The 144,179-nt window shown below is 38.8% G+C and overlaps 1 protein-coding gene, 1 non-coding gene and 1 pseudogene across 2 annotated transcripts; 1 reads left to right on the top strand and 2 right to left on the bottom strand.

The window, feature by feature from the left end:
• Nucleotides 1–27,283: 27,283 nt before the first annotated feature.
• On the bottom strand, nt 27,284–27,359 carry Trnaa-agc (transfer RNA alanine (anticodon AGC)). The gene has a single exon. It is a non-coding gene; the product is annotated as a tRNA-Ala (tRNA).
• Nucleotides 27,360–29,419: 2,060 nt separating this feature from the next.
• On the bottom strand, nt 29,420–29,525 carry LOC141414220 (U2 spliceosomal RNA; annotated as a pseudogene).
• Nucleotides 29,526–58,106: 28,581 nt separating this feature from the next.
• Dpt (dermatopontin) lies at nt 58,107–105,020 on the top strand. Its single transcript, XM_020154465.2, has 5 exons — nt 58,107–58,209; nt 68,147–68,638; nt 87,040–87,165; nt 99,736–99,843; nt 103,859–105,020. The coding sequence occupies exons 2-5, from the start codon at nt 68,334–68,336 to the stop codon at nt 103,923–103,925; spliced, it is 606 nt and encodes a 201-aa protein (XP_020010054.1). The 5' UTR covers nt 58,107–58,209; nt 68,147–68,333; the 3' UTR covers nt 103,926–105,020.
• Nucleotides 105,021–144,179: the final 39,159 nt, after the last annotated feature.

Genomic DNA, 144,179 nt, shown 5'->3' on the forward strand with positions numbered 1-144,179 from the left:
GGCATCTGCCGTCTCCTCTTCATGTTACCAGCTCATCCCTCTCTATTAATGATAAAGGTCAAAACTAGGCAAGAAAAAAACCACTTGAGAGAAGCCTTCAATGAGTCTGTTGCAACACCAGAGCACAACATAGAAGAGTATCTCTCAGCTGACTCAAAAAGTGAGCCAAACAGCATTCTTACATAGCTAGAACGGGGGTGCAGCAGTGCGTTTGTCCCAATCATTGCACAGCATACACATTGGTGTGTTTGCACCAATCACAGGCCTCCGGCTGGGTCCCCTCTGGCCTAGGTGAAAATGGCTGTTGACCAAAGTTTGTGATGGCAAAAAAGTCTACCACAATCTGTTTAAAATGGTGCCTTCTGGAGGCAGAGTGGTATTCTGGCAGCAAGCAGTGTGGTTGCACTGCAGTTTTCTCAAGACAGTTGTGAAATATTCAAAGCATCAGGATTGCCATTAAGTCAATGCAGTTAGATGTCAAAAATGGGATGCTTGATTTATAGCCCTCCAGTCAAAGCAGCAGGGCACCAGGGAAGGGTCTAACTGTCAATTAGGGAGTCAAATCTCTCCAGCCTCCAGCATTTTAGCTAATTTAGAGGAAAAATAAATACCCAAAGGGGTGCTTACAATAAAGGCCTATGCTTACCACTAGGTGATTTATACTTAGCCAAATACCCTTAGGGAGAGTTGCGTTACTTTATCTATCTCATCCTAAATCTCTTATCATCAAAATTCACTGCAGTTTTCCATTTGTAAAATTTGAAACCTCTGACTTTCTAAGGATTCTGGCAACCTAATTTTGTTTTTAAAAATTGTGTTTTTATCAGTGTATATTAATTGCACAAAATAATGGGATTCCTTATGACATTTTCATACATGTATGTAATGTACCTTGATCACATTCATCTTCTATTACCCTCTCTTCTCCCACTCCAGCTGGCGCCTTTCCTCTTCACAAATAGTCCCCATTCTACTTTCATATCTTTTTAAAAAAAATCTAGATTCTGCATATGAGATAAAACACATGATATTTATCTTCCTGACTCTGGATTATTTAGCTTAACATGATCTTCAGTTGCATCCATTTTCCTGAAAAAGACTTAATTTTATGTTTCTTTATGACTGAATAATGTCCCATTATGAATATATACCACATTTTCTTTATTCATTCATCCATGAATGGGCATGTAGGCTGATTCCATGACTTAGTTATTGTGAATAGTACCACAATAAGCACAGGTATGCAGGTATTTCTCTTGTATATAGACCGATATTCTTTTGGATATATACTAAGAGTGGTATTGCTGGATCATATGGTAGTTCTAGTCTTACTGTTTTGAGGACCTCCATATTTATTTTCATAGTGGCTGCACTAAATTGCATTCCCACCAACAGTGTAACCTTACCAGCATTCGCTGTTGTTTCCTTTAGGCTAACCATTCTAACTGGGTTGAATGGAATCTCAATGTAGTTTTGATATTCATTTTTCTGATGGATACGGATGTTTTTCATGTATTTCTGGCAATTTGCTCTTCTTTATTTGAAAACTGTCTGTTCAGTTCATTGGCCCATTTATTGATTGGGTCATTTATTCTTTTGGTGTTTAATTTTTTTGAGTTTTTAAAATTTATTCTGTATTTTAATCCCCTGTCAGAGGAAAAACTGGCAAAGATTTCCTCCCATATTGTAGGCTGTCTCTTCTCTATGATAATTGTTTCCCTTGCTGTGTAGAAGCCTTTCAATTTGATGCAGTCCCATTTGTCAATGCTTGCTATTATTTTCTGAGCTATTAGAGTCCTATTCCGAAAATTGTTGCTTATACCTATGTCTTGAAGTGTTTTCCTAGAGCAGTTTCAAAGTTTCAGGAGTTATATTAAAGTCTTTGATTTATTTTTAAGCAATTTTTTTACACAAGGAAAGAGATCTAGTCTCAGTCTTCTACATGTGGATATAAGAAGCATACCCTAATAAAACAAGGGGTTTTATTTTGATAATCACGTGGATATGTGCAGTGTACTTGAACAAGTTCATCCCCTCTTTTACATTCCCTTTGCCCTTTCTTACTTCTACCCTTCTTTTCAAATAGTATTTGGTGGACTTCATTAAGAATCATGATTCTTGATAAAAAGAGACTTATTTCTTTCTCTCTTTTTATTCTTTAAACACACACACACACACACACAAACACACACACACACACCCCAGAGTAGAGAAATCACTATCAACACATGAAAATAAAAAGCTTTAGTAGTTTCAACATTTCAAACAGGTAACAGCCAAGTCTAAAATGGTCTAAATATAAGGAGATATGTTATCTGACTTAAGAAGAAATAGCTAGGACAGTTCTAGATTAGCTAATTCAGCAGCTCAAAAGCATCACACAAAAATAAGCTTCCTTCTACATCTCTATCATGCCTTCCACGGCAGGCTGGCGTGTCCTCTCACGATGACCCTTATCATGATCCCAAGGTGGCTGCTTGCAGCTCTAAGCATTGCATGCTGATGGCAAATTTAAAGAGAGAAAAAAATTAATTTCCCCCCTTCTTCCTTTTTAAAAAAGGAAAATGAACTCTCTCTGAAATAATACCTCCCCCCAATGAATTTCCTCTTAGGTGTCTTTGGCCAGAGTGGTCTCATATACCCATTAATTTAAGACAATTAGTCACTGGTGGGCAAATATGATTGCCGTACATTATATACATGTATTAAAATAGAATAATGAAACCCATGAAGAGTTATAAAAGCAATTTAAGCCCTAGAAAGGTACAGTACCCAGTTGTCTTGTCAATGAGGCTCACCTCCTGGCAGGCAGGGTAGGGGAGGATACTCTGCTTTGAATTACATTAGCCAGATATGTAAAACTAATACAGTCTGCACAAAAGATTTTCAAAACAAAATGCTCTGAACAACAGCATATAGAATGAAAACTTTCTTTTAAATCCCAACCCCACCCAGTAGTAAACTTTCCATCATTTCTAATTGAGCAGAAGGGGATTCAGAACTTGCCTGAAAAACCAGTTTACCACAATACCCCAAACAGCACTGAAGTCATTCCTAGATTAAATTTCCTGTCTTTCTTCTTATCGCTGGTCATGGGCATAGGATATCTGATCATTGCTAAGTCTCAGTTTATCCCTCTGTAAAATGGAATAGCAACACAGTATCTACTTCAACATATGCTTTTGAAAGTAAGTGAAATAAGGTAAAAAGAAAAAGTACAGATAACAGTTCCTTCCTTGCTTGCTTTCCCATTGTCCTTCACTTTTTAGCCTTCAAGAATGGATATAGAAAGAGGAGGATCACACAGAACTAAATACATTAAATTTTCATGTAGCTGAGTTTTAGCATGGTTTTCAATTTTGGGATATACTTATCACATAAAATAAGTGCTAGCATATTCATTTTGTTCTGTAATTAAGTCTTTATAATCCTCATCTGTCTGGATCTAGGGTATCTAGCTCACCTCTGTCTCCTAAGTTATCTCTTACTGGGATTGTAGGAAAGTTGTCTGAATAAATCTTCAGGAGATTTATTCTCCAACAAATAGACAATATAACGTACTCAAAGAATCATGCTAATGGAACTTCCCATTAGCATTTTCATTTTACATGGATAGTGTTCTCCACTCCTATTCAACATAGTACTGGAATTCCTAGCCAGAGCAATTAGGCAAGAAGAAGGAATAAAAGGAATACAAATAAGTAAAGAAACTGTCAAAATATCCCTATTTGCAGATGACATGATCCTATACCTTAAAGACCCAAAAAACTCTACTCAGAAGCTTCTAGACATCATCAATAGCTATAGCAAGGTAGCAGGATATAAAATCAACATAGAAAAATCATTAGCATTTCTATACACTAACAATGAGCAAACTGAAAAAGAATGTATGAAAACAATTCCATTTACAATAGCCTCAAAAAAAATCAAATACCTAGGTGTAAACCTAACAAAAGATGTGAAAGTCCTCTACAGGGAAAACTATACACTTCTGAAGAAAGAGATTGAGGAAGACTATAGAAAGTGGAGAGATCTCCCATGCTCATGGATTGGCAGAATCAACATTGTAAAAATGTCTATACTCCCAAAAGTAATCTACATGTTTAATGCAATTCCCATCAAAATTCCAATGACATTCATTAAAGAGATTGAAAAATCTACTGTGAAATTTATATGGAAACACAAGAGGCCACGAATAGCCAAGGCAATACTCAGTCAAAAGAACAATGCAGGAGGTATCACAATACCTGACTTCAAACTATATTACAAAGCAATAACAATAAAAACAGCATGGTACTGGCACAAAAACAGACATGAAGACCAGTGGAACAGAATAGAGGACCCAGATATGAAGCCACACAACTATAACCAACTTGTCTTTGATAAAGGAGCTAAAAATATACGATGGAGAAATAGCAGCCTCTTCAACAAAAACTGCTGGGAAAACTGGTTAGCAGTCTGCAAAAAACTGAAACTAGATCCATGTATATCACCATATACCAACATTAACTTAAAATGGATCAAGGATCTTAATATCAGACCCCAAACTCTTAAGTTGATACAAGAAAGAGTAGGAAATACTCTGGAGTTAGTAGGTATAGGTAAGAACTTCCTCAATGAAACCCCAGCAGCACAGCAACTAAGAGATAGCATAGATAAATGGGACCTCATAAAACTAAAAAGCTTCTGTTCATCAAAAGAAATGGTCTCTAAACTGAAGAGAACACCCACAGAGTGGGAGAAAATATTTGCCAACTATACATCAGACAAAGGACTGATAACCAGAATATACAGGGAACTTAAAAAACTAAATTCTCCCAAAACTAATGAACCAATAAAGAAATGGGCAAGTGAACTAAACAGAACTTTCTCAAAAGAAGAAATTCAAATGGCCAGAAAACACATGAAAAAATGCTCACCATCTCTAGCAATAAAGGAAATGCAAATTAAAACCACGCTAAGATTCCACCTCACCCCTGTTAGAATAGCCATCATCAGCAACACCACCAACAACAGGTGTTGGCGAGGATGCGGGGAAAAAGGAACCCTCTTACACTGTTGGTGGGAATGTAGACTAGTACAACCACTCTGGAAAAAAATTTGGAGGCTACTTAAAAAGCTGGACATCGATCTACCATTTGATCCAGCAATACCACTCTTGGGGATAATACCCAAAAGACTGTTACTCCAGAGGCACCTGCACATCCATGTTTATTGCGGCACTATTCACAATAGCCAAGTTATGGAAACAGCCAAGATGCCCCAGCACTGACGAATGGATTAAGAAAATGTGGTATCTATACACAATGGAATTTTATGCAGCCATGAAGAAGAACAAAATGTTATCATTCGCTGGTACATGGATGGAATTGGAGAACATCATTCTGAGTGAGGTTAGCCTGGCTCAAAAAACCAAAAATCGTATGTTCTCCCTCATATGCGGACATTAGATCAAGGGCAAACACAACAAGGGGATTGGACTATGAGCACATGATAAAAGCGAGAGCACACAAGGGAGGGGTGAGGATAGGTAAGACACCTAAAAAACTAGCTAGCATTTGTTGCCCTTAACGCAGAGAAACTAAAGCAGATACCTTAAAGCAACTGAGGCCAATAGGAAAAGGGGAACAGGTACTAGAGAAAAGGTTAGATCAAAAAGAATTAACCTAGAAGGTAACACCCATGCACAGGAAATCAATGTGAGTCAATGCCCTGTATAGCTATCCTTATGTCAACCAGCAAAAACCCTTGTTCCTTCCTATTGTTGCTTATACTCTCTCTACAACAAAATTAGAAATAAGGGCAAAATAGTTTCTGCTGGGTATTGAGTGGGGGAGCGGGAGGGGGTGGAGTGGGTGGTAAGGGAGGGGGTGTGGGCAGGGGGGAGAAATGAACCAAGCCTTATATGCACATATGAATAATAAAAGAAAAATGAAAAAAAAAAAGAATCAGACAAAAAATAAATAAATAAATAAATATTTTAACTGTTAAAAAAATAGATGGATAGTGTATATGGTGTTCAGGCCATAATTCTATGTTTTTAGCTAAAAAAGAAGGATTTGCTAAAATGTCAATGAAGCTGATAATAAGGTAGAGAAGGCTTGATATAGAAGCTAATCTACATAAAGATTTCATCTATATCAACGTTGATCTAGATTTTGAAAGATTACTAGAAAGTTGTTAGTAGGAGAAAAGGATGGAGGACATGCTGGACAGAGAAAACCTTATATACCAAACTTTGGAGGAAAACAGTGAAAGTTTACAAAAACCCAACTATTTAAATGGTAGAGAATCCTTGCAGAAATTGTGGCTAGAAAGAGGTCAGATGTTGAAGATTCTTTTATGCCATGCTAAGACAATGACATTTTATTCTGTCTGCTATGTCAGGGAAAAGAAATGATTAAGCTTACTTTTTAATAAAATAATTTTCATGAGGGGATAAAATGAGGATTTATCTTCTATGTTGGTAGATAGGATAGTGATATTAGTTACCAAAATTATTTGGGAAAGAAGACAATAAGCTATCTCAGGGCACTCAGAGTTGTAGCTGTTTTGTAAGATGCAGATGGAGATATTTGATTTCTACTGAGCTCAATAAGAGGAGTACAATCCCAGTATAAGTTTCCACTTTCCCTAAGCTCATCTAATAATATCATTTATTTTATTAAACTAAAACTTAGAACAATCATCATGCTTTTTGTGGAAAGTGTATTTTTGTTTATTTATTTTGGCATTACTGGGATTTGAACTAGGGCTTCATCTGCTAGGTAAATGCTTTTGGTGCTTGAGTCACTCTGCCAACCTGGAAAATTTATTTGTAATATATCCCTCAGCTATCCTTTTTCTGTATTTGAATTTATGATAAAAAAATCCCCGTTGTAAGTAAATTAGCTATTCAATGTTTTCCCCAGCAGAAAATGATCACCTTTCTCTCAGAAGGTTATGCTCATTTGAATATCCAAGATCTTCTTTATTTGTCAAAGATTACATGCTCTTACTCAATATGGAAGTGAAGCAACTCTTCAGTCTCTTGTTGAGAAATGTCCTATAGATGGGAGCTATGTTGACAATCTTTTGCCCTGATGACCATGGTTTAGGATGATTTTTGAAGCATTGGAGAACGGTCATAGTTTTATATCATGGCACCTATGTTTCTTCAAAATTCTTGAGTGAATTCATCTCAAGTTAGGATTTATTTACACAGTTTGATAATTTGATCCAGAAAATCCTATCTACTGCTCAATTCGTTTTCAACTAAAAACCAAATGGTGCATAGATTATCTTTCTTTCCCACTTGGAATTACCACCATTTTATGGATGGAATGTAACAGCTGGGATCCCATTAAGCTGTGTACCATGGAACACAGAAACATGAATATAGTATTTGAACCTTGACTCTGCTGCATAAGTTTCTGGTTTAGCTGCTGGCTGATCCATTGCTCAGAACTGGAGATAATCATCACGTAGACCTCAGATGAGGTGACCAAAATAATCAGACTGGAAAATGGATACCCTATCTTTTTTTGAACATCTAAACAACTAAATTGATGCTCATACTATACTGTCACTTCTCAGTTAAAAGTTTTAAGGAGGCCTGAAATCCACTTACTTTAAAGTATTTTATTTATCATACTTGATGTGTAACTAAGTTAGCGTTAACCTTTAGATTAAGATACACACATATATAAAACCTCATTCATTCTTTTTATTAATTTACTCACAAATTTGATTCTATTTTGTGCCACAAACTGCCCATGTTAATCATGGAGACTATAAAGTCAAACAAATATGACCCCATGTCTTAAGAAACTTATAATTAGTTGAAGGTTATAATATATAGCATGAAGTATGCTAAAGTTGTGAAGATTGAGAATAAATATTGCTAAGAAACAATAGAGAAATAGCATCAAATCATACTGAGGGATTAGAAAGTGTTTCCTGGAGAAATAAAAGCTGTGCTGATTTTAAAGGATGAGTAAGAGCAAGATTCACTGAGAAGGTGGTGGTGTAGGGTGAGAGAGGAAATTATAGCATAGGAAACAGTGTCGACAAAGGCGGGTGAAGTGAATGAGCAGAGAAGCCTGAAGTCTCTGTGAAACTTGAGTGAAGGCAGGTGAGATGGAATGAATCCATGGAAGATAAAGTTACAGAGGGAAATCAGATCAGAATGTGAAGGATTTTCTACTCCAAACTAAAGCATTTGAATTTTATTCAAAAAAATCTTTTCCATTGCTCCTATGATTAGGTCAGGCCTTTGTAAGTACCTATAGTATTTGAACCTATTCTGTAGAACTTCTCACAGATGTTATTTCAGTTTACCCAAGTGATCAACCATTTAATTCATGTTTCTCCTCTTCAGCAAGTCATAGATCCTCTGTGCCTCTGCTTATTTACCTTATATGCCATTGTTTATAATGACTTCTTTATTATAAGCTCTGTGAGGACAGAGACTCTGTCTGTTTAGTTCCACTTTGCATCCCCAGAACATATCATAGTTCCTAGAACATGGCGGATATCCAGTAAGTACTGATGGACTGCCTGGAATGTGTGAATGGAAGTCAGTAATGAGGAGCCATTCAAATTTCTTATGAAGTGAATGGTTTGGGAGGTTACATTTATATTTTAGAAAGATCCCACCAAAGCAATCTTGAGTGAATAATTGGAAGACGGGTGGATCAGAGGTGAGAAGGCCAGATGTTGTGAGGCTATAGGGGTCATACCATTGAGAACAAATGGGAGTCTGAAGTGAAGTAGTATCAGTGGGAGTGCCAGGATAAAACAGATTTAATGAGGAAAAACAGATTTATAGATACCATAAAGTTTAGTGTCTACAGCTTGGTATTTAATTGGATAAAGTGATTGAAAAATTGAGATATCTAGGATGACTATTATAGATTGGGTTTTCCAGGAAAAAACAACTAACACATAAATTAAGGTGCAAGAGGCTTACAAGGGAGCATTCCTGGCACTAATAACTGTAGAAAGGAAGAGAGAGGAAGGGAAGGAAAAAAGAAAAGAAAGGAAAGAAACTAAAGGAAGAGAAAGAAAGAGAGCAAAATTTAGCAGAAACCTGGCTCTGATGCAGTCCCAATGAAGTCTCAGCCAATCCTAGGGTAAGCTCTGAAACTAGGATGGCCCTTCAGGTTAGGATGGAGTTTAGGGAAGAGGATTGAACTTTAAACTTCTGTTTCAATCATTTGTTGAATGAAAGCTACATTGGGAAAGTGGCAAGACCTTTGGCACAGCAATTTCCTTCAACTCAGGAAATTCCAAAGAGACCTGATACCTCAGGGCCACCTGCCAGCAATACATAGCAGTTGGTGACCTACATCTGGGTGGCACATCACAGCAATCACTATAATGCATCTTCATTTTGAGCAGTTAAGCAATCTCTGAGGATAAATGTCAAGGGTAAGGCTATAAATTCAGTTTTTGAGTATGGAATTTAAAGTCAGCTTTTTAGTCTGGTCTCCTGTAAAGAATTGCTTCAAAAGGTCTATGTTAGAGAATATGGAAATGATATATGAGGGGAAAGGAAACAGACAGAAAAGTGGACTAGAGCAAAAGGAAGGGAACAGACAATAAAATGGTATTCTCAGAGGCCAAGGAAAGATAGAATTTCAGCAGGAGGAAGCAAATGACTATGCCTAAAGCAAGCAAAATAAGAACCCCAAATCCTGTGCTGAATTTAGCAGAATGTGCTGACTTCTGTCAAAATACTTCCATGGCCTGGGGAAAGCTTGATTGGACTGTGTTACGGAACTGTATTTGGTGAGGTGTATTCCTGTATGAATACAGGGTAGATTATCATTTCAAGAGTCTTGTCTATAGATGGAAATTTAATCCTAGGGTGCTTTCTACCACTTCTGGTCCTGGGAGAGCAACGAATCAAAAAAAGGATCCACTTGGTGGAAGTGAGAGGGCAGTTCTGCATCAGGAGAAAGTCATATTAACTTTGACTGAACAAGGCTGAAGAAAGACTAGGAAGGATACAGCGAGGATGAACTTCACTTCTAGACATAAGAAATGAGAAAATTTAATCTGGAGAAATATTGGTTACTCAAAAAAAGGCCCAGAAATGATAGAGTTGATGAGATTAGTGAATGAGGATATAGGAACAGCTTTGATGAGTATGTTCCATCTGTTCTGGGATACACAGAGAAAGGTGAGCACAGTGAGGAGATAAATAGACGATATTCTAAAAAGAACCAACTGGAACTTCTAAAGATAAAAAAAATACAATATCCAAAATGAAATTTAACTAAATGGGAGTAACAACGAATTAGGCACTAGGAAAGACTATCACGGATACAAAAGGAAAACTCTTCAAAGTGAGTCACAGGGAGGGAAAACCCATGAAAACAGGTGTGTGTGTGTGGGTGGGGGTGGGGGGGTGGGGGTGGGGGGGTGGGGGTGGGGTGGGGGGGTGGGGAAGGATTCCAGAGGCTCTGAGACAATAGCTGCTGGAAGGCCTTCAGGAACATGAATTCTGAACAGACTTCAACTGGACAGGACAGCAATTAGAGCCCAGAAGACTTGGTCCCTATGGGTTGTGGTGGATTGTGGCTATCCATTTACTTATTTTTAAAATGTTTCTCAGAAAATACTGCTATGTGTTGAGTCTTTCTATGTGCCTTTCTTTGTATTTTCTCCAAGAGGTACAAGGATGTAGAAGACAGAGTTTGTAGTCTATACATTGAAGCAGCCAAGCAAACAGGCAAGTACAGAAAGGATGCAAAGTACCATGGTAGCCATATGGACATTTAAGGAGGTGCCACTTTCAAGGTCATGAAAGTGTAGTCAGCCTGTCCCTGAGAAGGGATTCTCCTTAAATTTTGTGCCCAGGATGCCTCTCATGTTTCACCCCTAGTCTGGACCCTGGGTAGAACAAATGAAAGATGTTAGTTAAAAAGAAGTGCTGGATTTTGGACTAAACTACTCAGGGTTTCTAGTATCACGTGAAAATTATTGCCTGCATCACTGCAAGCAATGTTTGAGGGAAGCCTGGGCCTTTGACTTCTGGGGAAGAATTGCTTATCACTGAAGTCTCACCTCTAAAGACCTTACCTAACCAACACCACCAACCAAAACCCAAAACATTAAGTTTAATTCACAGCTTCCTCCTTCGCATCCTCCTTTACACACTTCCATCTTCCCACAAACAACAGTTTCATACATACATCTGTCTTTCCTACGTGACTTTGGGAACCATTGTCATAAAATATGTTACATAAACTTTCCCATTTTAAAATTTATAACCCAGTGTCAATAATTATATTCACAACAATGTGCCACCATCACCATTATTTTTTTCCAAAGTATCTTACACAATTTTTGCATGCTTATCATGGAGTATGGCCCATGTGATTTTAATTAATGTTGATAGACTGAATGGTTGAACTGATGCATGAATTAATCCAGCAGTCTAGAGATTGGCTGTAAACACACAGCAATTAATTTCCCTTGCTGCCATGCAGAAAATGATAGAGAGTAGAGGCTATGAAATTGAAGCAAGGTATCACTAGCAGGAGTGGCTACATTAAAGGGAAGACCTTTATTTTTGTTAGGATATATTTTTTGCACTGGGGGGATTCATTGTGACAATTCCAAATAGGCTTACATTGTACATTGGTTAGATCGCTCCCACTATCTCTCTCCTTCAATCCCCTCCCCATCCTGCATAAAGCAATTGCAAGAGGTTTCATTGTTCTAGTTCATGTAAGTATATGAAGTCCATCAACCATACTCCCTCACCTTCATCTCCTTCACTCACCCTCCCCTTCCCATAAGTACCCCCCCACACACTGTACCTGTTTTATAGTCCTGTCTTTCATTATTAATTCTTAAGTCACTGTTCAAGGGGTTTCTTGATGTATCCCCACAGTGAGTATATTTTACTTTGGTCAGTTCAACTGCAAAGCGAAGATCTTTAGAAAGATTTGTGCTCATGAAGAATCACGAGGCATGCTTTTGGTGAAAAAGCTACCTGACAGAACTCAATGACTTGCCAACAGGTGATAGTTTCCTTTGTCAATAGACAACATTTTTGTGTGTTTTCTTTTTAAGCAGTGTCCCTGTCACTGTCTTCCTTCTTCAGCCTCCTGAGTGTTGGGATTACGGACATGTACCACCATACCTGGCTACTAACAGACAACTTTCAATGTAGGCAGTCCTGATGATGTTTCACAGGTGGTTTGACTCTTTTTTTTTTCATTTTTCTTTTATTATTCATATGTGCATACAGGGCTTGGTTCATTTCTCCCCCCTGCCCCCACCCCCTTCCTTACCACCCACTCCACCCCCCCACCCCGTGGGTTGACTCTTGAAAGTGTTCAAGAATTACTCAACATGTTTTTGTTATCTAATAAATTTTTCCTCTCTAAGAGAAGGACAGGTTGGTTGGGACTAAAAATAAATTGGCAATATAAAACTGCTCTCTGTTCTTCATTCACATGCAAGCTGCAGAGCACTAGGCATAGAATGAAGGTCACTATTGACTTGGTTTCACAATGATGGGACACTTTTATAGGTTGAAACAGGGAGAGCAGTGCAGAGTAACAATTGGTAATTTTAAGTCATGTGGAAAAATCAGCAAAGGTTTATTTTGTGTGAGTAATCTCTTGCACTCTGATAAGCATGTTGTCCTACCTGGTAACACACCCTTGCCTCTCGCAGCACTATGGGAACTCATTACCTGACTGTGCTGTCAGCCAGGAGTGGGGAGGCGGCTCAGAGGCTGAGGGACAAAACCCTCAAGACTTCAGCACCCAGGGTTTAGTGGAAAAGGTCAGAAGTGCAAATGCAACTTATTTCTCAGTCACCTGAGAACTTATGACTTTTTTTGTGTTTGTTTATTTGCATTCATATGTATTTATGTATTCCTGATAGTAATTATTATGAAGCAAGCTCAATAAATGATTGTCCGACTTTTTCTCCTCCTTGAAATATTTGGTCCGTTGATAATCTAAATAAACAAAGGGCCCAGATGTACAGATTCCATACAGGAAAAAGATTCATGGTTAACTTTAACCCATAGAAAAGCTTTTCTCACTGCTACAAGAGTGGGAAGCACCCAGTGTGCTCTCAATAGCTAGGCTCTTTTCATGTAATTGCAGGGGAGAAAACCCCTGCAATTACAGCAGCTGCTATCAAGAGAATAACGGTAACTTGGAAGAAAGTCTTTACAGAGATTGTCTAGCAGTCTACTGTATTAAGGAGCAGTAAATAATACAAATGATTCCCTCAAACTCTGGTCAGGGGATATTTAGAAAAACTCAGCTAGCCACTAACTGATTTTTCTGTTTGGCTATTTCCTCACTACTTTTCCAAACTAACTTGTATCTTTAAGAGACTCTCGATCAGAGATCCAGACTATATATAAAGTGACTAAAAGAAATATTTAATCTGAATGTTATAAATTTAAAATTCAGTTTCTGTGGACATTTTGCAAAGGTATTCTAAACATGCACAAAGATAATTTATCATTTCTTTAGTAATAAATTATTTTTTTATAAATTTTTTATTAGGATATATTCATTATATGGGGGAGGAGGGATTCATAGTTAAAATTCCTATTAGACTTGTATTGTATAGTAGTTGCATTGCCCCATCATCTCTCCCCCTCAACCCCCTCCCCCCCTCACTTTAAGCAATTGCAAGTGGTTTCTTAGTTCTGTTTCATGTAGGTATACAAAGTCCATCAACCATATACGGTCACCTTAACCTCCTTTCTTCACCCTCCCCTCTCCCACTAGTATCTCCCCCTACTACCTCCCCACACACTGTACATATTTTACATTCATGTTTTTCATTATTAATATTCAAGTTGGTGTTCAAAGGGGTGTCTCAATGTATCCCCACTGTGGGTGTGCTTTACTTTGGTCCATTCAACCCCTTCCATTACTCCCTCTTACCCTTTTACCACCCACCCCCAGTTTTCAACAGCTTTCAATATGTGTCCTTATATCCTCTACCTTCATATATTATGTTATGTGATATTACTGATGCTCTATCATTCTCTTTTCCTTTCCCTCTTTCCCTGAGTTACATACAGTAGTTCACTGTTACAAACATGTTCTACATCTGAGTTTGTATATGATTGTTTTTGTGTATATGTTTATCTCTTGGATCTGTCTTCCATGTATGAGAAAAAACATGTGGCCTTTTTTTCTGAGCCTGGCTTACTTCACTTAACATGATGTCCTCCAATTGCATCCATTTACCTTCAAATCACATGTTATTATTCCTTATGGTTGAGTAATACTCCACTGTGTATATGTGCCACATTTTCTTTATCCATTCATCAGTTGTAGAGAATCTGGGTTGTTTCCAGAGCTTGGCTATTGTGGATAGTGCTGCAATGAACATTGGTGTACAGGTGTCCCTATTGTATCCTGTCTTAAGTTCTTTTGGGTAGATGCCCAGGAGTGGTATCACTGGATCATATGGCAGTTCTATGTCTAGTTTTTTGAGGAATCTCCATGCTGTTTTCCATAGTGGTTGTGCTAATTTGCATTCCCACTAGCAGTGGATAAGGTTTCCTTTTTTGCTTCATCCTCACCAGCATTTGTTCTTGTTATTGCCCTTGACTATGGCCATTCTAACTGGGATGAGATGAAATTGAAGTGTTGTTTTGATCAACATTGTGAAAATGGTCACACTACATGTTCAATGAAATCCCTATCAACATTCCAATGACATTCTCCCCAGAAATAGAAAAAGCATCATGAAATACATATGAAAACACAAAAGACCTTGAGTTGCCAAAGGAATTCTGAGCAAAAAGTCCAATGCTGGAAGCTTCACAATACCTGACTTCCGGTGTCTTCAATGCTCCTAGGTATGAGGAGCATGCTGACAGGTTTATGTGAGTCCAAACGGCTGGAGCAAGACTTGGGTTTCTGCCTTGCCTCCAGCTTCTAGGTGAAGCTCTCCATTGACCACACCTGGAGTAACCAGGGTTCGGCCTTTGGACTCCAGTTGCTGCCAGCCTGCTTAATAAACTTGCTTCCCAAAGGATTCCAAGATGGTGGCTAGAGGGAGGAAGCAGAAAGCATGCCTCCTAAAGTAAAATCTTGGAGAGACGCTGGAAATACACCTTACAGGAAAAACCAACAAGAAGAGGCAAAACTTTGACTCCTCCACACCTCCAGCCTGCTCATAGCATCTCCACTCCACGTTAAATGGAGAAACCAGGAGGGCTCCCGCACTGCTGCCAGACACCAGCATCCAGACGGCTTAGGAAGATGCAGACCACAAGGTGAGCTAAGCGGTACGTGGTACTCCCACAGACAACCCTGGGCCAAATCAGCATAGCCCCCTGGACAGACCGCCCCCCACCCAGGGGAAAAAGAGAAAAAAAACCCTAAATAATAAGCAATAACAACAAAAAAAGACATTTAGCAAAGAGGGCGGGGTGCCCTGAGTGCCAAAGAGGGGAGGAGGGGAAATCCCTCACAAACTGGCTGGAGAAGGCAGGAGCAGTGGCACATGCCCAGCAACCAGGAGTGAGAAAGCTTGTAAAAGTGGTGGTGGGAGGAAAATTCCACAGGAGAGGGGGGAAGACCAAATCCCACATGAGCTGTAAATAAACATGCCGGCCTGACAAAGCGGGTGCAGTGTCACCTCCCCCAGTGTGCTTGGAAAGGGGAAAGCTTGTAGCAGTGGTGGTCACGCCCAGCAGAACTCTAAGTAAACAAAGCCTGAGGGGCCAGGTGAGTGCTAAGCTCACTCCTGAGATCTGCATAAGTAAAGCCTCCAGCAACAGCAGGCTGACAGCAGCAGGCAGGTGAGCCACAGCCAAGATAGCCATTCACAGAACTGTCTCCAGACTCATTTTTTCTCCCTATTTTGATGAGAAAACAACCGAACTACACCTGCATGCTGAAAAACTTACTGAAACTATTGCATTTGAACTTGGGACACTTTGTGGGGTTTGTTTTTGTTTTGTGTTGTTTTGTTTTGTTTTTCTCCCCTTTGATGAGACAATGACAGAGCTACTTCTGAGAAAACATCTCCAGGATTGGAGGCTGAGGGATGAACACCAAAATTATTAAGACTGAAACTTTATTGCTTTTGAACTTGGAGATTTTTATTTTATTGTTACTTTTATTTTTTATTTTATTATTTTAATTTATTTATTTTTTATTTTTATTTATTTATTTTATTTTCAATACTCTCTTTGTCTCTCCAATGCCTGTTCAGCTTATTGTTGATTAGTACACTATCTCTCCCTGTTTATATCTTTGAAACTTTTTTTGGTTGTTTGTTTTGTTTTTTTCTACTTGTTTGTTTATTTGTTTTTCCCTTTTTCTTTAACTTCTTTGCTTTCCATCTCCTCTCACCCTTCCATTCTAAATATCAGCAGTGCTATTATTACAAGCTAGAAAATACTTAATTGCACACAGTACAGGGATAATAACAACACCAAGGGCAATCATGGGAAGACAGGAAAAACAGGGAAGCCAGTTTCCCACAGCAAAATATTAGTACAGGAACCAGAGAGAAATGAAGAAAACAGATACTCAGATCCAGACTCCAACAAAATGAAGATAAACTATGCCAAAAAACCCAATGAAGCCCACAAGAACAATCTAAAAAAAAATACTACAGGTAATCAATGAAAATTTTATAGAGATGATACTGGATAGGGTCAACCAAAATGTACAGGAGCCACTCAAGAAATTCCAAGACAATAAAAATAGAGAATTTGAAAAAGCACAAGAAGAAATAAAAGGAACCAGAGCAGCACTGTATAAACACCAAAGTGAAACAAAGAACATGATTAATAAAGAGATAATTGAAGACATAATAAAACTCAGGACAAAAATAGACAACATTAAAGAGGAAACCACCCAGGATATGGGAAACCTCAGAAAAAAGAATGAAACAGAATTGCAAAAAAAAACCAGAAGACCAATCCAGCAGAATAGAACAAACAGAAGACAGAATCTCAGAACTCGAAGATGAAATGGTAATCAAAGGAAAAACCAAAGAACTATTAGTTAAACAACTCAAGACCTGTGAAAAGAAAATGCAAGAACTCACCAACTCCATCAAAAGACCAAACTTGAGAACCATGGGCATTGAAGAAGGAGAAGAGGTGCAAGCAAAGGAAATGAGTAATATATTTAACAAAATAATAACAGAAAATTTACCAAATCTAGAGAAATCTATTCCCATACAGATGTAAGAGGCCTCCAGAACACCAAACAGACCAGATCAAAATAGAACTACCCCATGACATATCATCATTAAAACAACAAGTTCAGAAACTAGGGAAAGAATATTGAAGGCTGTAAGAGAGAAAAAACAAGTAACATACAAAGGTAAACCCATCAAAATCACAGCAGACTTCTCAACAGAAACATTAAAAGCAAGAAGAGCCTGGGGTGAGATCTTCCGGGCACTGAATGAAAATAACTTCAACCCCAAGATACTCTACCCAGCAAAACTATCATTCAAAATAGATGTAGCAATAAAAGTCTTCCATGATAAGCAGAAATTAAAACAATATGTGACCACAAAGCCACCACTACAAAAGATTCTTCAAGGGATTCTGCACACAGAAAGTGAAATCCAACTTAACCATGAAAAGACAGGCAGCACCAAACCACAGGAAAAGAAAAAGCAAGACAGTAGAGAGTAACCTCAACTTAGGTACACACAACCAAACCTTCAAACAACTAAGACAACTAAATGACAGGAATCACCACATACCTATCAGTACTAACACTTAATGTTTTTTTTTTTTTTCCTTTTATTTTTTTTTTTTTTTCATTTTTCTTTTATTATTCATATGTGCATACAAGGCTTGGTTTATTTCTCCCCCCTGCCCCCACCCCCTCCCTTACCACCCACTCCACCCTCTCCCGCTCCCCCCCTCAATACCCAGCAGAAACTATTTTGCCCTTATCTCTAATTTTGTTGTAGAGAGAGTATAAGCAATAATAGGAAGGAACAAGGGGTTTTGCTGGTTGAGATAAGGATAGCTATACAGGGCATTGACTCACATTGATTTCCTGTGCGTGGGTGTTACTTTCTAGGTTAATTCTTTTTAATCTAACCTTTTCTCTAGTTCCTGGTCCCCTTTTCCTATTGGCCTCAGTTGCTTTAAGGTATCTGCTTTAGTTTCTCTGCATTAAGGGCAACAAATGCTAGCTAGTTTTTTAGGTGTCTTTCCTATCCTCACCCCTTCCTTGTGCTAACACTTAATGTTAATGGACTTAATTCCCCCATCAAAAGGTACCATTTGATGAAATGGATTAAAAAGGAAGATCCAACCAATTTGTTGCTTACAGGAGAACCATCTCACCAACAGTAATAAGCATAGGCTTAGGATGAAAGGCTGGAAGAAGATTTACCAAGCCAATGGCCCCCGAAAACAGGCAGGTGTAGCAATTCTTATCTCTGACAAAGTAGACTTCAAACCTACATTGAACAAATGAGATAAAGGACATTCCATACCAATAAAAGGGGAAATAGACCAAAAGGAAATAATAATTATCAACCTATATGCACCCAATGTCAACACACCCAATTTCATAAAACATACCCTGAAGGACCTAAAACTGTATATTAACTCCAACACAGTGGTCGTGGGAGACTTTAACACCCCATTATCATCAATAAATAGGTCATCCAAACAAAAAACCAATAAAGAAGTCCTAGATCTAAAATGTACCATAGATCAAGTAGACCTACTTGATGTCTATAGAACATTTCATCCAACCTCCACACAATATGCATTCTTTTCAGCAGCCCAAAAAACTTTCTCCAAAATAGATCATATCCTAGGGCACAAAGCAAGCCTCAGCAAATATAAGAAAATAGAAATTATACCATGCATTCTATCTGATCACAATGCAATAAAACTAGAACTCAACAACAAAAGTAAAGACAAAAAACATACAAACAGCTGGAAACTGAATAACTCATTATATAAAGAACAATGGGTCATTGATGAAATAAAAGAGGAAATTAAAAAGTTCCTGGAAGTCAATGAAAATGAAAACACAACCTACCTGAACCTATGGAGCACAGCAAAGGCAGTCCTGAGAGGAAAGTTTATAGCCACAAATGCATATATTAAAAAGACTGAAAGATCCCATATCAATGACCTAATGATACATCTCAAACTCCTAGAAACACAAGAACAAGTATATCCCAAGACAAATAGAAGGAGAGAAATAATAAAAATAAGAGCTGAAATCAATGAAATAGAAACCAAAAAAAAACCATACAAAGAATTAATGAAACAAAAAGTTAGTTCTTTGAAAAAATAAACAAGATTGACAGACCCCTGGAAAACCTGACTAAAATGAGGAGAGGAAAAAAAACCCAAATTAGTAGAATCAGGAATGCAAAAGAGGAGATAACAACAAACACCATGGAAGTCCAGGAAGTCATCAGAGACTACTTTGAGAACCTATATTCAAATAAATTCGAAAATCTTAAAGAAATGGACAGATTTCTACATACATATGATCATCTAAAACTGAACCAAGAGGAAATTAATCACCGGAATAGATCTATAACACAAAATGAAATTGAAGCAGCAATCAAGAATCTCCCCAAAAAGAAAAGACCAGGACCTGATGGATTCTCTGCTGAATTCTATCAGACTTTAAAGAAGAACTGACACCAATTCTCCTTAAATTGTTACACAAAATAGAAAGGGAAGGAAAACTACCTAACACATTTTATGAAGGCAGTATTACAATTATCACAAACCAGGCAAAGACACCTCCAGAAAGGAGAACTATAGGCCAATCTCCTTAATGAACATTGATGCAAAAATCTTCAATAAAATAATGGCAAACTGAATTCAACAACACATTTAAAAGATCATTCACCATGACCAAGTAGGCTTCATCCCAGGAATGCAGGGGTGGTTCAATATACAAAAATCAATAAATGTAATAAACTACATTAACAGAAGCAAAAAACAAAAACCACTTGATCATCTCAATAGATGCAGAAAAAGCCTTTGATAAGATCCAACACCATTTCATGATAAAAGCTCTAAGAAAACTAGGAATAGAAGGAAAGTACCTCAACATTATAAAAGCTATATATGACAAACCTACAGCCAGCATTATACTTAGTGGAGAAAAACTGAAACCATTCCCTCTAAAATCAGGAACCAGACAAAGGATGCCCACTATCTCCACTCCTATTCAACATAGTACTGGAATTCCTAGCTAAAGCAATTAGGCAAGAAGAAGGAATAAAAGGAATACAAATAGGTAAAGAAATAGTCAAAATATCCCTATTTGCAGATGACATGATCCTATACCTTAAAGACCCAAAAAACTCTACTCAAAAGCTCCTAGACACCATCAACAGCTATAGCAAGGTAGCAGGATATAAAATCAACATAAGAAAATCATTAGCATTTCTATACACTAATAATGAACAAACTGAGAAAGAATATATGAAAACAATTCCATTTACAATAGCCTCAAAAAAATCAAATACCTAGGTGTAAACCTAACAAAAGATGTGAATGACTTCTGCAAGGAAAACTATAAACTTCTGAAGAAAGAGATTTAGGAAGACTATAGAAAGTGGAGAGATCTCCCATGCTCATGGATTGGTAGAATCAATAGTAAAAATGTCTATACTCCCCAAAGCAATCTACATGTTTAATGCAATTCCCATCAAAATTCCAATGACATTCATTAAAGAAATTGAAAAATCTACCGTGAAATTTATATGGAAACCCAAAGAGGCCATGAATAGCCAAGGCAATACTCAGTCAAAGAACAACACTGGAGGTATCATGATACCCAACTTCAAACTATATTACAAAGCAATAACAATAAAAACAGCATGGTACTGGCACAAAAGCAGACATGAAGACCAGTGGAACAGAATAGAGGACCCAGATATGAAGCCACACAACTATAACCAACTTGTCTTTGACAAAGTTGCTAAAAATATACGATGGAGAAATAGCAGCCTCTTCAACAAAAACTGCTGGGAAAACTGGTTAGCAGTCTGCAAAAAACTGAATCTAGATCCATGTATATTACCCTATACCAATATTAACTGAAAATGGATCAAGGATCTTAATATCAGACCCCAAACTCTAAAGTTGATACAGGAAAGAGTAGGAAATACTCTGGAATTAGTAGGTATAGGTAAGAACTTTCTCAATGGAACCCCAGCAGCACAGCAACTAAAAAATAGCATAGATAAGTGGGACTTCATGAAACTAAAAAGCTTATGCTCAACAAAAGAAATGGTCTCTAAATTTAAGAGACCACCCACTGCATGGGAGAAAATATTTGCCAGCTACACATCAGACAAAGGACCAATAACCAGAATATACAGAGAATTTAAAAAACTAAATTCTCCCAAAACTAATGAACCAATAAAGAAATGGGCAAGTGAACTAAACAGAACTTTCTCAAAAGAAGAAATTCAAATGGCAAAAAACCCATGAAAAAATGCTCACCGTCTCTAGCAATAAAGGAAATGCAGATTAAAACCGCACTAAGATTCCACCTCACCCCTGTTAGAATAGTCATCATTAGCAATACCACTAACAATAGGTGTTGTCGAGGATGTGGGGAAAAAGGAACCCTCTTACACTGTTGGTGGCAGTGTAAACTAGTATAACCACTCTGAAAAAAAATTTGGAGGCTACTTAAAAAGCTAAACATAGATCAACCATATGATCCAGCAATACCACTCTTGGGGATATGCCCAAAAGTCTGTGACACAGGTTACTCCAGAGGCACCTGCACACCCATGTTTATTGCAGCACTATTCACAATAGCCAAGTTATGGAAACAGCCAAGATGCCCCACTACTGACTAATGGATTGAGAAAATGTGGTATTTATACATAATGGAATTTTATGCAGCCATGAAGAAGAATGAAATGTTATCATTCACTGGTAAATGGATGGAATTAGAGAACATCATTCTGAGTGAGGTTAGTCTGACCCAAAAGGCCAAAAATCATATGTTTTCCCTTTTATGGGACCATTAGATCAAGGGCAAACACAACAAGGGGACTGGACTTTGATCACATGATAAAAGCAAGAGCACACAAGGGAGATATGAGGATAGGTAAGACACCTAAAAAAACTAAATAGCATTTGGTGCCCTCAATGCAGAGAAATGAAAGCAGATACTTTAAAGCAACTGAGGCCAATAGAAGAATGGGACCAGGAACTAGAGAAAAGGTTAGATCAAGAAGAATTAATCTAGAAGGTAACACACATGCACAGGAAATCAATGCGAGTCAACTCCCTGTATAGCTGTCCTTATCTCAACTAGGAAAAACCCTTGGTCCTTCCTATTATTGCTTATACTCTCTCTTCAACAAAATTAGAAATAAGGGCAAAATACTTTCTGCCTGGTATGGAGGGGGTGGGGGGAGAGGGAGGGGGTGAGGGGATAAGGGGTAGTGTGGGGGAAGGGGGGCAGAAATGACCCAAACATTGTATGCACATATGAATAAAAAAGTTAAAAATAAATAAGTTAATTAATTAATTATTTAAAAAATACCTGACTTCCAACTATACTACAGAGCCTTAACAGTAAAAACAGCATGGTATTGGCACAAAAACAGACAGGGAAGACCAATGGACCAGAATAGAAGATCCAGACATAAACCCACACATCTATAGCCAACTGATCTTTGACAAAGGAACCCAAAATACACAATGGAGAAAAGACAGCCTCTTCAACAAATGCTGCTGGGAAAACTGGATATCCACATGTAGAAGACTGAAACTAGATCTCTGTCTTTCACCCTGTGCCAAAATTAACTCAAAGTGTATCAAAGACCTTGATATAAGGCCTGAAACCTTAAAACAACTCCAGGAAGCTATAAGAAATACACTGGAACAGATAGATATAGGGAATGACCTTCCTAAACAGAACTCAAAAGGCTCAGCAACTAAGAGAAACAATGAACAAATGGGACTGCAGCAATTAAAGAGCTTCTTCACAGCAAAAGAAACAGTCACCAGACTCAAGAGATAGCTTACAGAGTAGGAGAAAATCTTTGCCAGCTATTCATCTAATAAGGGACAAATATCCAGAATCTACTGGGAACTTAAAAAACTCAGCCCCCAAAGAATCAACACCCCAATGAAGAAATGGGCACAGGAATTAAACAGGGAATTCTCACAGGAAGATGTACAAATAGCCAGTAAATACAACAAGAAGTGTTCAACTTCCCTGGCTATAAAAGAGATGCAAATCAAAACAAGACTTTAGTAATAAATTATTTTAATCCTTAAAATGACCCTCAATAGGAAGGCAATGGTATACAAATAAGAAAGAATGCTTAGAGCCAGTACTTAGATATGTCTTGGGGTGTAGAGAAGTTAAGGAGATTCCTTTGAAATTCTAGCTTTTCTTTCTTTCCTTTTTTTGGCAGTACTGGAGCTTGAACTTAGGACCTTGTGCTTGCTGAGCAGATGTTCTACCACTTAAGCCACTCCATCAGCCCTTTTTGTGTTGGTTATTTTTAAGATAGTTTCTCACTTTATGACTTTACTGGCCTGGACCACAATTTGTGCTTCCATGTGTCACTGAGATGTTAATTAGGCATGCACCACCATGCTCAGCCATTGCTTAAGATAAGGTCTTATTAACTCCCCTCCGCCCCTTTGAACTGCTTCAAATGGTAAACCTCCCATTTTCTGCTTCCCAAGTAGCTAGGATTACAGTCTTGAGCCACCATGCCCAGCTTCTTTCTTTCCTTTTTGAAGATTATTTTTAATTGACACATATTTGTACATTTTTATGGGGGACAATATAATAACACGATGTATTCAATGTGTAATGACTAGATCAAGATAATTAGTGTTTCTATCTCCTCACTTATTGTTGAGAACCTTTAGACTTTTCTAGTTATTCTGAAATACGTACTTAATTGCTTTAGACTATAGTCACTCTACTTTGCCATTGAACACTGGAAATAATTCTTCCTATCTGTGTTTTGGTACCTGTTATCTAATCTTTCTCTTTCTCCCCTACTTTTCCCAGCCTCTGGCAACCACTGTTAAGTGCTCCTCTTTCATGAGATCAGCTTTTTCAAGTGAGAACATGCAGTCTTTCTGCGTCTGACATATTTCACTTGACATGGCATCCTCCAATCCCACCTACATTGCCACGATGACAGGATTTTACTCTAATTTACAGCTGAATAGTATTCCACTACATATATACCATATTTTTATGTATAAATCTATCAGTGGTCACCTCAATTGAGTCCATATCTTGACTATTATGAGTAGTGGTACAATAAACATGGGAGTGCAGTATGTCTTTGATACACTGATTTCATTTTCACTAGCTAAGTACCCAGTAGTGAAATAGCTGGATCATGAGGTTGTCCTATTTTGGGTTTTTGGAGGAACATTCGTACTGTTTTCCATATTGACTACTAATTTTCTTCACTACCAGCAGTGTTTGAGTTGCCCTTTCTCTGCATCCTTGTCAGCATTTGTTATTTTTGACTGTTTGGTAATAGCCATTCTAAATAGGGTGAGATAATGCTCATTGTGGCTTTGATTTGCATTTTTCTGATAATTACTGATGTTAAACATTTTTTCGTATATTCATAGGCCATTTGTGTGTCTTCTTTTGGGAAGTGCCTATTTCGGTCAATTGCATATCGTTTAATTGGATTTTTCCCTGTTGTTTAAATTCTTTATATATTCTAGATATTAGTCACTCATTAGATGGATAGTTTGCAAATATCTTCTCCTGTTCTGAAGGTTCTCTCTTAACTTTATTGCTTACTTCATTTTAAAATGCAAATTTTATTTGCTAAAGCCAAAGTTTAATTAATGTAGTAAAGATAAAGTAATTTGTTATTAATTATAAAAACCTCAGTACTGATTCTTCTTTCAGAAAAAGAGATAGGCAGAACTAGAGAAAGTCTTGAGACTAGGGAGAGAGAGATGTCATTACAAAGCAGGCATTTCTGAAGACAGAGAATGAGAAAGTTCTGACACAAGTGTGGGCAGGGGAGTGGTAGCAGATGCCATCCTCAGAGCACAGTGGAGCTTAAGAAAGGGGAAGATCCCTGAAATAAACCTCATTGCAGGGTTGGGCTGGGACCAGCTCGTACTCTTCTCACCTTTTCTCCAGCATGCTTTCTTTCTCCAGCATCCTCATCCCAGCTCCCTGTCACTGACTCCTCTTGAGTTTATCTGCTCAGCAATGGATGCTCATGGGGATCACTTTGATCTGGTCTGCAGCAGTTCTCCCAGGCTCTCTTCAGAGAGAAGGTGTGGGCAGAAAAAGTAAAGCAGAGGCCTAATCTCACCTTCAAGTGGTTGAGTTTCCCTGGTTTGCGTTTAGAGTCAGGGAAATGCTTGCATGGGGTGGAGGAAGAAGCTGTGCCTTGCATTGATACAGTCTTCTTTGGGGCTCCTGAATAAGTACTCTGAGCATCTGGGAAAGGTGGGTACTGAAAAGGAGGGGATGAAAGGAAGTTATAGGTATTTGGGCAGTGTGATCTGAAAGAAATTCCTCAGCCCCAGGAGAATTTAGCTGATCTGATTTGGGAATGCATTGAGGAAGAAATTGACAAAGGAGGATGAGAAGTAAAAGACAGAAAAGGTAGAAAGTAATTTCAAAGCAGTCTTCACCCACTTAACGAGATCTCCAGCCTTATCGCCACCCACCCCATGGACATCTCTTTCTTTTGTATTAAATGGCATGATTTCTAGGTTTGTTATCAACTATAGTGTGGTGTGGTATGTGTGTTTAGTAAGTATTTTGTACTATAGTATTCCAGTACAGAGCAAATACATAGTAAGTATGCAAGAGTTCTTTCTTGTTATTAATAGAATTTACCTGTGATCTCTTGGAGGGATAATCAGAGAAAACAAGCTCAGAAAGTATTTTGCACCTCACTCCAGAAGCTACTAAAAACTGCTAATTTTCCTCCAACTATTGAACTGATAAACTTTATTTCTTCCGCAAAAGATAAAAATCCACAGATGTGACCTCAAAACAGAGTGGATTGTTGTTCTAGAAGCAGGCTGACACATTTTCCAAGGCTGTAGAACAAAGGATCAATCAGGCATGAAATTTCTGATTGCCTATTCCAAGGTATAAAATATAAATTCATTGTGGAATAGGCCACTTGCTTACAGAGCCAAGACAGATGATGATCTTTCCAGGAAGAAGGAAGAGGAAGGTGGGGAGGACTTGGAAGACGCAGCAGATGGAACCAAAAGCACGTGAGTTAAGCCTATGAGTTGTGCAGAGGTGTTCAAAGGTCTCTAGAAGTGGAATTTGCACTTCCCATGCTTACTGCTCATTATTTTCCCCCATGGCTCATTCTTGCTCTGCCACTTTCAGGAAATTCATGGATCAAGCTTTTCTTTTTTGATTTGATGTTGCCATAAAAGCACTAGATGCTCCTAGGAAGAGAAAAACAGCTTCCTGCACGATACCTTTGAAATAAGAAAGCCCCTATGGATGCCTTGAAAGACTCAGGTGACTCAGCTGTCATTTAGAATACAGTGGTTCACTTCTGCTCCACATTCAGGTCACATAATTCTGGGGTTCTTACAGATAGATGACTATTTGTCTTAGCTATCAGAGCCTGTGCTCAGAAATCCCTCAAATCCAAAACAAGTGTTTCCCAAACATTCTTGAGTTTTAGTCAATCAGTTGTGCTTACTTTCAGACTTAGATCTAAATAACTGGAAGTTGTTTGGGGTTTTTCCTCCATATTTATTGAAATGGCAAACCCATAAATGAAAATAGATTTTAATTTCTATCTCCTTGAGCAGTTTAGATTAGGACTTAGACTCTTGTATTAGTCCATTTTTTGTTGCTACCACAAAACACCTGAGACTGGGTACTTTATGAAGAAAAGAGATTCATTTGGCTCATAGTTTTGGAGGCTGAAAGTCTAAGATTTGAGTCCCATCTGTATGGTCTGTAGTGAAGGACTGACAACTTGGATCACAACACAGTAGATGGCATTGTGGTGGCAGTGTGTGCAAGGAGAGATCATATGGCCAGTAGGAAGCTAGAGAGCAAGGAGAGGATAGTCATGCTCTTTTACAACAACCTATGCTCACAAGAGCTAACACACCCTCTGCTAGACCAGCATCAATCCCTTCCAAGAGCAGCATCCCCAATTACCTAATTTCCTTGCACCTCTTTTTTTCAGTACTGATGATTGAATTCAGTATATCACACTTGCTAGTCAAGCACTCTTATCACTTGAGCTATGCCCTTAGTCCTTTTAACTTTTTAAACTTTATTTTACTTTTTTTAGGATTTTTTTTTGGTGGTACTGAGATTTGAACTCAGGGCCTTTAGCTTGCTAGGCAAATGCTCTACCACTTGAGCCATGCTCTCACCTATTTTACTTTTTAATTAGTATCCATTGATAGTATGAGGAGGGTTCATTTTGATAACTGCATATGCTTGTACTATGTACTTTGAACATGTTCACTGCCTTCTACATTTTTGTTTTTGAGCTAGGTTCCTGCTCACTTTGCCTGAGCTGGCCTTCAACTTGCAGTCTTCCTGCCTCTGCTTCCTAAGTAGCTGGGATTGCAGTCATGTACTATCATGCCTGGCTGCCTTGTGACTCTTAAATTGTCCACTGCTTCTCAACATCCCACACTAGGGACTAAGTTTCCAGCACATGAACCCTTGGGGACAAACCACATCCAAATCATAGCAGCACTTTTTCTGCAAAAGGCCACATAGCAAATATTTTAGGCTTTTCAGATCAATGGTCTCTGTTGCATGAGCTCAACTTTGCCCTTGTAGCTTATAAGCAGTCATAGACAGTGTGTATCTGTCTTCCAAAAGGCCTTTACTTACAAAAGCAGGGCATAGGCAGGATTTGCCTAACCATGGTTTTCCGAGCTCTTTAATACACCCACTCTCTTTTGTTTTTCTCTGCTACCTGTTATCACTACCTGCAACCTGTGAAAGTTCCTAAATTTTCATAAACTATACATTGGTATAATTTTCTTAAAATCACAACATAAAATGCAGTTCTCCATTTTTATCTTATTGATACAGATTAAAAACACACAAGACATGCTACATTTTAGTTATTTTTCTAAACACATGAACATTCATGTAGTTGTAACTTGTATGATGTATTCCATTTTCCTATTCTGGAATTTATACTCCATACTGTTTAGGTTTTTTGTTATTGTTGGGGTTTTTTGGCAGCATGGGGTTTGAACTCAGGGTCTTACACCTGCTAGGCAGGTGCTCTACCACTTGAGCCATGCTGCCAGCTCCATATTCTTTAGTATAACCATTATTGTACATTGATATATTCTGCTTAGTTATTTTAAAAGATCATGCACTGCTTCATTTTATTTATAAAACTGACTTGCTAAAAATTCTCCTATTGTCAAGTATTTGGATTTTCTCCCATTTTTCCCCATGAGCTAAATGAAGATGCTATAAAAATCTTTGTACAAGTGACCTATAAAAAGGTTAAAACCCAAATATAAAACCTATATCACTTCTGCTAGTTTTACTACTATTATTAATTATTGCTACTTTGAATCATGGGAGCAATATACATTCAAAACCAGAGCAGATAATTATTTGCATAAGTGCAACTAGATTGTAAATTTGTTAGATTGTCTATCACTTTGAATGATCTGTCAGAAGACTATCAGCTCAGCACTACTTTTTTACCAAAGTACATGATTTGGTCTGAACTTTTTTTTATTCTATAGCTCCCTGAAGATCATATATTCCTTTTCAAATTCAATGGCGGGTGTCAATTTTACTCTAAAAATTCAGCTGTGCTGATAACTTAAGTACTTCAAACTAAACTCAGATACTGTGTTTTGGTGTTCTGAATCAGAGCTTTTTTAACATTGCCAGCTCCCTCAGAATTATCCTGCAGTTACTGGCATGCTCAAACTCAACATTTTCTTTTTCCCAATAGGGAAAGTTGAATCTGAAGATTAGTTGTACATTGCTAGAATAAAAGACTCTTTCCCATCTCAAAGCCCAGGCACTGCTTGGTGTTACCAGGGCCAGCAGCAGATCCTTGCCTTTTAGACCAGTGGGACACTGAAGTCTAAAGTAGCTGAGAGGGCTGATGAGGCATTGCCAGGAGTTGTTCTGAGGTGTTCCTTTGGGCTCAGGGCGGTTCTCATCCACTTACAGCATCTCAAAAATACAAATCATCTAATTAAAATAACTGACAAATGGGTATACAGGTTCATAATTTTTGTTCTACACTATTTTCCTCTTCAAGCAATTAAGGCAGAGATATCTTTATAGGAAAGAGACAGATAGTCTAGATCAGTGCTTTTCAAACTATCACTGGTAAAGAACCTAATTATTTATTTTCAAAGTGTCACACTGTAATTTCGTAAAATAATTATTAGAAAAAGAAATAAAAACAGACATAAAAGATATCAGCACTTATAATTAGAGACTATCTTTAATTGTTTTCTTTTGTCTTTGGGTAGAGAAAGTATCAGATATTAAACTGAGAAGAACAGATACTACACTTGAAAAAGCCAAAATGAAATCTATTTTTTATTACTAGAATCAGCATAAATGTATTTATTGTATATTTCTGTTAGATATGCTAAATTAGCATTGAATATGTATAATCAGAATAAACATGGCATAGACAAAATTGTTAAAATGGTCAGATTTTTCATTGAAAGTGTGTGTGTATAAAACAACCTAGGTTCATGTTGAACAGGCCTGAGACACATACCTCGAGTGGTACTAGTAAAGAGGGCTTGGGCTTTACAGTCAGATATACTTGGTTTTGTTTCAGATTCTTACTGTCTGTGTGACTTGATACAGCTTACCTTTTTAGCCACCTTTTTTTTCCATTTGTAAATGATAATACCACAATCCTAGCATGGGATATTTTTAGGATCAAGTAAGAAGTATAAAAAGTACTTAGGGCACAATAAAAGCTAAACCATGAAAGGCAGTATTTCTGTTAAGGGATGCATCAGCACAGGAAATGTTCAAGGAAATTTAGTGATAAAAAATACAAAAAGCAGTATGTACCTGGCTTTAGTGTATTATCTAATAAACAGTCAGATATGCATCAAAACCCCACAAAATAATAGGCTACTAAAAGTACAAAAAAAGTCATCAAAACTTTAGATTTATACTATCAATACTAATAAGAAATGATAATCAAAATGAAATACTATTCATATCACAAAAATCCTCTGAAGTTCTAGGAATAATAAATACACAAAATGTTATGAGTTAATATTAAAAATTGGGTAAAAACACAAAAAAACTTGATAATAAATGGAACCACTTCATATAAATTTGTCAGTTCTCCCCTAAGCTAATCATATATATTTATTGTGTTCTAATAGAAACTCCAGCAGAAATTTTTGAGAAACTTGGCAAACTGGTTTCAAAATGAACATAGAAGAGTTATGATTCACAGAGTTAAGTCAATTATACACAGAGAGACAGAGAGAGAGAATAGAAAGAGAGAGAGAGAGAAGGGTAAACTGTCCCTACCCAACAGAAAATAGTATATCCCAGCACAGTAGCAGAAAAACAAAATATGGAGCAGAATTAAAATGCTAAGAATAGAGTACTCTGTAAGGAAGCTTGATACGGGATAGAAGTGGGAAATAAACACTGTTTAGGTGATTGTTTGGGGACAGGGGCCTTACTATATTGAGAAATAAACATTTAGATTCCTACTTCATGCCATAGAGATGTCAGATGGCTTAAAGACCTAAATGTAAAAGGCAAAACTTTAAAGCTAATAAGGTGAAAAATATGGCCTTAAGGTGGAAAAGATTTTTTTAAATAAGACACTGCAAGAACAAACTATAAAGTAAAAAATTATTGAATCTGTCAATATAAGCAAGAAAGATTTCTACTCAACATGGGCACAGTAGGCAGTGTTAACAGATGTGGCCCATGTTTGAAGAATATACTAGCAACTTTTTAAATCAATGAGATTGATTTAGGATTATAAAAGAAATTCCTAGTAACATTGGGTGAAAAACAGGAAAGTAGGTACAAACAAGAATAGGCAGTGCACAAAAAGAGAAACCTGAATAAAGTCAAAGGGATTCTCAACCTCAACAGTAATAAGAAACATAAAAATTAAAGCAACTGTATCATTCCATTTAATAATTAATTGGAAAAAATTAAAAAGAAGACTCCAAGTTTTCAACAAGTTGAAGGAAGCAGGAACCCACACACCTCGCTGATAGGAATGGTAATTGGCACAGTCTTTCTGAAAAGTGATCTGGAAGTTTTTAGAGATTGTATGTGTGCCCTACAGTATGGCAGACTCTTTCCTGAGAACATGCCTGGGAAATTCTCACACATGCATGTGAGACACCCCTAGAAAACATTAACACAGCATTATTTTTTGTTTGTTTTTTGAAGTTTTTGTTTGTTTTGTTGTCTGGCAGTGCTGAGGACCGAATTTAGGGCCTTGTGCAAGCTAGGCAAGCTCTCTACCTCTGAGCTACATCCTCAGCATCAGCACCATTACTTGTAACAGCAAATGGTGTCCTTCAACAGATGGAATAGTATTCTCAATTGTCAGATGCAATCAGCTAGTGAGTGTACATTAGAACACAGCACTGAGTGTAGGAAAGACATAAGAAATATAATAAGACACTATTATGGAAACTAAAAGCACATACACAAAATACTGATGGACATTTTTCATAGATGCACACATATCAAGAGATGTTAAGGATCTTAGAAGTTCAGTATCTTAGAAGTAATTAAGATATGAGGTATCTTAGAAGGCATGCTTATTAAATAGCAAGGAGTCGTAATGGGAAATTGAAGATGAAGGCAAAAACTAAAATATAAGAAAGGGGCTATATGAGATCAAATATGAGTGTGCCATGAATTGAAATAAGTGTTATTAAAATAAGTGTTATTAAAATAAGTGAGATCAAATATGAGTGTGCCATGAATTGAAATAAGTGTTATTAAAAGTTAAAAAAAATCATACACAACATGGAACAGATCATACCAGGCACATTTGGTCTCTATAGAAGGTTTTACTAAGTGCAGTAGATACAAATTAAGACCCAGTTCTCAAATTCATGAACTGATTCTTTTTAGATTCTTCTCCTTCAATCTCCTGAAGTTCTTTCCAGTTTTGCAATACTGATGATAATTAGCCAGCTGGAGAGGAGAGAGCATGGTTTCTCTTTCCTGTGAAGTGAGTGATGAAGATTCCCTGGTGGAGGTATCCTAGAAACGCTTGCTTGTGTTCTTGCCTGAATGGTATTTTCCATGTTTCCCCTCTACACGCTGGCAGTAGCAAATGTCTTTATCATGGCTGTTGTCCAGAGAACCCAAAGCCAGAGCATTGCTCTGGGCCAGCATCCAGAAGAGTGTTTTGGATTCCACAGTCAAAGAGCCCCAAACTTTAAGGAGGACCAGAAGGCTGTGCTGCCTGCCTATTCAAGTCTCTGCAAGTCAACTAAGGGAGAAAGCTGTAAGTCCTCAGTTCTTCTTAAAGTTGTGTGCTACCCTTACTTTGATGTTTGTTCTTGCTCCAGCATTTCAGATGTTAAGGGAGATTCAAGAGCAAGAGTTCAGGCATCATCCAGGATAGAGGATTTGAGTTAGAGTGGGGAGATTTCCTATTTGCCCCAACTCCAAATTAGGTATGAAGGGAGTTGGGAAGAATTTTCCCCATGAGTACTGTGTTTTTTTTTTTCTTTTATTTATATGTGAATACAATGTTTGGGTCATTTCTTCCCCCTTCCCCCCACCACACCCTTACCCCCTCCCCCCTCCCTCCTCCCCTACCCCCTCGCTAACAAGCAGAAACTATTTTGCCCTTATCTCTAATTTTGTTGAAGAGAGAGTATAAGCAATAATAGGAAAGACCAAGGGTTTTTGGTAGTTGAGATAAGGATAGCTGTACAGGGAGTTGACTTGCATTGCTTTCCTGTGTATGTGTGTTACATTCTAAATTAATTCTTCTTGAACTAACCTTTTCCCTAGTTCCTGGTTCCCTTCTCCTATTGACCTCTGTTGCTTTAAAGTATCTGCATTAGTTTCCCTGCATTGAGGGCAACGAATGCTATCTAGTGTTTTGGATGTCTTACCTATCCTCATACCTCCTTTGTGTGCTCTTGCTTTATCATGTGATCAAAGTCCAGTCCCCTTGTTATATTTGCCCTTGATCTAATGTCCACATATGAGGGAGAACATATGATTCTTTGGTCTTTTGGGCCAGGCTAACTTCACTCAGAATTATGTTCTCCAGTTCCATCCATTTACCTGTGAATGATAACATTTCATTCTTCTTCATGACTGCATAAAATTCCATTGTATATAAATACCACATTTTCTTAATCCATTGGTCAGTGGTGGGGCATCTTGGCTGTTTCCATAACTTGGCTATTGTGAATAGTGCTGCAATAAACATGGGTGTGCAAGTGCCTCTGGACTAACCTGTGTCACAGTCTTTTGGGTATATCCCCAAGAGTGGTATTGCTGGATCAAATGGTAGATCAATGCTTAGCGTTTTAAGTAGCCTCCAAATTTTTTTCCAGAGTGGTTGTACTAGTTTACATTTCCACCAACAGTGTAAGAGGGTTCCTTTTTCCCCCGCATCCTCGACAACACCTGTTGTTGGTGGTGTTGCTAATGATGGCTATTCTAACAGGGGTGAGGTGGAATCTTAGTGTGGTTTTAATTTGCATTTCCTTTATTGCTAGAGATAGTGAGCATTTTTTCATGTGTTTTTTGGCCATTTGAATTTCTTCTTTTGAGAAAGTTCTGTTTAGTTCACTTGCCCATTTTTTTAATTGGTTCATTAGTTTTGGGAGAATTTAGTTTTTTGAGTTCCCTATATATTCTGGTTATCAGTCCTTTGTCTGATGTGTAGCTGGCAAATATTTTCTCCCACTCTGTGGGTGTTCTCTTCAGTTTAGAGACTATTTCTTTTGTTGAGCAGAAGCTTTTTAGTTTCATGAAGTCCCATTTATCCATGCTATCTCTTAGTTGCTGAGCTGCTGGGGTTCCATTGAGAAAGTCTTTGCCTATACCTATTAGTTCCAGAGTATTTCCTACTGTTTCCTGTACCAACTTTAGAGTTTGGGGTCTGATTTTAAGATCCTTGATCCATTTTGAGTTAATATTGGTATAGGGTGATAAACACGAATCTAGTTTCAGTTTTTTGCAGACTGCTAACCAGTTTTCCCAGCAGTTTTTGTTGAAGAGGCTGTCTTTTCTCCATCGTATATTTTTAGTGCCTTTGTCAAAGATAAGTTGGTTATAGTTGTGTGGCTTCATATCTGTGTCCTCTATTCTGTTCCACTGGTCTTCATGTCTGTTTTTTTGCCAGTACCATGCTGTTTTTATTGCTATTGCTTTGTAATATAGTTTGAAGTAGGGTATTGTGATACCTCCAGTGTTGTTCTTTTGACTGAGTATTGCCTTGGCTATTTGTGGCCTCTTGTGTTTCCATATAAATTTAATGGTAGATTTTTCAATCTCTTTAATGAATGTCATTGGAATTTTGATGGGAATTGCATTAAACATGTAGATTACTTTTGGGAGTATCAACATTTTTACTATGTTGATTCTACCAATCCATGAGCATGGGAGATCTCTCCACTTTTCTATAGTCTTCCTTAATCTCTTTCTTCAGAAGTTTATAGTTTTCTTTGTAGAGGTCGTTCACATCCTTTGTTAAGTTTACACCTAGGTATTTGATTTTTTGGGGGGCTATTGTAAATGGAATTGTTTTCATACATTCTTTTTCAGTTTGCTAATTGTTAGTGTATAGAAATGCTAATGATTTTTCTATGTTGATTTTATATCCTGCTACCTTGCTATAGCTGTTGATGGTGTCTAGGAGCTTTTGAGTAGAGTTTTTTGGGTCTTTAAGGTATGGGATCATGTCATCTGCAGATAGGGATATCTTGACAGTTTCTTTACCTATTTGTATTCCTTTTATTCCTTCTTCTTGCCTAATTGCTCTGGCTAGGAATTCCAGTACTATGTTGAATAGGAGTGGAGATAGTGGGCATCCTTGTCTGGTTCCTGATTTTAGAGGGAATGATTTCAGTTTTTCTCCGTTAAGTATAATGCTGGCTGTAGGTTTGTCATCTATAGCTTTTATAATGTTGAGGTACTTTCCTTCTATTCCTAGTTTTCTTAGAGCTTTTATCATGAAATGGTGTTGGATCTTATCAAAGGCTTTTTCTGCATCTATTGAGATGATCAAGTGGTTTTTGTCTTTGGTTCAACATATGAAAATCAATAAATGTAATAAACCACATTAACAGAAGCAAAGAGTACTGTGTTTTTGAAAAGACTTTTCATTGTAGGAAAACACAATGAAAGTAAGACAAGAAGCAGACACCTACAAAAAGTAATAAAACGAATCCTAAAATCCTTCCAGCCTCAAGTCACATGTCTTCCAATAGGCTTAGAGTCCCATTTTCCTTTTAAGTAAAAGAGGAAAATCTACCATTTTAAGTTTCTATAATATCATAAGCTGTTTGTAAGGAAGATCTCATTTCACAATTTTAAAACTGCTAAGTAGCTATTTCTTTTCCATTTTACAAGTAAAGAACAGGGTAAGAGTTCACCTGCCTTTGTCCAGCGTGATGCAGTTGGGACATAACAAAGCCAGGATGCAATCCAGGTCTACAGGGGTCCATGTGTACAACTTCTGCCACTTAGTATTGGTATTAAAAGCTTATGCTAAAATGACAGATCTCATTTATGCAGCAGATTGGAAACTAAGTTATTCCCCAAACCTGAAATTAGGCAGATATGAACTCAAAATCAGGACCTTGGAAGAATGAAGCACAGAGAAATAATAATAAATGCTGCAAGCCTTGGCTCACTACCATTTAAGGAGAGTAAAACACTACCCAGCAAATAGGAAAGGTTCAGCAAGTACAAAACTTCCCTTCCCTCCTTGCCTTGCATGAACGCACATTGGAGTTTTAGGGGAGAAGATTGGGTTACAGATATTCTGGGCTCTGAGGAGTCTAGCTTTTGTTGTTGCTGGTGCTGCTGTTATTACTGTTGTCATCTCTTTTGGAGCAGAATCTTTTCTCAGATATTTTATGTACCACAACATTAAGCACATTTAATAGAAGCAAAATATAGTTTTCAAAAGAATGATTGATTTTTAAAATTCTGTGAGGTAATAGATAGAAAATGCTATTTTTTTTTTTTTTGCAAATTCTAGTAGCCAAATATGATGTCTTGCTATTTTTATTCTTTAGTCAGAGATACCTTATTAGAGCGGGGTGAGTGAGTCTGAATACAAACCAGTTCTTAGTGTTCATCCCAACCATCTCCTCCACTACTAAAGACTGAAGAACGTTTGTTTCCATAACACTTCTTGGTTCCACTGCACATTTGGCTTTTCAGGCTTCCATCAACCCCACCAGATGGTGAGCTCCTTGAGAACTGAGTACATACTTAACAGCTCTATGAGTCTTCAGGAGCTTTAGCACACTGCAGGAGAGGAGGAGGATGGTCACTGAATGTATGCTGCTGACCATAATGGTTCACCCATTCCTTAGCTCAAGGTCCAGGCACAGTCAGCTGCAAAGGCCTTGAATACAGGTGCCATTCTCCTTTCTTCTGTTCTGAACCTTTTAAGAAAAGAAGGGCTTGAGTTTAACATCAATAGAGAGCTAAAACACCCATTGAGGTGCTGTGACTTTCACTACAGGTGCTAACAGCTGACAAATAAAAAGGGAAGTATGTATGGGAATTTAATGTTAAGTTAATTAAATGCACAGCTGGGCACTGCAGCATCACCTCATCAGCTATAATGAAGTTACCATATACCTCTTGTTTGTTAATTCTAATGTCTCATGATACTTAATATTAAGCAAAAATGAAAAGGGATCTATCTGAATTATGATACATCTGGAGATGGATTATCTTACTTTTATGTAGAACTAAAAAAAATGTATATGTATAAATAGCTTTTATTTGCATCATATCATTTGAGTCCCACCACCACTTGTGGAGTGGGTAGGTTTATCCCCATTTTAACAGATAAAGAAACTAGAGTGTAGCAAATTAAATCACTGATTAAGACCATAAAACCAATATATTTGTTATCTTTTGCTGTGTAACAAATTATCCCCAAACTTAATGACCTTAAACAACAAATGGTTGTTATCTCACCATTTCTGTAGGTCAAGAATCAGGGCACTGCTTGGCTGGGTACCTTTGGCTCAAGGTCTGTTGGTCATGAGGTTGCAGTCATGCTGCTACTGAAGGATCAATTAGTTCTTGGAAGCTGTCAGACTAAGGGCCTCAGTTCACCACTAGCTAGGCCTCCCTTAGTTCCTTACTATATGAGGCTTTCCATAGGGCAGCCCACAATGTGGCAATTGGCTTCCCCCAGAGTGACCAAGTGGGAGAGAGAGCCCAACACAGAGCATGATCATGTTACAATCTAGTCTTGAAACTGACAATCCCCATTTCTGTTGTGTTCAGTTCTTTAAAAGTAGGTTGGTAAAACTAGCCACACTTTAAGGGCCATGAATACCAGGAGACAGGGTTATTGGGGGGTCATTTTAGAGGTTTCCTCTCTGGCTGGTCAGTAGGGAAGAAAGGAGTCAAACTCAAGTTAGTGTTCTTTCTGATATATCATACTTGTTTAGTCATCATCCATTAATTCTATCATCCACCTGCATTTATTGCAGGAACTCTCTTGATACAGACATAAAACAAGTGGCCCAAGGACTCTCACAAAAATTAAGTGAAGGATGGATAATTCCTGTGCACTGGGATCAAGGCTACACCAGAAGAGATCAGATGGCACTGTGGGAAACTCAGGGTAAGGCACACTGCTCAGCCCCCAGGAAGCTCCCTGGAGGGAGGAGCTGACATTGGAGAAGTAAGAAAGGCCGTACTGGCACCTATGAAAGGCACAATTTCATCTATGGCCATACTACCCTGAATGTGCCTGATATCATCTGAAAGGCAGAAATTCAAGAGCACATCACCCATTCTACAATTATTTAGTGCAACTTCTGAAGAGTAAGCAGCTAGTGTTGAGGCTGAGTAATTAAGTTGTATGTAGTAGTTTTCCACCCTGATTTTGTTAGAACCACCTGAAGAGCCTTTTATAAATGCCTGTACCTTAAACTAAATTAATGAAGTAAAAAACTTTGGAGCAGGACCTGGATGTTGGTATATTTTAAATGACTCTCAGTAACTCCAAAGAATTGTCAGGGTGAAAACTACTGGGTTTAATCATGAAAAAGCCTTTCAGACTATTCAGTTTTTATTTCCTTCTTGAAAATATCAAGGGCAGTGACTTGATGAGATTTGTATTTTGTAAATATCAGTCTAGAAGAAGAAACACAGGGCAAAAAACCAGAAAGCAAGTGTCAGACAGAGAAGGTACTGTAATAATCTAGATTAGAAATGAAGGTAAGAAATGATGAACCAAAGCAGTAGCAGTGAAGATGGAGGGGACAGAACAGATTTGAGGATATTAAGACAATAAACTGATTGCATGGGAGTTGTAAGAGGAGGGAGGAGCTACGGGTATCTGTGTGTTTCTGGCTTGAAACAATAGGGAGATAAGATGTGATGCCTTCAAAGGAAGGGCAGGAGGAGCAGCAAGAGCAAGCCAGGAAATGTACGAGTATGAACTCAGTTTGAACAAGGCATCTAGGTGGGGACGTCCAATGTGCCTTTGGTATTATGAACTAAAGTTGAAAGAAGATTAAGTTATCTAAGGGTCCACAAAGCCCTTAGAGTAGATGAGATCAACAAGTGAGAAGAAAGTCAAGCGTGGACCACTAAGGGACAATGATGTTTAAGGTACAGGCAGCAAAGGGGAAGCTGTCTTCTAAGACTGAGAAACAGCAACCTGAGACTTGAAAAGAAACCCGGGAGAAGGTAGTGGTGCTTAAATCAAGAGAAGAAACTTTTATTAAGAGGAAGTGATGAAATGCTACGGTAAAGTGAATAATGAAAATCTATAAGTAATGCCTTTTATTCAGTGACATTTATGTATCAGGCCCTTCATAACTCTTTCAATGTGAAATTTTTGGCAATAAATACTAGAACAACCCTAATTTAAATAAGAATGCCTGTTATTTCACCTATCAGGAAGTCTATGGAGAGAAGGCTCCAGAAATAGTACACCAACACTGACTAGAATTTACCACAGAGCTGGCATAGAGTCACTATGCAGAAGGACATCTAGCTACCTAAAACATGTTTAAGTGTTTGTTATCCAGTAGGAGGGAGGAAATGGGAAACTTGATAGGCAACCAGTAGTGTCTGCTACAAATGATTTCTTTCAGCTCTGGTTCACAACAAATGTACAGGTAGAGATTATTATCTTTTTTAAAAAAAAAGATGAGAAAGTCACAGGGGAGATGAGGCAGAGGTGAGGACCAGTCTAAAATAGCAAATCCTGGAATTAGAATACTTGTAATTCAATTCAAGTTTGACTCCCAAGACTAGATAGCACTTTTGTATAGCTCATTATGAAACTGACTTCTAAAGGGGCATAAGACCTTTCTTAATTTATTTTGGAGGAGGGGGCATTCATTTCTCACTTGTGTGTTTGTGAAATTATTCTCTCTAAATAAACTCCTGTGGCCTTACTTGTTTGTAATTTCATCAGTTTATGACTAATTACTTCAACTTGTCAAAATTATTCAAACTCTAATTTTATTCTTCAATATGTTAGTCATTCCTTATAACTCAGGATTAACTAAAGTGAGAACCACACTCTTGGCAAAATCTGTCAAACTATGACAGTGGTTTATTGAGTGACCAGCACTATACTTTGAGCATGATTCATGGTGAATCCACCTCACAGAACAGTGGCCCCTAGAAATTGTGTTTTCCTAGCTTGTTAGCAAGTTTGCTGTGGCCCAGAGTCATATGTTTTATTGATGATAAGATAAGCTATATTTATTACTTATTTTATCTGCAGAGCAGCCCATTAATCTGCCACAGTAGAATATTATATCAGTTCATAAGAAATGGTTTTGAGGCTGGTTTGTTATTATAAACAGCTGTGATCATCTGTGTGTTAGCAAATTCTTCATCTGACTTTCTGTAGGGCATTTTCAGGAAACCAGGTCATTGTGATTGATCAGCTATGTCCATTAAATCTCTCTTTACTTTTCTTTGTTTCCCTTCATCTTCTTTCCTCTGACACTTGTACCTCCTCTTTGAATCATCCCCCTGAATTTCTTTTCTGTAAGAGGCTTAGCTAACAGCCCTAGAGTCATGCTCAGTGATGAAGTGAGCACAGACTTGGAGAATACTGGATTGTTGATGGAGTTCTACTTCTAGTTTTTATAACCATCCATGTACATGTCTATTCCACATTCCAAAGAGGGGAGGGAAAAGCAAGGAAAATGGGTAGGCACCAAATCTAGTTTTAAGTTAGTATCATTTATTTTAGGTTCCTTAAGCCTCTCCCTCACCCCAGTGCTCCTTCTTGTTCAATAACTGTTATTCCTCCGCTCCATGTAGAACAAGTATGAGACACATGCAAACCCAACATCAGCAGGAGGATATCAGGAAAGTTGGTGACAATCACTCAGTATGTGCTGGGCGTTGTGCTTAGCAGTTTTACATACTATAAAGTCATTTTAATCTGCATAATAACGCAGCATAGTAGTGTAGAAATATACTGCCCCACACCTCTGAGGCTTGCAGAGGCTGAGTAACTTGACCAAATTCATGCATTCAGGAAGTGACAACCCAAAGCTCCAATCTAAGATTTTTCTTCTTTCTTTCTTTCTTTCTTTCTTTCTTTCTTTCTTTCTCTCTTCTTTCCTTTCTTTCTTTCTTTCTTTCTTTCTCCCTCCTTCCTTCCTTTTTCTTTCTTTCTTTTCTTTCTTCTTTCTTTTCCTAGTTCCAGAGATAAGAATTCACAGCAATACAGCTATTCTATCTGCCAAATGCTTAAGTAACCAATAGCAATATCCCCTTGATTCATCTGTTTAAACACATTTATCTAAATCTTGCTACTATATATACAGGCTAGAGTTTTAAAAAGAAACAATTAATTTGTATCTGTTCTTTTGGTTGAATTCCTTCTTAAATCTCCCCAAATTTTCTCCATGGAGAAGGAAACTCATCTTGTGTAACAAGAGCAGGAGGTCTAGGGAAGACTCTTGAACTGACCTAAGAGACAGGACATGAGTGTTGAGTCTTGAGTGGCAGAGCACAGAAGGAGGGTGGGGCCAAATAACTTGTGAGGAGGAAGGCAGTTATTTTTTAAAACAAATTTCTAAAGATCAAGTATAGGTAACTATGAAAGATAAAATTCCTGAAAGTCACAGATACAAGAGGAAGTTTCACTCAGAGATTCTTCACTGTGACATGTACTGGATGCTCATGAGAAGGCCTGAAGCAGGGATGGGGACCAGACAGAGCATTCCTTGATGGCACAGGCCAACTGCAGGTAAAGCATGAAACATTATCCAGACCCTCTCCCCTAAGTAACAAAACTCATTCGTGGAAAGGCAAATACTCTATCCCTAAGGGAAGGGGAAGGAAATAGCCTTGAGCCAGATTATTACCTGTATGTCACTGCAGAGCACAGGGCAGGATCAAAAAGAGAAAGGCTCACCCTAACCACAGAACACACAGGGCTTGGCCAGCACCAGGCACGGAGCATAGCAGTTGGACAACTGGGAAAGGCAGGGAGAGAGATCCTCTCAGACATACAAGTGCACAGGGACAGTAAGGGGCATGACTTGAGCAGGCAGTTGGAAGAAGACTTGTAGACAGCCAGCCCCCATTAAAGGCAGCACTAGAGGAATCTGAAGTTGGTGACACACTGAAGGTAACCATAACAACAATAAAAGCTAAACCCTGCCTGGGTGTCATTTGTACTTTGTTGAAACAAAGGGTTCATGTTAATCATCAATGGTGTAGCCTTTTCTCCATTTTCTTTCTGGAACTCTAATTAGATTGAAGCTAGTCATCTAATCCTTATTGTGAATACTTTTAATATTGTCATATTGTCATCGCATTGTTTCTCTATTCTGCATTCTGGCTAGCTTCTTCAATTCAATTTTTCATTTCATATATCCTTTTAGATGGCTCTGATCTGCTGCTTAGCCTACACAGTGAGGTTTTGAGTATTATACTTTCTTTTATAGATGTTCTATTTGATGTTGTTTAATACTGCTTGTCATTTTATAGTCTCCTATTCCTGCTCATACTTTTGGCACCTCTTTTATACCTTTAAACATTAAGTATACTCACTTTGTACACTGTATCTGAGAAACCTAGTATCTGAAGTATCCTATGGGTCTGATTCTATAATCTGTTTCTGCTGACTCTCAATCAGGACACCTTGTTTCTTCCATGCTTTTTCAGGGACATTTTATTTAATTTAACTTTGCCTAGAAATGGCTTCTGCTGAGGGTGCCTTCTTCCATAAAGAATTTGGGAGGTTGTTTAGGAGGGCAGGGTGTGAAAATGGTGGAAATACTATGTACTCATGTGTGTAAATGGAAAAAAGAGACCTGTTGAAACTATTCCAGGAATGGGGAGAGGGAGGATAAAGGAGAATGATGGAGACAGTAAATTTAGCTAAGATATATTGTAAGAACTTTTGTAAATATCACAACGTACCCCCAGTATAACAATAATAGAAATAAATTTTAAAAATTGTGTTTATTTTAGTCAGGTAATGAGGTTACACGTATAATATAATCTAAAAGAAAATCTCAATTTGTAGTCTTGTGAGTAAATAGATAACCTGAATTTAGTATGAAACACCCCCCCAAAGAAGGCCAAATTTCTGTGAAAAATTCTCAGAGAATATTTCTCCGCTTTCCATCTATGGCCGATTCTAAGACAATTCAACTTTAAGACAGGTTTTCTTCTGGACCCTCTTTGTGGAGGTATTTTGTATTTTTTTAATGCAATCTATTCTTTCCTAGAAAATACAGGGTTCTTTAGGATTCTGGCTTTTTTTATCCCCCTAGTTGAGTGGAATCCTACAAATGGGGTGGTCACCAAGTTCACCAGGTATTAATTTCTTTCTCTAGGACAGCTAGTGGTTTAAAAGTACATTCACTATCTGGATTCCTGCTTTTACTTAATTTTTGTCAAGTTGAAATCACTAATAAAAAACAAAGGAGCAGAATGACCTTGTGATGCCTGCTAGTCTATTCCTGGGTTTGAATCTCAGCCCTGCTATCTTAATCATTGTATTACCATGGGCAATTTATTTGCTTTTCTGAATTTTTCTGGTCAGTTGTAAAACATGAATAATAATACTTATCTACACATACGGCTGATAAATATTCAAGATAATGAAGGTAAAATGCCTAGAACAGAAAAGAAATCTTGCCTGGCATTTAACTAAAAGCAACTATTACAAACTTTCTAGTAGACACTCTAGGGATAAATGTCCTGAAATATTACCAACTCCAGACTGGCCACTTTCATGCGGGCCTTCTGCCCACTCAGCCCAGAGTGGTAGTAATAACAAAGATACCTGGTTTGGGGGCCACAGGACTGCTACAGTATAAGGGGAGGTGGTGGTAAAGAGGGTTTCTCTGTTTCTCTATCTTCTGTTGTGGCATTCAGTGTCCTAATCAGAAATGATTTAGTGGCATGCATGGTATATCTCTGATGTACAAATGAAAAGAAAATAATAATAGGATGGGAACAATGCCAACCAAGAGACTAAGTGCTGTTATATAGAATCTTGAAAGAAAATAAGTAGCCTTTGGGCTGATTCTCCATCTGCCAGGTTGATGGTGTTAATGATTAAAGTCATAACATCCAAAGGGTCAATTTAATTCACATGTTCTTGATCTACTTACACTAACATAATTTGAACCTGGCCTGGTAGACGCCTATTAATGTAGAGACCATATTTTCACCTTTTGGTTAATTTGGCCAGATGAAAATTAATGAGCATCTGATGTTTATTTTGCAAATTCTTGGGTCTGCTGGATCTTACACGGGGCAAAGAATCTTTATTTTTTGAAGGTTTTTTAAAGTTTGTTAACTGGTGATTACGTGATTATGGTCACTTTGGAATTTTTACTATATCTGTCTTTCAAAAGAATACTATATTATGACAGCATTATTAGTACAAGGGCCTCCTATATCTTACGGAATTACATGTTTCCTCTCATATGCGGAATATAGACCCAATATAAATACAAGCAGTATTATTAAACATGTCACAATGTATCCCCAGTACGACAACAATATGAGAGTAAAAAGTAAATTTTAAAATGATAAAAAAGGAAACTGTCAAATGGACCCATGGTTCCTATTTTTCCTCATCTCAGGGGGAAACTGAAATTAAACTGAATTGATTTTTCTGGCAACTTTACCCACTTCCAATGTCATACCAGCCTTCCAAAAATATTATTTGAATTCTTCAATGAGTATCTTTGTTTCACTGGGAAACAAGTTAAAATATAGTTGCTTGCAGGTGTAGCTAGAGGTACTGTTGCATACAGAATTTATGAGTGATAGAAGTGGGATGGGCATAAGGGGAAGGTGAACTGTTAGGTGGTTTCAACCAGGGCCTCAGCTAGTCCTTTAGAGAGTTTTGGAGCTGGGGACAGCCCTTCAGAATTGTTCTGAATGGAAGAAAGGTGTTTTGGCCAGTCATTGGGCTGCAACTATAGAAGGAATGAAACTTTGGGCAAGGAACTTTCTCTTACCAAGGACAATTGCTGGAAAGGTACTCAGCTGTGAACCAAAAAGCAATCCACACTCCTAGCAGCTATAGGGAAAGAGTGTCCATCCTGTTTGTGTGGAACTGGACACCTTCCTGCTTGAGGATAGGGTTTAATTAGCTCACTGGTATGTTCCAACTTGTTTGGTTATATCCATGTTATACATGAAGGCAAACTTAGGATTGATCAGGAATGTGCTCTTTCCAACCTCTGCTTTCCTCTAGCATTTTTTTGACTTGTCACTAGACTAATTGCTGTAAAACTATTATGAGCATCAAAACCACTCAGGGTTAATTTTTAATCACAGAGATAACTGAACCAGGTTCTGATTTGGCTGATTTAAGTTGGATCCTGGTGTCTGTAATCACAGAAAGATTTTTGGAAGTCATTCCTTTGCATTTTAGGTTTGAGAAGTGTTGTTTCACTCTTATTTACTTTGTGACTCCTTCCCTCACCCAGATTTACACTTAACCGTAATACATTTCTCCTGTGACCAATCCTGCTTTACTCTAAAGACTAGCCTTAAGTTTCATCCCTGTGTTTAAAAGCAAAGTGTCATCATGTGTGAGTGTGGACTCTGGAAAGCAATGGGATCAAATCTCAGTTTCTTAATTCAATAGCATATGGTGCTGAGTTTTCTTACATGATTTCTCTGAGCTTCAGTATCTTCATCTGTTAAAGAAGGCTAATGTTATCCCATAGGGTTTATGGTGGAAATAAAATGATATCACAGGTAAAGTGTTTAGTACAAACAAGGCACATTCTAGGAATACAAGTGTCACTTTCCCAGGTGGAGGCCACAGACAATGATCACAAGTGTAAGGTCTTTATCCATATAGTGGTCAGGAATGGGACCTTGGACAGTGTGTTTCATTTCTCTAAGCCCCAGTTGGTTTTTCTTATAATAGGAGTCATAGGAATATCCACATGGAAAGGTAATTGTGAGGAACATAAAGGTGTGTTAAGTGCTTTGCACATTCCTAACACTTGCACTCAGGAAACATCTATTATTATTACCGCCAGTCATCCCAATCACGAGGCAAAATTTTCTTTTCTTCTGTTGCATTTTATAAAACTTTGTTTACACCATTTTTAAAGTATACATCATCTAACAATTTCCCCATATTTCTCCAATAGGCCTTGTTGTATCGTGTGTGTGTGTGTGTGTGTGTGTGTGTGTGTAAAGCAACTGCAACCTTATAGGTCTTCAACAGATGTGAATGAATCACTGAATCAATCTCAAATAATTAGGTAAGTTTTTAAAATTAAATCAACAAGAGATTATTCAAATTGTTCCATAAAATAGCCAGAAAACCTAACTTATAGGTTATCTGGCTAGTTTTGGGATAACTACCAATATCCCAAGCTCATACATTAATGAAAAGCAGGAAAGTACATCACCATCTTGGAACAGCTAAATAAAGACTCAGTGTATGATGAATAAACTAATGCTTGCCAAGAACAATAAGTCATGGAGAAAAAATGCAGTATAATAATGCAGTATAACAATGGCTGTGGATGATTGACTGGAGGGCTGGGATCTTCCCCAGGGAACTCTATGTTTTAGAGGAATCAGGTTTCTCTTGTAAGAATTTTGTGAGAATGGATGACCCAGGCAGGAGACTCAGATTATTTCCATTCTATACAGGGGAAACTAAGGCATGGAACAAGCAGAGACTTCCCTAAGCCATACACCTGTGATATTAACCTACTGAGGTTCAGAAGACCTGATTTGCATATAGTCACATAGCCATTAAGTTATAGAGTTCAGGACCAAAGCTCACCCTTCCTACACTACACCATACCCCGGCATTCTGACAGTGGCCTAGAAGATCACAGTGTAGGACAGGGAAACAGCACTGGCTTGTGAATAATTTGTGAGTAATGTTTCAGGATTTCATAAACTAGTACCTAGGACATAGTGTTAGGTGAATTTAACTTCAGTTGAGGGTCACTACACAAAATCACATGTTCTAGTTTACTCAGTGTGATTAAGTTGCAGTGGGAAGTGGGCAAGTGAGAGGGAAGTTTGGGAGCTCTGATCTGGCTCAGTGGAATGTGGTCATCAGCTCTCTAGTGGTCACTGTTGTCTTAGGTTTGAGCATCTGCAGGGAAGAGCACAATATGGTACAGAGGAAGGCATCAACTTCACAGACACACAGACTTGGTTTAAACCTCAGTTTTGGCATTTTCTGAGGGTGCTCCTTGGGTATGTTACTTCACCTAGCTAAGCCACAGCTTCCTGGTTGGGAAATCAGGGATATTCTGATCATCTTCATAGCAATGTAATGATACCCAAATGAGAATGTATGTTTCAAATGTCCAAGCAGAGCTGGCACTGGGTAACCACTAGTACCTCTTCTATCTCTTAACAATCTCTTGGCTCCTACTTTTGGCTTTGTCCCTCTGGAGAGTTTGGAGCACAGAAAGTATTTAGAAATCTAAGCTGTCCTGGGAGATGTGGTGTCACCCAGGGCAGCCCTGGCTGGTTTGGTGTTACTAGCACAAGCCAGATCTTGCCTTTATAGTTCTACAGAAAGGAACTGGGGCATGGTTCTGGTTGGCTGGCTGGTGAAAAGCAGTTTCCACCAGGCTAGCTGAGGCAGTGAGTACAGGAACTGCTGGAGACAAGATCTCCTCCCCAGGGAATGGCACTGAGGAGCCCCACACTGTGTCCAGAGAGCAGTAACAAGCAGGTTGGATTTTTAGAGACCCAGAGATACTGGGGGAGGGGTGGGAGAGAAGTAACATACTTCCCAAGGTCACTTGTAGGCCTCAGGTTTGCCTTATGTCACCCCCACCTTTGCCAGAGCATGAGGCACACTACTTTCTACCAGATCACCTAGTGTTTTGCCTGGTGAGCAGCAGCAATCTTGAACACAGCTTTACGAGAGTGGGAGCTTCATAATTCCAGACCAAATGGAGCCGACATGGCACCAGAGCGTCTGTGTTTATTATTCCTCAGGAGCCTTTAATTTGCAATTAATATGGTGAACTTTTTCTCACTTGCCAGCAACCTGGACTGAGTGCTCTCTTACTGCAAAACCCAAGTTGCATTGCACAGGACTCAAGGGCCCTGACTTGGTACCACGTAAGAAGGTTTATAAACCTTACTAACTGAACAACCTTGAACTCTCAAGACTTCAATCTGTAGAATGAAAATATTGTTAATATACACCTGATGCAAATGTGTGAATGTAATGCCTGACACTCATTAGATGTTCCATAAAGGTCATAATATATCTAATAGTAGTAATAGGTATATTATCAACATAGCACCAATGAAAAAAGCAAAGAGAATGAAATACAATGATGCATGACTAGAAGGAAATATGGTATGGAGAATGCCCTTCAAGGCATTTATTCCAGACAGATGGCCATACTGTTAACCGATAAAAGTTGGTCAGCTGCAAGGGGGCCTCAGCTTTAGAACTGCATTTTAATGAGAAAGATTTTAAACTTAGTTATCATATGGCTCAGGGGTGTTGGTGATAATTTCATTCATTCCACAAATATTTTTACTGCCTACCATGTGTAAAAGTTTTCAAAATAAAATAACTGACACATTCAGGGTAGTATGGTACATATAATTTTTTGTCAGCTGATAGGAATTATTTGAGGCAAACTAAAGAAACTAAAGTTCTCCCTGTGCACTTGACACTTGTTCTCTCAGCATTCCTCTGCTCCAGGTGCCCCTAGCTTCTCCCTGGCTCTCCTGCCATGTCATATTTCAGCACAAGTGTCCTTAGTTATTTCTTAGGGTCTCTCCCTCTGTCTGATGAAAATCAAAACTTGCCTGTCCTTGATCATCTTGTCTTTGTTACCTTGATGTCCCATCTTGGGTAGCTGTGAAAAATTGAACCAGAAGACCTTATTTCACATTAGATTGAGTTATTTAATTGACATATTAACTGTTCTATATTTCCAGTATAAAAGGGGACAACTGGGGACTCAAATCATGGCCTAAAGACCTCCCCTAATAGAATTTCAGGCACTAGAACAGGAAGATAATTCTACTTCCTACTCTGACATTTTTTTTGCCAAAAAATAGGAGAAAAGAAAAGAAAAATGTGCAAGAAGAACATGGGCCAGATGCTAACTTGGCCTTTGAAATACATAGATGAATAAGATGATGAAGGTTTTTAAATAGGAAAAAAGTAGATGTTTTGGGAAGTGCTTAGACAACCAATATTTGTCACTTGGAGATTTTAGCTATCTTATAACTGTTCCATTATCTTGACATTTTCCCCCTGTTTTTGAAGTCACTGTGCTTGCTACCTCTCACTTCCCACCTGACGTGTCTCCTATATAACATGCTGGAACAGTACTTCAGATGTTCCACGTCACTAAGCAGATTTTTAAAAGGGAATCTGTGATTGCTTCTGTTGAGTGATCAGTCCTTGAGTTTGTTTTCCTGACTTTCTGAAACAAGGGCCCTACCAGGGCCACGAGGCTTCAATGGTGAATTTCACTTCTTATCAAAATATGATTATTTTGTTCACATTCTTTGGTTAAATATTTTCCCCAGGAAATTGCTTTGAAATCACAATGCAAGTGGAAAGTTTGATTACTTAGAAAAACTCATTTACAAGTATACAGAAAGGAACCTAAGGCTAGTAGCTTTAATTCATTTCATTAAGACTTTATAATACTATGTGGATTAAAATTCAGGAGGTCAGATTTCTTTTATTTTTAACTAGATACCCTAGGGAACACTGAATTTAAAATTGGTGTCTCTGAGGGCAAGAGCCAGTACCCTTGTTTTTACTCCCTCTTGGTATGAATTTGTAGTTGTAAAATATTAGGAAAGAATGCTTTAAAGCAGAGAAGCATGGACCATGGATGGATTCAAAGTGTCCATAATTCCCTAAAAATATATGTTAAAAGTCAAATGTATGTGCTTTCTTCTAAAAAGGTTTACAGCTTTCATCAGTTTTTCAAGGTTGTCTAAGATCTAAGATCTTCAAAGTGTTAAGAACCACTGTTTGGGGGATGAGTTACATTAACCATCTCATTTTATCAGTTGGAAAACTTCCCAAATTCACTTCTCAAATTTTAGTGGTAAAACAATTTACCTGACATTCTCTAAGAGTGTCAGGCAGAGCCCTGGTATGAAAATATGTGGCTTTTTCAAGAATGCAAGAATTAAAACTACCAATATCCCTTTGACCTTTCATGCAAACAATAGATACTAAATTTAGTTTTAAAAAATGTTTTTACCATAAACTAAAAATGTCCCTTTAATATTCTGGAGGAGCTGGGATTATGTGGATGAAACACAATACTTCATGAGTGCCTGCTTTGACTCTGACTTCAGACAGGGGCTGCACATATGTTACAGTAGCAATCCATTTCTCTCTTTCTCCCTCCTGTCATTCTGCTTACATGCTTGGCACCTGAGGCAAGTATTTAGTGTCTTTGGTGAAGTGCTGGAGTTGAGATACTATCTGCTTTTGTTTCATGGAGTATTCCCTTATGTAGCTCTAATATCTGAAACCTCATACCGCAGTCCCATCCAGTGGAGTTTTCATGTGTGAGGCATTTGCTTATCAGTGTCTTGAACAATAACAAAGATAAAATTTTATAGATAAAGAGAAAGTGGTGTGACTGGAAGCCTGCAAGAGGCTTAATTTCCATCCTCTTCTTCCCGCACATCATCTCCATCCTTCTTCCTATTTATCAGTGGAATGCTTGTAGCTGCAAATTGTAGAGAGCCCATAAAAATTAGTGGTGAGTGATCTACCAATGGATGCTTGTTTTACATACATAACATATCAACTGGTTTTCCTTTAGTTGGATGAGAATAAGTGAGGTTGGATTTGAAAGGTTAAGCTGTCTGTCAGCAGTTGAGTGAGCTCTATTCCGTTGTCTGACAAACCTCGAGAAGATTGCCCATTTCATCCATAATAATCCTCTTCTAACAACTGACGTAGTGTTAGCTCTGCAAATTGATTCATTCATGTTATTCCAGCATAAATATTTTCATAGTGATTCCTTTGTAAATGGAATTTTTACCTGCATGATTCATCCTTGGCTTCTCATTCTCTACCAATTTCTTGGCCACACATGCCAAGGTGACAACTAAACATGGTTTGTGTCTTTCTGTTCTAGGTGTTGTGGGGGGAGGGAATAGAACCTCTCTTCTTAGTTAATCATGTTTTGCAAAAGGAGTTTTTTTTCTGCTTTAATTCATCATTTCCATTCAATTCAGCAGGGGCTTTTGAGCCTTTTCTATGTACCCCTACTGACAGTGAGGAACTTGTGGCTGAAATAAGCAGTCTCTGGGGGTTTCATATAAACTCCTTATTTTAACACACAGCAGCAAGACAATTCATGTTGCAAAGAAACACATTATAGATGATGTGTTATGGCAGCCCAGAGAGTGAATACAATTAGAATGATCAGGAAAATCTCCAGAGGGGAGCATGCATCTGAGTTGAGCTCTTATTGTCTGACATAGTCAGTAAGTATCACTTATTGACTGCTTACTACCAAGTATTGTGCTCAGCACTTTCATATGCATTTTCTCATCTTATACAAGGATCCTATGAAGCAGACCCAGCTATTATCGCTACTTTGCAACAGAGTGAACAATGACTTACAGTTCAAATAATTCCAGCTGACAAAGGCAGTTCTTACCAACTCCAGAACCTCTCTCCTCTGTAGTCCACAACACACCTGTTTATTTGAGTAGGCTTCTAGTAGGCAGGGATGGAAAACTTTCCAGGCTCTTCATCCATGTTCACTGGATGGGCAGGGGAAATGGAGTCTCAGAGTGCACAACTGTGGAAGTCTCAAAAAAGAGCATAAGAGTGCTTCTCAACTGCTAAATTGTTACTACGTGCAAGGTAGTACCTGATCACTTCAGATGCAATTAACATTCAGTCCCCATAACAATCTTAAGAACTGGGTATTATCATCCCAAGTTTTACAGTTGAGGAGTCAGTCGCAGGTTATATTTACTTGCTTAAGACCTCAAATAATATTGAAGAGCAGGAATTTGATGTAAAGTCTTGATGATTTCTTTCTTACCTCTCTAATCCATTAGAGAAAGGGAGTTCCACAAACCTGATTAAAGACTTGCTGGGTTTTTAGCTATAACAATACTATCACTTCCTTCCTTTGTTTAGGACTAGAAGGCAAATTGAGGTAAAATAAAGAAAGGGAAAATAACCTTAGATCCTTTTCATCAAAATGTCTTCCTAGTATCAGTTGGAATTTTAGCAGTTGGAATGTAAACTGACAATAAGAAATTGAAGTAGAGTCGTTCTCACCATGAATCCCCAACATGAGTAGCCCTGTCTATATTTTTGCAAATAATAAATAAAGACTCTGACTGTTAAGAAACTTTGCTAAAATCAGATAGCAATTAAGAGACAAAAGGGATTAATGGATTCTTGGTTGATATTCACAGAGCTTACCAATAACGTGACACATTCTATTCAATTTCACCTTTAGCCTTCTCTAGATAGCACTTGTAAAGGATTTAGAGCCAAATATGTAGATGAGTCTCTGTCTTCTGAGTTTGGATTTGAGGTTTGTCAGTCATTGTGAGGTTTGAGGAGCTTTTAAATGAACTTGCCACAAATGATAACAAGTGTTCCTTTATCATTCTCTTGTGAAGTATCCTAGGAGTACCTCAGAAAGTATGCTGGCTTCAGGTGGATACTGCTCCGGGATACTTAGTGAGAGAACGATAAAGGAGCTGTCAACAAACGATATCTATTGGCTATGTCAGACAATAAGAGCTCAAACTCAGATGTGATTCGTCCTTAAATATAATTTTTAGTAGAGAATCATGTACTACAAAGGAAGCAGAGGAGAATTCCATGATTCTTGAGCCCTGGGAAGACTTTATAAAATGTGCCTCCTTCTCCATCTTGAAAAATTGCAAATAGCATGTTCCTCAGCTGGTCATAGTGTAATATCCACATACCTGTTGGATAGCCTAACTGAGCAGCTCTCTTTAACAGTGAGTACTTGGAAGAACCAACTGACAGCAATGAAAATCAGATGTGAGGTGTGTTTACTAAACAATGTGGATGGTCTAAAGCTGCTTAGAGTTTGAAATTCTATAACAACAATGAATATTAAAGCATCAATTAGAAGACAGATAATTGTGTTATAAAACAGTAATAAATAAAAAATAAATAGAGCTAGAAATAGGACTTAAGGGTAAATAACATAAGATTTCTACTTCAGGGACCTTAGAGTCTAGAAGAAGCTTTTAGAAAATAAGCAGGCAAGCACAGTAAAGCTTTGGATGCAGCATAATAAGGACACCTGAAACAAGAATGCCTAGGAAGGATACTATGCAGTTGTGGGAACCAGGCAAGTTCTCCTATAGGAGGCATACCTAAGCTGAGGTCTGCAGATGATTTGGGGTGAGTCAGGTGAACGGGGACACAGATGTTAAGAGTGTTCTGTGCTGTGAGATTAGGCGCAAGCCAGGAAGGAAAAATGATCACAGTATTTTTAGATTCTTGAAAGTAATTCATGTGGCTGAATCATAAGCCCTTAGGAGGAATCAGGGAAAAACCTGAGAAGATACCTCCAAATCTTTCTCAATCACCTGTTTTTTTCCATAACCAAGAACTTAATGGTGACTTCAAAGTTACAGAGACAGAAACTTTTTCAATGCCTTAAAAGTCTTTATTTTTTCAAGAATACATTTTCAATATATTAATATTATTAATGCATGAATTATATATTGCATCTATAAAATTATGTATTAATAATTATCATATAGTATTAAGCATATGGATGCTAGAGTTGAAAAGGGCCTCCGATCTTACTCAACCCCCTGGTTGACAAATGAGGAAATAAGCTCAGAGAGGTTTAATGACTCATCCAAGGTTCCCGGCAAACTTAAATAAATGTTTTGGTTTTAACAAATGCACAAATATGATACATTCTTGAATGGGAAAAATAACATCATTAGAGAAAAGTATTTTTTCCAGACCCAGAGAATGAATTCTTAGAAATTCAATTAAAGTGGCAAAATAATTATTGTCAAAGAATACACTGAAATCATTCTGGAAATTAGTGACATTTAAGTTTGCATAATTCAAGACAATTGTTTATTTCATAGTAAATCCTAGATAGGAAGGTAGAATGAAGGAGATGTAAACCTTTTCCAATAACACATGAGGCATTTTTGTATGTTATATATCACTTAATGAGCATGGAAACATTTTAAGAATACGCTTTCCCGAGGGAATGTTCTTACTTGTACTTGTTGAACAGCAAGCCTGTTCAAAGCACTGAATGCCTGCAATGAAAGGAAACCAGCAAAGGCATCATAGCTATCCGTGACTCAAAGCCTTCTACTCCACCCCCTGAAAATACCTAGTGTATTAGCTCTTCATCCTTCCAGTTCCACTAATAATTTATGCTTATATAATGTCTTCCACTCCAGTAGCTTGAAGAGACTTGCTAATATTACAGTGCTTGGTTCCTTTCTGATTAGCTAGGGGAAAATGCCAGCTCTTGTTGTTCAGAAACAGTACTGCCCTTCCAAGCTGCAGGTACCACACACAGCCTAACTTACCAGTGTCAGGTCAGGAGAGGGATGTGCCTACACCAAAGGACAAACCGAGGACTAAACAAGGGAGGTGCTTTGTCAGTGACCTGGGACATTCTGCTGTGGGGGTGGCAGGTTTTGACTCCCCCCAGGAGCAGGGCTGTGGAGGTTCTGTTAATGGAGCTTCGCCACTAGGCTGCTGTGTCTGGTTTGCAGTGGTGTGCTTTAAATATTGGAGCTTGAAGTTATGGGCTTTCTGAAAGCCATCTTGTGGTATGTATTTCACAAGCGAAGGGGGACATATAGGACCTAATTAACAGGACGGTCTAAGCACGAGGGAATGGCAGAGCTTGGGACATCTTTCAGAACTGTGCAGTCTTTCTTGTAGATCATTCTATTCAATGAGAAAGAGTAGATTGCTTCTGTGGGAAGATAAGCATTTGTACTCCATTCCTTCTGTATTTTTACATTATCAAAATGAGTATATAGTTTTGGAGCTAAATTGAGGCAATGGCACATCATAAGAAAGGATGAGATGGTGAATTTTAAAGATAGACTTCTTGGGTTCGAATCCTAGGTGCCCCACACCTGACTGTGCTTCCTAGGACAATTACTTAGCTTTTTCTCTCTGAGACAGTTTTCTCATATCTAAAATGTCTATATTCTAGCTCAGAGGATGGTTATAAGGATTAAATGTGATATGAACAGAAAGAGGCAGCATGGTGTCCCTGACACAGACATGCAGGTGGTAGCTTTTGTTATATCCATAAAATTGCTGCTGCTGGTGGATTTGCTCATTGGATTAAACCAAATGTTCATTTGGCTTTGTACAAAGAAGCAGAGAATGTTTGCTCTGTTGTTATAGTAGTTAAGATTTTTTTCAAAAGATTTGTGGACTGAGAGCTTGCAAAAATAATATTTACTTTCTCAGACCATTTTTTCCACTAATAACTTCTGCCACATGCTCTTTTCTTTCCCCTTAATCTTTTAAAAGTAATATATTCATACAATTATCAGATTGTCCCTAATGGATGAGGATTTAATGGAGAATTCTCATTAGCCTTTGGTACCAAACCCCAAATCTCCTTATACCATGTAACACTCAATATTACTTACCACTTACTATGTGCCTGACACCTTTCAAGGTAATATATATACATATATACATGTGTATATATATGTATACTTATTTAATTTCTCACAGCAATCATATGATGTAGAAAATGTTAATTTTTCCATTAAAGAGGGGGAACCTGAGGCACAGAAACATTAATTAACTTGTTCACGTTTTGCCACCTGGTCTTCCCAGAGTCTGCTAAGAATCTGGAACCCATGGCAGGGACTAAAATGTTAAGGGCTCTATTTGGGAAGAATAGCGTGAAATCCAAGTGAAAAGCAGTGAAGCTTGAGGTGATACTCAGCAGATATGTCCACTGGGAATCTGGACTTCTCTGGATGGTTTGGAAAGTGTGGCTTGAAGTAGACTGGGGAAAGGGGAATGAAGGGGTGGGTATCCACCAGTTTTCCTCCATGCTTTACACCCCCTTGATTGAAGTGCCCTCTCCTCCCCAAGTGGAAGAGTCTGCCCTCACTTGCAGAGCTTGTTACGGAGTGTCTCTGCTCAGGGGCTGCTCAGGAAACTGATGCTGTGATATTCCATTCAAGTTAAAATGTGTTTGTAGTGGTGTGCTGGTGAAGAGAGAAGGAAGGTCGTTGAGGGGGACCGAGAAAGCTGGCAAGGATTGTGTCTGGTACACCGAAGAGTACCAGAGGATGACTGTGTCACCCTGATGGTAGAAACCCAGAATCCAGATGAACTAGCTTTCTGGAGTTGCCATAACAAACCACCACAAACCTGATAGCTTAGAACAACAGAAATTTATTCTCTCACCATTTTGAAGGCTAGAAGTTCAATACCAAGGTGTCATCAGGGCTGTGCTCTTTCTGAAAACAAAGGCAAGTATTCTTCCTAGCTTCTGGCAATCCTTTGAACTCCTTGGCTTATAGATGTATCTCTTCAATCTGCCTCCATCTTCCCATAATCCTCTCTGTCTGAGTCTCTGGGTGTCTTCTCTTCTAATAAGCACACTAGTCATTGGTCTATAGGAACAACGTAAATCCAGGATGAATTCATCATAAAACTCCTAACAATTACATTTGCAAAGATCTTTATTCCAAATAAGGTTACATTCTGAGGTTCTGGGTAGGTAGAAATTTTGAGAGGACACTATTTGATCCAAATCCACTATACCAGGCCTTAGGAAACCATTAGTGTTATTGGCTATAGTAAAATAAATGGAGTAGCATGTCCTTGCTTAAGAGAGAACAAGGACCAATTGGTGCCTCTGTAAAACATAGGGTCAAAAGTCTTAAAATGTCTCAGGATGTATTGATAATTTGGTTTCCTGGGCTTATCAGAATAAAGTCACTTGTTAGCAACTAAATATATATATGTACATATATATATGTACACACATATGTATATATGTACATATATATATACACACATATACATATATATGCATATATATTCAATTTTACCATATATATATATATATATATATATGTATGTATATATAAAAAGAGCGGGAGAGAGATTTGTAGGATACTACTTATGGTATCATAGTCATATAGTAAAAAATGAGAAGCTTGCATTTTGTGCAAGTGGATGCTTCTTTTAGTTGAAATTCTTTAGTTTACAAAGCATGACACTTGCTGCAGTTTTGCCTCTTCACTCCATGAATTGCATTTTTGCCCCTGAAGCTATCTTATTTGGATATTGCCACATGGTGTTCTGTTCATTGTTGATCATTTTCTCTGTAATGTCACTAGCCAGAAGGCCACATTATTTCAAGTCTTGCTTCAGTGAATCCTAAAAGCATTTTTGAGGGAAGACAGACATGAATTGAGAAGAGGAGTGGAAAGTGCCTTTAATTCATCAATGCTGGCCTATTTCTGCTCATTCATACAAGAAAACATTGATCTAGCATCTACCATCAATGCTGGACTCTGGGGATGTAGTGGTACATACAAGTGTTCTGGTTTTTAGGTGGCTCATTGTCTAGTCCAGTGGACAGAAGCTGCTCTGATATCCTGGGGTCATCTTCCAATCCATAATAAGTCAGATTAGTATTCTGGTCAATGTCTTGGGAGGCATCAAATAAAACTCACTCCTTGTTTCTAAAAACGCCTAATATTCACAAAACCGAAAGACTGAATGTGAACTAGTGGTCATTTGGTCCACACTTGAAATTTCAGTTCAGTGGACCTCTGATAAATATTTACTGAATTCCAAAAATGTACCAGGAAATGTACTGTACCCGGAAGAACAGCAGTGTGTGAAAATCGGCACGGGGTGGCCCTTGTGGAACTAATAGCCTAGTTCAGGATGTCAGATGTTATCGAATAATTATACAAATAAATATAGAATTGCAGTTGTGATAAGGGCCATGAAGGAGGTCTATGCAGAGAGTGTGAGGAGGGGGCTTTTCTGAGATAGGGAGGGCAGGAAGATATCCTTGGGCACCAAGATCTAAAAGAGGAGAGTGTTTTTAGAAGGGATGAACATTCCAGGCAGAGAGAGCAAAAAAAGTTCATTATAGACTCTCCTTTTCTAGGTCCCCTGTAGACCTACATATGTCTGTAAATATAGGCCAGGAAACTGCCTTATAATCTCTTCAAGTGATTCCCATGCAATCCTGAGACTCCTCATTGTGAGAGCATAGGATTTGTGTTCTAAAAGGCTTGAAAAGAGACCTTCTCCAACACATGGGTGACTTTGGACATGTTTCTCTCTAAGTATCAATTGCCTCATTTGTAAACAAGGGATAGCATGTCTCTTGAAGAGTATGAGGATGACATTCAGTACTATGAGTATAAATGTGTGCCACAGACACACTGACATAAGCAAGCAAGTCAGCAAGATCTGTTTCCTTTGCTCAGGAAGATCTCTGGGAACAAGGACTACATGGCTGAGAAGCAAAGCCTGACACACACATAAGGACAAATCAGAGGGAATCTCCAGGTATTTTCAGGAAAAGATTTGCATTTGACTTTCTGAAGGGAAAAGGTTGCAAAGGCTGGCATTTAGGTGGTTGATACAAGAATTGAGGGTTAAGGGTGAGCACCCCAGGGCTAGCTATGTTGATAAGCCACTGGAATAGTCCTGGGGAAGCTACCTAATAGTCCTAAAGTAGCAGGGTGGGGAAGTTGGGTTACTGGAACCCAGAAGAATTCACTTTGGAATATGGGCCTGCCAACCAAAGCCTAAGCTGCAGGGAAAGATATCCAGCCACTGTCAAACAAGACTCCTAAGGCACAGAGCCAGTGGAATTTGTATTTTGACCCCTCCTTTTGTTCTCCCATGCTTTACTAATGCCTTCTCTTGGCCAAGTCCAGCCTGGACCAGAGGATAAGAGAGTGCATTTTGACAGCTCATAAAACCTCCTAAGGCACAATGGAGGAAAGAGCAGAGGTCCAGAGTAAAACAGAGACCATCCAGGGCATCACCTTACAAAAGACCTTGAATTTGTTTTTTGTTTGTTTGTTTGTTTGTTGTTTTTAGTGTCAAGCTTTCTTCTAAGCAGTTTGCAAGTATTGTCTCATTTTAATTTCATGATAAATTAAAAGTTAAGTATGTGCCTGTATGTACACACAACTCTCTCTCTCTCTCTCTCTCTCTCTCTCTCTCTCTCATTCTCCAGGGCTTTGGCAATGCAGCAGAAATGCCACAGCCTCTGTTACTGCTTTTGCTTAGGTAAAGCCAGCTCATTGACGTAAAGAGATGAATTATTTTGGTAGGTGTTAATACTGCAGCATTTTAAAAAGCTATGGTAGAAAATAGGACTCATTAGTGTGCAGTGTGCTGAGCTCCAGGCTGTTGACAGGGATGGGAGGCAGGCTGAGCTGCTGCCTGTGCTGCAGTTCTCAGTTCTGCTCTGTCACTGCGTGGGTGGCGCGTGAGCAGGAGGCAGGTGGTGGGCTCCTGAAAACAGGATTGTAGTGCAGAGCCCTCAGCACAGCCCACGTGCTGTGGAACCCCAGGAGCTTCTACGTTCACCAACTGCAGTGTCATTAGCAGAAGAGCCCTGGTCCTGCCTTTACTTGGGGAATCAGAAACTCTCAGAAAATAAGTATGTACCTTAGCCTGTGATCCTAAGCTTTGTTATGCATAAAAGTCAAAGGGAAACTCATTAAAAAGGTAAATTCCTGGGCCCTGTCTCCACGATTCCACTTCTGTAGGGCTCACCAGGAACCTAGGAATCTGTCTTTAGTACACTCTTCTGTGATTGTGATGCACTGCATGCGAATCAATATTTTTTGAGTAGAAGTGTGTTTTTAGAGCTGGTAGAGACAGTAGGCTTCTCAAGTGACCAGGTGTAACATCTGAAACCCACTCATATGAAGTACTTTCTTTCAGTACAACTGAAATAAAGTAAAAGTACATACTACAGAAATGGGAGAGCACGAATGCCTGTGAATTTTAGTTAAAGGGTAATGAACTTGAAAGTGAATTTTAGTTAAAGGGGAAGACAAGTATGATCAGAGGACACAGGAAGTAGAAGCATTGCTGGAAGACAAAACTAATAAGACAGATAATGGAAAATACTGCTTTTTCTAGAGAGGAAAGTTACTTTTAGGGAGGCCACTTCTACAAAATCCTGGCTCCCACACTCACCTTCAGGATGGTTGGAGAGTGAAGACTAATAAATGAATATGAACTGGCTCTTCCAAATCATGCTAGGATCAGCCACCTTGTCTCCTTAAAGGACATTTTCTCCAAATATCTAGATGCTAAGTCCTCCAAGAGTCCAGGAAGGGCTCCTTGTGGCTGACTATCAGAGCATTGAAGGGGGCTTCAGGATCTTGGTTTAGAACAGGGGCACATGGGCTCACTACGTCCAGATCTTGTTATCAAGAAGTAGATCTCGCTCTACTTCTCAAAGCCTCCATTTTTTTTTTTTTTTAGGTTGAAAAGCATTGGTACTGTCCAGAGCCATATTTTTTGTTTTGTTTTGTTTTGTTTTTATTATTCATATGTGCATACAAGGCTTGGGTCATTTCTCCCCCCTGCTCCCTCCCCCTCCCTTACCACCCCCTCACCCCCTCCTCTCCTCCCTGCCCCCTCAATACCCAGCAGAAACTATTTTGCCCTTATTTCTAATTTTGTTGTAGAGAGAGTATAAGCAATAATAGGAAGGAACAAGGGTTTTTGCTGGTTGAGATAAGGATAGCTATACAGGGCATTGACTCGCATTGATTTCCTGTGCGTGGGTGTTACCTTCTAGGTTAATTCTTTTTGATCTCACCTTTTCTCTAGTTCCTGGTCCCCTTTTCCTATTGGCCTCAGTTGCTTTTAAGGTATCTGCTTTAGTTTCTCTGCGTTAAGGGCAACAAATGCTAGCTAATTTTTTAGGTGTCTTACCTATCCTCACACCTCCCTTATGTGCTCTCGCTTTTATCATGTGCTCAAAGTCCAATCCCCTTGTTGTGTTTGCCCTTGATCTAATGTCCACATATGAGGGAGAACATACGATTGATTTTTGGTCTTTTGGGCCAGGCTAACCTCACTCAGAATGATGTTCTCCAATTCCATCCATTTACCAGCGAATAACATTTCGTTCTTCTTCATGGCTGCATAAAATTCCATTGTGTATAGATACCACATTTTCTTAATCCATTGGTCAGTGGTGGGGCATCTTGGCTGTTTCCATAACTTGGCTATTGTGAATAGTGCCGCAATAAACATGGGTGTGCAGGTTCAAAGCCTCCATTTTTAAACTGATGAAATAATAAAGTTGGCTTCTCTAGCTCCATTAATGCAAAGATAAACTGAAATCATGTTAAAACCCTGCAAATGGAAAAGAATAAATATTTACTCAGTTCTTACCGCCAGCTGGACTGAGTGGTTTATATGCATTATGCAAAATGTGGCACAAATGAGGTAGTTATTTATTTCATAAACTTCAGATTTAAGCACTTACAAAACTGATTTCAAATTAGTGATGTCAGTCCAAGATACATTTTCTAAGTATTTTCTGATTGAATCATTCTCTCTTTCCCCACACTTGTAACTGAATCTCCCCAATTGCACATTACTTTAATGTGTTCTCTAGCAGGTCTTGAGTTCCAGGTTATATTGGATATTCCAGTCTCTGATGCTCCACTTGTGAGTATATAATGGGTTTACTAAAGCAATTATCTCTAACAACCTGTATATCTCTAGGTTTCCTTCTTCCTCACAGATCTTGGCCCACTAATTGGGGCACTTTGATCCAGGAGCTTCCTGCCTTGGGCATCTCAGAGCTAACCTGGTTTACCATCACCCCACTCTGACACCCACAAGATGCAATCATGGTTCTTATTTTCCAGCAAGATCCTCCATCTGCCTAATGCTCCAGAGCCTCCTGAATTCTTCTCCCTCGCTCTGTGCCCTTAGTGCTCAGCCCTTGTTCTCCAGACACTTCTCACTCTCAGGGACCTCTGCCATTATGCTCATTCACATTGAGCCCTTGAGAGTGGTGAAACCACATCCTCCAGCTCTGTCCATTGCCCAAACCCTCCAGTTATCATTCTGCACATGAAGTATCTGCTGTCTGCAGAGCCCTAGGTTTGCTCATTACACTGATTTGTATGATGATCCCCTCAAAGCCAGTGTCTAGTGTTTCTCTGAGGAGGCAATGTCAACTTTCATTTGCCTCAAGTTTTACAATTTACAAAGGTTTTGCAAAACTATTATTTGATATTATTCTTACAACAATCTTGTGGTAAGTGGCAAGTGTTCTGACTATTCCTCATTTACAGATAATAAAACAGGTTAAATGTTTTATCTAACTCAGTGGTCCTCAACCAGAGATGATTTTTGTCCCCCAGAGAACTGTTGATGATGGAGGCAGTAGAAATGACTGGTATCTTGTGAATAGAGGCCAGGGATACTGCTCAACATACTACAATATACAGGAGAGCCTCCACAAAAAAAGAACTATCTGACCTAAAACCTCAGTAGTGCCAGAGTTGAGAAAACCCAGTCCAAAGTCATTAAGCTTACTCTTTGCTTTTCTTAGAAACTTCTGCCACTATTGTGAGGTCCTGACATCACTATTTGGCACCTAGGGTAATATGATGCCCTCACTAAGAGAAATTAACTGATGAATTAAAATCATTTGTGCCACATACTAGCTGTAAAAATCAAGATGCATTAGTGATGATAATGCTTTCCTCAACCACATATGGTTGTCCTAATTGGTCCATCATATGTAAAGCATTTGGTGGAGTACGTAGCTCATAGTGGATCTACCTTATTCTACCCCTCCAATATTTGTTCTTCTCTTTTCTCAACTTCAGCTCTTATTCTTCTGCTGGCCTCTAATACAGCATTTTAAAATTCTTTTTATATCCCACAGTGTTAACTCCAAATGGCAGGATGGTGGGTTCCACAAAAGATCTTAGGAAAGCAGTGGATTTTGCAAAGGGTGATGAGCTTCATAAATGGGAGTTCAGCCCAGCAGTGCTAAGGCTACTTAACACCTTCCTCAGCTAAAATATGAAACTGGAGAATATCCAGTTTTGGGGAGGGTAACAAATAGTTCAGTTGACACTTACCATGAAATTCCTGACTTACCATAATAACCCTGTACTTTGGCCACATAGAACTGTAGCCATATTTTGATTATACGCAGGAGTTAAAATGGGGAAAAATGGACTGGCAGAGTGTCTTCAGTGGTAGAACACCTGTCTTGCAAGTGTGAGAACTTGAGGTCAACCTCCAGTGCTGCCAAAAAGGGGCAAAAAGGTGGGGAGAATGCAGGGTGAAAAATTATAATCCTCAAATAATTCTGAGCCAATATTTCAGGCAAAGCATCTGTTCATATGGGGCTGTCAGCTACATCCAGGCATTAGGATGAGCCGTGCCCTGTTCCCTCACAATAGCTGGTTCATGGAGCCAAGAGGTCATAGCCAAAATGCTTCAGTGAATTCTGGTCTGCTCTAAATAACTCCATGGGTCTATACTGTTCCCTTCCACCATATTGCAGAATCTTCCCCAATCCTGAATGTATAAAATTAACTCTGAGGGATGAGTCCATTCTAAGGCCATTCCCGGGGCTCCCTGTTGAGATTAGGCCAAAGCATTACATTCAGAATCTCCTAAGAAGTATGTCTGAGGAAGCTGCCACAGAGGAGTGTGTCTGGGTTCCCAAAAGTATTAGCTGAATGTCTATGGGTTTCCACAGCTTTCAGAAGAACTCAAGACTAATAACAAGTGTTGAGGATGCAGAGAAACTGGAATTCTCATACACTTTTGGTGTGGATAGAGAATGGTGCAGTTGTTTCAGAAAACTGTCTGATAGTTCCTAATATGGTTAAACATAAAGTTACCATTTACCCAACAATTCCCCCCTTGAGTACATCTCCAAGAAAAATGAAAACATCTAGATAAAACTTGTACATGAATGTTCATAATATCCAAAAGGTGGAAACAACCTAAATGTCCACCAACTTTACACATATGAATGAATAAATAAATAAAATGTAGTATATTCAAATAGTAGAATATCTAATAACAATAAAAAGGAAGGAAGTATAGACATATACTACAACTTATGTATATATATATATATATATATATATATATATATATATATATATATATGTTTGTGTGTGTATATGCATATATATGTGTGGCACTCTACTACCTGAACTACATCTCCAGCCCTTTTTGCGTTGGGTATTTTTTAGATAGGGTCTTGCTTTATGCCAGATCCATCCCAGACCATGATCCCCCTATTTATGCTTCCCTGTATAGCTGGGCACACGCCATCATGTCCCAGCCATTGAGTGTGATGGGATCTTTTGAACTTTTTGCCTAGGCTGACCTCTAACCATGATCCTCCCAGTCTCCACCTCCCAGGTAGCTAGAATTATAAGCTTGAGCCACTATACCTGGCCCAACTTAGGAATCTTAAAAACATTATATTAAATGAAGAAGCCAAATATGAACAATCATGTTTTGGATTATACCATCTATCTGAAAAATCAGTACAAACAGAAAGTAGATTAGTTGTTGCCTAAGGCTGAAGGATTAAAGAGAAATGAAGAATAACTGACAGTCGGTACCAGCTTTCTTGTTGAGTGGTTAAAATGCTCTAAATTGATTGTAGTTGTGGTTGTACAATGTGAATATGTGAATATGCTAAAAGCCATTTAATCTCCTCTTTCACCCAACCTTAGTCCTTACTTGGGATCTTTAGCTGAGTCTAGAAACCGAATTAACACAAGGCAGATTAATGAGAAAAAAAATACGTATTTTATTAATTTACATTTTTGTCAGGATCTCCACAAGACAGTGAAGTCTGAAGATCTGCCCAAAGCAGATGCTTCTGTACTTTTCAGACAAAAATAATAGTTTTAGAGCAGCAACAAGACAAAGAAGAGCAGATAAACCTAGGAAAACTGTGGAAGGCAACATATGGGAAGAATTTGATGCAGCAAGTCTTGTCTGCTGATTTCTCTGATACCTGGTTCTGATCTGATAAAAGTTGTCTCAAGTAAAGGTTTTATGTCCTGTCTTCAAGCTGGAAGAGGAAAAGTAGAAAATTTCCCTGTCTTTTAATTTTCTTAAGGCCAGTAAACTTCAATATTCTAAGGAGAAATATTTTGGTTTCCTTCAGCTCCTATGATGTCATAGGAGCCCAGTGGTTATGAGTGTAGGCTCTGGGGTCATGATGACTGAGTAGAGTCATAGGGGCTTCCATACAGCTGCCTTACTCCTTATGACACCACTCCTGGAATTGGAGTACAGTGTTTCTAGCGATCTTTCATATAATGGTTCTCACTGTATAATTCATCTGGCCCCCTGGAGGGGTTTTTAAAACACATTGCAGGGATTGATTTAATACCAGAGAATTTGTATATCTAGGAAGCACTCAGGGGTGCCCAGGCTGCTGGTCCTAGAATAACACTCTGAAAACTACTGATCTAATGTTTCAATCCAGGGCCTATTGAACATACTTTACAAATAACAGCAGAAATTCATAGTACAAATTATTTATGTGAGTGTTAATATAAAAAACTTTACATTATAACTACTTTATTTGGTAATTTCTAAATGTTGATTTATAATTAGTACCTATGGTTTTGATGAAATGATGGAAGGAATTGCTGAATAGAACTCAAAAGACCAATAGTCATATTCTTCCAGCTCTAGGAATTTGGGCCAAAATATTCTCTGATAAAAGTTTCCTCATTGAGAAAAATAAATCCCAATAATGCCTCATTAATATGTACCATAAAGTTATAAGGAACATAATATTAAAACCTGGTTGAAAACAGATGATATACTATAAATGCATTAAACTTATATGCATAATGCCTACTCTTAAAAAACATTCCCTGTGAGATCCCCCACAACTTTCTCAGTGGCCTCAGCAGTTACTGAAATCCCTTGAGATATGGCACAAGTTAAGTTGCTTTCAGCTCTCAGTTACAAAATCTATACTCAAATGGGCCTAAAGTATAAAGATATTTATTTTCTGTGCATCACAGAAAGTTCTACCATGGCAGCTTTCAGATAAGAGAGTCTTTGGGGTTGGGTATGTAGCAACCATGTGTAAGACAAAGAGAAAGAAAGATTGGTCTTCAGGGAATGGGGACCAGGCAGGGCCTAGAAATTTGGGGGAAGAAAAAGCAATGTGGGATAAAGACAAAGGCTTACAATCATTTACATTGCCTCTCAGACTCTTTAAGGTTTAAGACTATTCATAAGTTATGTCCAGAATGCAGGATACAGTTTGTGATCATTGGGATGATGATAACAAAAAAGCTTCTAGAGTAGTGGTCCTCAACTCAACTTTGGCTGCACATATCATATAGGAATGCTTTAAAGGACACTGTCATCTGGGCCCTGCTCAGAAGCTTAGACCTGGTTGGTCTAAAGGATAGCTCAGACAAATTAATTTTCAAAAGCTTCCAAGTAATTTCTAAGGGCTCACAGGGCTGAGAACAATTACTTGGGCACATTAGATGCCAGAGCTGTCACTCAAAGCTAAAAAGATTACAGTTGCCAACACTGGACAGCTACTTAGGGATAGAAGTAGTAGGGGAAGATGGTGATAATAACAAAATTGAGAATCAAATATCTGTTCAGCCCAGAGTTTCTTCCCCTTTCTTCTGTAACCATGATCATGGGAGCAATTGCACACCCAGCACATACACACAATGCTCACTTGTGCGTGTACACACCTAGAGTTGCTCTATCCATGTGTGAACATTTCTTTGCTTTTAAGGCTACCTTAATCTATAATCTGCTTAAATGCTATCTGGTACATGTGTTATAGGTAGGGCAAGGAGAGGAATTTACAATATGATTTTTCCCTGGCCCTACGTTCCTTTAGAAAAGAGATTTTCAAACATTGGTGTGAAAAAGAACCACCTGGAAAACTTTACTGTAGATACTTGGATACCCCCTGTGAGGTTATGATTTAGTAGGTCTGGGTAGAGCTTAGGAATTTGCATTTTAATAAGAGTCACAGATTTTTCAGATATAATTGGGTATTGACAAAAATTTTAAGAAACTTCCTTATAGACAATTCTGATGAGGAATGGGAAATGCTATGTGTATAAAAGATGCCCGAAAAGTTCAAAGGATTTGAAGAGTGAAATCACCAAAAAATGCATATTGTGTCCAACAAGCACAAGAAAAAATATCAAAATCATGAGGCTTTAGGGAAATCAAGATGTATATGCTAAAATCACTACAAACCTATTAAAATATCCGCAAAATGGAAATTTTCTATTAGGGATGCACAATAGTACAATCACTTTGAAAATGAGTATTAGACAGTTTTAGACATGACCTCCCTGGAATTCCTTATTCTAGATAGTTACTGAAATAATAAAAAAAATTGTTCACACAAAAGCCTATGCACATTTATAGAAACTTTATTCATAATTATTTATACATAATAACTTTCAACAAATGGAAGTTGTATATACAAATAGTAAGTGTATATACAATCTACGTGTTTCCATACTATGGAATCCTACTCAGCAATAAAAATAACATGGATGCAACATGGATGCATCCATGCAACAACATGGATGAGTCCTGAAAGCTTTATGCTATGTGTAAAAAGGACACACATGGAGACAGGTGGTATGATTTCATTTATTTGACATCCTGGAACAGGAGAAACTATAGGAACAGAAAGGAGATCTGGTTACCATGGTCTGAATGTTGGGAAAAATTTGGCTACAAAGGGTTAGGGTATATTCTGGATTGAGGGAGCTGTTTTGTATCTTGATTGTGGTACTGGTTATAGGACTACATGACAAAAAAGTCTTAAAAGATGACCTTTATTCTATGTAAATTGTGCCAAAATGAAAAGAAAACTCAATGGAAGGAAAAAATACCGAAGGATAAAAGTGTGATTATTCAGATTTAAACCATTATATAATTGAGAGCAGAACAGTTTCTAGATGTGGGTGTGTCCAATTTCGGCAGCTTAGGCAGATGCTTAAGTGTAGAGATAATGCACAACTTTTCTCTCCACAGACCAAGAGTACTTCCACATGCAGTACAAGAATTCTACCCTCAAAACTGGTACACCCTTTCTTATGCTCAAGGTTAAAAGATGTTAGGCTGAGAACTTGAAAGAAACCAAGCATACAGTTTGCAGGAATCTAAATGATTCTATCCCTTCATTCTAACACATTTGCATTTTGAAATCACTGGCTGGATATTTGTGTGATCTTAGAAGAACAAACACAGGGGTTTAGTAGTGAGGGGTGGTGTGGGTCAGAGAGGAATAGAGTGCCGAAATGTGAGGTACAAGCAGGCTACTCCTTAATCTTTTTCAGTCAAATATTTCTGAGGGGGCTGAAGCTGTTGCTCTTGTAACCTATCCATAAAGTCGTTCTTTTGCTGGGAAATTTCCTCAATTTACGTGGTCCTTGTATATTCCTAGAATTCCACCTTAAAACAAGCTAGATGTACTTATGGCCAATTTCTCAGCGTGGAAAACTTTTGCTTAAGCAATGACACACTGAAGTTGGATCCTACTCATCCACATCTGGAAGCCACATGTCAGCGGCAGCTATATAAAAATCAGCTCAGCAACTCAGGGTGACATTTTGTGCCAAAAGCCAGACAGTATGGACCTAACTCTTCTATGGGTACTTCTGCCACTGGTCACTGTGGTCTGGGGCCAGTATGGTGACTATGGGTACCCATACCAACAATACCAAGACTACAGTGATGATGGCTGGGTGAATCTGAACCGGCAAGGCTTTAGCTACCAGTGTCCCCATGGGCAGGTGGTGATGGCCGTGAGGAGCATCTTCAACAAAAAGGAAGGCTCTGACAGACAATGGAACTATGCCTGCCTGCCCACACCCCAGAGCCTTGGGGAGCCCACGGAGTGCTGGTGGGAGGAGATCAACAGGGCTGGCATGGAATGGTAAGGGGCACCCACTGTACTTGGGCTGGGAACATCTCTGTGTGTCCCCCTGGTTGATGCTGGACTCTCAGGGAATAGCAGTGTCCATAGCCTGAGCAACTCTTACCCCAAACTTTACAGTTGCCTGCTCTGGTGGGGCAAGCTGCTATAAAATAAATATTAATAAGACAAAAACCCAACAGGGAAGGTCCATGGCAAATGGACTTCTTTGTGGTTTTGTTCATTTTGGAGGTGGCTCTCTGTTTGGTCCAGGGACTTGTGTGAGTCTGCAAAATGCTTACCAGACTGTAAAAAGAGAAGTATAGAAGTTGAAACTACTTGAGAAACTATAGTAATCGAACATTGCTGTGACATTGGAATGACATTTCTACTTTGTAATGATTTACTTTTACTATTTTACAAAGTATTGGTCCAGAATAGTTTGGGAAAAATAAACAATTGGGTCCTCCGTACAGATAATTTGAGAAATACCGATTTAGAGCAAGTGAATGGGCAGGGAAGACAAAGAAGTTGAAGCAAAGGAAAATGAAATTAAATAGCTCTCTGCTGCTCTGATTAAATATGTTCTCTCAATTTTGAGTACTGAGATCCTTCTCTCTGCCTGAGTTTAAAGTGGATTCTGTTGCTGGAACTTAGTGTAGTAAAGGCTTTTAGAGAGGTACTACCCTGACCTGGCTAATCTTCCCTCCTCAGTGGCATTGGTCCCACTTTGTGCTTCTCTGTGAGGTGTGAGTGTCTCAACTGGGTCCCAGTCCTGGTACTGGGTGAAAAGTGCATGCCAGTGGCCATTGATGCCACTTTGTGGCCACTGATGACCACAGCTGCCTGATGGAGCACAAACTGCAGAAATGGGGAGAAAGGGTAGAGGCTGACCCTAGAGAACAAAGGCCCAGGGCAGAGGAAGCCCAGATGTCAGGCCACCACCTATGCTATCTGGAAAACAAGTTAGACAACTCTGTGAGGGGTTCCAGCAGGACTTTGGTGGAGTAGGGAAGTGGTCAAGCATAAGGTCCTAGGGGTCACACAGCCAGAAATTCAAGAAGAAAAGATAGATAGGTGGAAGAGCCAGACATGAGAGGGGCCTCTAATAAAAACAGCTCTTATTTATTTAGTGTTTACCCTGAGCAAGCACCGTGGTAAGCACTTTATGTAGATTATCTTATTTAATGCTGGAAACAATCTATAAATCATTTTATAGGTAGGAAAACAGCCACTTAGACATAAAGTGTTTTTCCTCAGCTGGCAAGCTGAGATTTAGATCCAAAAAGTCAGCTCCAAATAGTATATGCTTAGCCATGATGATGCCTGTTGAAAGTCAACTGCCCCCACCCAACATGGACTCCCACCCAACCATGGACCTTCAGTTAGCAGAGCCAGGACCACAGAACCAGACTCAGCTAGTTCTTTATCCTGGGCCAGGGTGGGATCTGTAAGATCACACAGAAGTCTAGCCCTGAAGAGGCTTTGTCAGCTTTGTCACTATGAGGAGAGGCCCAGCAGGCCTGTGGATGCGTGGGGAGAGGGTAACATAGGCAACTGCAGGTCAGACAGCAGGCTACAGAGACTACTTGGACAGCCTTTACTAGGCTGTCCTCACCCACCCTCTTGTCTCTGGAAAGCAGATTTAATGAGCCAAAACCCTTCCAGACAGATATCTGACTCAGAGACAAGGCTTGCCTTGAGGACAGACTCCAGTGACTCCCCACAGTCAGGCTCATTGCCTGGCACAAGGCATGGAAATGACCTAGTTGCAATTGTCCCTCTGGTCTCCTCCATCAGGGGACCATCACATGGGTGTGGCCTCTTTCTAAAACCCCTTTTTAGAGCTACAACAGTAAAACAAGCACTCAGGGAAGATTGTTATATCCTAAAGGGAGAGCCCTGAGTTGAGTCAGGAGGACTGGGTTTGGATCCTGGTGCTAATGACAATGTGACCTTGGCCCAGGGCTCAGAGTCCTAGGCTCCCACCTCATTTGGAAAGTGAGCCCTCAGACTGCATAACAACTGAAAGGCTCCACAGAGTGGCAGCTCACCCTGAACGTGCACTTGGCTTTGTCTTATATTCTGTGGAAGCTTATATATAACTCTTCTAGGGACAGAAGCCAAATGATGTTCAGTTTTAAACTTTCCAACTTGTGACTGGTTTGTCATGAACTCCAAAGCAATTTGAAGAAAAGCAAAATAAGAAGAAAGTGAAATAGCATGATTTTGTTTGACCCATGAGAGTCTAGTGAAAAGCTGACAAGTGAGTCGTCATTATTTCCACCTCCTCTTCCTCTGCATTTTTGGTGTGCAGGATCAAGGAATTTTTTTACTTTCCTCCTTCCAGCCTCCATGACCTCCTTCTCCCTCCCCATTAATCACTGGGTTAAAAACTCACAAACATGCAAAACAGCTTCTTCACTATAGGATTCAACTGCCCCAGGACTCATACCAATCACTCCCTAAGCATTTTTTAAAGACAGTTATGACTTTGAGTTCAGATTTCAGTCTCAGTGAAAAAATCTGGAAGCAAAGAAATTGCTCACAGGCTGGGGATCAGTTACATCTTCCCACTGGCTGCAGGCTCTTAATCTGTTGTGGAGGAGTTGTTGAGGGTTCTGTGCAGTGTGGCTGCCTTGGACAAGTGAATTAGCTTTCAAGTTTATTTTAAGAGGGGAAAGGCATCTCAAACACAAATTTAATGACAATACCTAGGACTTGCTGAAGAGACTTGAAAACAGGGCACTGTCTTTAAAAGGTGTTGCCATCATAACTGAGCAGCTTAAAAAGCTGTTGTTCATCATGGTTTCTCTGAAGAAAACCACCTCTTTAGATGCCATTTTCTGAAGCATGGATGCTGACCTCCACCAACAAACAACTGCCATGAAGTTCCTGGTCCTGAGTGTTTAGTGTGTAGAGCACCTGCTCCTCTAAACCACCGTCTCCTACCTCCTACTCCCTCAGCATGCCTTGTTTCCTGCTGTACACTTGTCACCACCAGATTTATATTAGTTTACTGTTTGTTTCCTTCACAAATATAAGCTTCATGAACACAGGGACTTTGTCTCATTCACCACTGTATCCCCAGGGCCTAGAATAGGTATATGATAGGTCAAAATAAATATGCAATGAAAAACTAAATCAGTCTAGTTGGTGCATGAGGCAGTACAAATCCCAGCCAGTGTTTCCACCACCCTGACAAAGAAGACTACTAATTTTCTCAGGGGAAAAACCACTCTGCTTGTATCTTTGATTATCAGTATTCCCTTATTTATAATATGGGGCCCAACATCTCAGTTTGGTCTGTTGCATTTACCAGCATGCAGGATGGTCTTTTAAGATTTCCTGAAGATCTCTAAGACATTCATAGAGGATGACTGATAAAAATGGTTACCAAAGGATGAATTCTTTATTAGGTTTACATTCCTCCAATAATCTTAATGTCTCAATAAACTTAAAAAGTAGAATAGCAAACTCTGACTTTATGGTAAAATCTGTAAGGACTAAATGTTGCATGGCAGCTTGGTTTGGATCCTGAAACATTAGTGCAAAAATTGGTGAAATCCAAATAAAGTCTGGAGTTTAAGGCTTTCCCAATGTTAATTTCTTAGCATTCATAGACTCACCCAAGTTATGAAAGATGACACTAGGGGAACTGGGTGAAGGGTAGACACGAACTCTGTATATTATCTTTACAACTCTCTGTAAATCTAAAATTACTTCAAAATAAAAAAGTTTTAAAAATGTAAGAATGAAGGCTGGCCTGTATAAATACTGAGAATTTGAAAGGCAAACAGAACATAACAAAAATTCAAGAATTCTAGTACTGAAAGAGGACTCGAGTATAACGTAGAGCAATCTTCTCGCATAGTAAATTAGGAATTAAATCCAAGAGAGTGAAGCAATTGAAAATCAATGAAAGCCAGGTGCCAGTGGCTCATGCCTGTAATCCTAGCTACTTGGAAGGCTGACATCAGGAGGACCAGTTTGAGGTCAACCCAGGCAAATAGTTCACAGGATCCCATCTCTAAAATAACCACAGCAAGTGGACTGGAGGTGTGGCTCAAGTGGTAGAGTACCTGCTTTGCAAGCACAAAGCCCTGAGTTCAAACTCTAGTTCCACCAAAAAGAAAAAAATCAATGAAATCATTAAATATAAGGTCTCTGACCCTAACCCTAACTACTGTGGTGATTTGCAATTTATAATGTATTTCTTATGTGTACCTTCATTTGCTCTTTCAATGTTTGTTATTAAGAACTCTGAGAGACTGCAGGAATATGAAGATTAATAACATACAGACTGTGCCCTTGGATTGCTCATAGGCTAATCTTACTTGATCTTCACAACAATGTTGTGGTTTTGCAAGGAAAAAATTATTATCTCTGTCTTATTCACGGGGAATCTGTGGCTCCAAAGCATTATATTTGCCTGCTCATTGCTGGTAATGGTAAAGCAGCTAGTCTGATGCCTGGTGCCGCAGGTGGATATGAAATGTTGCTGGTTTTTTTTTTTTTTTTTAGATAAGGCCACAGTGAGTAATGAGCTAAAGAAGAGGTCTAATCTATACAAGAATGATTTCTTTTTATTGTTATCAATTTCTTTTTTTTCATTATTGTTGTACTGGGGGTACACTGTGACATTTACAAAAGTTCTTATGATATATCACAGTTGAATTCACCCCCTCCATCATTCTCCTTTATCCTCCCTCCTCCCGTTGCTGGAGTAGTTTCAACAGGTCTCATTTTTCTGTTTACATACACGTGTATGTAATGTTTCTACCATAGTCACCCACCTACATCCTTTCCTTATAGCATCCCTCCACTCACTGGTACCCCCCACCCCCTGTAACAGGACCTGTGACCTGTTTTGCCTTTCTGTTCTCCATTTTTGTAAAAAAAAAAAAAGACATTTGTGTTTGTTTAAGATAGCTGTACAGGGTGTTTCATTGTGATATTTCCATGTATATATGTATTATAACCCAATTGGTTCATCCCCTCTATTTTTCTCTTTTCTACCTTAGTCCCCTTCTTATGGTGGTTTCAACAGGTTTAAAATTTCTATATTCATTCTTGTATAGGAAGTACATCAACCATATTCACCTTCTTAACTTCCTTCTTTTACCTTCCTCTCTTGTATGTGACCTCCCATCAGCCTGACCTGATTTTCATAATATTGCTTGTATTTGTATTAGGTCTATATTACATATATGAGAGAAAACATGCAACCTTTGGCTTTCTGAAACTGGCTAACTTCACTTAAGATTATGTTCTCCAGTTCCATCCATTTACCCGCAAACAACAAAATTTCATTCTTCTCTATGACTGATTAAAATTCCATTGTATACAAATACCATATTTTCTTAATCCATTCATTAGTAATGAGGGATCTTGGTTGTTTCTATAACTTAGCTTTTGTGACTAATGCTGCAATAAACATGGGTGTGCAGGTGCCTTTATTGTAACCTGACTTACATTGCTTCAGATATATCTTTAGGAGTGGTATTGCTGTATCATATGGCAGCTCTATTTTCAGCTTTTTGAGGAGCCTCCATACTGTTTTCCATAGTGGTTATAGTAGTTTACACTCCCGGCCAACAGTGAGGGCTCCTTTTCCCCCCATTCATGCCAACATTTGTTCTTGTTGGTGTTCTTGACAGTAGTCATTCTAACAGGAGTGAAGTGGAATCTTAACATGGTTTTGATTTGCATTTCCTTTATGGCCAGGGATGTTAAGCATTTCTTCATGTGTTTTTGGCCATTTGGACTTTTTCCTTTGAAAAAACACTGTTCAGTTCATTTGCCCATTTCTTCATTGGTCATTGCTTTTTTAAACGTTTGGTTTTTTTGAGCTCCCTGTATATTCTGGTTATTAATCCTTTGTCAGATGTATACCTGGCAAAGATTTTCTCTCATTCTGTGGGCTGTCTGTTCAATCTGGTGAACATTTCTTTAGTTGTGCAGAAGCTTTTTAGTTCCATGTAGTTCCATTTGTCAATTTTTTCTCTTAGTTTCTGAGCTACTTGAGTTCTATTTAGGAAATCATTACCTATGCCTATTAATTCCAGTGTATTCCCTGATCTTTCCTGCACTAGCTTCAAAGTTTCAGATCTTATATTAAGGTCTTTAATTTGAGTTGTTATTTGCACTGGGTGAAAGACATGGATATAGTTTCAGTTTTCTGCATGTAGATGTCCTGTTTTCCTAGCAACATTTGTTGAAGAGACTGTCTTTTCTCCATTATATGTTTTGGCTCCTTTGTCAAAAATCAGGTGGGCATAACTGTGTGGATTCATATCTGGGTCTTCTGTTCTGTTCCACTGGTCTTCATGTCTGTTTTTGTGCCAATATCATGTGGTTTTTATTGCTATAGCTCTATAGTATAGTTTGAAGTTGGGTATTGTTTTACCTCCAGTGTTGTTCTTTTTTCTCAGTATTGCCTTGGCTATTCGTGGTCTTTTGTGCTTACAAATGAATTTTAGGGTTGATTTTTCAATCTGTGATGAATGTCATTGAATTTTAATGGGAGTCATATTGAACATGTAGATTGCTTTTGGTAGCATAGGGATTTTCACAATATTGACTCTGTCAATCCATGAGAATGGAAGATCCTTCCATCTTCTGTAGTCTTCAATTTCTTTCTTCAGTGGATTATATTTTTCATTGTAAATTTCTTCTACTTCCTTTGTTAAGTTTATTCTTGGTGTTTTTTGAGGCTATTATAAATGGAATTGTTTACTTTATTTTTTTTCTGTCTGTTCATTGGTGCTATATAGAAAGGCTACTGATTTTTGTAAATTGATTTTGTACCCTGCTACTTTGCTGAAGGTGTTTATGATGTCTAGGAATTTTTTTGGTTGAGTTTTTCAGGTCTTTTAGATATAAGATTATGTCATTTGCAAATAGGGATAGTTTGACTTCTTCCTTTCCTATTTGTATTTCTTTTATTGAAAGAATGATTTCTAAGGACAGGAAGGCTATATACAGGGGTATGGCAGATCTAGGATTCTTTTCATCTAAGTCATTCTCTTAAGTACTGGGAATTAGTTGTCTGGGGAAACTTGAGCTTTTGGGGAGGTGGGGGTAAGGCACTTGACTGTTCTTACAAGGATGCCAAAATTTATTCCTCCCAGAATAAGATTTGCCTCTGTCTGGGTACCTGCTGAATATAATCTCCTCAATCAATAAAAGATTTTCAGAGAATTGGAAAGCTTCCTCTCTGCATGTGTTTCTGAAAGTTTAACTTTGGAGAACAATTTCCAAAATGCAGCCCCACTACAACTTTTATACAAGTTATATCAATGGTACAATCCTCAATTTTTACAGCTTCAAAAAAAAAAACCCTCCTTAGAATTGTTACGAGAATAAAATGTGGTAATAAATGTATTTTAATGGCTTTGTGTCCTGAGAGAAATTACCTAACCTCTCTAGACTTGTAGTTCCTTATATATAAAATAGTGGCAGTGATGGGAACCTGGTTATTTGAGCCCATTTCACAGGATTGTTTTAATTATTAAAATAATTAATGCATTTGTAGTGCTTAATACAATTCCTGGCTCATGTTCAGTCTTTGGTAAGGGATATTCATACTTATGAATGATCTCTAGAAACTGAGGGTCACAGAGATAAATCACACACAATTGGTAAGTTACAAAGCTGGAGTAGAAGTCTGAATTGATAGATTACAGAGCCTCTGATGTGTACATTTTGCTTTGGAAGTAAATAATTTAGCTATAATCTATAAATAGTAAGAGTACCTTATGAATATCCTGAATATTTTTTGCAGTTTAATAGACAAGAGATAGCATTAGATCTCTTGGTTAACAAATACCATAACTGATATTCATGTGCTCCCATGCAATCCCTGCATGGCCTAAAATTGTTGTCAGTATATAAATACATCTCACGAAATAATCTGGATCTTCTCAAAGGTCTTTGAGATAGTCTCTACTACCTATATTTTTTTCAAATGGGTCAGGTTTTTGTATTTTAGGGTTATGTTCTCCCGCTATCCTCTGCAAGACCTTTCTATCCAGAAAAGCTGCCCAACAGGTCATTTCTGCTTCATGGTCTTAATATCTGGTTGACAGTCTAGCAGACCTAAAACCTGGACATGAACAGAAGAAATTTTACCCAGTAGCAGCAAGAAGAGAGGAGACCGTGTGACACTCAGCAATATTTATAGAGACTAGTTGTGCCCCACTGTTGAGGCATGATGATGAATAATAAGTGGTGTGGCGTTTAACTTCTAAAAGCTTTCACAGTCACACCAGTGAAGAACATGTTGGAGGAAATGTGTGATGGTAACATCAACATGTCACAAGGAAAAAAATTAATGTGAGTTGGAATAGTCAAAGAAGGAACACTTCTTGGAGGAGAGGAGGCTAGAAATTATCATTTATTCTCTGGTACCTACTTTCTGAGGCTCATTTCATTGTCCTCTTGGAGGACAACTCTTAACATAGACCCCAAGGCTTATGGAATGTGGTGTCTTGGAATGAGAATGTCGCTTTTCTTTCTATTAAATTTTAAATATTTATGATCATAGCAATAATAACAACTGTACTTCTCCTGCCTTTTAATAACATACTTTGTGCCAGGTTCTGGGGAGGCACTTGACGTACAGCATCTATTTACTCTTCACATAATACTGTCAGATTAGGAATTGTCAGTTTCCTTTCACAGAGGTAGGGTAAATGTCAGCAGAAAGAATGAAGAAGGGCTTTATCACATTTGGCAAGCCCAGAGCAGGGGCGTTTGTGAGTGCCCTCTCAATTTCATTAAAGGCCTTTTTTTGCTCTTCTCCCCATATTGTGGGTTCCTGATCCCCCCCTTTTGTGGCTTCATAAAGGTGTTTTGCCAAGAGAGAGTAATTGGGGATCCACATCAGGCAGAAACCTGCAGCCCTTAGAAATTCTCTAATCTGTCAACAGGTCTTGGAGGCCAGAATGAAACAGACGACCTGTTTCCTCTCAGAGCCCAATCTACATTGTCCTTGACAGGTGAAACTTGAGGTATTTGACAGTATCCTGGCAAATCTGAGCTTTCTTTTGGGAAACTTTATATTCTGTCTTTCACAAAAGAGAGAGAAGGAGACAAGTTCCTTCCATACAATCCTCCTGTGTTGGTCCAGCAACAGAAAGTCATCTACGTATTAGAGGTGTGTGCAGCCATGCTGGTTGGCTGAGAAAGCCTTTAGGTTGGAAGCCAAGGTCACCTCAAAGATAGTGGGAGAGTTTTTGAAGCCTTGCGGCAACTGAGTCCAAGTCAATTGTCCTTTTCTCCAGTATAAGAACTTTCCCATTGTAAGGCAAAAATGGTTTGGCTCTGTGGGGCCAGGCAGATCCAGAAAAACACATCCTTAAGGTCCAGGCAAGTAAAGCACTTTGCTTCAGCTGGGATAAGGCCCAAAAGCATGTAGGGGTTTGGGACTACAGGGTATAGAGTAACAGTTGCTGAGTTGAATGCATGAAGGTTCTGAACTAGCCTAAAGTCTTCAGTCCCTGGTTCTTGGGTGGAAGCAAGGGAGACTGACGAGGCTGAAGAATCCCATACTTTAGGAATCTGTCAAGATGCTTTTGGATCCCAATTTAGCCTTTGCAAGGAATGTAGTATTGGCTCTGGCTAAGAGGAATGGCTCTTGGATTTAATTCTACCACCATGGGAGGTAGGTTCTAAGTCAGACCAGGGTGGGGGGGTGCTAGGTTGTCCTCAGCCCATACTCCTGGAATCTATTTTTTTCTTTTGTATTGTTTTATTATTCATATGTGCATACAAGGCTTGGGTCATTTCTCCCCCCTGCCCCCACCCCCTCCCTTACCACCCATTCTGCCCCCTCCCTTTCCCAACCCACCCCCTCAATACCCAGCAGAAACTATTTTGCCCTCATCTCTAATTTTGTTGAAGAGAGTATAAGCAATAATAGGAAGGAACAAGTGTTTTTGCTGGTTGAGATAAGGATAGCTATACAGGGAGTTGACTCGCATTGATTTCCTGTGCGTGTGTGTTACCTTCTAGGTTAATTCTTTTTGATCTAACCTTTTCTCTAGTTCCTGGTCCCCTTTTCCTATTGGCCTCAGTTGCTTTTAAGGTATCTGCTTTAGCTTCTCTGCGTTAGGGGAACAAATGCTAGCTAATTTTTTAGGTGTCTTACCTATCCTCACTCCTCCCTTGTGTGCTAAAGCTTTTATCATGTGCTCAAAGTCCAATCCCCTTGTTGTGTTTGCCCTTGATCTAATGTCCACATATGAGGGAGAACATATGATTTTTGGTATTTTGGGCCAGGCTAACCTCACTCAGAATGATGTTATCCAATTCCATCCATTTACCAGTGAATGATAACATTTCATTCTTCTTCATGGCTGCATAAAATCCCATTGTGTATAGATACCACATTTTCTTAATCCATTGGTCAGTGGTGGGGCATCTTGGCTGTTTCCATAACTTGGCTATTGTGAATAGTGCTGCAATAAACATGGGTGTGCAAGTGCCTCTGGACTAACCTGTGTCACAGTCTTTTGGGTATATCCCCAAGAGTGGTATTGCTGGATCATATGGTAGATCAATGTTTAGCTTTTTAAGTAGCCTCCAAATTTTTTTCCAGAGTGGTTGTACTAGTTTACATTCCCACCAACAGTGTAAGAGGGTTCCTTTTTCCCTGCATCCTCGCCAACACCTGTTGTTGGTGGTGTTGCTAATGATGGCTATTCTCACAAGGGTGAAGTGGAATCTTAGTGTGGTTTTAATTTGCATTTCCTTTATTGCTAGAGATGGCGAGCATTTTTTCATGTGTTTTTTGGCCATTTGAATTTCTTCTTTTGAGAAAGTTCTGTTTAGTTCACTTGCCCATTTCTTTATTGGTTCATTAGTTTTGGGAGAATTTAGTTTTTTAAGTTCCCTATATATTCTGGTTATCAGTCCTTTGTCTGATGTATAGCTGGCAAATATTTTCTCCCACTCTGTGGGTGTTCTCTTCAGTTTAGAGACCATTTCTTTTGATGAACAGAAGCTTTTTAGTTTTATGAGGTCTTAAAGGGAAGCTCAGGCATCTCAGGAATCTCTTTCTTAGAGGCACAGAGTTGCCATTCCTCTTCCTGAGCAACCATGAGAGTTAGAATCTTGGCCTCAGGCCCTCTCAGCTTTAAGGCTACAATGCCGTCAGAGACATGCCATGCCATGTGTAGTGTGCACAAGAAGTCTCTGCCCACCAAGGCCACAGGGCAATCAGGAATGTAGAGGATCTCATGTCTTACTTCATGCTTTCCAAGGTTGCATTTCCTGGATACAAGGAAGGGGCAGTGAGTCTGATATCCCATGGCTCCAACAATGGTCATATGTCTCTGTAAGAGAGGCACCACGGGTTGTGTTACAACCAAATAGGTCACACCAATGTCCACCAATAGGTCAACAGGATGGCCTCTTATCTTCATTTGGACCATAGGCTCCTGGGGGCCCAGTAGAATGGAACCTGGTCCATCCTAGTTCTCCTTTTAATCCTCAAAAGTGGCCAGCCCAATGATGTCTTCCTCCCGGGGACCACTTCTCCCCTAAGCAGGCCAATATTTTCCTTCAACAACTTGGCTTTTGCCTCTGGTCTGGGGGGCCTTCTGGGGGTATCCTTTCTGATGACAGTAGGCACACTGCTCCTGCCTTTGTTCCTCTCAAAGATGAGGCAGTTCTGGGGGCACTGGCCACTGTCCTGTGGTGTTAAAGGGCTGGTAGACAAATGTCCTCCTTCCTCCTTGTATAAGAGCATGCTGGTCATAATGTGTTGAGCCCTGGACCTCTCTTGGGGGTATCTGCAAGGCAGTAGGTCCCGGTGAGGAAGCTAAGCCCATACTGGGACTATTCAAATGTTCCTGGTTGAACCTAGGAGCCAGTCTTGCAGGGAACTGCAGAGTGAGGACTGGTGGGCTCGGAGTGAGCATGAGGTTCATGGGGCCTGAGGAAGGTGGGATTGTTGTAGTTTCAAGGGCTCCTGGGGCTGGCCTTGTAGGCATATTTGCTGCTGGGTCTTCCCTGTCTGATTCTGTTTTCCCTTCCATGGGTGGAGGCAAGGGGGCAGAAGGCAGTGGCAAAGGTGGGTACAGTGGCACATAAGGGGGCAGGGTCTCCTCAGAATCCCCTGCTAATGTGGGTTTCTTTGGCTTTTTACATTTTCCTGCACTAGGAAGCTGCTGCAACCATGGATACCATGATCCTACCTGTTTCCTCTAGCTGGGGCTTTAACCACATGGGCCAGCTAAGGATGGCATCCTGCCTGCAGTCAATATAAGGAAACTGATCTGAGAGTCCAGGTTCCCCTACAATCACTTCAAAAACTCTATTGACTATGACCTTATCTAATGACCCCTTTGAAGGCAATCCTATACCAAAAGCAGCCCAGTCTATTTCACAGAAGGTCCTAAGCTTGTCAGGAGTCAACTTGACTCCGTAATCTCCATTAAATCCCTATTTAAAGTTCTTAAGCCTGCACCCCAGGTCTTACTCTGACCTCTTCCCATTCCTCCCATTGCCACATGTCAAGACAGAGACAGAAACAGAAGTGATGTGGGTTTCCAGCACACAGGGGAAAACAAATAATACCACTTGTTTCGTCCATCTCCAGCTGCTCCCCTCTTGGAGATTTAGGCATCTCTTAGCTGTAGTGCATCCATATAAACCCCAGACCAAAGACCCAGTTAGGGCTCACCCTAACAGGGGGTTACTTGGTTGTCTCTACTGGGAGTTGATCAGACTCCCCTTCTGCCTCCCAAGGCAGGCCTAAATTTTACCAGTCTAATAAGTGGGGCTCCCAAGTTGGTTCCCCAGCCTTCCCAGGTTCCTCTGTGCAACTGAAACTCACCTCCTTGGTTCACCTGGAGAGAGGTTCTCTCCCCTCAGATCAACACGGTCTGGTGGCACCTGGCAGGGGTGGCCCTCCCATCAGGCAGGGGATGCTGGGCCGGCAACAAGGAGATGAAAACACCACCTCTGAATCCCAAACATGCTCCCAGAAATTTTGTAGGATGGCTCAGATGGTGAGACGGGACACCAAAGCTTTCGGGAAGCAAGTTTATTAAGCAGGCTAGCAGTAACTCAGCAGATTTGTATCCAAAGGTTGAGCCCCAAGAACAAAAGGGGCCTTCCTTATATATCATTTAGAATGTATTACAGAAATGGGGAGTACAGCTTGTCTCATACATGGTCACATACTATTTCATTGACCATTTTAAGTTCTGGGGCTAGATGACCCTTCTCTGGTCTCACCCCAGGTGACATTCCTCAAATCCAGCTTTTTCCTGTTTCACTGTAGCACTCATTATTTCTCGTCATCTCCCTTCCTCCTCCCTGCCTTCCTGCTACATTAGGTGAGGCTCCACAAAGCATGTAAGGGCAGAGCTGGGTCTAGAACTCCAGTCTACTGATTCTTCAGTATGAGATCTTACTCTGCATCCTGTTGCTTGTGTCTCACTACTGCAGACACCAGGGAAAGTTTTCTGTCTTTTCATTCAGGGTGATGGCCTTGAGATAAGCCATTTTCAGAAAAGACATTTTCTTAGAACATAGCTATGAACATTGTTGTCAGAAGAAAAGTAATTGCCTTGTGATTTTCCTTCTAGTGTCAGGAAGAGTAGGGCTAATATTGCTCCAGTTTCTGAAACTGAAATTGATTCTCAGCCTTCAAAGATTGTGAGAAAAGGGGAGGAGAGAGGCTCTGAAGCATGGCATCAGGCCTTTGTACTATAAGGGAATGTTCCCATGAGGTCTAAAAAGACTCAACTGGGGCTACATCACAAGTTAGCAAGAAAATTGCATAAGCTAATACTTGATTCTGCACACCATTTAAGAGCAACAAGAAAGTGCTGTGAAGTGAATCAGAGCCTCCACATGTCTTTGGATCCTTAACCACTACTTTTTAAATTGAGTTAGAATAACTTTAGCAGAGCAAGCCCTTACAGCTCTCCCAGCCCTGTCAACTGCCTTTATATCTCTACTTAGCTTCCTACTTCCTTTTCCTGCAATTCTGCAACTGTGATCAATGTTCAGGTGAGTCTTGATTTTTTTTTTTGATTTTTCAAAGACAAATGAGAGGGAGAGAAATGAAGGAAAGAAATGTGTGAAGTTGTACTCATTTTCTATTCTCTCACCCTCCTGCCCACTACTCCAGAGGGAGAAGGTGGAAGCAGAAAGATGAACACTACCCTCATTTCCATGGAAACTACATGGAGGGATTTTCAGGACCTTTGGGGGACTTACATGATGGGCTCTGCCTCTTCCTCTGATAGTAGGAGAGTTGGTCCATTCTTTCATTCATTTTTCCACTAAACATTGATGGGAAAGGCATATGGCACTATGAAGAATACAAAATAAAGATTAAAAGACCTTTTCCCGTAAGAACTATGCTAATATTTGGGGTGATTAGCATCTATACTAAAAGTGGGTGGCTAAGACATCCAATATCAGTGACCTTTGTCTTCGAGAAACAGCAGCTTGGGGAATGCATATGACAGGAGTGTCTTTTGCAAAGTACACTCCTAATTACTTTGTAGATTAAATGAAATTATAATGACAACCAAAAGTAATTTATTAAGCACTAAAAGATCACTGTCCTAGGAATTTCATAAGTGTTACTTCATTTGGTCTGCACAATAATAACTATGAGCTATTATTATACCTGTCTTACTGATGAGGAAATTTTAGAGCCATTAGAGGGTGAGAAGCCTGTCCCACATGATACAGTTAACTTGGAGTACCAGTCCAGCAGTATAACCCAGGCTCTTAGCCACTCTGCTATTCTACTTTCCACACTGTGAAAATGTAGCATCACCAAGGTCCAATTCTGGAAGGAATGATTTTACTTTACCAGTTCCCAAGCAGGCTTACACTACCTAAATGTAAAGGCAATCTAATTGAAGCTGGGGAAGAGGCTGTTATTCGGTTAACTTTCACCATATCTTCTTCTTCTCAGAGCCTATAGGATACAAATACTCTTCACAGGGCAGTGTTATCTGAGGAGGTGTATGAGAAAGTGACACAAAACACTTCCCATACAGGACATGGGGCTGGCTGCCTGGCTGACAGCCAGTGGGAATTTGTGGAACTTGGATTGCCTTCTGAACTTGTACTCCATGAAACAGGTCAGGTTATCTTCCTACATTTATTTTTGCTTATGGGAACTTACCACCATGGGAACTCTGTCCCCTGTAGGGGTCTGAGTACACAAGACAAACCAAAACAATAGTTATAAGGAAAGCACAGCCCAGCTCAGTTTTGAAAGGACTCAGTTTTGGAGAAAGGAAAAGTGACAGTAAGAGAGAGAGTTACAGAGATCACTAGTGTGATTCTCTTCTCTCTTTGATTATTACAATCTTGGCGGGGTAATACTGGGGGTTGAAATCAGGGCTTCTTGCTTACTAGGCAAGCACTCTACCACTTGAACTGCTCCCCAGAGCACTTCTCCCTTTAGACACAAATGGTGCTTATGACTACTAAAGCTCATATTGAAATTACCTCCCACCCACAGTGGGCTAGGAATTAAGACAGAACAGAGCAACATGGAAGACCTTAAAGCTACCTTTTCACCTTTTGATGGCCCCAATAGTCTATTACAATCATGGCCTCCCAAAACTTACCAGGCCAAAGTGGAAACAGTCTTGAAGAGATGTGATCAATGATGTAGTAAAATAAGCTAGGTCATCAAAGGGCCTTTGGTCTCAATATATACCTAATTTGCATTATTGATCTCCAAAAGCTAAGTTCTCTAGTCTATCAGGACTTCTTATAAGTCCTGATAGCATGGTTGACCAGTTACCATGCCCATCCCTCTGTTCTCTTAGCATAGTAAAAGGTGATTGAAATAGAATAATAATAGAGTATAAGTTGCTGAATGGGCAAATGAATAAATGAATGCATATTTGAATGTATATGTGCATGAATGAACAAATGAATAAGAAGTCAATGAAAAGGACAGATACTTTCCAAACCAAAGGCATGCAAAGTATTTAATACCTAGTTTTGGAAAATCTGTAGGTTCATTTCCAGCAGTGAAGAAGAATAAAATGAAATCTAGTTGTCTGTAATGTTATAGGTTGTGTGTCAGCAACAACTCTCTAGCAGTCAATACAGGCTCTATTTATTACATTCTCTGAATATTTTTACTCTGTTTATTATATTCTCTGAAAATTTATCTTTACTTGGAGGAAAACAAGGTTGCATTCCAGTAGTCATCAGGCTATATTAACATAACAGCCTGATCTGTCCATTAATGAGAAGAGACAGGTCAATAGTTGGGATAGGTAGGAAATGCAAAGAAACAGAACTAGCTAAGACCTATTTTGGAAGTGTTTATGCTATAGTTTGACTATGTCCTCCAAAGTTCATGTATTGGAAACTTAATTCTTTTTTTTTTTTGTCCTTTTTTTTTTCTTTTATTATTCATATGTGCATACAAGGCTTGGTTCATTTCTCCCCCCTGCCCCCACCCCCTCTCTTACCACCCACTCCACCCCCTCCCGCTCCCCCCCCTCAATACCCAGCAGAAACTATTTTCCCCTTATCTCTAATTTTGTTGTAGAGACAGTATAAGCATTAATAGGAAGGAACAAGGGGTTTTGCTGGTTGAGATAAGGATAGCTATACAGGGCATTGACTCACATTGATTTCCTGTGCATGGGTGTTACCTTCTAGGTTAATTCTTTTTGATCTAACCTTTTCTCTAGTACCTGTTCCCCTTTTCCTATTGGCCTCAGTTGCTTTTAAGGTATCTGCTTTAGTTTCTCTGCATTAAGGGCAACAAATGCTAGCTAGTTTTTTAGGTGTCTTACCTATCCTCACCCCTCCCTTGTGTGCTCTCGCGTTTATCATGTGCTCATAGTCCAATCCCCTTGTTGTGTTTGCCCTTGATCTAATGTCCACATATGAGGGAGAACATACGATTTTTGGTCTTTTGGGCCAGGCTAACCTCACTCAGAATGATGTTCTCCAGTTCCATCCATTTACCAGCGAATGATAACATTTCGTTCTTCTTCATGGCTGCATAGAATTCCATTGTGTATAGATACCACATTTTCTTAATCCATTCGTCTGTGCTGGGGCATCTTGGCTGTGGAAACTTAATTCTTGAATTCATATGTTGATGGTATTTGGAAATGGGTCCTTGAAAGTTAATTAAGAATAAATGAGGTCATGAAGTTAGAGCCCCCCATGACAATTTTGTGGTCTATAAGAAGAAGAAGAGAGACTCAAACTAGCACACTTGCTCTGTCTCACCCTGTGGTACCCTCTGCCATTGTTATGATACCCTCCACCATTGTTATGATGAGCAAGAAGACCCTCACCAGATGTTGGCACCATGCTCTTGGATTTACCAGCCACCAGAACCATGAGCTAAATAAACCTCTATCACTTAAAAATTACCCAGTCTGGTAATTCAGGTATAGCAACTGAAAACACAGCAAGGCAGTTTGTGAAAGATCACATTCTATATAAGGTGAAATCCACTGTAGCCAACTAGAAAACAGCATACTCATCATACCAGTAGGAAGTGGCAAACCTTAAGACAGTGTGGGATTTGGGGAGTGGGATAAAAGTAGTACTAGAGATGGAACAAAGAAAGAAATAATTGAGTTGTTCTAAGCCAGTGCTTAGGAAGGTGCTGTAAAGAGTAAACAAGCCAATTCCTAGACCACCTGCAGCACAGGTAGAATGAAAGTGAAACTTCTTTCTGGACTGTGGACTAGAATGGAGGAGTTACCATATTTGAGGAATTGGTAGAAAGCTGGGACGGGGAAAGGACACTTAGGGGCAGTGTGAGTTCATTGACCTGTTGCTTTATCTGTGAAGAGTTTCTCCATGGACCAGGGCCTTCTTGCAGGCACCGGGGTTAGAGTTCTGACACCTGCCTACTGGGTGGTAGAAAGATTCTGCAGTTAGGAGTGAGAACCTGGGGCTGTGGTCCCAGTTTTCCAACTCAGTTGTCTTAGACAAATCTCTGAACCCATCAGGGCTTTTTGTGATGTGTCATGGGACAAGGAAATGCTTATTTGAAATTCACCAATTCATCACATTATTCTTTGTCTTCTTTTTATTTTAAATTTAAGTAAAATGATTTCTATTGTCTTTTATTTTAAATGGAATGAATAATATACAATCCTGCTTTTGTAAAATTTATAACCATTTATTTATGAAAGAATATACAAGTAAATTATTCTGAATAAAGGTATATCAAGATGTGTCCCCCAAACGTCCTCCAGTTAAAAAATTTTGAGCCATTTGAACTTTAATGGTGAGCATATGTCATTTCTACAATATAGCAAAGCCTATTATTTATATAAAAATGGAATAAATTGTTAGGAGTCTAGGTAAGTGAAAGACTGTGTAACTGTGAAGGTAGAGACTTGGGTCTTTTATGTACCAGTGTTCTTAGGTTCTCTTCTCTTCAGGTACCAGACCTGCTCCAACAATGGACTGGTGGCTGGGTTCCAGAGTCGCTACTTTGAGTCAGTGCTGGATCGAGAGTGGCAATTTTTTTGTTGTCGCTATAGCAAGAGATGCCCTTACTCCTGCTGGTGAGTCCAAGAGCCAAACACATTCCTTGGGACACTTGGGGCTGAAAGGGGTCTAGGGGCATTCTGATCCATGTTTCAGGATTCAGATTAGCCTGAATTTTCAAAACCTAGCTTGGAAAGCACCAACTAGCATGTATAAGAGAATGAATGACTGAGAAGAATATTCACACTGGAAAGGACCTTATGGATTATCCAACCTGATACTCTTATACCAGTCTTTTGGCAGAAAAGGAAACAGAACAGAGGAGGAAGACAGTAACAAATATTAGGCACTCACTAACATTTGTTGACTGATTGAATGAAGACTACAGCTTACTCCCTAGTTTTGTTGTGAATTTTAAATAAGATAATACATGCCTGGCATTGCCAGTGTCTGTGATCACACAGCTATTTCCTGGGGTTGTGAAGCCTTCATCTGAGACCTACAGATGCCTGTCCCTGAGTTTTTTTCTCTCTACCTTGCTAATTTCTCATCACATCCAAGGACCTTTGTGGAGAGTCTATATTCTTGCAGACTCTAGGGAAAAACCATCTCTACAATGGGTCTGACTCAATAGTTGTAGATAGAAAAAGAAAGATGTTGCTGTTCTCTGGATCCACTTGCAATTACAGCTTGTGGTATTTTGTTCCTTTTTCTCTTCCTGGGCTGTTGCCAAGTATCTCCTGACCTAGACTTCCAATTGACTAGAAGTGTGTATATATATTTATTTGCTCTGATAACACACTGGCTGTTGATAACACAACATGTCCCAAGTCCTTTGATCTGAAAAACAAGCCAGGCATTTCTGCCTTGCACAAAGGTATCCAAAGTTGTCAACATCTGAGGCTCTGGTCACTTTAGTGAGTTATCTCTCTACATTTCCATGCTTGGAAAGGAAGCCCTCAGGGTTTTCTGTGAACAGACAATGTTACTCCTCAGATGCCCAAGACACACACAATGTGTCTAGGGACATACAATTCCAAAGCTTAACACTTTTCTTTTTGAATAGTGACAAATAATGAATTCAGAACTCAAAGTCAGCTGATATCTATAGCTGCATGATGGAGCAGGAACTTCTATCAGCAACCCAAAAAAAAGCAGTTCTTTTGTTTTTGTTTTGTTTTGCTTTGCTTTGAGATATGGTTTCACTATATAGCCCAGACTGTCCTTGAACTCAAGATCCTCCTCTGTCCACCTCCTGAGTACTGGGACTACAGAAATGTACCACCACACCTAGTGTTAAAGCAGTGCTGTAAAGCAGTTCTTAACCTACCACTGCAGATTAGGGATGATGATACAACTGTGACAAGTCCTGAATAAAAAACTAAAGATCTTCAGGGTAGAGTAGGTGGCAGGAGTGCTGGTGTGGGTAAGAGGAAGCTGAGTTCTAGTTTCTGTGCTAACTCCTCCTTGCTGTCTCCTCTACCTCCTTCCTTTCTCTTCCTCCCCTCCCCACTGTAATTGTTGTGTCCCTAGTAAGTCCCTTTATTTCTCCAGAAAGCTTTAGTACATCATTTAAAATGATGCCCATGTTTTCTGAGTCTCCAAAATTTTTAAAAAGCTGATGAAAACTACAGACCTTGTCTTCAGTGAGAAAATACATGTGTATTTTTATGCGAAAGATTGCCAAGAATGCCAGTAATCTTCAAAGTCCCTAAAGGCTGTTCCTGGGCATACTACCAAGAACCCCTGTGTGGCAGGTTGAAGGTCCTGGACCTGTTAGATCTTTGAGGTTAGTGTGAGCCTCACAGTGTCTTAGCTCCAGTGGTACATTTGCAAAGGGCAATCCAGATGCCAGACTTACTATCAAAGAGAGGAGGCAGGTTCCAAAGGTACAAGTGAGAGTATGAAGGAGTCTGTCTACTGTGACTTGAGGAGGTGGCCTTCTACCTCCCCTTCCCTTCTGCTAAAAGAATGGCACTTTCCACAATGAAACCAGCTTCCCTCGATTGCAAGAGATTGGAAGCCAGTTAAAATGTAAAGAATTTATCTGAAGGAGCAAGCAAAAAGTAATCCTCAATCTGTTAATGCATTTGCCATACTAGCAAGAATTTCCCTTTGTGGGGCTCAGGGTGGGGTCACTGGGTGGTCAAGAGGAATGTGTTCAGGGGAGAGGTTACAGTGGGGAAGGTAGGAGGACGGACAGTTGAAGAGCCAGATGTGGGCAGCCCTATCCCTTCGCCCTTCACAGATTCCTCTGGGACTGCACTTATCCTACATTTTAACTATATGTGTACAATTGTCTTTCCATCTAGAGTTTGACCATCTGGAGATGGGCCCATTGGACTTGTATCCTCAATACATAGCATCAAGCTTGGCACACAGGCTGAATGTACAGATAAATGATTCTGGAGGACAGTCCCCAAAATATAGTTTCCTTACTTAATTTTTAAAAAATTCTCCAACCCCCATCTTCCCACCTCTATAATATATGGTTTATACAAGTAGAGACCTTTGCACTAATGTAGATAAACCATTAGACATACAGCAGGCACTTACTAATGTTTCGTAATGAATGAAGCCTTCATCCTACTCCCTAGTTTTATTGTGAGAATTAAACAAGAAAACATATGCCTGGCATTGCCACTGACTATGATCACACAGACCCAGCGTGTCTTAAAGACGAGTCTCTTTCACTCTCCCAGCTTTGGGAAAGACTAGCCTCTCCACCAACTAAAAGGTTTTTCAAAGGCAGACTCAGCCCAGGATCACTCAGCAGGGACCAGATCATCTTGAGGGGAGCTGAACTTGTGACTAGAGGTGGACATCCAGAAGAACAAGTGTGTCTACTTAGACATTCTGTTAGGGACATATTTGATAGGTAGCACTTAGACATGAGTGATGGAGATATGCAAAAGGAATCTACAAAGAAGAATCCTTGGTTCACTGCATATATGCTGCATGCTTAGCATAGGGAGGAGGCCTGATGGGAACTGATAAGGAGAAGGCCTGGTGCAGCCGAATCCTCCTCAAGATTGACTCTGCTCTGAACCTGGTCCCAAGCTCTGATCTGATCCAGTTGCCTTATGCCCAGTACCAATGTCATTATAATCTCATTGTACTTTAAATTTTTCTCTACCCCCATGGACTTTTCTTAGGTGGTCATGGGTAATCACCTGCACAGAGTGATTCCTGAAACATGTCATACTTCTTTCACAACTTTCATGTCAATCTCTCACTGTAGGCTGGCCTTGGGGAAGATCTTGACACTCCAAGCCCCTAAAACTTCATTAAAAGCTTGGGCTGATGTAGAAGTGATGGTTGTTCTCAACTTCTCTTTCTGAGATGATCCACTTTCACCTCCAAAAGTGCCTTTTCTTTCTAATAAACTATAGTTTTATGTCTTGCCTGAATTCTTCTCTTGCCCAATGCAAGAATTGAGATAGCTCTGCTAACCCTCCAATAGCACAGTGACTTATTCTTCCTCAGGCAGGGGAGTAAGCTGGGACGGCCACATACCCCATCACAGTGAGCCCTAGGTCTCTGCCAAGGTAAGTGGAAGAGCCTGCCTTGTGACAGAGCAGACCATGGCTGGCTGCCTGGGGTCCTGGACAAACAGAACAACAAGGAGTAGGCTTAGGGTCCAAAACTTTGGATGGCCAGGCAAGCAAGAACTTGGGGCTCTCTGATTTTTAGGAAAGCTAATAAATAGCAGAGGTAGAGGGTGAATGGAGGAAAGGGTGAGATAAAGGGGAGCCACCAAAATCTTCTACAGTTCTTACAGATTTCTGTGATGTGTGTCGACACTCTGAGCATTGCTGATTTACATTTATCTTGTTTTTTTGGATGATGAGGTCTGAAAAAGACGGTTCTTGGTGTCTTACATTACTAGTAAGAATGTTGTAATGATGCTACAGACTCTAGTTCACTTAGGCACTGTTTCCAGGCTGCTCCTGCTCCCTCACAAATACTAGATGTCCTCTTATCATGCACTTTGGAAATGACCGCTCAAAGAGATCAGATCTGATTTCTGTGAAAATTTTGTTTAAAAAGTCAAAACTTTCCATCTGCATAAGAAATGAGGAAGAGCAAATTCTTAGATAAACCTGAATATTGCCCCATCTCTTGCTTTCATGCATCTCTATCTCCTCTGACCTCTTGTCTACTTTCTCTCACTAACTCAGAGTGTTGTCTACCTTCCTATTTAAAACCTGCCTTCCCCAGCTCACAATTTTCAAACTTTCATTTTAGTCAAGCAGATTTCTAAAGGCACAAAGTATAGACCTCCAAAAGTATGAAATATAGTATGAATAAGTGAATGGATGGATGAATGGAAGGAAGAACAAAGAAAATGAGCTCTATTCTCTCTGTAGCCACCCTTTTATGTAATAAAAAAAAAAAGAAATGACCCTTCAAACTTCCTTTAGATGGAACTCAATAATTATGATGCTAAGAATTTAATGAGTATGGAAGAAATATGTAGGAAAAAAGTCCCATGGCTAACAATTATCAAATTGAGATGAGAAACTTTTCTTGAGGAAGCAGGGAGATTTACCCCATACCTTGGTCTGCAGTGACCTTCTATCCCCGCCTCCCAGGCTCCTAGTCCTCATCTTCCCTAATGCCACCGTAGACATATTTTTGTTGGTCATAATCATGGGGTAGGGGGAAGTAGAGAGAATTCCTTCGAAGGTCATAGCAAGTCAACCCTGAAACAGTTCCTACAAAGTTTTGCTTCAAGTTGATTGGCTCTATTTCTAACAGCATAGTATTAAACCTGGGAGCTACCAATGTGGCTGGAGGAAATGGTACTTTTTTTCAGAGGGAACCTTGGAGAATCCACAGAGTGAACATGTACTAAGCAAGCACCATGGTACACAATATATGACTCACTGTTCCACAGGTATCGAGACATTTTAGTGGCATCTTTAAATTGTCTGAGTCATGTTACATTATATCTTTCTAAATTGCATAAAGCCCCATGCAATTAGGTCTTATTTCTCCAGCATCTCAGCATATCGGCTGGCACAAAGTAGACCTTTAATAAATGTGTCAGGTGAATAAATGCATGTTGTGGGGCCCTAGGAAGTGGAACAATGGTGAGACCTGGCATTCATATGATGATATTTTATAGTTGATAAAGACTTCTTTTATGTGCACTGTTTCATTTGATCCTTTTAACATCCCTGAAGAGTGAAGTGAGAACTATTTTTCCCCCGCACCTTCCCACTGTGAAATGCTGATAACCCTCTGATTTGAAACCTTTCCTTACATCACTTTAACTTGCTCAAATTACCGCCCAGGGAACTAGATACATGTGGGTGAGGACAACACTTTCCCCCTCCCACTTGGAAAGACATTCTACAACACTGTTTGGAACTAGCTGTATGAGAGTCTAACATCTCTGTACATCTCTAGCATTTAGGGATTCAGAAATACCACCACTTTGGGCTGGGAAAAAATTAATCAACAACCAACTCTCAAATGAGTGTGAGATTTATTTGTTTGGTGGGAACCAAGGTGCTGATCTCATTTCAGTCTGTGCAGTTTCTCACTGGATATTATAATATCACAGAGTTCTGGAAGGAAAGTGAATTCCTAGTAGATGCAGACATTCTGTTTCTAAATAGTTCCCAGTGGATTAGATGAATATGTAAATTTTACACATATTTATTTATATAAGAGAATTCAAATTCTTAGTTCAATGGTCTGCAAACCACAAACACATGTCACTGAAGCAGCCACAGCCCCTCAAGAGACTATTTGTATTCCTTCCCCCTCTCCAAATAGCTCCAGCTGCTGCACAATGCAACTATCCCTGGCCATGCAGACATTGTGTTGCCCCAGGAGAGGAGAGATTTGAATTGAGAAACTTTTTCCCTTTCTAAATGACTTTTCTCCAGATCCCTAGGTTCATTGGATGATATACATACATTTGGCAAGATCATCAACTTAGATGAGCTTTACTTCATGTTTCATCCCTGGGATTCTATGACTCTCAGGTTTTGCATTCTCCCCTCCCTTTATGCTCAAGTCATAAGCCAGAGCATATTTTTTCTTAATTTCTGGATCACTCTAGCTAACAACAAAATCAATTAAGAAAAAACATTTGTCTCTCTTCTCCAAGTCCAAAGAATCCAGTCAAAGTTAATCTTTAACTCCTGTTCTCCTTGTCCAGATTTTAATACAAGATATGTTTGCTTATAACTCCTGCTATGTTGGGTCAGGGACAGGAATGAGCTCATAAGCTCCTCTACGGGGGTGTCTGTTATCCCTTCTTGGATGGCCTCCTACAGCACAATTCCCAGAGCTCTGGTGAGAAGGGCAGCTTCTACTTTGATTTCTCTTAGTAAGCTGGGAGCTGTTATTATAGAGATGGAGACACCCATATTTTGAGGAAAATAAGGCTGGAAGATACACTTCAAAGGAGCTCACATTGGGTTTAGATGCTCTGTATCCTACTGGCAACCGCTGTCTTGCCTTTGCATGATGCACTGAGCACTCATTGTGGCAGACAACAGCTCTCTGAACTTGAGCAAAATCAATCGTGCCTTTCATCAACTAGAGTGACTGGTACAATTACTGAGCTGTATTTATAATTTAGACATGTTTTTGCTGCCTGCATATGGGAGACGCCTCCTTCCCTGTGCTCAAACTTCAGAAACAGAAATTTCAGAGATGTGGCTGATTGTCTGAGTATTGGCTAACCCAAAGCCAGGCCCTATTACCTGCTTAAAACAAAGCAAACCTCTCAATTATTGACCAAATCTGTCACTTCATTCTTTCTAGTCTGTTTCCCTGTACTGGATTCTAGAGGCAATCATTCATTTCTCCATTCATTAATTCATTATTGAATATGAACTGATATAAAATAAGTACAATTCATAGAATTGGGTTGAATTCAAAATAATGACAATTACTTTAATAAATTTTATTTATTGGTGTCTATCTTGCGCTCACAAAAACTATGATACTATTACACAGATGAGGGAACTGAGGTACAGAAGCTATAACTTTCTCCAAAGTACTGAACTTGATTCAAATAGTTCTATCTGCCTCCAAATTCCATTTGCATAGTGCTGAATCACCTTTCGGTCTAGGTGAGGAAATAAGATCAACACAGGTGAAACACTAGGTAACAGTACAATAGGCATCTAGTGGCAAAAACAGAAAAGACAGATGTTGTTTTATTTGGAGGGGAGAAGTTGGAGGTAGAGCTGTCCCTGATTGATGATATGCAGGCCAGGGTGGCTATGATGTAATGTGGCTGCTGATATCAACATGAGTCAAAACAAAAATGCTTGATTACTTGGACAGAGAGTTAGGAACTAAGTTCCAAGACAACAATCTAAAAAATGTTCAGAGACAATCCTCTTTTAATTTAAACCACAGACATCCCTCAATTATATTCCCCTATGTTGTGACACATATCTGAGCTGCTCAAAATATAAACTCCCAACATGTCACAAGAGGACAGACATGAACATTTGGCATTCTTTCTCATACCCCAGGGCCTCAGGATTCAGGTTATCTATGCAGAGAAGGGCACTTGGGTGACTACTGAGGTCCAGGCATTCAATTCCACTTGGTCAATCCCCAGCTCTTTGGATCCTTTGTGGGTGCCTTTCTTTATACATAACTGCACTTAAGTTTTATTTTTCCTTCTTTGCAAAAATAATTCAAACAGGTTCTGATGAAACAGCTGTTAAGAATGCCAGGACATTGACAAAGTCATCTACTCTAAAATATTCTCTTTCCTTTTCTCTTACCTGGAAAAGCACTGTGCAAGAGGCTTGATCATAGGGCTGGTGGATGTGGTTCAAATGGTAGAACTCTTGCCTAGCTAGCCTAAGGCTCTGCTTTCAAACACCAGAACTGACCCCTTCCCCCAAAAAAGAGGCTTGAGCATGAACAAACTAGGTTTATTTAATAAAGTTCTTAATGGTTTGCCAACACATCAAGTCTATACCTGTTGAATTTCTCCTCCATGCCAACTTCTGATCTAGATCACAAAATGTGTGTTAGATGTCATGTACCAGTGGTCCATCCCTCAAAGAACTCACTATATTGGTCATAAGCATGGAACAAGATGTTGTGCACTATTCTATTATTTTAACCAAATTCTAAATACGTTGGCTGACATGCCATAGTACATTAGCATAAGATATTTAAATAAGGTACTAATTGAATAGTGGAGAAAAAAGGAATAAAACAGAATTTAGTATTGAACAACATGAAGAAGCATCTCTGGAATGTTGTTTGAGCATAAGCTGAGTTGCAAATAGTGTCTTAGAAAACATGTCAATTTAAAAAAGCTGTACTATGGCTCCCTAGGTCTCCCATTTTGGTTTGTTAACGTGTAAACGCTGAGTATTTCTTCCAATTTTTGCATAGGGAGTCTTTGGTATGTTCCTTTCTGGCTTCCTCACAGTGGGATAAGGTTGAAGATGTAGTTCTTGCTGACTTGGGGTCATGAGACAAGACAGAATATGCTCACAAGTAGGAACAAATATATCCCAAAGAAGAGCCTGCAGAATGAAGCTGAATAATCAGTTGTCCTAACTGTACTCAGATCAGATGGATACATACAGCTCTCAGTGCCATGGATTGATTTTAGGTCATTTAATAAATAAATAGGGTCTAGTAAAAATGAGCTGTCATACAATCTTATACTGAGTCATTTTATTTTGAGAAGTAATTGAAACCTAGTTCTCACTGAAGTTCTGACAATGAGTAATATTGGCCACCTTCTGGAAATAAATTATATCTCTTTTCTACTCTTCAAAATTGGTATGATACCATATATCTGGTTTCAACTCTACAATATGTCCTATTCCTATTGCACAGGAGCTATGACATCCATCAGTACCAGATCAGTCTATGGTATTGTATTGATCAGCAAACGTTCATTGAGTTTAGTTGGATCTGTTGATAGTTTCAGTGCTTTAAGAATGTTAGATGGGAGAGTCCTATGTCAATCTACAACTCCTATCAGTTCAAACTGGTTTTCTTCAGCTCATAACTAAGATATTATTTGATTTCTTTCTCATTCAACCCCATCTGTCATTAGAAGTTGTATAAGTGGTCTTATGTTATCAAGCTCTCTCTTGAATTTGGAACAATTCTGTTTCTTGCCTTGCCTATAGACAGCCGAGAAGGTATGGGAAAATGAAAAATTACATCTCTCTCACACACACACACACACACACACACACACACACACATAGAGAGAAGGAGAGTCTTTTGAAATGGGGGGAACAGGGCTCCCAATAGCTCTCCTTACATTCTATAAAAATAAACTCAGTTTAATAACTTGCATAAAGACCCCTTCAAGACCTGATTTCCCCTTCATCTTGCCAAGCTCACGTCTTGTTTTAATTGGTCTAGAAATGTGCAGCGATGCTCAGTATGAAGAGGCTTTATCAAAATACTGGCTGAAGTGATGTCATAACTCACAAGAAAGTTGGAACCACACTGAATTCTTCCCCCATCTACCCTCAGGAAGGCCAATATCACAACTGATGAAACCTTGATCGTTCCATTTCCTTTAGTCTCTTTTAATTTCCTGCCTAGAACCCATGCCCTGTCTCAGGCTCTAGCTCTTAAGTATGTATTCGTTTTTCTTTCTGAGGAGCTATTATTGGGGCTTTCATTTATTGGGACTGTGTTTGTGTGTGTGTGTGTGTCTGTCTGTCTGTCTATGTCCATGTCTGTGTGTGAACTAAATGGAGAAATATTTGTCTTGTTCAAAACTACAAAAATCTGGCCCATACTGGAACAAAAGCACTTGCTGGAGGTGGTGTTGGGAGGTTCACTTTCTACCAGTGATTGGGTCTATTTCTCCTTCCATATTTTTAGTTTCACACAGTAGGGGTGATTTCCATAAATATCCCTCTTAACCCAGGGTTCTGTAAGGTAGTCTAAACTTGATCTCATACATTTATAATGAAAACAAAACAACCACCGCCAAAAGTCAAACAAAAGTAAGTTTGGCAGGGAGGACATGCTCATTGGCACATCTATAAATTCACTGGATAACAGGTTCTGACCCCAAAGAGGCTTTCCAGAAAAGCCGTCTGATTGAGCAGGGAGCCCCTGTCTGTTCACTACCAAAAGTGAGCAGGGAAAGCATTGGGTAACAATTCCCCCTTTGGAGCCTAAAACATTTTTCTTTTTCTTTCTGAAGTATTTTCCTTTTACTTTTTTTCTCTCCTTTCTCTCTCTCTCTTTTTTTTTTTTGGTGCTGGTGTCTGAACTTAGGGCCTCAGGGTTGCGAGGCAGGCACTCTACCACTTGAGTGACACCACCAGCTGAAACTTTTTGATGTTTATTAAAACGTCAAGTATTTCTTTTCTACTTTATTGCAAATATATTCAGCTATCCATATAATCCGAGGACACATAAGAGAAATCAACAAAACTCTAGCCCAATTTTTTTTCGGTTCATGTAATTTATTGCAGTTAGCACACAGTTTAAAAATTCATCAACACACCAATTATACAAAACTAAACAGCACTATAAGTTATTCTTCCCTGCCCCTCAGGAAAATACAACATACTAGGACTGTCAAAGTTAGATGTCAGTCTGCATTGTAGAACAAAGGAAGATGTGAAACTAAGTAAAGAAAAAGCAATTACTCGCAATGACCACAAAAAGAAAGTCCATTTTCTCACATTGATTACCTTCTCTAAATTAATAAAAATTATTTTAACATGGACTGTATTAAAAGTAACTTGAAGATAATGCTCCAAGGCCATTTTCACAGCTTCTTATTTGTTTGCTTATTTGTTTTCAATGCCATTACAGCAAAACTAACATACATTTGACCAAATATTTCCAACATAGTCCAGCAACACATAATGGAGCTTTCCATTCAGTATATTAAGCCCAATTATTTTCCAATAGTTTTGGCAATTGGATTTAGCCAAATGCACCATTACCAAATATAGATACTGCCTTAGCAGAAATAAAAATGTTTGATAATTGACTTTTACACCTTGTATCCAAACAGTCCTTCCAAAATTCTAGAAGTCTTTTATGTTCTCCGAAATAAACTTCCCCCCACAAAACCCTATTTACATTATTCATGTTCTCAACAATCCCTCTTTCTTTGGGTAAACTTTAATATGCTCATATTAGGATCCTTACAGACCACAAACTATTGAGATCAATTCAAGTGAGCCCCATTAGGTCAGTTTGTGAGACATTTAGCTGATTTTTTCATTAGAAGTCATAAGAGCTCTTTCTAGTTACCTCCCCTTCATGAATTCCTCAAGCAAAAATGCATGCAATCTACTGTGGTTTGGGCTTGAAATCAGGTACTGCATAATTATTTAAGAAGAGACAATCATAGAACAAAAACAAATGAGTAATGTGGAAAAAAGAAATGATTATGAGTCAAGAGAGTGGGGTTTAGAGTTCTGGCTAATTCCTGGTTATCTTGGTCTTGCTGTACCTAAGCACTGAGATCCTCCTAGGAGTCTTTCCAAATCATAAATCAGTCTTTTCAATACTTCATGATAATCCTTATAATCTTAAAAGAAAGATCATCAGTCTGCAGAAGGGAAGATCTTTCTATCATAAATACACCATAGCCTTCCAAACTCAATTCAAATGAAATTATTGATAATCACTAACCAGTTGTTTTCAGAGCAGTCTTAAAGATTCAGGTAAAGACTTTGGAGAATCCACTTCATGCTGAAAGAACTATTTTGTTCCTGAGACCCCAGTGATAAAGCCCTTATGAGATTGAGGGAGTTATAGATTTATTTTAGGATGAACCACAATGAGCCTATTCATAGTAAAACCAGTATTGACTCAGTCTTGAGAGAGAAAGGAGGGAAAGGTGGAGAAAGAGGAAGAAATAAGATAGCTTTTAACTATTCTACACCTGCCATATACCATTATATCACACATATTTTATTAGTAACAATGAAAAATATATAAGGCAGCTTTCATTCTTTTATAGACCAGGAAACAGATTCCCAAAGCCATTTTTTATTCAGCAAATATTTACTATATACCAGGAACTGTTGTAGCTGCCAGAGAAATACTGGTTGGTAGACAGACAAAAACTCTGCCTTTGTGGAGCTCAGATTTTAGCTAAATATTTTTAAAACTTCCTTATTATTAGTTATGGTAACCAATATATACTAAACTATCACACAATATCTACATAAAATAAGTACACAAACATATTTGAAACTAAATTTTCATAGTCATTAACTATACTGCATGCAATGCATTATCTGATTTCCTGGTCTATTTTGTTTCTTCTTTTTTAGAGCTAGTCATACCAACTTGATTGATTTTTATAGTCTAATAATGAATCATAATCCACAGTTTGAAAGCATTGTCTTAGCTGACTTGAATAGAATGGGATTAATATTAATACTGTTCAATACTGCTTCAAAGCGTAGGGAGTTAACTACGTATTTTTCAGTGTACAGATTAATGGCCAGGAAAAGGAAGGTGAGAAATAAAAGAGCTCTGTCTTTGTAACCTAGAATGGTTTGGTGGAGGCAATCTAACTCCAGTTTCAATCTCCCAAAATGTTCAAACTTAATATTTTCTTCATCATATATCCTCTGTTTGCTCCAGCGACAATAATTATCTGATCTGTTTCCTGTAACACTGCTCTTACCACACAGGCTAACAACAGAATATCCAGGCCACTATGGGGAGGAAATAGACATGATGTCCTACAACTATGATTACTACATTAGAGGAGCAACAACCACTTTCTCTGCAGTGGAAAGGTGAGAAGGATAATCCCTTTCCCATGGGTGGGGGTTAAAAGAGGTACAGCCTAATTCCATGCAAAGATCTCGTCTGAAGGGATTTTTATCTGATTTTAGTTCCTATTTGGTCAAAGATTAACTGGGAGTTTGGCTCTGCAGCAGAAGGCAATGAGAAGTGAGATGTTCTTAGGAACTCACCTCACAAAACAGCTCACCCTTGAAGATGAGGATAGATTCCACCATGCTACCCAGCAGATTCCAAACTTGGTATCACTTGATGTTCTAAGCTCTTCCCTATAATCAGTTTTAAAGGACACTTTTTCTCACCAAATAGCAAAGGAGAGGGGTAAAATGGCTGGAGAAGTACCCACTGTCAAGCTGGACAACCTCCAATCCTTTGCCTCCATATGATCACCCCTTTGGGATATAGGAAAGGAGAGAGAGAGGAGAAGGGGAGGGGATTGGAGGAAAGGAACACACAAAACTACTCTCTCAGTCTGTTCAGGCTGCTATAACATAATAGCTTAGATCGAGTAATTTATAAACAGCAGAAGTTTATTGCTCAAGTTCTAGATAAGAGAAAATCTAAGATCAAGATGACATTTTCTCACTATGGTCTCACATGGTAGATGAGGCAAGGCAGCTCCCCTCAGCATCATTATAAAGGCACTAATCCCATTCATGAAGGACAGAGCCTTCATCACTCTCCAAAAGGTCCTATTTCTTAATTCTATGACATTGGGTATTAGGTTCCAACATAAAAAATTCTGTACTAACACTCCCACCAAGGCACCTATTAATCATATGCAGAAATGAAGCAGGACTAAGTCATTCCTTGATAAAACTGGACTTTTTCTTTAATGAAAGAAGATAATTAAAGTAACTTAAAAGAAAAAAACATGATGGCTTCTCTCATAATCACCTTTGTGACCCTTTCTCAAATACACCAAAACAATAAGAAAACAAGAATCAAATTTCCTGTACACAAGATCCTTGTATAGCATGTAACCCCAGCCTTTCTATTAATACATGAAGAGGTACAGCTAAACTCAGATAAAGGTTGGTTTGACCCACTTTTAATCAGGTGATAATCACTATACACAGAAATGAATTCCTGGAAAGTTACAAATATATATTTTGCAAAATGAATAAAACTTGCATCATTAAGTCATTAGATAATGGACTATGATGAATTTGAGTATGATTTATTTACCTTTTGTGTATATTTATTATTTATGTTTTCAAATGAAATTGCATCTCACTCAACTGGCATGCAGATTTTTAAAAGACATCAATTTGCTCTGGAAAACAATGTATGTTTCAGACCCCATGAATGAAAATCCTTATGCTTACCCATTATGTTACCTGTATTCAAAGGCAGACTATTAGAAAGAGAATAGTATTTATATTAAAACTCACTTCATCAGTGAGAACAAAACAGCTGAATGATAATATACACACAACAAAAATGTTTAAGAAATTAAAGAAAGAAAAATAAAGACACAAGAACTCAAAGGATATGGAAACCTGTTGTCACTTAGCAGGGATGTGTTCCCTAGAGTACAAAGCTTAGTAGCAGTGTAACAGGTGCTCAATGTACTGGTGATGTTTCCAGGTAAAAAAGAAAATTGATTCTATGTTTCCTAACTTAGAAGGCAGGAAAGAAAACAGTTGTTGTGAAATAAATCTATTTTGAAGTTAAAATGCTCACTTCCTGCTGGCTTGGAATTTTCAGTGATATAGATTACATAGAAACTTGGACTTGTATTATGTCACTGCATTGTTTTAAAATGAATACTCCCCCTCCCAAATGAGCACACCTATGCAGTTTTCTGCTGACACAAATCATCGGTGACTTAAACTTGGGTTTCTTAAATTCTGCTGAAGATGGTGAGGCCCCCAAACTGGGGAAATACTGTCAGTACAGGGCCTCCACTCCATACGAAACTCATGGTGTTTTCCTCCTGGAAAAGAATTTTTCAACCTACCTATTTTTGACATCTAGGACCAGAAAATTCTGTGTTTCTGGACTTGTCCTGTGATTCTAGATGTTTAGCTTACCCATTAGATGCTTCTAGCAGTCCACCCCGAATTGTGACAAGCAAAACTGTCTGCAACTTTGTCAAATCTATTCTAGGGAGCAAAGTTGGCCGTGGTACCACTGTCCTGGAAGGAAACCAGAGACTGATCCTAGTTGATTCCTTCTTCCTCTTGGGACCACTTTTCAATTTTTGTCAGCATCAATTAGCTGCCTTTTAAAAGAGCAGTATGAATGCCTGGCCATAAGATCTTTTTTATCTTTGTTTCTTTGTACATAGATACATAAGATCTGGCTGTAATAATGAAATTTGGTAAACACACCAGTTTGCTAAATATCTAAAACAAGCTATATCCTCGGTTGACAATTGCAGGAACAGATACCAACTAATAGTTGATTATCTAGGTCCTCAAAGACTTGTGCTAAGGAATTCTGTTCCCAATTTCACTAAACAAACACCCTGGAGCAATATAGTCAGAATCAGGAAAGCTGCATTAGTACCAAGCACCATCCCTCCCAAAAGGAACAGTGGTCAGTCCCACTTCTATTCAGTAATTGGATGGAGACCATGCTGTTTAGGTTAAAATGAGTTGAAAAGAAGTCTGGCAGATTGAAATGGGAGGATAATTCTGAGGTGAAAGGATTTGTATGATTAAACATGGAAAAAGTATTTTTGCCCTCTCTTAGAACTTTGCAAAGGGCAGAGTTGTTGTGCTCTCTAGTGGGGCTATGGGTACTTATTAGGGAAACAGAGTTGCTATAAGAGAAAGACCAAAACTTTGGTCTACAAATTCAGAATCTGACATCATCATTCATTGCTTGTATTGCTTGTATTCATTGCTCGTATTGCTTGTATTAAAAAAAGTCTCTTATTTCTGAGTCAGCTTCTTCACCTAAATGGTGAGTCAGTGTGAAGGTTATTGAGAAGCCATGCATACTGTCTAGTGCAGTCTGGCTACATTGCAAGTACTCATTATATAGTAGTTACAATTATCACAGTCACTGTTAAGTGATATTAGACTACAAGAGTTTCAGGCAGTTTAGACACTCAGTACATTTTTATTAAATAAAGAACATAGCCTTGCTCTTAGCACAGAATATTGCTTGACATGTATCCATGCCTTGTTTTTCAAAATTGAGCAATCCTGTGTTTTCTTATACCCATCCTCACCACTTAAATAAATAGGCAATTTCATTTCTGATGTGCAAGAATGGCAGGCATTTTGTTTCTCACTTTTTAGAGCTGTTTCCCTCACATCATTTCTCTTCTAATAACACTTTCTGAAGGGGAATACATAATATATAGCCTAGAGCCTAGTACATGGTGAATATTCAGAACTGGAAGAATCAATGAGAAAATGCATGGCCTTTTAGAAAGAAGAATCTTTTTTTCCTTATTTTTTATTATCATTTTATTGTTGTACTGGGGGTGCATTGTAACACTTACCAAAGTTCTTATAATAAATCATAGTTCAACTCACCCCCTCCATCATTCTCCTTTATTGCCTCTCCCCCCAGTCCTGGAATTGTTTCAAAGGTCTCATTTTTCCATTTTCATACATCAGTGCATAATTTCCCAACAGATTCACCCTCCTACACACTTTCCTTATATCTTCCCTCCACCCACTGGTACCAACCCCCAGAAAGGTCCTGTTGTAGCTAAAATGAAGATAATGTTAAATAAATGCTTTTATTTCAAGTTCATAACCTACAGGTACTTTGGGGGATCCATGGAATGCTGACCACCAAGTTTGAACAGGAGCCTCCACACAGCCAATAACCTAGTTGGTCCCCTTAAAAGGCAACTTGACTTCCCAGACAGGTCAGTTCTCTGGAGACTTCATAGAGAAGTCTTCTAAGAGCAAAGTGAGGTTAGATGACCCTTCAGTTGTGGGATCTTGCAAAAGTCCTTCCTTGCTTTTCTCTAGTAATGAATCCTCCCTATGGCAGGTGATTGTCCTCACTGACTTTAGTTTTCTTACTCTCCCCCAACAGGGATCGCCAGTGGAAGTTCATAATGTGCCGGATGACTGATTATGACTGCGAATTTGAAAATGTTTAGATTTGTCGACAACCAAATCTCGGTGAAGGGAAAGAGGCCAGGAGCCCTGAGGGTATCACATGTGTTAACATCAGTTGGAACTCCTATAGCTCTTTCTACTGCTGTCTTTTCTTCTCCCTAAGCCAGGAGCTGCCATGCTAGCTGCTTGGGCCTTTCTGACAAGTGTCACACTTATAATTACATCACAGTTAAGTCACATTTCTCACTTTCAACACATTTCATAGCACCATCTCAGATGATTGGTGTGGTTTTCTTACATACCACATATAGAGTGCATGTTTACACCCTGCCTCCTGGCATACCTCCACAGCATTGCTACTGCTTTTACTATAAAATGAGCTCCACGTTTAGCATAAAGAATTTGGAGGGAAGGAGGGGCAGAGCTTGAGAAGGGGTGCAATAAAGGTTTTCTACAGCTAAATCTATTTCAATGACACCTAGGATCCTCCCTGAGAACATTCCTTTTGCCTTGAGGGGACAGGTACCTACTCTCCCCCTCCACAGAAGCCATGCATCTTTAGAAATCCAGGTGCAGAGCTCCATGCTCCAGGATGAGGGGACTGGCAGGTGAGATGGAGGTGTGGAAGGGTTTGAAGGCTGAGCTAAAAGACTTCAAGTTGGAAGAATTTCCCAAATTCAAAGAGGCATGTTAGCATATCCAGTAATGAACATGAGTGCAGGGAAAAAGGGGAACCTGTCAGAATCAGTCTCAAGTAAGATTAAAAACAATAAGAGAAAGGTCAGAGAATGGGACTCAGATTGGGAAGTTGGGGAGATGAGAGTAGCCAGGTTGCTTTGGAAAATGGAAAAGGGGTTTTGAGTCACCTGCTGCTCAAGGCATGTCTAGGATTCGTGGAAAGGCTGGCATATACCCTCAAGCCCTGGAGAGCTGCTGGCAAGGTTGCATGGATGGGTCCTGATTTTCTGAGTGGGAAAGGCTGCCAAAAGGATCCACTTCCTTTCTATGTGTAGCTTGGAGGTGTCTTCTGCAAAGGTGGCACTGTCTTTCTTCCTCCTATGAAATCTCTGTCCCCAGCCCTTTGTATTCCTTTCCTCATAAAACAAATAAAAATATTAAATTCACTATACTACAAATATCAAGGGTTGGTTTTTGTTCTCTACCCTCCCTCTCTCCAATCATTCATTCTGAAAATACAATTTAGCATTGTGATTTGTGCCACGGTGTCAGGACTACAGTGATGACAATGACAGAGTATGGCTGGGGAATCAAATAATTAAAGCAGAAAGTGCTCACTTTATCTAAAGTTTGGACAAAGGATGGAACCACATATCTCTGCATTTGAGTTTAGAGTGATTGTTCTTCAGTGTCCTTCAGTTGTTCATGCCCCATGCATGTCTCATGCAATTTTAATCCCAGGAAACTTCTATTCCCTTTATCTACAAATTTGATCAGTTATTTTCTGTTCCTCTCTCCCAGTGCACCCAGAAGAGGAGCCAACCAGGCAAAACTCCAGGGGTGTACTCTGCTATACTCCCTATATAGACAGTGAAGACAGTGGATCTCAGCCCATGGCAGCTGCATTCCCTACTGCAAAATTCCAGCACTATGATGGATAAGACTTAGCTAAGGATGTCCTCCTTCATCTTAGTCTTAACTCTGACACATTTTCATGTTGTGGTTTCACTTTATTTCCTCCATTTCTGCCTCTCCTGCAGTTTTAATTTACAATAAACTTCCCGGTGTTATTTTTCACAAAGGGAGCCATTAATATTTCAGGAATTGCAGTGCTGGCTCAGGAAATGGCCTCAGTTGGGCACAGCTGGAAGGGAGACAAACAATGCTGATTGGCTGACTTGGCATCGCGGTGGAAACAAAAGGCTGGTAAGAGGATGGGGGATTGCAGAAAAGAGGCCTGCAGCTAGGAGGAGCCTTCAGGAGACTGCAAGAGAACACAAGTCAAGAAAACACAGGAAGGCAATCCAGTAAGAAGAGCCTGCACCAAATGGAACAAATGGAGTTTTTACAAAGAGAAAAGCTGTCTCTGTATATAGACCAAGGACAATAAACAGAAAGAAATTGTCAGCTTGGTTTGAAGCTGAATAATTTACACTTGATACTGTGTGTCAATCAGCAAGAACTAAGTATCAAAGTGAGACTAAACCTTTGATCCAACTGCAAGTTCTTTGTCTTCTCATCTTTCCTGTCTTTCTTCTTTCTCTGCAGTCTTGGATAAGTCACCTCCTTTTTCTAAGTGGAATGTCTAAAATGTGGGTGTTGATCATGGCAATCACATGGTTTCTTGTAATTCTAGAACTCTATGAACTTAATCATTTGCCCTGAGTTGTTGGTAAGAGGATTGGTAATGCATTGTCTTCCACGGAAGACTTTGGTTCTACCCCTGGCTCTGACAGGGTGGCACTATAATATTAAATTCCAAAGCCACCATTTTCTCATTTGCCCAGTACAGACAGGAATCCCATTCCCAACAACCTCATAGGAGCAATGGTGACTACATAAAATGGGAGGCTGGAGGCATGGCCCGAGAAGTAGAGCATCTGCCTAAAAATACAAAGGCCTGAGTTCAAACCCCAGAATGGCTTTTAAAAAGGGGGAGAGGGATGATGGGAAGAAGGGAAGCATGACTCCTGCTTCACAGGGCCTACAGTCTAATAGGAGATGAGAAAATAGACAATGAAGAGGAGTGCAGGAAAGGTTCCTGAGGTAGCTGAATCTATGCTTGGACTTGAAGAACAAGCAAGATTTCCACAGTGAATGAACGTGGAAAACACCGTGGGCTCTAGACATTTTGACCTCTGGGAACAAATCCTGGCTCTGTCACTTCTCAACTTCATGACCTTGACCAAGTCACCTACCGTTTTCTTAATTCTATTTCCTTCTAGATAGAGATAATACCTGTTGCTCTAAGAATTAGTGAGGTCACGTAATCTCTTACATATAATAAGAACCAAATGAATGTAGTAAGGGAATTGTGTAGCCTGTATTAGAAATAAAGTTCCTCAGGTAAGCTAGATTTTATCAAGAATTTCATGAACTTTTCCAATAATAGGAAAAAGTTCATAAAGTAGGTGGTACTTAAGTTTCATTCTCATTCATTCATTTGTTCAGTCACTGAATCAATACATTATTTAGTGCTTATGTACAAACTACTGAACTTGGCACAGTTCCTGCACTTTAGAGGGTTATAAAGAATCAGACAAGCAAACAAAATATTCCTGTAAAGATAGATAAGTCAAGAGCAGGTGGCATTTCATTTTTTTTTTTTTTTTTTTGGCAGTACTGGGGTTTGAACTCTGGGCCTCATGTTTGCTAGACAAGTGCTCTACCACTTGAGCCACTTCACCACTCCACAGGCGGCATTTCAATAAAGGAATTAGGATGAGAAGGTGGTGTTTCACCAGTCCACAGGTGGCATTTCAATAGACAGATTAGGATGAGAAAGTGGCATTTCAGGCAATGGAGGCAATATGACGGCAGGCATAAAGTGACTATGGGCTTAAGTAATTTTCCCCAGGATATAGACCTCACTAAGGGGATCTGGGAGGCCCAACATGCAGCTTTAATGTCCAAAACAGGGACTGGCAGGTCACATCAGTGCCATAAGATATGCCAGTATTTTTGCGTGTTATTGCAACCCACATTTATTATATAATAGTAATATATATAACATACTGGTTTTATTATATTTATCTGGAACTCAAATATAATCTGGGGCCTCTTGGCTGTAGAAATATAAGAAGTGGAACTTTATCTCTCTCTCTCTCTCTCTCTCTCTCACACACACACACACACACACGGACACATGGATGCTGACAATTTCTTTGGCCTGGGGAAGTGTTGTGTTTATCCTGGCTTGTTCACCATAATGTCTTTACCTCTACTCCTTGACCCAGACATGAATCTCAACAATTTTTTAGTTCTTTGAGAAGATGACGTTCTCACAAAAGTATTAAAATTCTAGATGTTTCCAGATTCCAAGTATTTTCTAGTGCATGTAATGGGGTTTTCCTGTGTTTAGCTGGTCTCTTATCCAGCTCCTTAACTCTATTCTCCTCCTGTATTGACAAAATGTTGTCTAACACAGTCCTCTCCCAAGTAGTTAAGCACATCACAACAGAACAAGGACCATGTGGTCAATAGCACCTTCTGTTCTTGTACAGTCTCAATCAATTTTAGTTAAACCACTTTTTTTTAAGTTCTGGTTAAACCACATTATTTATTCAGGTGTGCCACATGAACCTGGTTACCATTCTGGAATCAGAGTCCACTAGGTCAGGTAAATGGAGCTCGTTGCAGAACACACACAGGTGTAGTTTCCTGCCCATTAACTTGGTTCTCTGCTATTCAATTTACTTCTTTGTAAAGCCATAAAAGAAAAACGCCTGCTTCCAAGGTTATTGCAAGGAATAATAATAAAATATTCACACATCACTCATACTTTCATGGGACTTACATTTCACAGAATGGAATATCCCTAAAAACTAAAAACCATCCAAAGCACACTATTAATTTTAAAACATATTTATAAGATGCCACTGAGACTTGCTAAGCGCTTGAACCCACCATTGTGTGATCTCCTCCCTTTCCTTACCATAATGCAGGCCTATGCATGTATCAATGTGAACAAATTATCAACAACAAATGGCTGACTGGAAATATTATAAAATAAAGATTATGATATTCTCTGGATTATGGCATTTACTGTATATTAAGTTTTCTTCTTTATGCTTCTGCCTTCCCCAACTTATAAAAATTAGCATTGATCATGCTTATAGCCAAAAGAAAAAAATTTAATATTAGGGAACAAAAATAGTCACCAGCTGCCAAGTAGTTCAACCCTAGCATGGTATTCCAGATGAAAGGTGACCATATGGTTACTCCATGAAAAAAATGAGATTATAAAACCAGACCTTTTCATCTAACTGGCTGCCTAGTGAGTTGTAATTTAATATGCAGAATTACCTGCTTTTTCCAAGGTCTCTCACCATCCCCAGAGACAGTAGAACAGATGTTCAGCCTGTCATATGGCCACTGAGAAACTAATATGTAAGAGAGTAACTGGAAATTTCTTCCTTACCCCTCATCCAAGTTCAACTTCAGAGCCAAGAATAGACTTGGCTTCCTCAGAAGACTTTGTTACCTTCCAAGTCTGAGGTCCTTCCCTAGCTCTCTTGGCATTCACTTCACTGAGGGTGAAAGTCCTATCTCTCTCACTTACTGGTAGAATTCCTGTGCCTAGCAAGGTGTTTTGCACGCAGTGGGTATCCAAGATAAGTGCTAAATAATTCATCTAGATTTTTGGATGGTTTTCAGTTTTTATTAAGAAGACCTATCAGAGCCCTAGACAATCAGTAATTGAAAACATTCGTAAAAGCGTTTTGAAAATTAAGAGGTTCTATTAAGAGGCAAGGTATCAGATGATGGTGTGGTTCTCCTTCTTGGGGCAGGAGGATCAACGCCACCTCTCACTTTCTCCAGTATCATTAGGCAATAACCAATTTCTTTCTTCAAAGAGCTATTCGCCTATGATGGGTGAGTTGGAAAACACAACAGTCAGTCACAATTATCACTTACACACTCAGAAAATGTATGTCACTACCCTAGGTAACTGAATCCTAGGATTTTGGTGTTTTTATGAACTATAAACTGTATTGAAACGAACACCTGAGCTGCTTGCACAGTACTGGGCACTTGTTCGAGATGAAATAAAGGCTCGTTGATCAAACACTGAATATATGGGGGCAGAGGGGAAAAGGAGCTCAAGTTGGTAAAATAGGTAACACATAATTTAAAGACTTCCAAAATTAACTGAGGGGAAAAATTATGCCACAGAAGCACAAAAAAGTAACAGAAGCCCAGAGGAACAAACAGAGAATCTGGAGAGGATTTTGGTCCTATAAAAGTTAAAAAGAATTTATTTTTTCCCCATTTTTTGAGTCAGGGTCTCACTGTGTAGCTTTAGTTGTTCTTGAATATGCAATTCTTCTGCCTTAGCCTCACAAATGCTGGTATTAAAGGTTTATGCCACTGTGCCTGGCTGGTAAAGAGGATTTCTGTACATGGAGAACAAGAAGGATTTCCTCAATTAGAAGGTTCATTAACATTGTTAATAATCATAGTAACCATTGCGACATACATTCTACATTCCCAACACTGTTCAAAGCACATTATACACATTGATTTATTTAACAATGCTAACTCAAGGGTAGACATTTTCTTTATTTTGCACATCAGAAAAGTAAAGCATTTGAAAGTGAAATAGTTTGTCTAGGGTCTGGGCTGACTGAGGGATCTCTGGCTCAAAACCACACATCTTCCCACTATCTGACATTACCTCCACATCACATCTGTGATGTACATCATGGATGTGGATGCCATCCCTGTACAAGAACCACATTAATCAATCCATTAATTTTTGTCTCTGTGGGTCGCTTTTGTTGGCAGACTCAAAAGTGAGCTCATTAGCCACTATCCCCATGGAAAGATGTTCTTGGAAACCTAACTTGCTCTGAGTCACACCTGCTTATCCCCTACCACAAGAGTACATGTCATGCAGATTGGTTCTGCCCACAGGCTTCCAGGACAAAGGACCTGAAAATCTCTCACAGTATGAAACAACATAGCTTGTGTTGGAAAAGGACTTCTCAGAAATTCACACAGTGAAGACAGGATTTTAATTCTTCCCATAGAAAAGTAACCCACAGGTCCCTGCAGAGAGGAATTAAAAAATGGAAAAAGGTAGGTAACTGGATCATCTGTGGTCTCAGCCCTTCCCACAATGCTACCATTGCTTGTTCTAAATTGATAGTGTCACACAGCTGTTCTATTGTACACATGATGTTGACTGTCACTTCAATAAGGTATTATTAATCACCTGCTTTGTTCTTGGCACAAAATGAAGGAGGCCAAGAAGCACCAAACACACTCTTTTTCTTAAAATTTTTGTTCTAGATAGAGAAGCAAGGATTAAAACCTGGAAAGGTTAATGAATAAAACAAGGCCACAAACATTCAAGCACCCAGTAAGTGCTACACATAGGAAATTTCATGCTGTTTCAGAGGCAGAAGGATCATTATGAGATGATGAGTACATGATATTGGAGTGAGTAAAGAAAGAAGATTCATGGTAGTAGCAGAGATGTCTGAGCAAACATATAGGAGAGAGGACAGTCCTTAAGGCCCTGAAGAAAATCTTATAGCTCATGACTCCAATTCTTAGGTAGGAGCCCAGTAAGGTAAATGACTTACTCAAAACACCCAGAAGTAAGTGCAGAGATAGATCTAGAATTGAAGACTCCATGTAGCCAGGTGCGATGGTGTGTGCCTATAATCTCAGCACTCAGAAGGTGGAGACAGAAGGATCAAGAGTTCAAGAACAGCCTGGGCTACACAGTATGGCCATCTCAGAAAAAAAGACACCAGAATCTTAGCTTGGTACTCTGTCAGGTTTCTGTCCAGTGGGTTAGTGAGATTAAGGCAGAGGGAGTATGCATTGCAGGCTCTTGCATTTCATGACCTATGGTCTTGCCATTTAATACTCACAGCTTCTCTAGACAGGTATGCTTACTTCAATTTATAGATGTGATCAAAGGTTCCTGGAATAGTAGGTAACTTGTCCAAGGTCATATAGCTAGTAGATTGGACTTTGAACCCAAATCTAGCTGTTTTCAAAGTCCAGCTATCTCTCCTATACCAACATGGAGTTGAGAGGTAATGTGTTTTTTTTTTCATTTTTCTTTTATTATTCATATGTGCATACAAGGCTTGGTTCATTTCTCCCCCCTGCCCCCACCCCCTCCCTTACCACCCACTCCACCCCCTCCCTCTCCCCCCCCCTCAATACCCAGCAGAAACTATTTTGCCCTTATTTCTAATTTTGTTGTAGAGAGAATATCAGCAATAATAGGAAGGAACAAGGGTTTTTGCTGGTTGAGATAAGGATAGCTATACAGGGCATTGACTCACATTGATTTCCTGTGCATGGGTGTTACCTTCTAGGTTAATTCTTTTTGATCTAACCTTTTCTCTAGTACCTGTTCCCCTTTTCCTATTGGCCTCAGTTGCTTTAAGGTATCTGCTTTAGTTTCTCTACGTTAAGGGCAACAAATGCTAGCTAGTTTTTGAGGTGTCTCACCTATCCTCACCCCTTCCTTGTGTGCTCTCGCTTTCATCATGTGCTCATAGTCCAATCCCCTTGTTGTGTTTGCCCTTGATCTAATGTCCACATATGAGGGAGAACATACGATTTTTGGTTTTTTGAGCCAGGCTAACCTCACTCAGAATGATGTTCTCCAATTCCATCCATTTACCAGCGAATGATAACATTTCGTTCTTCTTCATGGCTGCATAAAATTCCATTGTGTATAGATACCACATTTTCTTAATCCATTCGTCAGTGGTGGGGCATCTTGGCTGTTTCCATAACTTGGCTATTGTGAATAGTGCCGCAATAAACATGGATGTGCAGGTGCCTCTGGAGTAACAGTCTTTTGGGTATATCTCCAAGAGTGGTATTGCTGGATCAAATGGTAGATCGATGTCCAGCTTTTTAAGTAGCCTCCAAATTTTTTTCCAAGGTGGTTGTACTAGTCTACATTCCCACCAACAGTGTAAGAGGGTTCCTTTTTCCCCGCATCCTCGCCAACACCTGTTGTTGGTGGTGTTGCTGATGATGGCTATTCTAACAGGGATGAGGTGGAATCTTAGCGTGGTTTTAATTTGCATTTCCTTTATTGCTAGAGATGGTGAGCATTTTTTCATGTGTTTTCTGGCCATTTGAATTTCTTCTTTTGAGAAAGTTCTGTTTAGTTCACGTGCCAATTTCTTTATTGGTTCATTAGTTTTGGGAGAATTTAGTTTTTTAAGTTCCCTGTATATTCTGGTTATCAGTCCTTTGTCTGATGTGTAGCTGGCAAATATTTTCTCCCACTCTGTGGGTGTTCTCTTCAGTTTAGAGACCATTTCTTTTGATGAACAGAAGCTTTTCAGCTTTATGAGGTCCCATTTATCTATGCTATCTCTTAGTTGCTGTGCTGCTGGGGTTTCGTTGAGAAAGTTCTTACCTATACCTACTAACTCCAGAGTATTTCCTACTCTTTCCTGTATCAACTTTAGAATTTGGGGTCTGATATTAAGATCCTTGATCCATTTTGAGTTAATCTTGGTATAGGGTGCTGCTTTTTGTTGAATATTACCCAGAGGAGAAGTGCTTCACAAATTTATTCTAATATTTTAAGTATTGCCCTTGAAGAAGAGATGCCATTATAAAGTAATCTGGACAATGTTAGGGGGTTAAAAAGCCAGATGAGTGGTCTGGAAATCATGTTGCCACTCTGCTTTTTCTTATTAATATAGACCTAACTCATCATAGTAAAATCAGACAGATCCAACATTCCCTGCAGTTACAGTTCTCTCATTGTCTGCCTTCTAAAATGATTCCTAAATAACAAACCCTCAATTCCATAAACTCATTCTAACCCAAATAAGCAGAAGTACACTGACAACTGAGATAATAATTGTCTTTGCTTGATCCTTCAGCCTGCACAATTGTTTTTTTCTCTTCACACAGAATCACAGACTTGTTTACCTTTTCTGTGTGTGCTCTGGGAAGCTTTCTGCCTAGAGAATCAGCACACTCGATAAGCTCCACTGTTCTTCTCTTTAGTTGATTAAACCCCAGGACACTTAGTCCATTAACAGAAATGTGCTAGGCTGATAATCAAAGCTCCAGTCCATTTTATTTCATGTTAGTTTTCATGATGTTAGTTTTTAGAATTATCTTACAGTGTACAGGTTATCTATACTATGAACCAAAGTGATCCCTGGAATCTGATAGCTGTAACAGATTCTAAACACATGAATTATTTTCCATTAGCTTAAAATTTCAGTAAAGGAATTTGGACACCCAATCTAAAGAAGTGAAATCATGTGGTTCTGCTCTGTTAGACATTGTAATGATCTCACTTGCTGAATGTAAGAAGGTAAGGAAATTTACTGTACTGGCAGGCTTGAGGTCTTGCCCATGAAGTCAATCTCTGTGGCCATTAAGGAAGCTACCTCTGTGCATAGGCAGTTTAGTCCATGCTGGCCTCAGTGAGTTCAGAGCAGGTCTTTCATCTCTGAGGTCTTGATTCTCCTCTAACTCTAAATATTTGTACCAAATAATGATGATGACAGCAACTGATTACTTTGTGCATACTCTGAGCCAGACCCTTTACTCAGCAACTTCTACGTACCTCATTTGAATACTTAATTGTAAATTTCAAAGGTGGCAATCATTATCTTCATTTTGCAAATGAGAAAACTGAGACTCAGAGAAATTGAGTAACTTTCTCAGGGATATATACCCTACATACTGGAATAGAATTCAGACTCAGGCCTGAATGAGCACAAGGCATGAGTATTCTGTGCTATCCTGAGACACCAGTACAGACTGTGCTGTGTTGCTTTTTCTTTAGGCCATGTCATAGACTGCTAGCTAATTCATCTTTCTGTCATCACCTAGGGCTCAATGGGCATGAGCACCAAACCAACTCATGTCAAAGCTCATTTGAAACCTTAGGGTCAGCCAGTCCTTTCCCAATATACATGGTTCATTACAGTAGTCCCAACACCTAACCAAGTACCAACTACATTGTCGGTGTTCACTAAAAATTTGTTGAGGGGCTGGGGTGTAGCTCAGTTGCAGAGCACTTGCCAAGCATGTACAAGGGCTTGGGTTTGACCCAATCATAATAGAAGACAGATACATACATACATACATACATACATGGATGGATGGATGGGGGGATGGATGGATGGATGGATGGATGGATGGATGGATGGATAGAGAGATAGATAGATATAGCATAGAGGGAATGAATCACTTAGTTGATTACTCTTGGTTAATGCTCTAGGTCACAGACCCTATATTCATCTATCCTTTCCCATACTCTTCTAATCCATATCCTTCCACTATTGCTCTCATCTTCACAGCCCTAAACATTAGCACTGTCCATGCCCTTAGAAATTCTATCTCATAACTCAAAGAGACACAGCACAAGCATCACCTCCTCATCTGAACTGAACTCTGGCTGTCCCTGCATTGCCCTTGAGTGCGTGCCATGCATATGTGTGCTCTGGTTACTATGGGGTCACTAGTTGTAATCTTTATTCCTAAGTAATCCTTGGGTTTGAGCTCGTATATCTATTCCTCTTCTACAGCTTTTCATTGCTTCCCAGTCTCCTTAGCTCTAGCCTTCAAGAAATCCATTCATCTGCTAGGAGAAGATCTTCCCAGTTTTCCTGTACTACTTCACATGCCTGGATGCCTCTATACTTGTGCCTTCTTTCCCTGGCTCTCAGTTCTGTGTTTCCTGGTTCCCATAGCAGATTAATAATCCTTTACTGGTGCTGTCATGCTCCTGATTATACCTACACAGAGCACTTCATACACTTTGGCATTTTCTTGCTTTGCTGGGGATTAAATGTTCTCTTTTCCCTTTGTATTCAGTGCCCAGAATATATAAATGTTCAGTAAATACACAATATTGAAAGAATGAATGAGGTGCTTTCCAATGCATGAGAGTCTACAGAACCATAGGAAAGAGCTATGAGTAGAGCTCACCAGTTCTTTCCCAGACTTTTACAACAGCTTTCCATCCAGTCTCCTGTCTCCATTCTTGCTTGTCTCCTTCAATTCCTGATTATATATGGCTGTGAAGTGATCTAACATAGAAGTCTTTGACTTTAATGCTTTTACTTTCCATTGTCCTTACAGTATAATGGCTTATGTTCAGATTCTTAATAAGGCATCAGTGCTCTCTGTGAAGAGGCATTCTCTGCCTCTGCCCTCTCCCCCTGCTACATTTCTTGATCCCTCCCAGTTTGCATTAGTAGGACAGCATGGCAGGGGTGGGGGGCATCCCACAATACTGTGAATATACACACCGTCACTGCTTTACCACCATGCATTACGACAGCTGTTTAAAATTGTGTTCTCATTGCCAGACAAAAAGTTTCATGAGGACAAACATTATACCATACTTATCACTGAACTCCTACTAACTAACAGTTTCTGCTTCATAGTAGGTTCTCTTTAATGCTACTGAATTAACAGTATCTAACGAGAGATACTATAGTGTGTTGGCAGCAAAACACTACAAAGTGTTGCAAAGGAAAGCAAACTTTCAGCTAAAGAACAAGCCCTTTAGCAGACTTTAAGCTCAACGTATTCCAGAATGTTAGGGAACTTAATATTTCTCATTAAAGGTTTTCAATTGAAGACAATATTTCATGAAAACTCTTTGGTACAAATCAAAACCTGATGCTATCATAAAAGATAATTAGAAAATAAAAATGCAAATAACCCTTCATAAAGTGCAGCTAATTTCATAAGGCAAGAATTTTTCAACATGCATTTTCAAAAGTAATGATATGCAATATTAACACCATTGCATTTATTGGTATGATATACAGTGGTTAATTGCATTTCATCCCATTAGCCACCATGTGATGCTCCTATCATCAGGCAAGGTTTCAGTCAATTGGTCAACAAGTACTTATTAAAGATATTTTGTGGGGATAGCATCATATTGGATGCAGTAGGGATAATGAAATAATAGATTTCTGATGCTTAAGCATTTCAAAACTTATTAAGGTAGAACAAAGAGACATCTAAAAGCAATAAGATAAAGAAAACATTTTTCTGCAGATCTGATTAGATGAAGGCTGAGTGGAAGAAGTGGGACTCGGGAAATGATTTGAATAGTTGGAAATAGACAGGTTTTACAGAATTTGAGAGGAAACATATGCTTCATTAATTTGTCATTTACCAAATGTATGTTGAAACAGACAGTTCGAGGCAAATTCACCTCCATCTGCAAGGACCAGCTTAGCTCTAGTAGAATATGTTCTACAGATGATTACTACCAAAGAACCAAACACAGCAAACAAATGCATACTTCTTCCACAGACCTATGTGATATAAATCATTGTTCCAATGTTATAAATGAGGAACTTGGCACTCAGAGATTTTGATCTGCCTAAGTTTACACAGCTACGTAAGATAGGACTAACACTTGAACCCAAATCTTCTGAAACCCAACACAAGCTCTTTCCAGAGCTTGTTTATGCAAGAGGTAAATGTTCAGTTATGCTAAAAAAGTATCATGAGTCCTTCTAAATTCCCTTCAGTATAGGATTTTATAGGCTAGCTCTGCTAAGGCAGATTTGGTTGCATATATTGGACTATAAAATTTATAATCTGTCTTCTAACATGAAAAGTACGTAATCCTCTCTAGTCTGGTACTATGGGCACCATCAATTCAGCCATAATCCAGCCAATCAGGACAATGAAGAAACAAACAACATGCTCAGTTTATTCAAACAGAAGTTTAAGTACATTAGCTAAACGACTTAAGAGTGAAATAAAGACAGAATCTTAGTCAAGCTAAATATTACCTCATCCTTCAGTGTTACCGTATTTAATATGCTAACTTCTTGTTTATAAGCAACACCATGTCCTCATTAAAACTGCATTTTGCCTATTAGAGGGTCTAAAAAAATTCATTTAGCTAACTCAAAAATATTCATTATTCTCTTTTAGCTTCCTTCATATGTCTATACTGCACAATACTTTTTTCAATTACTGAGTGAATTATTGAATTACTGAGTGCATTATTTTTGTTATGATTTTAGCATCACACACATTAAATGTCCATAGAATTCTGCACTTTCCTATGATACTAAGTGTATCTTAAACTATTAATCTGAATCTTTCTGAAGACAACTTTCGAAGGCCTTTCGGAGGTGTATGAGGCAAATTTTCAGCTTTCATCCAATTCCCATATGGTCATTCTTTTTCCACAGGAGGAATCCTGAGAAGACAGGGATGATGGCTTGTTTTCTCAAAGTACTAATAGTGAGAATAGTTTTGAAGTATCACAGCAAGAGAGATTTTGTCTTCCAATTTGCTCTCAGACCTTGTGTGGGGCTGTGGCTACTACAAGTCTCACCTGTATCTGCTAGCTACATTTCACCTTACCCTGACTTCTGAGTCTGGGCATGGGATCTAACTGCCTAATTCCTAGACAAATATCCTCTCTGAAGGAAAAAAAAAACCCACTATAACTTAAAATTCAAACAGTCTTCCCCAGTCAGAATCACAAGTCTTATGTAAATTTAATTCATCAAAGAAAATCAGGAAATTTCAGAGCAATTGAGCAGTTTGTCTCTCAGATGTATTCAATTGAAGAATTTGTCCCTGGATATTTGTGCTAAAACCTGAAGTCAAAACATCAGATTAGTTAATAGAAAATTGTTCTGCTATATTCTGTGAGCCAAAATGGAAAGCATTGTTTTAAAATTGATCCTACCACATAAATTTGGCTACATGTGAGTCCAGTATATCTTGATGAACTCCTCTCATGGTCTTGCACTTTGCATTGGTTCCGATAGACTCTATGTTTGGAGTATGTATGTCATTGTGGTTAACCCGAGCAAGTTGGAAACCAAGGAAGAGTCTGAATGCTATTAAATACAGCCCATAAATCAGAGTGAATGGTAGAACCAAAATGAACTATATATCACAAAAGAGATAGCAAAGTTGGGGAAGAATGATGGCCAATAATTTCCCAAACCACAACAGTTTCTTGCATACTTTGGGATAAAAACTGTAGATATCAACTAGAAATAGCAGCAACCACTTCCTCTGTGAAATCTATAGACCATACAAATAGAAGATAAAGCCACATTTTCAAGAAAATTTTGGAATTTGCAAAAAAAAAAAAAAAAGAATATTTTCAATCATGAGAAAAATCATGATGATTTTCTCAAAACAAGAATGGCTAAAAGTAATAAAATAAAATTTGAATTTGACCTTTTGGGATTGATCACACTTGAAAAATTTGACCTGCAGAGACAAATTCTTCATTTGATCTAATATATTTCTTCTTAAGTTGCATGACAGAATTATATTCATGAGTATTTCATTGAGTTAATATCACTCCAGGGACTCTTGTTCTTGACCAAACTTGTCAGTCAAAGTACTTAGAATTTTCATAATCAGTTTTGCAGTCAGTTGTACTTAAAGAGTCTTCTTTTAATATTTGCTAACATTTCCACCTTTTTCTAGAAAGAAAGGGATTTTTGTGCTAAGACTTACATTTTGAATTCTATTTCTGTGTGTGTGTGTGTGTGTGTGTGTGTGTGTGTGTGTGTGTGTGGTACTAGGGTTTGAACTGAAGTCCTACACCTTGGAGATTCCAAGATGGCAGCTAGAGGGAGGAAGCAGAAAACGAGCCTCCTATAGTGAAATCTTGGAGAGACACTGGAGACACATTTTGCAGGCATAATCACTGAAAAGAGGCATAACTTTGACCACTCCACACCTCCAACTGGCGCAGAGAATCTCCACTTCACGTTAAACAGAGAAACGAGGAGGGCCCCCAGGCCACCAGTTGCCAGCGCCCAGATGGCTTGGGAAGACGCGGAGCAGGTGAGCTTCACGGTACCGCGGTACTCCCACAGACAAGCCTGAGCCAGAGCAGCATAGCCCCCTGGACAGACTGACCTCCACCTGGGAAAAAAGAGAAACTGAGTAATAAGCAATAAGAACAGTTAAGACACGCTGGAAAGAGGGTGGGGCACCCTGAGCGCTGAAGATTGGGGGAAGGGAATCCTTCCCGGGACTGTAAATAAACAAGCCCGGCAGGCTGGAGAGCGTCTGGTGGAAGCAGGGGCGTGTGCCCAGCAACCAGGAGTGGGAAAGCTTGTGAGAGTGGCGGAGGGAGGAAAACTCCACAGGAGAGGAGGGAAGACCCACTTCCCACATGAACTGTAAACAAACATGGTGGCTGGCAGGAGCAGCAGCACTGCCCAGTAATCAGGAGCAGGAAAGCTTGTGAAAGTGGCGGTGGAAGGAGAACTGCACAGGAGAGGGGGAAGACCCACCTCCCACATGAACTGTAAATAAACACACAGGCCTGACAATGCGGGTGCAGTGTCACTTTTCCCAGTGTGCTTGGAAAGGGGAAAGCCTGTAGCAGAGGCTTCCGCACAGGAGAACTCTGAACAAACAAAGCCTGCGGGGCCAGGTGAGTGCTAAGCTCACCCCAGAGATCTGCATAAATAACGCCTCAATCTACAGCAGGCTGACAGCAGCAGGCAGGCAAGCCACAGTTGCAGATACCACTCTCAGAACTGTCTCTAGACTCTTTTTTTTCTTTTTCTCCTTAGCTTTGATGAGAGAACAACCAAATTCCACCTTCAAGCCAAAAAACTTACTGAAACTGTATTCATTTGAACTTGGAACACTTGGTGGGGCTTTTGTGTGTGTGTGTGTGTGAGGCTTCCGCACAGGAGAACTCTGAACAAACAAAGCCTGCGGGGCCAGGTGAGTGCTAAGCTCACCCCAGAGATCTGCATAAATAACGCCTCAATCTACAGCAGGCTGACAGCAGCAGGCAGGCAAGCCACAGTTGCAGATACCACTCTCAGAACTGTCTCTAGACTCTTTTTTTTCTTTTTCTCCTTAGCTTTGATGAGAGAACAACCAAATTCCACCTTCAAGCCAAAAAACTTACTGAAACTGTATTCATTTGAACTTGGAACACTTGGTGGGGCTTTTGTGTGTGTGTGTGTGTGTGTGTGTGTGTGTGTGTGTGTGTAGTTTTGTTCTACTTTATGGGTTCCCTTTGATGAGACTACTACAGAACAACATCTGAGGTACCATCTCCAGGACTGGAGACTGAGATGGACACCCCAAATTATTAAGACTGAAACTGCATTGCATATAAACTTGGATGTTTTTTGGTTTTTTGGGTTTTTTTTTTAATTTTCTATTTTCCATTTTATTTTAATTCATTTTTATATATAGATATTTCTTTCATTTACTTATTTTTTATTTTTTTATCTTTGATTTTCAATCCTCTCTCTGTCTCTCTAATGTCTGTTCAGCTTACTGTTAATTAGTACACTAACACTCCCTATTTATACCTTTGAAACTTTCTTGTCTGAAACCTTGTTCTGCTTTCTCCCTTTTGTCTGTGTATTTGTTTTCCCCTTTTCTTCAACTTCTAGCTTTCCATCTCAGCTCACCCTTCCATTCTAAATATTACCATTGTTATTATTACAAGCTAGAAAATACTTAATTGCACACAGTACAGGGACAGTAACAACACCAAAGACAATGATGGGAAGACAGAAAAAAACAGGGAAACCAGTTTCCCCACAGCAAAAAATTAGTACAGGAACCAGAGGGGAATGAAGAGAACAGAAACTCAGATCCAGACTCCAACAAAATGAAGATAAACTATGCCAAAGGACCCAATGAAGCTCACAAAAATAATTTAAAAGAAGACATACTACAAGTACTCAATGAGAATTTTATAGAGATGATACTGGATAGGGTCAACCAAAATGTACAGGAGACACTCAAGAAATTCCAAGACAACAAAAATAGAGAATTTGAAAAAGCAAAAGAAGAAATAAAGGAAACCATAGAAGCACTGTATAAACACCAAAGTGAAAGAGAGAACACGATGAATAAATAGATAAATGAACTCAGGACAAAAATAAAGAGGAAACCACACAGGATATAGAAAACCACAGAAAAAAGAACGAAACAGTACTGCAAAACAAAATGGAAGGCCAATCCAGCAGAATAGAACAAACAGAAGACAGAATCTCAGAACTTGAAGATGAAATGGTAATTAAAGGAAAAACCAAAGAACTATTAATTAAACAATTCAAGACCTGTGAAAAGAAAATGCAAGAAATTACCAACTCCATCAAAAGACCAAACTTGAGAATCATGGGCATTGAAGAAGGAGAAGAGGTGCAAGTGAAGGGAGTGCGTAATATATTGAACAAAATAATAACGGAAAATTTCCCAAATCTAGAGAAAGATATTCCCATACAGATGCAAGAGGCCTCCAGGACACCAAACAGACCAGATCAAAATAGAACTACCCCACGACATATCATCATTAAAACAAGAAGTTCAGAAACTAAGGAAAGAATATTGAAGGCTGTAAGAGAGAAAAAACAAGTAACATACAAAGGTGAACCCATCAAAATCACAGCAGACTTCTCAACAGAAACATTAAAAGCAAGAAGAGCGTGGGGTGAGATCTTCCGGGCACTGAATGAAAATAACTTCAACCCCAGGATACTCTACCCAGCAAAACTATCATTCAAAATAGATGGAGCAATAAAAGTCTTCCATGATAAGCAGAAATTAAAACAATATGTGACCACAAAGCCACCACTACAAAAGATTCTTCAAGAGATTCTGCACACAGAAAGTGAAATCCAACTTAACCATGAAAAGACAGGCAGCACCAAACCACAGGAAAAGAAAAAGCAAGACAGTAGAGAGTAACCTCAACTTAGGTACACACAATCAAACCTTCAAACAACTAAGACAACTAAATGGCAGGAATCACCACATACCTATCAGTACTAACGCTTAATGTTAACAGACTTAATTCACCCGCCAAAAGGCACCGCTTGACAAAATGGATTAAAAAGGAAGATCCAACAATTTCTGGCTTACAGGATACCGATCTCACCAACAGAAATAAGCATATGCTTAGGATGAAAGGCTGGAAGATTTACCAAGCCAACGGCCCCCGAAAACAGGCAGGAGTAGCAATACTTATCTCTGACAAAGTAGACTTCAAACCTACATTGATCAAACGAGATAAAGAAGGACATTCCATACTAATAAAAGGGGAAATAGACCAAAACGAAATAAGAATCATCAACCTGTATGCACCCAATGTCAACGCACCCAATTTCATCAAACATACCCTGAAAGACCTAAAAGCATATATAAAGGCCAACACAGTGGTTGTGGGAGACTTTAACACCCCATTATCATCAATAGATAGGTCATCCAAGCAAAAAATCAATAAAGAAATCCAAGATCTAAAATATGCAATAGATCAAATAGACCTAGTAGATGTCTACAGAACATTTCATCCAACCTCTACACAATATACATTCTTCTCAGCAGCCCATGGAACCTTCTCCAAAATAGATCATATCCTAGGGCACAAAGCAAGTCTCAGCAAATATAAGAAAATAGAAATTATACCGTCCATACTATCTGATCACAATGCAGTCAAAGTAGAACTCAACAACAAAAGTAAAGACAAAAAACATGCAAACAGCTGGAAACTAAAGAACTCATTACTTAATGAAGAATGGATCATCGATGAAATAAAAGAGGAAATTAAAAAGTTCCTGGAAGTCAATGAAAATGAAAAGAAAACCTACTGGAACCTATGGGACACAGCTAAGGCAGTCCTGAGAGGAAAGTTTATAGCCATGAGGGCATATATTAAAAAGACTGAAAGATCCCAAATCAATGACCTAATGATACATCTCAAACTCCTAGAAACACAAGAACAAGCAAATCCCAAAACAAATAGAAGAGAAACAACAAAAATAAGAGCTGAAATCAACGAAATAGAAACCAAAAAAAAACATACGAAGAATTAATGAAACAAAAAGTTGGTTCTTTGAAAAAATAAACAAGATCGATAGACCCCTGGCAAACCTGACTAAAATGAGGAGAGAAAAAACCCAAATTAGTAGAATTAGGAATGCAAAAGGGGAGATAACAACAAACACCATGGAAGTCCAGGAAATCATCAGAGACTACTTTGAGAACCTATATTCAAATAAACTTGAAAATCTTAAAGAAATGGACAGATTTCTAGATACATATGATCATCCAAAACTGAACCAAGAGGAAATTAATCACCTGAATAGATCTACAACACAAAATGAAATTGAAGCAGCAATCAAGAGTCTCCCAAAAGAAAAGTCCAGGACCTGATGGATTCTCTGCTGAATTCTATCAGACTTTAAAGAAAAACTAATACCAACCCTCCTTAAACTGTTCCATGAAATAGAAAGGGAAGGAAAACTGCCAAACACATTTTATGAAGCCAGTACTACACTTATCCCAAAACCAGGCAAAGACACCTCCAAAAAGGAGAACTATAGGCCAATCTCCTTAATGAACATTGACGCAAAAATCCTCAACAAAATAATGGCAAACCGAATTCAGCAACACATCAAAAAGATTATTCACCACGACCAAGTAGGCTTCAACCCAGGGATGCAGGGGTGGTTCAACATATGAAAATCAATAAACGTAATAAACCACATTAACAGAAGCAAAGACAAAAACCACTTGATCATCTCAATAGATGCAGAAAAAGCCTTTGATAAGATCCAACACCATTTCATGATAAAACCTTTAAGAAAACTAGGAATAGAAGGAAAGTTCCTCAACATTATAAAAGCTATATATGACAAACCTACAGCCAGCATTATACTTAAAGGAGAAAAACTGAAACCATTCCCTCTAAAATCAGGAACCAGACAAGGATGCCCACTATCTCCACTCCTATTCAACATAGTACTGGAATTCCTAGCCAGAGCAATTAGGCAAGAAGAAGGAATAAAAGGAATACAAATAGGTAAAGAAACTGTCAAAATATCCCTATTTGCAGATGACATGATCCTATACCTTAAAGACCCAAAAAACTCTGCTCAAAAGCTCCTAGACACCATCAACAGCTATAGCAAGGTAGCAGGATATAAAATCAACATAGAAAACTCATTAGCATTTCTATACACTAACAATGAGCAAACTGAAAAAGAATGTATGAAAACAACTCCATTTACAATAGCCTCAAAAAACTCAAATACCGAGGTGTAAACCTAACAAAAGATGTGAAAGACCTCTACAAGGAAAACTATAAACTTCTGAAGAAAGAGATTGAGGAAGACCATAGAAAGTGGAGAGATCTCCCATGCTCATGGATTGGTAGAATCAACATATTAAAAATGTTGATATTCCCAAAAGTAATCTACATGTTTAATACAATTCCCATCAAAATTCCAATGACATTCATTAAAGAGATTGAAAAATCTACCGTTAAATTTATATGGAAACACAAGAGGCCACGAATAGCTAAGGCAATACTCAGTCAAAAGAACAATGCAGGAGGTATCACAATACCTGACTTCAAACTATATTACAAAGCAATAGCAATAAAAACAGCATGGTACTGGCACAAAAACAGACATGAAGACCAGTGGAACAGAATAGAGGACCCAGATATGAAGACACACAACTACAACCAACTTGTCTTTGACAAAGGAGCTAAAAATATACGATGGAGAAATAGCAGCCTCTTCAACAAAAACTGCTGGGAAAACTGGTTAGCAGTCTGCAAAAAACTGAAACTAGATCCATGTATATCACCCTATACCAATATTAACTCAAAATGGATCAAGGGTCTTAATATCAGACCCCAAACTCTAAAGTTGATACAGGAAAGAGTAGGAAATACTCTGGAGTTAGTAGGTATAGGTAAGAACTTTCTCAATGAAACCCCAGCAGCACAGCAACTAAGAGATAGCATAGATAAATGGGACCTCATAAAGCTGAAAAGCTTCTGTTCATCAAAAGAAATGGTCTCTAAACTGAAGAGAACACCCACAGAGTGGGAAAAAATATTTGCCAGCTACACATCAGACAAAGGACTGATAACCAGAATATACAGGGAACTTAAAAAACTAAATTCTCCCAAAACTAATGAACCAATAAAGAAATGGGCACGTGAACTAAACAGAACTTTCTCAAAAGAAGAAATTCAAATGGCCAGAAAACACATGAAAAAATGCTCACCATCTCTAGCAATAAAGGAAGGCAAATTAAAACCACACTAAGATTCCACCTCACCCCTGTTAGAATAGCCATCATTAGCAACACCACCAACAACAGGTGTTGGCGAGGATGCGGGGAAAAAGGAACCCTCTTACACTGTTGGTGGGAATGTAGACTAGTACAACCACCTTGGAAAAAAATTTGGAGGCTACTTAAAAAGCTGGACATCGATCTACCATTTGATCCAGCAATACCACTCTTGGGGATATACCCAAAAGACTGTTACTCCAGAGGCACCTGCACATCCATGTTTATTGCGGCACTATTCACAATAGCCAAGTTATGGAAACAACCAAGATGCCCCAGCACTGACGAATGGATTAAGAAAATGTGGTATCTATACACAATGGAATTTTATGCAGCCATGAAGAAGAACGAAATGTTATCATTCGCTGGTAAATGGATGGAATTGGAGAACATCATTCTGAGTGAGGTTAGCCTGGCCCAAAAGACCAAAAATCGTATGTTCTCCCTCATATGTGGACATTAGATCAAGGGCAAACACAACAAGGGGATTGGACTATGAGCACATGATAAAAGCGAGAGCACACAAGGGAGGGGTGAGGATAGGTAAGACACCTAAAAAACTAGCTAGCATTTGTTGCCCTTAACGTAGAGAAACTAAAGCAGATACCTTAAAGCAACTGAGGCCAATAGGAAAAGGGGACCAGGAACTAGAGAAAAGGTTAGATCAAAAAGAATTAACCTAGAAGGTAACACCCATGCACAGGAAATCAATGTGAGTCAATGCCCTGTATAGCTATCCTTATCTCAACCAGCAAAACCCCTTGTTCCTTCCTATTATTGCTTATACTCTCTCTACAACAAAATTAGAAATAAGGGCAAAATAGTTTCTGCTGGGTATTGGCGGGGGGAGAGGGAGTGGGTGGTAAGGGAGGGGGTGGGGGCAGGGGGGAGAAATGAACCAAGCCTTGTATGCACATATAAATAATAAAAGAAAAATGAAAAGAAAAAAAAAAGAAAATGTGGTATCTATACACAATGGAATTTTATGCAGCCATGAAGAAGAACGAAATGTTATCATTCGCTGGTAAGTGGATGGAATTGGAGAACATCATTCTGAGTGTGGTTAGCTTGGCCCAAAGACCAAAAATCATATGTTCTCCCTCATATGTGGACATTAGATCAAGGGCAAACACAACAATGGGATTGGACTATGAGCACATGATAAAAGCGAGAGCACACAAGGGAGGGGTGAGGATAGGTAAGACACCTAAAAAATTAGCTAGCATTTGTTGCCCTTAACGCAGAGAAACTAAAGCAGATACCTTAAAAGCAACTGAGGCCAATAGGAAAAGGGAAACAGGAACTAGAGAAAAGGTGAGATCAAAAAGAATTAACCTAGAAGATAACACCCATGCACAGGAAATCAATGTGAGTCAATGCCCTGAATAGCTGTCCTTATCTCAGCCAGCAAAAACCCTTGTTCCTTCCTATTATTGCTTATACTCTCTCTACAACAAAATTAGAAATAAGGGCAAAATAGTTTCTGCTGGGTATTGAGGGGGTGGGGGGGAAAGGGAGGGGGCAGAGTGGGTGGTAATGGAGGGGGTGGGGGCAGGGGGGAGAAATGACCCAAGCCTTGCATGCACATATGAATAATAAAAGGAAAAAAAAGTCTTATATCTTGAGCCACTCTGCCAGCCCTTTTGGGGAAGGATTTTCTCAAGATAGGGTCTTGCAAACTATTTGCCCAGGTTGGCTTTGAACCATAACCCTCCTGGTCTCTGCCTCCCGAATAGTTAGGATTACAGGCACAAACCACCAGTGCCCAGCTTGAATTTTGTCTTTTTGGTTCTTTTTAATTACTTTTTAATTCTTTTCTGACCTCAAAACAGTAGTGATCCAATTAAGAGATGAGCTGTCCCTTGGTTCAGTATCTCTGAATGCCCTGGAAGTACTCAGCTTGTATCCCTCCCTCACAAAGCCTTGACCTCTTGTTGTCCCAGACCTCAGTATATTCCCCTTTCTATCTATATTTTGCATGAATCCCTAAAACAGTGAGATCCCCTTATTGGTCCTAAATCTATATGTCCTGACTTTTCAATATTTGTTTCTTTTGTACCTATATCTTTGCTATGACTCGATTATGATGTCCTTATAGTTAGGATCACCATATATGTATTTTTTTAATCTATTGATAACCCTTCAAGTTCCTAGCAGAGTATTGAACTCATACTCAGTGCTCAGCGAATACTTGGTTACAAACTCCTCCCTAATTCAAAACTGAAGGAATTTAGGGAGTCTGAGAAGATTAACTCAGGCAATCTAAAATGATCAAGTGGCTGAGGCCTGGATCAAGCAATAGAGCATTTGCCTAGCATGCTCCTCAAGACCCTGGATTCAACCCCCAGTGCTACAATAGATAGATAGATAGATAGATAGATAGATAGATAGATAGATAGATAGATAGATAGATAGGTGATAGATAGATAAATAGATACTCGATATAGATGGATAGATGATAGATGATAGATAGATGATAAATAGATGATAGATAGATGATCATAGATGATAGATAGATAGACAGATAGATAGATAGATAGGTGATAGATAAATAAATAGATACTCGATATAGATGGATAGATGATAGATGATAAATAGATGATAGATAGATGATCGTAGATGATAGATAGATAGGATAGATAAAATGGCAAGTAAGAATGTGGAATTAATACTAGTAACAATTTAGCAGAGATGTTTGTGGTACAATTTATCATATCTCAATTGATCTTCATAAAAACTCAGTGAGGTAGCGAGGAACAACTGTAGTTCCCTTCATTTTTAGGTAAAGATTCTGCGTCCTGAGGATTGAGTGCTGGCCTAAGGCTGTGCCTGTTGAACAGTGTAGGTGTAGAATGACTCCATGTCCCACGTCACCTGACTGTGCTGTGTGGCTGACTTCCCAATCTGACTGGTGAAATATTTTCCTGTAAAACATTCTCTATAACTGTATACACCTGATCCGTGGTATGAGATATCATACTTGCCCTAGAAGGAGTGCTTTCATTGTAAAAAAATTTCAGATCCATTGAACAATTCCTTCCTGTGGGTCAAATGGTTTAATTGATTCTTCAGTTTAACAGGGACAAATTCTTCAACTGAATACATCTGATCAAAATATTTTACTACAGGATTACGTTTCATATTTTCAAGTATCAATATCTTTGAAAAATGATGAGCATTTTCAAGTGTGTAATATGTGCAAGTAACTAAACAACTACTTGATGAGCTAAGAACTTTTATATGCCCATTTATAAATCAAAAAACCAGAACTGGACAGCAGTAGATTAAATTGCCCACATAAAGGGCACAATTAGGTTTCTAAGAGGCATATTTTCAATCACATTAGTAAATATTTCATACTTCTCTATTTTCAAGAACTAATTGTTCACTTGGGTGAGGAACAGTTTCAAACATTTATGGAAGAAACAGCTAGAACCAATCCATCCTGTAATTTTGTTTTCTCTGTTAATTCTATTTTAGTGGCAGAACACTTTAGCACTAGCCATTTTAGTTGTGGAACATGGAATATTGCTCTGTAGGAACTTGGTCTGCAAACCACTACTAAACAAATTAAAAACTCGAGAAAGGCAGAAGCACAGATCCTTCGGGTACACAGAACATTTCTGGCAGCAAATTGATTGGCTTTCTCCAACACTTTTGCAATGCCAAAGGCTGAGATTCCAGACACATGAAGAAAAGGACTGTTGGGCTTTGTGAAATCCAGTCACCATTAAAGACAGCTGGGTAAAATGTGGTTTTAAACAATCACAACTTTTTAAAAACATTGGCCAGAGTTCCAGCTGGAAGCTCTGGATAGTTCTACCTCTGTTCTCACCATCAAACTGAAAGTCTTCCAATGTCAATGGAAAACCATTCAGCCTTCCCACAGCAGCCTCTTCATCTTCCAGAAAGTTGGATACAGGCTGCCACATATGCGAGCTTGCTAGACAAAACTCTTCTCTCTCCACTTGATCCAGACTCCATTTCTCATCCCTGGAAGTACTTTTGTGTTCCAGAAATGTGTCCATGAGTCATGGCAAAATTGATTGGGCTGAAATATTGTTCATAAAAAAATACATACATTTTTATTATTTTGGTTTAGTTTATTTTTGTAGCAGTGTTTAAAGAAATTTCATTATTTTCCTGGTGAGAACCTTTATAAATGAACAAAACACAAAAATGGGGAAATTCAGACATCAGGTCCTTAAGGAAAAGTCTTCTTCCCCCAAAACAAGATCAGTGGAGGTATTAAACTTTTTAAATCCTAAAGAAAATTAGCATCCTTGGAAGTCTTCATTTAGGTTTTTTGTTTGGATTTCTTCAAACAAGGCCCTGCAGACAGAGATGGCTAAAGGAAAATGAGCCTACTAGGCAAAATTTAGTCCCTCATTCACTGGACAAGAAAGATGTTAGCGTTCCAATGCCTCCTGTAGGTTGTCTCCCTGCAGGGATGGGGATGCTCATTAGTGGAGAAGGGAGAGTAATTGCCACAGCAGACATAGGTAGGAAGAAATGAAAGGAGATGATAAAATATATCTAATAGTAGCGTAGGTAAAACATGCCCCAAATCAAAATAGCTGCCAAGTGCTCACACTCTATTCTCACTTTGGTCCAGAGTGGAGCAAGATAATTTATAATTCATTATTAACAAAGTAAAGGAAAGTTCAAGTATTGAGGAGCACTTGTAGGTAAACCTTTGAGAAACAAAGAATATTTTTTCTACAGCCATGTCACCCTGAATGCACTTAGTCTCATAAGCTAAGCTGGGTTGGACCTGGTCAGTACTTTGATATGAGAAATAAAGATTGTTTTTAAGGTGCAGTGAAGTAAACAAACATAGTTCTTAGAGATCTACCCAGAACCTCTTACTGTCAGAGACTCTTCAGAGGGAGTCAGCTGGTTTTTCAGAAACTCTCTATCTTCCTTGTTGGCCTCAGTTGGAGTATTTACAAAGTCCTCTGACTCAGACTTTCTTTGCATGTCTCTAATTGTTTGGAAGAGGATGGTGATCAAATTATTTACAGTGTGTATGCATTTCTGCTAATTTCAAATTAACAATGATAATGAGCTCCTTTCTCTAGACTGTCCAGATAGTTTACCCCAATTCTTCCTTTCTGTTGTGAAGCTTGGTATACGACAGTGTTTTTTACTTTCACTTTTAAGATGAGGGGTCTGCTTTACGTATATTTTAGAAGGTATATGGTGAGCCTCAGGGAGGAACAGCATAGAGAAAGAAAGATACTGCCTGGGTAATTCATTGCAGAATCTTGGTGAACAAAGATGGTTATGCCAAATTTAGAAGTGAGACCAGTGGATGTCACAAAATGTCTATTCACCTATAAATAATGGGATCAATCATTCTGAAGTATGGAGACCTCTTTAGAGAAATCCACAGAGCTGGTGCCCTGTTCTGCGTTCCCACAGATTCTTGTGTTTATCCTCTTCATAGAACCTACTGCACAGTGTGGTAGTTATTTTGTTTGTCTGGCATACCTTGGGAATGTATTTAGCCCATTATTATATCCCCAGCACTTGGCACAGAATCTTTCAAAAAGAGCAGGCATATAATGAATGTTTATTTGTACTTTTCAGTACAAGTTGAATGCAAGTTTGTATGAATATGCAAGATAAGGTTATGCATTAATTTCTTAGGGCCACACTAAAAAATTACCACAAACTTGGTGACTTAAAACAACAGAAACATATTCTCTCACAGTTCTGGAGGCCTGAAGTCTGAAATCAATTTATCAGCAGGACCATGTTTTCTCTAAATATCCTTGAGAATCCTTCCTTAACTCTTCTGGTTTCTGGTAGTTCCTGGCATTCTTTGGCTGCTGGCAGCCTAATTTCAATCTCTATCATGACCTTCACATAGCCTTCTTCTTCTCTGTGTCTCTTCTCTTTATCTGTCTCCTATAAGGACACTTACTATGCTTAGGGCCTACCCCCTATCTCAAGAAACTTAATTACATCTGCAAATACCCATATTATAAATAAAGTCACATTCTGGGGCTCTGAATAGTGGATGCCACTATTCAACCACTGTACACTACTCTCTGACCCCCTAACTCATGTCCATCTTCCATACAAATTACATTCACTCCATCCTATAATCCCCCAAAGTCTAACCCATTATAAAATCAGCTCTAACTCCAAACTGTTATCTAAATTTTATCATCTTAAAAATCCCCCAATCTCATTACCTAAGCCATCCTAAATCAGACATGGTTGATCTTTCCTTAGGGGAAATTCCCTGGGGGAAATTCTCCCATCTGTGGACCTGTGAACCAGAAAACAAGTTGTCTGCTTCTAAAATGTAATGGTGGGAAAAGGCATAATATTGACATTCTCATTCCAGAAGAGAGAAAATGGAAGGACAGGAGTGCTGCCTCTTTCCCCCGATATTCAAAACCTATTGGGAAAAACTCCCTTAGGTTTCGGTACCTAAGAATGCTCTTCTGTGGCTCACAGCTCCACTTCTGGGTCTATACCTGGGTCATCATTGTGCCTGTGCCCTCAGAACATGCCCCATGACCCTTGATTTTCAGTAGTCAATTCATTACCCTTGGCCCCTGGGTCAACAGCTCAATCCTCTGAGTCATTTTTCCTTTTCATAAAGGGTAGAACATGTATGCAGCTGAGCAGTTCTGTTAACTCATTTCCTACCTATAGAATTTTGGAAATCTGAGAAACTTCTTTTATTTTGTCCAGTCTCTGTCTGTTTTTAGTCCAAAATGTCAATGTTTCTGGGCTTTAACATTCCCTAAGACATCAGGGGTCTCCCAGGTGTACTGAGAGTGTTCACACCATTAGACAAGAGAACTCTCCACAGAATCTTTTTGGATAACCCCTCTCTTTCCTGGCTTCTGAGATGGGTGAGTGTATCTATGAGCTAGCTACATGTTAAATCTCTTCAATAGAAAGTTATCCTACTAAACCTTTGGTTTCTCTCCACAACACATTAGCTCCACAATGAATTTCCTGGTTTTAACATCCTTTGCAATCTGGGTAAGTTGAGAACTTCTCAAAATCATCAAAGGCTATTTCTGTTTTGCTTAACATTTTCTTCCTTAGTTTATCACTTTTTTCTCTTATTTACTATAAGCCACAAAGAGAAACCAGACTTCACCTTCCATATTTTACTTGGAAATCTCAGCTAACTATCTAACTTCACCATTTACAAGTTCTGTCTTCCACCCAGGCATAGAACACAATTTGGACAGATTTTCTGCCACTTTATAAAAATGATTGTCTTTCCTCCATTTCAAATATGTTCCTTCTTCCCTCTGAGACTTCACCTGGAACACCTTTATATTTCCACCTATAGCAATAAATGCTTTCTCTACCATGTTTCTCCAAATTCTTCTGGCCCTACCCCTTACTCAATTCCAAAGCCACTTCCACCTTTGTAGGTATTTATTATAGTAGCAATCTTACTTTCCAGGGGGAAAAATCTGTATCAGTTCTAGAAGAAAAATAGAAAGTAAGGGATTGAGATTTATTTCAAGAAATCGATTTATGTGTTCATAGAGATTGGCAGATTCAAACTCTCTAGTGTAGGCCAGGAAGGTGAAAACTTTCTGACAGGAGCTAATACTGCCTGAGAATTTCTTCTACATGGAAAATGTGTTTCTTTTAAGGACTTTCAACTAATTGGATGAGGCCCACTCATGTTATAAAGGATAACCTTTACTTAAAGTCAACTGATTAGTTCTCCCTGGCTTACACAGTCTTTATATGCTAACATAAGTATATTAGCTCACAAAATTTATTTAATACCAAATCTGATGGAAAACAAGCCTATATAGAGACATGCGTAAAGCTGCACATTTTATGATTTTGTTCAGAAAAGAAAACAGTAAATCCCAAAGAATTATCACTTACATTATTATTATTACTTTGTACTGCTTGCCCTCATATTTTGCCCTTCAGTTCCTTGAAATAGCACCAAAGCTGGAATATTACCTCCTTCACATTGCAACTCACAATGCTACAGCCAAAGCATTCATTTAAATTCAAACAAATAGCATAAAGCATTTCTGAAATTATGATTGGAAGCTCTAGAAAAAAGAATTACTAATTGTGTTAAGATGTTTTCTGTGTTGTTTTGTGAGGAAGGCTTAAAGAACTGAGATAACATTTTATGTACTTTTTATTAGCATATATTAATTGTACAAAATAAGTTTCATTGTGATATTTCCACATGCATTTAATACACTTTGATTATACTCATTCCCACCCTTTTCTTGTTTACTTTCCTTTTATCTAAGAACTTTCATATTATCTCTCTGGTTTTTAACTTGGCTATCAAGCCAGTTTAAGATATATGGGCTGTATACATGCTCCTGCTATATTTAAAAAAGAATTGTTCAAAATGACATAGAAGCGTATCTTGGCAACATTAGAAAGAGCCATTTATCACCCAAGTGATAATTTCCTTCAGTGACATCACTAAAAGAAACTTCCTTTGGCAAATTCTCTATACTTCATTGTTGACCTTCAGCTGCATTGGCTCAGAGATACAAACTCATTAGTACCCTGGAGTGGATTTAATTTAGGAACTAAGTTTACAAGAAAACAATTTATAAAATCACAATATTAGTATCTTAAGTTAAAATAAAGCCATGGTAAGTGAACTAGCTGCTGGCATCCAACTGACCATCTCTTTCTTTGTAGGAAAATCTCATGGAAATCTAGTTCTTAAGAGGCTGCTGGATGACCACAAAATAAGATCAAGGGAAACTGAAAGAATGAGATGTTGCTACACTGTTGCTTGCATTTCTACAGTAGGGATTTACTTGTGAGATCTAACTATTTACTTCTGCCTATTCAGGCTCCTTCCTCAGAATGTACTGCAATGGCATATTGCCAATATCTATACCTGTGAATATTTTTGTTACTTACATACACTGTAATAGACATATGTTTCATATATGCTAACTTTTCAATTCGGTTATAGTCAATAGTCATATTGATCTTTGAACCAATCATTTTCTTTAAGATATTATAGTAATTAAGTCTTCCTTCTGAGCACATGGTCAAATTGCACTTCATAGCTCCCTGAGTTAGGCAGGACCTCATAACTAGTTTTGACCAATAAATTTCAACTGAAGTACTACATGTCACATCTAAATGGAAACATCTGCATATCAAAATAAGACCCTCTTGAGTTCTCTTTATCTGCCAAGATATATGACATAGACCATGTTCCAGATGGGATCTGCTCTGCGTCCCAATGGTAGAAAAATAGAATTCAGGCCCTCAATAACTTGTGAAGTACACATCCCATGAACAAAAAACAAACTGCAGCTATTTTTCACTATAGTAAAACCTTGCCTGTCCCTACTTGTAAAAAGGCATTGCATAGTTAACCTGTGATATTTAGGTTATAACTGATGGCAATTTAACTTTTCTTTTTCAAAATTTTTGGCAAATACCCAGTGTTACATGTTTCCATATATCAGTTGTGAAGTAATAAATAAATAAACGTTATGCATGCAATGTTTACTAAGCTAAATAACATTTACTAGACTGACCTCCCATCTCTTTTTTGTCTCTCTCTTTCCATATGTGTATATATAACTGCCACCAACATTCTCGTCTAGTTAAAATTGGTAAATATTTTGAAAATTTCAAACAGTGCATTATTTTCTGTGATTTTTTTTTCTCAAAGGAACCAAGAAGAAGTTGGGACTACATTAATAAGTATTTTATTTGTGTGTCTGTGGGGTTTTTGTTGAGAGGTCTTTAAAGCATTTAGGTTAGTTCTTCCCATCTTGTGGATCATTTACCTTCTTCTATAGCCATCAAACTTGACCATAGACCCAGACATTTTAAAAAGAAAGGGTTCCTAAATTCTGATCATATCAACTTTCATCCTCTCCTGAAGGAGAATTCTGTGTGAAGGGAAACAATTAAGAAAGGATACTTGAATCTGTTCATGCCTCTCCTTGCTCTGGTGAAAGTTCATCATATATTTTTCTCCTCTGTTTCTGTCTGGGGAAGAAAAGAAAATGAAGAACACACTTAGAAGGAAAATGTACCCATCAAAGACTCTAATTTGATACATTGAGTCAGGATATTGCCCTAACAGTTTTTAAGGAAAACTTTAACTTCTTGGACCTACAGAGGGAAGATAAGCAAACATTTTGATTAAAGGACTTGAGAGCTAGAGATACAATAGAAGTGTTATTTCTCATTTTTAGAACCATCAGTTCATACGTCAGAAATTTAATAACAATACACATTGTCTTCAATATGTAGTTTTCTAGTGGTTGTATTCAAAGTCACAATTATATAAGAGGAGTTGGCCTCTAGATTTTCTTTGATAGGTTCCTTTAAGGTGACTTACTCAGAAGCTCCAGAAATCAGGGATATAAACAGCAATCATTGTAGAAGAGAAGACTGCTGGGCTTAAGGCCTTGGGAACATTGCCTCAAGTCACCAAGTCCTTCACCTCAGTTTGGCATCCAGCCAACATTGGCAGCATGCAAAAAAGCACATCTCCTTACCTGTTACCACACTGTGGCCATTAGGAGATGAGTCAATGATTGTTTTAACCTTGTGCTAGTAATTTATACACTAAACACTACTGCCTCATAACTGCATTACAAATTTAAGGGTGGATATTCAAAGGTTATGAAAATCTTAAATTATAAAGCAACTTTAAAATCATATACACTATCTTTTAACCAGAAAGAAATTTGTTCCACAGGATCCCTGACAAGTAAAATGTAAAATAAATCAAGCCTTATAAGCATTATTTAACAGTTATTATGATTGTCACTCATTCATTGCTTATTATAAACTGGAGAGTATGTCATCACCAAAATTCTATGAGGAAAATAAGTTTAGTGTCTCCATTTTACATGTAAAGGCTTTGAAGATGAGAAAAGGTAAATAATTTACTTGAGGTCTCAGAACACTTGAAAGTAACTGAATCATTTTTGCAAATTTGTGATCATAAGCCCTGATTTACATTGTTCCTAACTGGTAGCCATTTGAGATTCTGAAGTTGCAGGGTGACATATTGTACCTGTTTTTTTAAATGGCTTTAATAACCAGAGGAAAATGTCCTAATGTCAAAAAGGGAGAAGAGACAAAAATTAAAGCATCATGGCATATTCTAGGTGAGAAGTAAATAAGATTTGTCACAAAATCTTCAGATTAGAGTTTAACAATAAGTAAAAGGAAATAAAACTGAATCATATATAATTGACTTGAATAATTCTTATGCCTATGAATTTCCTTTAATCTCATTCTTTTACCTGATGTGAATAGAAATATCTGATATATTTCTCCATAAACAAGATTCTGTGCTTCTTAGGGCATGGACTGTGACTTTTCTTTCATGTTCATCATTGTAAACCCAATGTCTGGCTTATTCCAAAATATAAATTGACAAATGATTCAATTCTCCATTTCTTCAATCATTTCACTTTTTAAAAATCAGCATCCCATTTACTTCAAGGAACACTTTGTTCAAGTCTTATTCTAGCAAATAGAGAAAGATTTCTTTTCAAAGACAGACATTTTTTTAAAACTCATATTTGGCCTCTTTGTTGATGACAATGAACAAGTTAAAACATTGATAAGGTTAAGGAGACATTGAAGCTTCTTCATCCAAGCTTATTGACAATCCTATATCCCACCTAGGGCCAGGTAACTTTACTTTGTTCTTTTCAAATACATGTTATCCCTCACCAGAGACAACACTCTTCAAATGTATTTATCAAAAGAAAATATGCAGTTAGAAGTAGATCATTCAGTAAAAACATTCACAAACTAGAAAACAAAATTCAAGAAATATTTTCTTTTGACCTGGGGTTGCTGTCTTAGTCCATTCCCTGTTGCTATAACAAAATACCTGAAGCAAGTAATTAATAAACAATAAGAGTTTATTTGACTCATGGTTTTGGAGGCTGGAGTCTAAGAGTGTAGTGCTGGCATCTGGTGAGGGCCTTCTTCTTGTATCAAGACATGGCAGTGGGCAACTCATGTCAAGACATAGCAAGTATGCCTCAGGTCTCTCTTCCTGTTCTTTTAAAGCCACTAATACCACCATGGAGGCCCCAACCTCAAGACCTTCTCTAACCACAATTACCTCCTAAATAACACGCCTTCAAATACCATTAACATGTAAATTTATAAAATCAGTTTCAAACACATGAAATTTTTGGGACATACTCAAACGATAACAGTCAGTATTGCCATCTCAGTTTAAGGGATGCTCGGTGTATAGTGAACCAGCACAGTTAGCTTCGCAAGTATTGGATAAACACTAACTCCGAGAAAAAGTAAGCTAAGCTGCTGGAAGCAATAATAAGTTGTGAGTAACTCATTTAATCACTAAGCAATAGTCTTGAAGTCACAGTCTGCTGTGATTCCACTACTGGGACATACAATATTTATAGGTGCCAGTATTCTATATGATCACTGATGACTTTGGGGAACTAAGAGCCCTAAAAACTAAATAAGTGCCTTTCCAATTCTCTTTCTGCTAGTAGGTCAACTATAGGAGACCTTGTGAAACTACATTAGTTTAGCTAAAACACATTTGGCCTTATTCTCATGAAGTGTGTATTCTGCTGATCTCATGTTTTGAAGAAAATATTTGTTCCTCCTAAAAGGATTCAAAAATTAAGAGATCTATTTTACCTATTAAAATGACACCAAATTTAGTGATGGGACAATATGTTATGGTTTGGATAAGTGTCCCACCAATGCCCATATGTTAAAGGTTTGGTCCTCACCCTATGGTGATACTGGAAGGTGGTGGTACCTTTAAGAGGCGGGACCTAATGGGAGGACTTCAGGTTGTTAACAGCTTGTTCTCAAAGAGAATTTAGGGGTCCTGGCTTCTTCCTCTTCTTTTCTGCTCTCTGGCCATGAAGTAAAGTGGCTTTGCTCAATTATGTACTCCCACAATGATATGATGCCTTGTCACAGGACTAAAAGCAATTGGGCCAACCACTCATGGACTGGAATCTCTAAAACTCTGCCACAAAATAAGCTTTTTGTCTTTATAAAGTGATTGTCTCAGATATTTTATTACAGTAATGGAAAGCTGACTAATGCCCAGTCCAAAAATTACTTGAACAGATAGCGAAGATACATATGACACCATGTGGGAACTGTACTAACAAAGTCCTTACTTCACACATGAGTACAAATAAAGCCACCACAAAAGGAATAGGTCATTTCACTATTCATTTAAGTGCAGGGTCATCTCACTTCCCACATCATCAGCATCAAGGTAAGTCATACGTAGATGTGATGTGGATATTTCAAAACACTATGTTCTGATGTAGAGACTGCCTGCACCCCGCACCCCCGCCCCATAATCCCTGCACTTTCAGTTTGATGATGTATCTAAGTGGAATTTTTGGTTTGTCTCCTGTGGGAAGATACCTTTCTTATGAGAGGGAGAATGGGGCGGGGAGAGGGATGGGATGGGGGAAAAGGGGGCGAAATGACCCAAACATTGTAGGCATATATGAATAAAAGAAAAAAAATATGAAATGGTGTTACTCTTATAATAAAAGAAATGTTAAATAAATAAATAAATAAACAAACAAACCAAGTGTTTGCTAACCAAAATAGTACACTGTGATGGTCATTATTGTTCTTTACTAAATGTTCCTTATGCACCAATTTCTAGGTTCCTGAAATTCTTTCATTTCTTGGCTCTCTTATAGTTGAATTGGGCCATATGCATAGCACTAGCCAATAAGTTCAGAGCAGAAGTGACATTGCCATTTAAATGTGGGACACTCTAGAACCCCTTTTTTTCTTTTATAAACAACTAACATTTGAGGGGGTAGTGGTTCCATCAGCCTGGATCTCAACATGAGGAGATGAGAAACAGAGCTTCTAGCCTACCTATGATAGACATATAAATCTTGTTGATATAAGACAATAATATTTGCTTTGTTCTTATGCTAAATGAAATAAGCCAGACACAGAAAGATAAATACTGTATGACCTCACTTGTATTTGGAAACTTTTTTAAAGAGTCACTTACAGAAACAGAAAGAACCATGATTGCTAGGGGCTGGGGGAAGGGGAAGTGGGGAGAAGTTGATCCAAGGGCACAAACTTTCAGTCATAAGACAAACAGGTTCTGAGGATCTAATGTGCAGCATAGGTGGGGATTGGTGTGTTAATTAGTTTGATTGTGATAATTTGTTTCATTATTGTTGCTGGTGTAACATAACCAGTCTTCCTGACTGATACCATCTTGCATATTCAAAATTTAAAATAAGCACTACTATATGGTGGCATAAAAGGATACACCAGAAAATCCTTTGTATTTTCAAGGAATTATAACCTGGTAAAATTTAGAGCCATATAGAACAGTAGTTTCCATACTTCACTATGCATATGAACTTCCTATGGAGCTGGTGTATCCCACTACAAACCTACTGGACATTGATCAAGAATAGAGTAGTTTCATCTGGGCAGCCGCACAGTAACATCAGTTCCAGAAATGCAGCTATAGTGCTAAGACTGAGATGCACAAATCAATGCCAATTTTGGCCACAGAACTTTTTCAAAAGGGATCCTATTCAGAAACTCAGGATGTAAAGCTATAACTGTAGATCTGCTGTTGTTAAGTGGAGACCAAGCTCCTGTTTCCCTCAAAGCTAGGATTTAAACCCTACTAAGGAAACCCCAAGAAACTATAAAGACCACAGTTTTCAATTAGTGACCAACGGTTAAGTAGAATGTGATCAACACAACTGAAGTAAAATGTAGTGTTTAGGGGATTCAGAATAAGCATATGGGGATAGATTAAAGAAAGCTGAATGGCAAAACAGGTAATTAAGATAAACTGAAAGATTGGTAGAGTTTCACCAATTAAGGTAAAGGTGGGCAGAGAGTATGTAAAGGGTAGAAATCAGTCTCCAATCCATGAGTGTTCATTTGTGAAGTCCTATAATTATTCACAAGCAACAGGTCTCAAACTTCATAAAAGCAGAGACTTACTCTGAGACTTTTCATGGTTATATTCCCAGTACCTATAATGCAAGAAAGTGTGCTTAATAAATATTCATTAAATAAAATGAATCATGTCTGCCAAATGTCATTGATCTCTCATGTCATGTTCTTCATTAAAGTTTCCCTTTTTGTTAACCTGTTAGTTTGGAGTGGAAAATCTTTGGAACTGAACAATTCAACTTTAAATCTAAAAATAGAAGCACTGGCCACTGATCTTATCTTCATTTAAAATTGTGATTTTTTTCATCTTAGATTTTTTGTACTAATTTTGAATTTAAAAACATAGTTAGCATTGAAATATTATTTACCTTAATTTCTGAGATTTTTGGTGCAGTCTTAAATTTTGTTCCACTAGAACTGTCTCACCACCTTACCCCAGTGGAATTCCTGGAATACTATCATTTGCATATGTTTGCTGTTTGTTAAGGAAGATTGGAACCATGCAGGACAATATCAGTATGAAAATGCAGCTATATCCATTTACATTGCCAGATAAGCTACTCATGAATTTTCTCATATGATCTCAGAACCAATTAGTTCTTCAAAAGATGCAGAGTAGATAGGTGGTCTTCTATAACTTCTTCCGGCTCAAGTTTGCAAGACCTCTGAGACTCAATACAGACTCTCTCATAATGTGAAGGGAGCACTATAATCTGTTTTTCTTAAAATTTAGAATCCTTAAACTTTGAAGATCATTTAAAATGCATAAGGATAGCACATAAAACAACCATTGCTATCATTTACATATCCACCCCTCCCATAATTATAACTTCATGTGTCTGGTATAATATATGGAAATCTGAAGAAACTCAAGGTCTTTTGTGCATGTAGTCCGCCTATTATTCTTTGAGGAGGGTTGTCATCTCTTTTTTGCTGTTATTTTAACTATTTGTTAGCACTAGGGGAAATAAATTGGCAGTCATGGTATTGAAAATTATTGGCAGCTGCTTATAAAATCTCCAAAGTATCAGTGGTTTAGCATAGCATAAATTTATTTCTAAAGTACATAACGTCCAGTTGTCAGGAAAATGGAGCATGGGTCTACTTAAAACACTCATTCAGAAGCCTCTGCCATCTTCAAAACATGGTTTCTGAGATTGCCTCAGGAGTCTACAGCCAAGGAAAGAGCCATCAAAGAAAGAAAATGTGAAGAATTACATGGGAGTTACTTTGGGTGGACCAGGTCAACTAACGGCAGACACCACTTCACCTACATTCAGTTGGTCCCATAGCCACACCCAGGTGCAAGGAGGTTGGGAAATACAGCCCCATGGTTGGAGAGTTGCTTCCTAGCAAAAACTCTTTGCTGTGTAAACAAAGCCAAATCACTGGATAACTGGCTGTCTCTACCACAGACATCTATAAATGAGAAATAGCACAATTTTGAGACAAAAGTGAGGATACGGAGTGAAAAATTGGTCCCAGGTTCAAAATGCTCTCCTAAAAAAAAAATTACACCGTAACCCTGGCATCTATGAATATTACCTTATAAGGTTAAAAACAAAAAAGAAAATGAAGTTTTCACCAGCATGATTAAGTTAAGGATCTTAAGATGGATGGAAGAATATCTGAATTATCCAAGTGGTCCCCAAAATGAAATCACATGTATCCTCAAAAGAGAGAGACAGAGGGAAACTTTACACATAGATACACAGAGAAGAAGGTGATTTGAGGAAACTGGCCTTGAATATTTAAGTGATACAAACAGAGTCAGGGAACACCAGTAACCACCAGAATCTGCATGAAGCAAGGTCCGTATTCACCCAAGAGCCTCCAAGCGAGCACACCTTGCCAACATCATTATTTTTTCACTTCAATGCTGATCTTAGCTTCTGTCTTCAAGAGCTGTGAGGGCATAAATACATGTTGTTTTGAGCGACAAAACTTGTCATAATTTGTTACAGCAGTTATAGAAAACTAATACAAAGCCCAAGGAGGTTAAGTGATTTGGCTAAGAACTTACAGCTAATGAAGGGGAGACAGAAAATTAAAATGGCTACCTCTTTGTAGTACCCTTTCCACTACATTTAGACTGAAAGGATTTTTTAATACTAAAGGGCTAGAGGTAGAAGTAAGGAAGAGAGGGGATAGAAGATAAGCATATTAAAAATTTTATTTCAGCTTTTCCCTGCCCTCTAACATAAACATTTGGCAGCTTCCAGAACCCCAGTTTCACAGGCAAAAAGTAGGATTTTTAGAGCACTAAGCTGGCATCACATCTCCAGCCAAGAACATGAGTCAGCTCACAGCAGTGAGCATCGCTGGCCAAGACTGCATGATGAGCCAGCTTTTTGGGTTTTTTCTTTTTCCTCTCTCCAAGTTTGCAAGTGGATCAGCATATTTTTCAGCTAAAGAAAGATTATGGAGTTTGGAAGGCAAAATCTATAGAGATTAGTGGCCCTTTTAAGCTGGAACCTAATTAATTGACTAAAGTGATGAATGTGGCTGAGAGTTATGGTTTGCTGCACCAAAGCTCACGGATCACATCCAATGTCAAGGAAATCTTCATCCACCAGTGGGGAATATATGGCCCTTGCTCCTTCCAACTCACAAGGATAATATGATGGATTCCATTAAAAAGATCAGAATCAAAAAGGGGCCTCTGGGAATTCAGAGCTTGCTATCCCAAAGGGAGTCTGAGAAAACAGGAAATTATAGGACTGGCTCAAGAGTAACATAGTATGTATCAGTGAGTCTGGGAGATTGCAAATTGCCACCTTTCCCTTTACTTACAATTCAGTTACATCGTGTGACTCCTTAAAGATTAAAAGCACTGCACTAGTTGTCAGGAGACCTGCCTTAAGTCCTGACTATGTTAAAACTCATTTGGCAATTTTCTTGAAACTTTTGAACTTCAACTGTCTTACCTATAAAGTGGTACAATGAGAGCTTTTAAAGTTCTTCTAAACTCTACCATCTGGGACTCTGCACCCAGGTGATGAACATAGTCAGTTCAAGACACATGGGCAGATGCACACATCCGTGCCCATAATTACCTTCTTCAGACCTATAGGCAGAAAATGGTCAGCAGCTGGGTATTCTCCTATGGCATGACTAGAGCATATTGACACAGAGTGCTCTGCTTTGTAAGCTTCATTATAAATTTGTAAACTTCATTATGCATCTCATAAATGCATAATTATCTGTTATTTTCAGCAGAGCCTGGTTGCAACATGAATCTTCAATCTATTGGTTTCAGAAGAATGTATCTGCTCTATTGGAAGATAAAAGAGACATCAGTATTAAGAGAAAGCTTGAGAAAGCATATCAATATAAACTATTACTATGAAGAAGGCCTTGTTCTCTTAAAAGGTAAAAATTTAAAGCATGGCTCCAATGGCTCATGCCTATAATCCTACCTACTTAGGATCCTCAAGAAGATCATATAGTTCAAAGCCAGCTCAGGCAAATACCTCACAAAACCCTAGCTCAAAAAAAAAAAAAATCAGGAAAAAGGTCTGGTGGAGTGGCTCAAGGTGTAGGCCAAGTTCAAACCCCAGTACTGCAAAATAAATAAA

This window comes from Castor canadensis, chromosome 11 (assembly GCF_047511655.1).
Source record: "Castor canadensis chromosome 11, mCasCan1.hap1v2, whole genome shotgun sequence".
In the NCBI taxonomy this organism is placed as follows: domain Eukaryota; kingdom Metazoa; phylum Chordata; class Mammalia; order Rodentia; family Castoridae; genus Castor; species Castor canadensis.

Bases quoted from the DNA above. Each gene is read 5' to 3' on its own strand.
- Dpt (XM_020154465.2), top strand. From the start codon at position 68,334: ATGGACCTAACTCTTCTATGGGTACTTCTGCCACTGGTCACTGTGGTC. The intron at 68,639-87,039 runs GTAAGGGGCACC...TCTTCTCTTCAG, and splicing joins AACAGGGCTGGCATGGAATG to GTACCAGACCTGCTCCAACA. The intron at 87,166-99,735 runs GTGAGTCCAAGA...CTTACCACACAG, and splicing joins AGATGCCCTTACTCCTGCTG to GCTAACAACAGAATATCCAG.